The 144,179-nt window shown below is 37.8% G+C and overlaps 2 protein-coding genes and 1 long non-coding RNA gene across 4 annotated transcripts; 1 reads left to right on the top strand and 2 right to left on the bottom strand.

The window, feature by feature from the left end:
• Positions 1-44,369: 44,369 nt before the first annotated feature.
• On the bottom strand, positions 44,370-60,100 carry LOC123659171. The gene is made up of 3 exons (XR_006743990.1): positions 59,974-60,100; positions 57,982-57,994; positions 44,370-44,380 (listed from the first exon to the last, which is right to left on the bottom strand). It is a non-coding gene; the product is annotated as an uncharacterized LOC123659171 (long non-coding RNA).
• On the top strand, positions 48,857-122,813 carry LOC123659169 (dynein heavy chain, cytoplasmic). 2 transcript variants are annotated; one of them, XM_045594425.1, is made up of 95 exons: positions 48,857-49,202; positions 49,621-49,691; positions 50,088-50,290; positions 50,401-50,538; positions 50,827-50,944; positions 51,063-51,176; positions 51,581-51,753; positions 51,961-52,081; positions 52,308-52,429; positions 53,035-53,176; positions 53,607-53,714; positions 55,518-55,623; positions 56,619-56,818; positions 57,103-57,238; positions 57,319-57,425; positions 57,510-57,673; positions 58,098-58,203; positions 58,741-58,896; positions 59,008-59,187; positions 59,297-59,440; positions 62,798-62,943; positions 63,490-63,639; positions 63,720-63,812; positions 64,529-64,743; positions 65,446-65,572; positions 65,648-65,750; positions 65,838-66,064; positions 66,326-66,469; positions 66,556-66,661; positions 66,814-67,023; positions 67,206-67,352; positions 67,612-67,784; positions 67,876-68,043; positions 68,124-68,289; positions 68,445-68,630; positions 69,172-69,354; positions 69,664-69,786; positions 69,869-70,028; positions 70,378-70,511; positions 71,427-71,550; positions 71,869-72,109; positions 72,387-72,501; positions 72,747-72,942; positions 73,353-73,441; positions 73,999-74,019; positions 75,038-75,147; positions 75,232-75,357; positions 76,009-76,186; positions 76,941-77,050; positions 77,130-77,247; positions 77,331-77,488; positions 77,647-77,773; positions 77,869-77,958; positions 78,742-78,901; positions 79,239-79,426; positions 79,531-79,657; positions 80,102-80,250; positions 80,869-81,062; positions 82,565-82,710; positions 82,791-82,906; positions 83,985-84,176; positions 84,627-84,788; positions 89,884-89,993; positions 90,090-90,243; positions 94,331-94,539; positions 98,824-98,983; positions 99,080-99,181; positions 99,261-99,360; positions 100,437-100,635; positions 101,924-102,041; positions 102,127-102,342; positions 102,577-102,732; positions 103,146-103,319; positions 104,650-104,814; positions 105,937-106,073; positions 106,150-106,310; positions 106,671-106,813; positions 106,889-106,957; positions 107,060-107,233; positions 107,693-107,913; positions 109,022-109,190; positions 112,972-113,146; positions 113,243-113,360; positions 113,549-113,762; positions 114,299-114,371; positions 114,451-114,572; positions 114,970-115,155; positions 115,303-115,431; positions 115,748-115,859; positions 115,950-116,047; positions 116,313-116,441; positions 121,197-121,394; positions 121,804-121,914; positions 121,990-122,153; positions 122,510-122,813. In XM_045594425.1, the coding sequence occupies exons 1-95, from the start codon at positions 48,962-48,964 to the stop codon at positions 122,676-122,678; spliced, it is 13,983 nt and encodes a 4,660-aa protein (XP_045450381.1). In that variant the 5' UTR covers positions 48,857-48,961; the 3' UTR covers positions 122,679-122,813. The 2 variants fall into 2 exon arrangements, with proteins under 2 accessions (XP_045450381.1, XP_045450382.1); XM_045594426.1 differs by lacking the exon at positions 73,999-74,019.
• LOC123659170 (ADAM 17-like protease) lies at positions 122,808-142,250 on the bottom strand. Its single transcript, XM_045594427.1, has 17 exons — positions 142,089-142,250; positions 141,772-142,011; positions 141,140-141,261; positions 140,926-141,058; positions 140,565-140,851; positions 136,843-136,902; positions 135,938-136,072; positions 135,173-135,311; positions 134,182-134,417; positions 130,673-130,811; positions 130,090-130,159; positions 129,150-129,276; positions 125,506-125,617; positions 125,042-125,157; positions 124,191-124,346; positions 123,205-123,314; positions 122,808-122,957 (listed from the first exon to the last, which is right to left on the bottom strand). Exons 1-17 carry the CDS (start codon positions 142,147-142,149, stop codon positions 122,897-122,899), a joined length of 2,304 nt encoding a protein of 767 aa, XP_045450383.1. The 5' UTR covers positions 142,150-142,250; the 3' UTR covers positions 122,808-122,896.
• Between the last annotated feature and the right edge of the window lie 1,929 nt (positions 142,251-144,179).

Raw genomic sequence — 144,179 nt, 5'->3', positions numbered from 1 at the left:
TTGGCACACACCACCTTTCGATTAAAACAAAATTTGTCGAAATCGGTCTACCCGGTCAAAAGTTCTGATGTAACATACATAAAAAAAAAAAAAAAAAAAAATACAGTCGAATTGAGAACCTCCTCCTTTTTTGGAAGTCGGTTAAAAATATCATGTACGTGCTATGGGCTGTATGTTTGTGAGGTGCGTTTGTTGTGTTATTTTTTATTTTTATTTATTTAGCAAATTATGTTTTAGTTACATATTATTTATGTTTTAATTAAAATTTTATTTTTCTCTTGTCTGTTCTGTCTTATGAACTGTAACGCGTAAGACTTAACTGCATTTTCTTTCTTGATACTCTAATTATCGGAGACACCATAATAAGGGAGATGAACTTATAATAAGATATACTTTAGGACCTACTCTCAGACCTACCAAATATATGAGAACAAACACATTAAATTCGCGGAACTTCGATAGTAATTTTATTACTGTGTCACACAAATATTTTATATTATTATTTAAATGATTGTTTTGCGGCATAAAAAAACACAGTTATATACAGTAATATTACATTATATATTATTACATTGTATATTTACAGAAACAAAAATACGATGTCTCGAAAAACGCTTACCGTGAGACATCGTATTGATAAAAATATATTTTACCGAGCTCCTGTTTCTTAATGATATCTACTGATAAATGAAGAAGAATATGATTGGACAGAATGATGAGACATCAGACGGAGACGAATGGCGTGCATTATTCGTGTTGAAGATAAGACGGTCGCTTTCGACGTTTATATCAGATCGTATTAGAAGATAAATAGAGGGGGAGACCTCTGGGTTCCGACACTTTTCGCCGCTACGAACATGGATAACGCATTTGGTAACGAAGGTCACGTGATTTATAATTAAAAAACATTAACGATACTTTTTAAGTCTGGGACTGATTCTGAGACTTTCTTACTTGGACTAATAATAATAATTTCGTGACGGTTAAGCTAGAATAAATAGATATTACTTAGTTCATTTTATGGGGTTAACAATGTAATTGTTGTACTCGAAAGTGTGCTATCGTTTCCCCCTCACAAAAAATGTCTGAAAAGACCATTCAGAGGTTGTCGGAATTTGGTCGTTGTGTTCGTGGTAATTATGTTTCCGGACTATATTAAGCAGTCTTACATTATTTACAAAGCATGTAAAAAATCGGAAAAGAAACTCCTAAACGTATTACATACGGCTATTAAGATGATTTTATTTAATTGTATTTTTGAAAAAATAAACACCACATCTGCAATTATACTATCAAAAACACAGCGAAATGCATATATATAGCTAGGAGTTGATAACAACCACTAGAAAAATTTGGCGAATTTGCAGCTTTACCCGTTGGCAGACGTGAGTTGAAAGTAAAAGTGGTAAAAAGGATCGTGAGCAGCATAACCTCTCTATGCGACATTCACACTTGTGATGAAAAATATTACACTTCAGAGCTGAAAACTACAAGCAATGACTGAAAGCGTATAATAGCGTCATACATACGATTATAATTACTTTATATTAAGTTAACTACTTTATCAATAATAATAAAAAAAACGGTACCTATATTAACGGTTTTAATCATTGACAAAGGAGAGGAAAATGTATTGTTTATTCACATTTATTGTACAGAGAAACACATTATAATATATTTAATTGAAATACGTCTAGTGATTTTCACCTCATAAACGTATTAGGCAACCACTTAAGAACGAAGCTCATAACACAAAGGCTAAGCTAATTAATTACCCTAATGTTAACGATTATCACTGTTAATGAAGATAACCGACGACGGCTTAATTACTCTCCAGGGCATTGAAGGCTAACAATAGATGCAGGAATTATTTGATATATGAATGTTTATCACCCAACTATGTATGAAAGGAATAAATCAATAATAAAATAAATAAATATATTTAAAATACACACACGGTTATCTGTTCCTGTGGTAAAAAACTTATTTCTTGTTTATAGGTAAAGACTGGCTGATTTAGCTACGTATTAGATAATTATACATCCTAGTGGTCACCCAATGTTCGAAATTCGACTATAATTAATTTAAATTATAAGTTTGAACATATATATAAAAGTATATAGCTATTATGATTGACATTCATTAAAGACAATATTAATCTATAGTCTAAATCTGTTTTCAATTTGATTGACGCGTGTGTGTTAAATACATGGTGGTGTGTGTAATATTTTTTTTATTATTTTAATGTATTTTTATGCATAATTAAAAAAAAAACTATTTGTTTTCTGCACTCCTTCTCTATATAAACTATAAGTGTGCGAAGTTTCATACTCCTCCGCCTGCGCAATTTTCGTAAAAAGGGGTACAAAGCTTTTACTTCGCGTATATAGACAAATAATACGTTTATAAATAATTAATAAATATGTATATCACACCCAGACTAGGAGCGGGAATTGAATCAACGACCCCTGCAGCAGAAAACAGGATCACTGCAAATTACGCCAAAGGGCTAGTCCTAATGGAAGTTTTATTTTGCTATTTTTTATTTTGCTGCTCTGGTGTAGTGGTCCTATTAGTCGTGTAAAACACCGACGGTTTGCGGGCTCGATTCCCCCTCGGGATTGATAATTGATATATACAAATATTTCTTTCCGGTTTGGATGTCTGTCCTTGTGGGTCTCCCCACCGTGCCTCCAACCAACCAATACCTGATAGCTATCGTTACTCATAGTAGGTATCCGCCAATCAAGTGGAGCAGTGTGGTGGATTTTTTTTTATGTCACTAGGTCGGCAAACAAGCGTACGGGTCACCTGATGGTAAGCGATTGCCGTAGCTTATAAACACCTGCAACACCAGAAGCATCACAAGCGTGTTGCCGACCCAATGCCCCCCCCCCCCCCCCACGAGCTCTGGTCACCTTACTATACTTACTACCAATATATTTGACAATAGGATTATAGCGTAAGAATGCAATCTTATTTTTATGACTTAATCCTAAGATAACAATCCCGTTCCCTTTTTTTATGCACTATTTAAGCTCGTTGCAATGCCTTAGATATTATCCGATCATTTAACTTTACAATTATGAAACGTCAGAAAGCTCTTTAATTAGACGTCTTCATCTTTCATCTTAGGTTGCGACTTATTCTCTTTAGAATATCAATTCGTTGGAACTTCGTCGGAACGTCTTTGGAATCGCATAATTATAATTAAATATGCACTTTATGACATGAACGTTGTAATTTATTATCAATTAGCATTTCTTAAAGTAATAATTGAATTTTGATATGCGCAAAAGTAGGTTTGAGTTAATATAGTCAATATTATACAATCATATCATATAAAATACACACAATCACTTGTTCCTAAGCTAAGCAACTAAATGTTTGTGTTATAGGTAACATAATTGTGTTTGCTCGCAAACGAAAAAAAAAACCGACTTCAATTACATCGACAAGTAATACAACGTAGATCGACGAACAAATAGTCAAGCAACTACGCGTTATCAAAGATTACTCAAAAAGTAGTTATCAGATCTCGATAAAATTTATATGTGACCATATGATAAACATCAGCTTTCGATTAAATTAAAAATTATCAAAATCAGTACACACAGTAAAAAGTTATTACGGATTTTCGAGAGTTTCCCTCGATTTTCTGGGATCCCATCATCAAATCCTGGTTTCCTTATCATGGTACCAAACTAGGAATATCCCCTTTTCAACAAAAAAAGAATTTTTAAAATCGGTTCATCCAGTAGAAAGTTATGCGGTATAATACAACGTAGGTCGACGAAAAAAGCGTCAAGTAAAAACGCATTATTAGATATAACTCGAAAAGTAGTTGTTAGATCTCAAATAAATTTAAATGGGACCAATTGGCACACACCACCTTTCGATTAAAACAAAATTTGTCGAAATCGGTCTATGTGGTCAAAAGTTCTGATGTAACATACATTAAAAAAAAAAAAAAAAAATACAGTCGAATTGAGAACCTCCTCCTTTTTTGGAAGTCGGTTAAAAAATACAAATATCATAACTAATTTTCAAACTATTTGTTTCCTAAAAAAAATATTTTTAGAGTTATAATTATCGTGTAGTTGACGTCCTTACTTTTGTAAATCTAATGTTGTAGCTTTATAATGAAACATTTAAGTTAGGTTTTATATCAAGGCTAAATCAGGTTAAAGATGTAATTGAATCCACAATGTTTTTATTTATAGGCGAACTGTTATAATTATATTACTGATATGAATCCAAACGCAGTAATCAATTACACTTTAACTAGCTCAGTAATCCTAAAGCAAGTTTAAACAATACCTTACAATTAAAATATACTTTTTAGAGCCTGTAGTCGTTAGCCATGTGCATATTTCTTAAGATGTGACTAAAAACAAGTTAATACATTTTCTGTTTATTGCACTAAATTTGAGTAAAGATTTAGACATTTCATTCCCTACAAAACTCTTTATTCAGAAAAAGAATACAATTTCGTCAAGCTTTTAAAAGTTTGAAAATCCAATTTTCTCGTCTGACAACAAGATTCAAGAGTCATTTATTAAACAAAAAAATCGTATAACGATAACTGTAAAGTTTATATCACTAGGCTTAAACTAGATTTTTATTTATTTATTTAATTACTAACATTTAACAACTTTTCGAATAACTATTTGATTTGCCACTTGACTTCTTGTTTGTTACGACTTTCTTAGTCCGAGGTTACGACCCATTAGTAAAATCTTTGGCGGAGTCAAGTCTACTGATTGTTTGAGTCGTTCATCGATTAGTTGCTCAACTATGATCTTGTACAGTCACTGAACTAGTTACTTCCCTAGTCTACTTATATATATACCATTATATTAAAAAGTTGCTAAATTTGTAGATTGCGATTAATCACTTGTGATTTTGTATTTCTAATTCATGAATTAATTTTAGCAGCCACTAGCTGTTTGAATAGTTATGCTACTAAGAGAGACTTAGACTAGTTTATTAATTGGTTGATTACTCTACTGTCTGTTGATATTAAGTTTCAATTTGCTAGAATATCTGTTCCACTCATTCTTAACTAATATTTGGATTTGTTTAGTGACTAATCGTTTAACTAGTTATTTAACTTACTGCTAAAATAACTAAAATACTAAAATCATCCATTCGCGTTAAGAAAATATTATGTTATACTTTCTGGCAATTCAGTTACGCTTTTCAATTAAACAGATAGCAAAAAAAAATGTATAAAGTAAAATTTCTCTTTCCGCCATAAATCCACAATGTAACAGCGAATTGCTTAAGCTTCAATACTTCTTCTTGAGAAGAGAACATCCCAAAGCAGTCTGAGATTTTCACGCTACTGCATTTACAGTAAAAGTTATGAATACTAATACTTATTAACATTTTAAACAATTGTAATATGAATGGTTTAAAAAACGGCTGACGAACTGAGAAATTTATATCGAATTAAAAGTAATGTAATAAATAATAAATCTATCCTAAGATAAGTAACTTAATACAATTAAAAATATGTTGTACTGAATTTGCTACATAATATATATTACAGCCAGTCGGGTTGGAATCGAACCCACTACCCTCGGAGCAGAAATCAAGGGCACTAGAAACTGCGCCTGCGGGATAGTTGGAATGTATACAAAGACGGTTCTAAAGTGCTGTATAAAGTAATTTATTGAAATATATTTTACGATTTTAAAAATATTTTCATTTAATATAATTGAGAATAGATTTTTTTTTCTTTTTGTCAATTTAAACTTTTGGAGGTAAAAAATTTTCAATCCTACAGAATAGCAAAAATTTATACAAGAAATTTATTTAAATAGATTTAATGTGTACGAATAGCAATTTATACGCGCTTGTTTTATAATCGATATCTGAGTTCAAAGATAGTATTTAGTTGGTTACGATCTCCGTTCCCTGGGCTTAAACAAAACTCTGAACGGATAATCAAATAAACGGATGGATCGATGGGTAGGTGTAGAAACGGATGCTTATTATCTACGCTTAAACTACGAAAGAGTTGTGATGAAGAATGCAGAATTCAAGACCTAAATTAGGTGACCCTAAGAAAATATAACTAGTATCACACAAATAAAATACAGGTAAAGTTTATTTCATTTGACTATAACTTACACACATAGCTTCTTAAGATTTCTTAATTAATATGTTACAACTTTAAAATACTATAAACCACTTTCAAGTTAACAATACAATTAAAACAAATCTTAAAACGGATATATCACAAAATCTCATGTCTCTGTTTATCACTTACCCTTTTCAATCACTCACTGTCATAACATTCACTTTTCATTACGGTACAATATTTCAATTTCTGTAAAAATCATACAGTCGAACACTGAAAACGTATTTTGCTTTTCCCCTATAACCTATATAGCACATAGCTGTTTTATTGATAGAGATTATATTTTAAATGACCAAACCAATCTGATAAACTGTGGACAAGGAGGCAAGATGAAATGGGTTTAGCTGCGGGGCGCCATAGATCAGCAATGTTGGTCAGACGATTAAATCTATGTTACCCATAAAAGGTTGAAACTGAAATTACTAGACAGAGAAATAAAACATTAATGGACTTGGTTCACAAATCTATCAGAAACGAAAAACAAAGTTTCAAATGTAAAAACATGCTTATTATTGTGATGTAAAACAGACATCCTGCTCAATACTCAACCGTATACCAACAATCATATCAAAAATATAATATACAATATATATATGTGTGTATATATTCCTAAAACTGAAAATGTTTTTTATTTTTGACAAAACAATCCAATGTCCTCACTCACTCACTTCAGCCTATGGCAGTCCACTGCTGGACACAGGCATCACCAAGTTCGCGCCAGACATCCCGGTTTTCCGCAATCCTCATCCAGCCTACACTGGCAATCTTACGTAGATCGTCGGTCCAACGGGCCGGAGGACGTCCCACACTGCGTTTGCCAAGACGCGGTCTCCACTTCAATGTCCTAGATTATACAAAAAATTTAAACCATAGCAAGTTTCAAGCGAATCAATTTACTAGTTTTGGTGTGATATGATTCTAAGTTACAAATAGATAAACAAACAACAATTTCAAAAAATACAATAAATTTTATTCCAGTGTAGATGATTGTGTAATTGAATGCTTTTCAAAAATAAATTCTTGAATGTACAGCATCGGATATTTTATAATTTTATTTATAATTGTAAAATAAGCCATAAAACGAGTAATTTGTTACTACAGTTGATCTTTGTAATTATATTTTTATAAGGATAAGGCATTACATGGTAAAACAATCATAATATCCCAAGACCACAACTTTCCTAATTCCGTCCGGCAATCCTCAGGGTTAGCCTAAACTCGCGTTGGTTGCAACTTTTATAACAAATATTCAAAATGTTTGAAAGTCCCATTCCCAAACTCGTTGAAAGAAAAGATGTAATACATTCTGTCGAAACATTTAATGAAATACGAAAGAAAAAAACTTTTAATTGCACATGAAACCAAAAAACCGGTTACGTCACTAATGAGACACATTTTTCAATTTTTATTGTACTGTAAATTTCTTGGTGTTAAGCTATGTCTGTCTGTCACGTTACAAAACTTAACAAAAGACCAGGTTAGAAAATGAATAGTGTTTTAGATGCCCCGAGTAAAATGGTGAATCTATACGATTTAAAAGTTTAAGAAACTCTCTTATTTAAGGATCTTTTTACCAATTAATAAAACATCACCTCGTTATCATCATCATCATTTCAGCCTATCGCAGTCCACTGCTGGACATAGGCCTCCACAAGTTCGTGCCAAAAATGAACAAACATCACCTCGTTTAGCCTAAAATATTAAACTTTTTTTTTTCTATATTGCTAAATAAATCTAATACACAACACTTCCACCGTAAATTTTCGGATATTTTCTTTGATTTGTCCTTAAAGACGATACTAGTACTTAATAATTGTTATGTTGTTAGTTTCAATTGATACAAACTCGTTTCTCACATTCGTTCTTTCTTTTAAAATCCGTACGAAATATAAAACTGTTATTTCATCGCATTAATACTTAAAAAACTAAACAATGATTATCGTTTTAATTTAGATAGAAGATTATTTTTGAAAGTCTTTTGTTTTTATATAATCATAAATAATACAATAACCAATGACTGAACAATTTTATTTTTATTCCGGGTATATAATTGCTCTAAAGTGAAACAATAATCAAGCAATTATACATTATGTGGTAATTGCGTATTGTATCTGGCCGCGTGCCGTCTACATTACGGGCGCATTATCCTAATTAGGAAACCACCTACGTATATGGACTACGTATATGGACATATATATATATATATAGATATATATGTGTGTGTGTGTGTGTGTGTGTGCGTAAATATACATAGCTACATTAAAAACATCTTTTTATATATAAAATTCTCGTGTCGCATTGTTTGTTACCAAACTCCTCCGAAGCGGCTGGACCGATTTTTATAAAATTTTATGTGCATATTGGGTAGATCTGAGAATCGGCCAACATCTATTTTTCACACCCTTAAGCTATAAGGGGCGGGAGTTAAGGGGGTTAATAACATATGTGGCGAAACAACGTTTGCGGGATCAGCTTGTAGTATAAAAAAAGAAACAAACACATTTATTTGGACCACTACACAAATTACACACCTTTTTTCACGCAATGGTCGCTGAATGTATATCCCTTTAGCGTATGAGCTATTTAACGGTCGATGTAATGATAAGATCTTCGCTATCTCCACCGATTCTTTATTAAAAAAAATATAAAAAACAATGTTCACATAGGAAAATATACAATATAATTCCAAAAAAACGTGCACGTAGTAAAACATAAAATAGAATTAATAAATTGTAATAAATGAATTTAGAGTTAATGGCTTTCACTAGTGCCGAATAGCACAGATGATTTCGCCAATGTCACGTAAGATGGAGAAGACACGACGGAGATTGGTCGGTGAATTAGAGGAAACAACCTCAGTAGAATTTTGAAGACTGCCAAAATAGTAGGTGGTATAGATCAAACTACGAACCTAAAACAACACAAACACTAAATATACTATATACATAAACAAGAATGTTGTTAATAATTTATTTACAACTACACTATGCTAAAACATTTTACATTTTATTAGATATTTACAATTTAATTCTATTACGTTTAATATATCTACACAAGAATGTACAATGAGGACTAAATACAAGCATTAATAAGCAAACAATATTTACAAGACGGGGGATTTCAGGCGGATGGACATCATAGATTGGGTAAGGGAGTTTGGGACAGTTGAAGAGGATATGGGATGCTGAACCTTCGTCGAGGCCACATTCGCACAGTGAGTGATCACGCACCCTAATTTTTGCTTGGAGTGTGGACTGGAGTACATGAGTGACCAAGGCGCAAGCGACAAATTGTTGATGTTACCCAGCGGTCGGCATGAAGAATGAGAAGAATCTATGAAGGAAAAATCAAGGATGCCTTGGAATATTAGGCTGAATGTCAGAATAGTGTTTGCCCTTAACCGATGTTGACTCAACCATGATGAAGTCCAGGATTTGTCCAGATGAGTTTTCGCCAGCGCTCGCAGGTCTTGACTTGAGTAAAAAAATGTTCCGATGAGCCAAGTTGAACCGCTGACTTGGCCCATGAGTCGGCAGTCTTATTACCTGGAATACCAGAATGGCCAGGGATCCATACCAGTATAACTTCTAAGCCTTTATGGTAGCATGAGAGTAAAGCCTCCCTTATCTTTAAAACGATAGAAATTCTTAATTTACTACGAAACGGGTTAGCTTTAATCGCAATTAATAAATTGTAAACATAAATTATAATGAGGAATTAAAAATACAAATTTTTGACATCTATCAAAAAAATATTTTTAAAAATTAAATAAAACAAGAAATGAGGTTTCATTATTATTTCCATATAAAAAGTCTATATTATAAGTTATATGTGGATACGCCACAGCCCTATTCCATTTTATATACCATTATATAATGATTCGTTTTCAACTTGTCAATACAGACAACTTGTATAAATAGAAATCGATCCCCGAAATGTATGACCCTTCATTGTATGTACGTTTGTAACTTCCATCACAATTCTTTTTTCTAATCTTGTATAAAACAAACTCGATATATTCGAAGAAAAAAAAAACAATATGACGGTACGAAGTTCACCGAGTCAACTAGTGTAAAATAAAATACAGTTTATATAACAACATAAATCTTATCTTTAATAAAGAACTTATTGAAAAAATGTAATATAAATTTAATTAAAGCAAAGAAAACATCGCTACTTTTTACTTACATTTTTACGACTTGAAGAATAGCCAGGAATGGAAAATGAGAAACAAAGTTGGCAGTGGATGGAAAGAAAGTAATCCTATAATGTTACACACCTTATTTAATATATACCTGACTAGGTAGGTATATAGTATATACCTTACTAGGATAGGCGTATGTCTCATTATTCGATCTAATATGTCTAATATGTCTAATATGTGTATATATGACTTACATTTCCGATAATTATATAGATACGGTTACAAGTCAAAAGATAAATCTATTAAAATTCAATTTCATTATGAATAGACTTAACGGTCTTAGTCTTTATCTTATGTAAATTTATTCAAATGAATTCAGTTACAAAATACTCCACGGTTTAATAAGTATTCAAAAAATCTTTTCACATAGTCTCATTTTAATAGGTCGTTTGCTAAAATATGTAAGTCATTTTTAAACTTTAAATCGATGAACAGTAATATTAATTATTGTACGTCCTATATTAAAAGTATCCATTATAATTCATCATTATATACATGATTAAAAATTACTTTGCAAATTCTTCCTTTAAAAAATACTCCATTGCTGTATATTTATTAGCGATTTATAAATTGTATACTTTCACATTATTTTGAGTTTATTTTTATCATACAATCTATACGTATAATACAATAAAAATGTTCACATGTTTTTTAAACCGACTTCGAAAAAGGAGGAGGTTACTCAATTCGACCGTATATATATATATTATGTATGTTCGAGGATAACTTCGTCGTTTATGAACCGATTTTGATAATTATTTTTTTGTTGGAAAGAAGATATCCCAGGTGCGGTACCAAGAAAAGCAAACCAGGATCTGATGATGGGCTCCTAGAGAAATCGAGGGAAAGAGGGAAACCCTTGTAAATCCACATAGCTTTTTACTGGGTGTACCGATTTTGATGCTTTTTAGTTTAATCGAAAGCCGATGTTTAACATGTGGTCACATTTAAATTTCGTCGAGACCTGATTACAACTTTTGCAGTAATCTTTGATAATGCGTATTTACTTGACTATTTTTTTGTCTACCTACGTTGTATTACTTGTCGATGTAATTGAAGTCGGTTTTTTTCGTTTGCCAGCAAACACAATTATCACAAAATTGTTTGAAGACAATTATTGTAAGAGTCTGAATACATATATTTCTATTATCATTTAGAAATAAAGCTGAAGCTGCTTTAGTCTTTATTTCATCAAAGCGGTAGGTACACTTTATAAACTTCATAAGCTATATTAATTTGAATTTCATATTTTGGATCACAATAAAGAAGAATAGGCAACAATAATTAAGTAAGGTAAAAATAGTAGTAGTAGGTAATAATTTATTACATTGAAGTATGGGGCCAAAATGGTATCTAAAAACTTCGTGTAAAAGAATTTTTATAACATTTAATTAATGATAAATCGACACTTATATTCAAACCACATATAATCTCAAAAACAAAAACATCATAACAGCACTTTCTGAAACTACTCACATATACTAAACAACGTACTAAAGTAAAACTTATGTGTGCGACGCCGCGGGCACAGCTAGTACCAATAAAACCAAAAACAGAATATATGTAAATGGCTAACAAACAAGCGACGGTTTATGTAAATACTCATAATATCTATACGTGATCGTATAATAAAACCGTAACCGGCTGATGTCTGTACATAAGATATACTTAGATAAAAATTAATTCATCACCATTATCATCATCACAGCAGCCTTTCGCAGCAGCAGCAGTGGACATAGGCCTCCACGAGTTCATGCTAAAAATGGCGTGAACTCATGTGTTTTACCGATAGTCACCACGCTGGGCAGGCGGGTAGGTGACCGCAAGGCTGGTTTTGTCGCACCAAAGACGCCGCTGCCCGTCTTCGGTCTGTGTATTTCAAAGCCAGCAGTTGGATATCCCGCAATCGGTCGGCTTTTTAAGTTCCAAGGCAGTATTGGAACTGTGTTATCCCTTAGTCGCCTCTTACGACACCCACGGGAAGAGGTGGCTATATTCTTTGATGCCGTAACCATACAGCATAATTAACTAATAATAAGCAATAAACTAATTATAAAGGTATTTTTATTTGTAAAGCTTTTACACACGTCTGTCTGTCCATATGTTTTTTCCCACTCGTGCAAAATCTACCGCTTGAAATTATATGTAGTTTTCACAGATGTAGCCCTTTTTAATTTTAAATCTGATGTAGGTTTTATCTAAATACAACGTTTAGAAGTAGAATTATTACTCTATAAACAGTCATAGTGATATTTTAAAAGTAATTTTCAAACATATAATAGACCAGGGGCCGGGGGCACCAGCTAGTAAATTGTTCGATTAATTAACTGTTACAAATTAATTGTAAATGGACTATGTGGCAGTATTGCACGCAGAAATAGCGGAATGTGTATATGTACATTTAGAGCACGTGTAACCGAAGCCACAAAACATAAATCTTACGAATCGAATGTCGACAGTGTCAGCTTACTGATACATTGTTATAAAGCGATACGTGGAAAGAGCTATGCAAATATTTGATGGAATAACGATACTCGCCGGCACTAGAGGATGACCTATATACACTAAATCATTTAAACAAGACCGCCTACGTTGTCTTTCGAACGACGGACAATTATTTATTTTGAACAACATCGTTATTAGTCTATATATGTACTTTTGCATTTGATCATGTCATGATCTTCAGCAAAGTGTTGCGCATGAGCCCACGAAGGTTTTTGAGTTGGTAGGAAGATAAAAAAAGCGTAGCAACGCACGCAGAGTATAGCTAGTTAGTAAATAAAAGATATAATTGTGTTTGACTTATGTCATAAGTAACTTCAAAAAAGGAGTTTTGTACTTTTAATTTAGTTCTTCGAAGATCTCTCTTTTTATGAACTCATGTAGGTATATTTATAACTTCATCTCAATTGGGACCAATGTATTTATTATACATAAATCTGATGATGGGACGACTGGGACTGGGACATTTTTTTATACGTGTATGGTTCTTTGATTACAAAGAGTACCAAGTATATATAAAGCTTTAAAACACTCGTCAACTACACGAAAATATACATACACAATCCTATATGTGAAAAGCATATTACCAATAAAAGGCAATATGATTTTTAGGCATATTGTATAACCTGTAAATATTGTAAAAGGGACAAGAAAAACAATTACGGCCTATATAAAATATAGATCTGTGAACATGGGCGCCATGCCATTAATGTGTTTTAAAATCACAAAACTGAAAAAAAATCTTTAAAATATAATCAGACAAATACAAATACATTATAACAACTCTTAATTCGTATTAAAAATATATAGCGGTAAAAACTACATTTTTTTTATTATGGATGTTAGTGATTTTAATCGAACTTTCTTAAATGATTCTGAAAATTCTGACGCCAGTATCATTAACCCAAAGTAGTATAGGCTATGTTTTATCGTAATAAAAGAAAATTAGTACAACATCTCAGTAACATATCAAATTGAAGCAATTAAACTTTTTGAAGTTTACTTTGCTTAAGCTTGCTAGCCCATAGAAATTACATAAAAATAACTATATGAACTTCAAAAAGATTACAATAAAATCCGCGATAGTATAGTTCTATCTCCTACGTCTATATTACTATAAATAGTTTCTTAGAGATATCCCATTGTAAAAAAATTGAAAATAGAATTAGTATATAGATTTTTTTCTAAGTAAAAGACCTATGTAAACTGAGATGAAGTGACGAAGCTTCTAATGCCCTAATTTTATTAAGAATAATGACGTCGTCAATTTCTGACGACGCAACGCAATTCGCTTCATAAAAATTGTCATCACTTTGCATAGTATTAACCATCTCTCCTTCTACAAATTCTTTTAATGAATTAATTCGTCACAATAACAATATGTGTGCACTGTTCGGCTGCTGGCGCGGTCGCACCCAAATAAAATCATGTGGTAATAAATATACTCATAATACAATCAAATCGAAAGTGAGTAAATTTAAAACCATATTGAAATTAATCACAAATCACAATGTCATAAATTATTAAAGTAAATGTGGTTGGTACATAGTACATAAAAATAAGTTATTTATATCCTTTTTTAATTTATTAAATGACTGAAAGATATCGGTTATTTTCGTTATAAATTGACAAAAGAGGTGCTTGTACCTATAAATATTCTATCATGCAAACGAAATGGTGAGCACAGATAGCAATGTTACAACTTAGAGATCTATTTTCGTCCAAACCCGTTGCGGAGGCGAATTTGCGGTGTTTTATCAAAATTCATGACACCGTGGGTTTATGCGGTCACGTGATAATGATAAATCCCTCAAACTTTGTAAATTAGTTTATCAATTGATGTAATTAATTATTTCCGATACTATAATGCCCAAAAAACGGACCATCGTTTTATACTAGCTTTACAAATTAAAAAAAGTAAAACTCGTGAATCACTATGATCGCTGATGCTCTATAGACTTTGGTAGCGCAGCTGCGCCTGTCCCAGACATTATAGACATTGTTAGTTCTGCTTCACCCATTACTATATCCATATCTGAATTCTATAAATACAATACTCTTATTAATACCTTGCTGGCTACTGGTCAGTGTTAAAAAACTTCTATTTGTTTAGATTGAAAACAGAATATTATAGTAACTGGTTGACCTGTTACTACTTAAACTTTTTATTAAGGAAACAAAAATCTAGTCTAGCATGCTCAGAAATGATATAGCTTTCTACTGGTGCAAGAAATTTAATTGAGATAAACCCCTACCAATTTACAAACAAACTAGTTTCACTTTGTGTTTTTATATTTTTACTATATAGTTTTAAAGTAGGTATCAGCATTTGTACTGCTATCTTACAATGACTACAGTTGTCTTAAAATGTATCTCGTGCTGCAAAAAAAATTAGTGAGAAAAGTTGTATTCTAATGCACTAATTCTATGAATCTGTAGGTATGTATTGAGAATATGTATGTACTACGAGTGGCAGATTAAGCTCTAACTATTCTCTTTAAAAAAAAGAGACCTACACTCTATATATACGATTAAGCACAATACGGTATATAATTAGGAATCAGACATTGAAAACTGTTTAATAAAAATGTAAGAAAAAAAATATTCTAAAATGGTAAAAGAACAATTTCTACGTAATAAACAACGTTGTGTAAAATAATATTCTTGTTATAAACAGCTTCGAAACTGTACCCGAGAGTGTGTGTAACGACAAAGTTCCGCCAAAATCGTATTAAAGTATTCGTAGTAGGTACTATATTTCAACCATAACAAGAAAACGAGCATTCAACCTCAATATGTGCTCAAGGTGTAGTGAAGCGAAGTTAAAGGAGCGAACTTTGCGAATTCGCCCCTGGGGCCGATCCAACTTCTCTGTTGCAGTAAATAAGGATTTTAGCGACAAATTACCACCAGAAAGTGTTTCACCCTTCTGGAGAAAGTTTTCAAATTCAGGTAATAGAATACGTAACAAAATAGGCACTATTACAAAACTGTATATAAATTAGCTATTAGTTTGTGTTGTAAGCATTTATATTTCAAGCAATAAATTTGTTCGTTACGATTAAAAACGTTAATAAAGCCTGTTATATGTTTGCTTGGCTTAATCTATTTCTAACTAGATGACCCAACGAACTTTGTATCCCCTACATATATTTGTGAAAAATATTTGACAACCAAGTGACAATCTTCTTTATATTGTTTTCTATTATGACAATTTTTTGACATAAGACATCAAATGTCACAGCTAGGAACATTTTGTAAAATCAAATTGTCGTTTCATATTTTCCGTTACTTATTATTTATGTTTTTCGCCTTTTAAACATTCCCTGAACTTGCACAAATATTTCAAGATCGAAATTAGCCAAATCGGTCCTGCTATTCTCGAGTTTTAGCGGGACAAACAAACAGCAATTGAATTTTATATGTATAGATAGATTTAGCACCTATTTATTAATACGAAGGTATAGCCTATTTTGAAATTCGAGCACTGGAATTAATAACTGTGTTTGATATCTCAGTTTTAATTAAATGGGACCACATGACACGTAACACTTTTCGATCAAAAAATAAATAAATAAATATCTTATAACATTCACACACACGGTCGTCTGCTCCTATGGTAAGCAACTTAATGCTTGTGTTACAGGTAACAGCCGACTGTTATAACTATGTATTTTTTTATGATAAATATACATAGAAATAAGACATATATAAACATGTATAAATAAATATATATAAATAAATACAAATATTAGATCCAGACTCAGGCGGGAATCGAACACGCAACCCGCGGAATAGAAAGCACTACAAACTGCGCTAACGGACTAGTCAATAATATAAATCGTCGAAATCGGTCCTCCCAGTCAAAAGTTCTGAGGTATTATACATAAAAAAAATACAATTGTATTGAGAACCTCCTCCTTTTTTGGAAGTCTGTTAAAAATACGAATATTTAATTATGACAGCCATTTAATAGCAGAAATAATTGATAAAATCAGTCCGATAGATCACGTAAGTAACAATAACGTAAATAAACAAGATCCTAAAACACCAAATTCAAGTATTTTACATCAACGTCATATATGCTCGTATTAAAGTAATAATTACAGCTTTGGTCGCTATATAGTTTCTATTCAATCAGATATTATTTGGGTTGCAAACTTACTCAAAATTAGGGACAGACAATACCTAGTAACTATGAAAATTATTATTTGTAATAGACTCTGTGAGACCATTTAATGGTTTCGATAGCTAATCTCCAGTATAATATGGAAAGTCGCTAGTAGATATAACTTGCTGGAGTACTTTAAGGATATTCATTTATTTTACGTCAAAATAGGTAGTCCTGTAGTATATTAAAAATGATATAAAAATTTGTAATAAAATTTGTTCATAAATTTTTATAGACTATAAAAAAGTTTTAAGAGATATACTTTATTATATTTCTTAATTAGTAGTGCCTGATGTGTTAAAACGTGTAAACTTAATTGGTATAAATTACTTTTTGTTATGTGTGTTAAATTCTTCTATAACAACGTAGTCTATATTCGTCCAATATAAATTCTGGCTGAGTGGACCGATTTCTTGGTTCTTGTCATTTGTTATGTGGTCTAATTTAAATTTAATCGAGATGACATGTTGACACTGATCGTAATACAGTCTTTTAACTCTTTCAGTTAATTTTTTTATTTAACTCTTTCAATGTTTTGAGCTTTGAGCAAAACGTCTATGTTACAATATAAAAATACACGTTATATTTTTGTTCAAACTTTAAAACTTACATTTTTCGAAACAACACGAAACGACTTTCATTTTTTTTTTATTTTTTTTTTTATTTTGTTGCCACTGTGATGTGTAAAAACTCATATTCACGTAAAAATTCATTGGTAATTTTATAGTACAAAACGGATTTGATTTTTAATAACACTTGAGACCGTAACTATGGATTTAATAGTTCTTGATAGTTAACCAGTGGAGTCGCTTAAAGTAGTATTTTATTAAAAAATGCTAAAATATAAATTAATCCTATCAATTAATCTAATACACAATTTAATAGTATAATTTTGAACTTACTTATGTTATATAAAACCATATAATAATATATTGTAGCCGTGAATAAAAAGGTAAAGGAATACAATATTCGAAGTTATGGTCACCTTACACATTAACTTGAACCACTACTAGGCGTAAACAGTTTGAGGAATACAGATAACTTCAAAAAGATATAATATGTATTTAACGTGTTTATTGTTCACATACATTCAGATTGATAACGTAAAAGAATATATTCATTTTTATTATTCATATATGAACGAATTGAAGATTCAAAACAATGTATTCCTTAAAAATGTAAAGAAGAGAATTGCTATTGGCAATTTTATTTCCTTGAAGTAAAATCGAGCACTCTTCTCACACACGAGCTCGCGTCAGACATTCCAACGCGTGCGCGCGGAATTTTCTTATCAGTCTCGATGGATTTCCACGGGCTCACTTTATTCTGCGATTTTATCTTAAAATCCTGTTAAAAGATGTCTAAAGCTGCAATCTACTTACTCGATTATTTTACCATCATTTTTAAAACCTTTTCAATATTCTTGAGATACATTTAGATCTGTATTCAGATTCAAACACAAAAAATATGATGCAAGACTTACTTCTTCTATGGCATTGAGTGTATCTTATCTCTCATAAATATTATACATGTAACTTTTGATTGATAAAATATTTGATATTGTATATTGTTAGCTTAAGTCATTTAAAATTCTAAACTATTACACTATTTGTTAAATCTAAAAAATCACTCTAAAACTGTTTTAAGTTAAAGATTTTTTTTTTTTAGTATTCCGTATTCATGTTTATGATTTCCATTGCATATTTTATAAAAAACTAATTCATTTAAATATTAAAAAAAAAAATCATTATTATTTCTTTTAGATCTAAATGGTTTCATATATGTTTGCGGTTTCCTAATACTATTTTATGACACTAATTAAGAGAATCGAGTAGGTTTAACATTACTTTCAGAACACCTAGATCGGTGGCCGGGCGTTAATTTATTGCAGTAAAAGAAAAATCTGCCAAGTGCCACTTTAATTTCCACTCCAAGATACCTAAATGAGAGGTAACATTTTACCCGCGTATAGTAATTTGTATTCCGTTAAAATTCTTTCTCATTAAAGCCATTCCAGCAACAGTATAGTTACCGTAATTACCACGTTCACCGCGACGAGTTGATGACCATTAACCGACACTCTTTCTGTTACAAATTCTTTCAGTGGAAATAACCAAATATTATTTAAAATATTTTCCGTAAAATCTAGTAAGAAGGATAAAACACAGCCAAAATCAAACTAAAATAAAGTACGAAAATAAAGATAAATAATTTAAGAATATCCATTTTTGTTTTTATTGTGTTTTAAATTGCACGGTAATTTAAAAATAATATTTTATAGATAATTGTGTTTGCTCGCAAACGAAAAAAAAACCGACTTCAATTACATCGACGAGTAATACAACGTAGATCGACGACAAAATAGTCAAGTAACTACGCGTTATCAAAGATTACTCAAAAAGTAGTTATCAAATCTCAATAAAATTTATATGTGACCACATGACAAACATCAGCTATCGATTAAATTAAAAATTATCAAAATCGGTACACCCAGTAAAAAGTTATTGCAGATTTTCAAGAAGTTCCTTCGATTTCTCTGGGATCCCATCATCAGATCCTAGTTTCCTTATCATGGTACTAAACTAGGGATATCTTCTTTCCAACAAAATAATAATTATCAAAATCGGTACACCCAGTAAAAAGTTATTACGGATTTTCAAGAGTTTCCCTCGATTTCTCTGGGATCCCATCATCAGATCCTGGTTTCCTTATCATGGTACTAAATTTGGGATATCTCCTTTCCAACAAAAAAAGAATTATTAAAATCGGTACATCCAGTAGAAAGTTATGCGGTATAATACAACGTAGGTCGACGAAAAAAGCGTCAAGTAAAAACGCATTATTAGATATAACTCAAAAAGTAGTTGTTAGGTCTCAAATAAATTTAAATCGGACCAATTGGCACACAAAACCTTTCGATTAAAACAAAATTTGTCGAAATCGGTCCACACGGGCAAAAGTTCTGATGTAACATACATAAAAAAAAAAAAAAAAAAAAAAATACAGTCGAATTGAGAACCTCCTCCTTTTTTGGAAGTCGGTTAAAAATATCGTTATAAACCATTCTCTTGCACAGAAGTTGTAGAAAGTTAAAAGTTTGTGTTTCAGTTCAGTTCATCAGTTAAAATTATATAACGTATTTATTAGATATCATTTATTAACTTATTAGGTTAGACCAACAGTTGTTTACACCGATTCATAAATGTTTAGCATTGAAAAATAATACATCACACATAAATGCAACAACCACTTATAGGCTACACATGCAAAACTCACAGTATCACTTAGTAAAAACAGTAAAGTAAATTACAACTTTATCAAAAAGGACATAATGTAAATCAAATAAAAGAATGCATATAAATATTTTACAACAAGAACAAAAAATTTAAATAATCTCAACAACTCGTTGTAAGCTTATACTTACACAAATGATGGTTGCGTCAGATAATACAATAAATAAGTAATAATCAATTAATATCAAATAAAAATTCAGATTTACGTCAAATCACATCATAATATCATCATTACAATATAACAGTTTCACAAAAAACTCATCGCGTTTCACAATTTACAGAAACATAATAACTAATTTTAAAAAACTGTCACATAATAAATTAAAACTTAACAAGATCAACAATAATTGTGTTTGCTCACAAACGAAAAAAAAACGACTTCAATTTCATCGACGAGAACAACGTAGATCGACAAAAAAAAATAGTCAAGTAACTACGCGTTATCAAAGATTACTCAAAAATTAGTTATCAGATCTTGATAAAATTTATATGTGACCACATGATAAACATCAGCTTTCGATTAAATTAAAAATTATCAAAATCAGTACACCCAGTAAAAAGTTATCACGGATTTTCGAAAGTTTCCCTCGATTTCTTTAGGATCCCATCATCAGATCCTGGTTTCCTTATCATGGTATCAAACTAGGGATATCCCCTTTCCAACAAAAAAAGAATTATCAAAATCGGTACATCCAGTAGAAAGTTATACGGTATAATACAACGTAGGTCGACAAAAAAAGCGTCAAGTAAAAACGCATTATTAGATATAACTCGAAAATTAGTTGTTAGATCTCAAATAAATTTAAATGGGACCAATTGACACATACCACCTTTCGATTAAAAAAATTGTCAAAATCGGTCCACCCGGTCAAAAGTTCTGATGTAACATACATTAAAAAAAAACAGTTGAATTGAGAACCTCCTCCTTTTTTGGAAGATGGTTAAAAAGTAACCGACATTACATAAAAATAATCTTATTGGTGGGTATGTAAGCAGCAGTGACCGAAAGTGCGTACTTTGCGGACAAAACGTGCATAAAAAACAACTGGATATGGCATCGCACTTCAGAATAACACGATACACAAATATAACTTTTTTTTTCGTTTTACCTCTTCTGCTTTTGTTTTTTATAATTTCAAATTTCATTTGTTTATCCCGTTCTCTTCCCATTCATTATGATAATAAATATTCATAACTCAAGTGAAAAAAAAAAGAAATCTATACATATAATAAAATGGTAGGAAAGTCAAAACTGTACATTGAATATTCTTTTAAAAGAATACTTGGGGTGTGATCTACAATCGATACAGAAGCCAAAAATATAGTTTTTAGAATTTTTGTCTGTTTGTCTGTGTGTATGTCCGGGATAAACTCTTTTTGAGTTTATCCCGGCACGAATATTATTAAGAAGTCGGGTCAACATATAGGCTTCAATATGTAGCTATCATGCTATCACCTACCGGGAACGAGCAGTGAACCTTTATTTCCCCAACGCATTCTGTAACAACGTGTAATCTAACGACGCATATTTGAATGTTGTTGTTATTATGTTAATAACCATGCTATATAAGCTAGCTTCACACTATAAAAATCACGCAATATAAGTAACTAAGCCGATAAACATAATTAAATGAATATAAGTAGACAAGACAATTTTAAAGCAGCGCCATCTATCAGATTTTTCTGTAGATATGAAATGTAAAGAAGAAACGAGTAAATGAATGTTATTTTAAAAGGTATAATCGTAGGTATTTTTGGTGCTGTGTAGCGTTCACGCAGACGACGTCGCGGGCAGCAGCTAGTTAACAATAAAATAAGTAAAAATTATTAATATTTTTAGTCAGAAAAATCAAGAAATGGAGTAAATCCTTTTTGGGGTTGAGACTATAAGTGTGTGGTGATTATTTATTTATTTATCTATCATACAATTCTGTGCAAAAACATTTAAATTAATTTACAAAACACTCTTCTTAGGTGTTCTTAAAAAAAAAAAAACAGATCGGTTCATGCCATTTTTGTCGAGAACATGTGCAGGCCTATGTTCAACATTGGACTGCAATAGGCTGAAGTGAAGAGTTACTCTTCTAAAATAATTGCCAATATTTAAATTATAATTATTATAAGGAAATAAATTTGATATAAAAATAATAATTATATTCGGTTATTTAAAGTCTACAATATTTTTTGTTCACACAAGACTGGTATTTAAGAACACAAAAACTTTTAGTTTTGCTGTTTTTGTGTATGTAGTTAGGTACATAGGTATGTGTATAGATCCATAGTCATACAAAGTTCGTCAGTTTCATGAAGTTCACTGAAAGTAGCAGGTGCTTCATTAATGAGATTGAAATCCAACTTTTTGCCTGCGGATCGATTGGTTTCGTGGTAAATAATAACTACCGCAACTATCAGTAAATATTTATTTCTTAAGGTTTGAATTGTAAATATGTATAATATTCTTAAAAAAATATAGTAAAGAAAAATATATACAACATTATTTACTTAAACGATTTGAATATAGGTATTCAAATCATAAATAATCATGTAACTAGTTTTATATGTAAAACCATCAGTTCAAATCGATTCAAAGTCATTACAAATCCACCTCGACTCATACAATTTGTAATTGCTTATGCGTTGTCGACCTTATCTCGTATTCTCCTCAGGAGCTCTGGTCACCTTAATCACCAACAGCAACAACATTGCTTGAAAACAGTATTATTTCGCTGTGATCTTCTGTAAGGTATGGGCGGCGGGCTGCTCCTTATTTTGCTTAAAACTTAGTATTAGTATTTAATAATTAATTTAAGCCCACTGAATGTGAATTAAAATCATCCAAACAATATTTCAAACAACATAAATAATTTAATTCATTTCGTGACATTTTAGAGTGTATCCTTTCTACTGTCGACGCTATGCAAATTTAATGAAAAAGCAAGATCATCAAAATACTTCGATATACAATATTAGCTTTTAATAGTAAGTGTATAAGTTGTCCCACTTCTAACTGCGTTCCTTCAAATGGGACCCCCTATTTAAAGGAACCCCCCTCTAGTAGGTGTAATAGATCACTGATAGGCTCGTTCCGCATGATACCTTTTGTGAACGCGTAAGCACGGTTTTAGTTTACAATGAAAAACATTCTACGAGAAAAAGAATTCGTTTTCATATACGGTTCTTTAATGTAGTAGTTAGGCAGTTGATATTAATATTTAACTTTATCTACGTTTTTAGGAAAAATAGTATCGGACGGTTATACAGATGTACATTGCCATAATAGCTCGTATATTAAGACAAAGTAAAGTTAGGCTAGGCGGGCTAGGAATTATTTTTTCACGTGGAACCTATTCTATAACACCTACAGAACCCTCCATTTGTAGGAACGCAGTTAGGAGTCGAACACTCTAAATATATATAAAGAGTCGATGTTGTCAACTCACGAATAAATGGATCATAATGAAAATATATTACGAGCCCTTTCCTCGTAAACGACTGCGGTAGTCGAACGTTATTCAAAGAAACATTACCCTGAGTGATATCACTGAGTTCCAAAAATCGTAAAATTTATAACTATGGCCTTACGTACTCACACATGCTTGGCTGGATGACAGGAGCGATAAAAATCAGCAAAACGGAAAGATATATACACGATAACTCGAATATAGACGTCTTATTTACGTAGTTTAATTTATTTTTAGGTATTGCAAATAAAATACTTGTTTGTATCGATATAATAATACATTTCATTTTCGAATTTAACCGCTCTGCTAAAAAATTTGCTTATTTTTGCATAGAAATATGTAATAATCATTCGAAAGTTTCTTAAGCTTTTAGAACAACACTCGTTAATAATTAAATATTATTCGGCTTCATCATAAAATAGTCTGGGAATGTAACGCGATGTGAATGATTGATAAAGTGCGGGGGCGCCTTCGGTGATCTATCAGATACTATCCAGGCCGACAATTAATAATGTTAACACACCCACTAAGAGAATCTAATTAATTAAGTTTTCTGCGCACGCTAACAATGAAACTCAGTGATTCATTTTTAATACAGATATAATAAAATTATCATCGTGTGAACGGGCAATATGTACAGACAAAAATGCTAGCTTGCGGTTATTTTAACCAATTTAAAATATAGAGCAGGTACTCTATTGACAGGTTATCATTGAATATACATAAAGCGAAAGGTCACTCTCTCAATTGTTCACTGAAGATGATTTTAACTTGCGATATATAGCGTATATATATACATAAGAATGAATTTTAGAAAACTCCCATCAAAGACTAGATATGAATGTAGTAAGTAGATAGAGAAGAATTAAAATTTCCAATTTTTTTTTCCTATATTTTTTACTTTGTTTGTAGCGATTGAAAACGATCAGAGTTTTTAAAATTCCATAATTTAAGGGATTAAAATTCGAATGAAAGTTTTTATAGTAGAACTATCATTTTGAGTTTGAAATAATATACCTATGACTTTGTGAGATTTCATTTTAAAATCTGAGTTTAAAGCACAAAGTGTAAAAAAATATAATATTGAAAATCTTGGAATTGTGAAATAAGTTAACATACACATACGATATCCTTGTATATGTTATAATAGAAAATATAGAAATTAGATGATCACTCGGAAAGAGAGATAGCTGTGGGTCTGATGAAGGCTATTACAGAAATTCGACGAATTTACGGCCTTGCCCCTCTAACCAACGTGACCTGAAAGTTTATGTGAATCACCATTCTAGAAATGATATTTATACACACGAATATTATGCATCGTGTTATTTCACATGTTTAAATGAATGTTCATCCTTAAAACCTTAATTGTGTGCCGCTAATAAAAGGTTTAAATAGAACGATATATTACATTTAATAAAAAATTATTATCCTAAAATATGTCTCCCGAAAATTCACAGCGGAATTTTAAACTACTACTGCATACTACACACCATAATACAGTTGAGTTCGTATCATTGTGTCAGATACATATTTAAGATCTCTTATCGAACATATCGAAGGTTCGCCCATGAGACAGAGATGAAATAGAGAATTTGAAGACTAGGACTATGAAGCATTTAATTTCAACTCAGTTTTAGTTGTTTCTCAATGGGTTTTGTCATCTTCGATACAAATATTTCTTCCAATTCTATAGGAAAAATTTCTGATACAAAAAGATCTTAGAAGTTGAAAAACATATAATTCGATTTGCTCCTAAAACAGTTTTAATCTGCACGTTGATCTAAGATGTGCAAGAGGTTGATACCGATAGTCACATGACCACTGTCAACACTAAAATTGCAATATAGGAAGAACTTACTAACATCTGCATAGCTTCTGCATCGTTGAATCCCTTGCAATTTTTTTTTTTGTGCTATTTTACGTAGGGACATCCACAATCTTTAGGCATTAATACGTTTTTTGATCGTTAAACGGGATGTAAACCGCTTATCTTCATAGCAGTTACTCAAAATTAAGTTTTAGATGTTTCGAACGTATAACTACCATTTCTAAAACACACACTTCGGTCCTTATTTTACGTTGGTTATTACGGCAAGAGGGTTCTAGTATTCCCGAGTAGAAATTTTTTCATCTTCCTTAGAAGGACCGGACCAGGCATGCCTGATCAGGACTAGATAGGGCATGAAACATAAATGATTGGTCTGGACCTGATCAGGATGAGATGAGATTTCCTGGTCGGGTCCAGATCAGGAAATCTCATTTCATACTGATCAGCTAGTTCGGTCCAGTCCTTTTAAAAAACACGAATGTATTGTCTTGAAAAAAATGTTTAACAAAATAAAAGCGAATTTATTTTCGTTTATTTTTTCCAATGTATTATTTATTTATGTTTTTACTTTAAATATTAATTATTTTTATTTATTTTTATGTTAATAATTATTTATTAATTAATAATTAACTACTAATTAACTATTTCCTATTACTTACGACTGCTCCACTGTGTAGAAATGGACTGCTGACATGGATGCTAGACTGTCCTGATAACTGTATATATAGGCTCAGTTCGCGCAATTTCTTTCAGGCTATCCTGATCTGGACCGGACCGGGTCCTGATCCAGTATGCCTTACCATACTTGATTATATTTTACATCAGGCTATCCTTGTCTGGACCAGACCTGGTCCTAATAGAGCTTGCCGGATCTGGCATGCCTCATTCTATCCTGATCCGGTCCAGATACATGATCTGGGTGAGCCTGACCTTTTTTCTAGTTGGGTTCTTGCTCCTGTCCATCACCTTTTGAACGAAAGGGAATAACGTCCATGCGTGTCCAAATAAGAGGTGAAAGTTTTAATAGAATATTTAGATTACCAGCTTAAGCTGCTATTATCTCAATATGTTAACAATGAACTACAAAGTAGTTGAAAACTTGTGGGAATTTCTGTCGGACTGCGTTCCTTCTCTCGTAAGTCGTGTCGTAAAAACTTAATAAGTAATATTACTTATTAAGTTTTAAAAATTAATACTTTCAAAGATTCACTCCTTAATATTTCTTATGTTTTTGTTGTTTGTAACACTAGGATTAAACACTTAATGCCACATTTAATTCCTTCAATAATCTTAGTGCTAAAATCGGACAGATCGTCTGGTTTAAGTGTTTCTATTAGTATTTTAGCGGCAGTTTCTCTTAGCTAGCTAGCTACGCTTCAACTGTAGGTTAATTGGTTTGATTCTCTCCAACATTTCTCAATTTAAATTGAGTCTATAATTTCTCATTATGTAACTTAAGGCTTCGTACAAATATATATTCATGGATGTATCTAAATAATAATAAATGTTATTTTCGACAGTGATCACATGTATTAGATTAAATATAGTAATAATACAAGTATATAACTTATCTTTTTTTTTTTCGTTTGTCTGTGTTTTAAATTATTTTTCTTCGATTGCATGAATTTTATAATTTTGCGTTTATTTATTTGATTCTCAGGTAGTACGTACGCTAGATTTATTTTTTAATAACCTACGTGATCATTGTTATCTAATAATATGAAATCAACAATTATTACAAACATGATAATCTACGAGTATATTATATTAATACGTGAAGCAAAAACTTTGTACCCCTTTTTACGAAACGGAGGAATATGAAATTTCATACATAGAAAATTCAATAAATAGAGAAGGGGTACAGATTGCTAATATTCTTTTTCTAAAAAAGGGTTCCTTATTTTCATTATTCTTTACTTTTCTTTAATTTAAATTTTTAATTATGGTCGAATTTAGACCCCTGGGCGACCACTAGTAATATCTATACAAAACAATAAAATTGGAGTGTCTGTTTTTAATATTAAAATAACCGCTTTTTACTAAATTCATATGTATGTACACACGGTACATATACTAAAATAACATTTTTTAAACTTTTGTCTGTCTGTCTATCTGTTTGTTCCGGCTAATCTTTGACGGCTGGACCGATTTTGACGGGACTTTCACTGGCAGATAGCTGATGTAATAAGGAATAACTTAGGCTATTTCTTTTTATTTTTTATAATTGTGGACTGAACAATAACTACTTTGTTAAATTCCACGCGGACGAAGTCGAGGGCACAGCTATTATTAATATGTAATATAACACGACGAAAGTAGAAAGAAATATAAATTACTTTTTTTTATATTCCTTCTTTTTAGAATACCTACATTTACTGTCTTTCGTACAGTCAGTGCTTCAGCTGATTCTGTTCTCACATCACGAAAAAATTATTTGCTTTTATAAAACATGATTAGAGGATTTTCAAATTACATACACACAATTTCTTTAAAACTACCAAACGCCCTTTAAACAGTTTAATAAACTATCCAAACTAAAATTAAAAAGTAATAAAAACCATATAATTCTTTCAAAACATATTTGTATAACCAAGAATTAAATGTTTTTTTTTTTTGTATTTAAATTCAGTTTTTGAAATAATCTTGAGTTCTTACATATTTGTTTTTATTAATCTCTCAATACACAGCTTGCTTTCATTATACCAGTCGTGTATACTCAAGCCACATTTAAGTCCTATCAGTGAAATGCCATCAGAGCACTTTGTCTCATACAAGATACAACAACACCATGTCAAGTGACTAAAAGCCACTTCTCAGCCCACTGGCTTTAAGCTGGATTATTTGTATAGCACTTAGGTATGTATTTACCAGGATATAATAAATTAGTTTAATCGTATAACTGGTATACCTACCACAAAAATATTTCGTAAAATATAATTGGACAAAAAATAGATTTAGTATATAAAGCGCTTAGGTTAGTTGCCACTAACAAAAATAAATTTTAGATAGAGCAAGCGAGGTCACTTAATCAAAAGATTAATAATCAGAATTGATAAAAGTTATAAAAAAATAGAATGTGTGCTTAATACCGCACGGCAGAAGTAAAAACTTTATTGGCAATCGCAATCAAGCAAATAACGCTGTAAGTCCCGAGTTTACCCGATCGAGCCATTAACTGTTCAGCAGCGAAGAGCAGCTGTCTGTATTCTTCTCGCTCCGGTACACTTGGCGGTCCCGAATTCACCCGATCGAGCCTTTCACCTCAGAACATGACGGATCAGCTTAACTTACTACCTACGAAAAAATGTGTGTGCGGTGCGACAAAAGAAATTTTCACTTCAAAAATTAATCAGAATTTTTTACAGCTATGAAGGTATTCTATCTGCATGCGATGTCTAGATAAGCTCACTCGGTGACTATAACACCTAGAGCGATTAAACACTTGAATTTGAGAAGACGGCAGGAGCGAAAAATGGAAATACCTAAGTTACTGTTTGTAACATACAATTTCAACAATGTAAAGCTTTGACTTCATTGACAGCTCTTCCTCCTACATATGTATAGGGTAAGGGGGAGGCCTACCGGGGGTTTTGGGAATAGCTCGAGTGCGTCAGAATAACATAATGGGTGTAGCCATGCACCTTGTGCAGAACTGCAACCATAATTGAGTTCTTTATATAGTGTTGAACGTCTAGGGATTTGTAAATAAATAGAATGTTAGAAAAACTCGAGCACGTCAAATTATTATGCTATACAGACGCTTCATCTTGATGTTCTCGCCATACTGATCCAAAATCTGACAATTATGTGTGGTAAAGTTCCTCAAACTGATGGTTTGAAAAAAAATCAATATTAATATGTTTCCTTTATCAGAAACACGTAAGTCGCATGTACTATTGCTATGTGACGCGCTCGCTCTCCTCACCTGAAAGGGTGGAAATACATCATATACCTAACCTTTTTTTTCCTTTTTAGCATCCATAACGCCAAGACGCCAAGTAAATCCCTATTCAGCTTTTTGACCTCCACTACCATAACAGCTCTCTTCAAAATTAACAAATACACCATTTCTTAAATATTTTGAAGCACACTTTCTGCTTATAAAAAGTAAAATAATAAGACACCAAAATAAATGATACATTTGAAAATTTTCATGATTCATAATGTTACAAATTTAAATAAACTTTCATTTTCTCACACACCATTTTATTAAATAATTATGTATCTTTTTCCCGCAATTCTAATAACAACGTATGTATAATTTAGTTTGGTCATATTTCTAAATAAAGTAAGGATTAATTAAAATATTTTTAAACGGCATTTGTAATCGGTTAAATAATGATGAAAAAATTAAGAAGAACTCTGTAAGATTTTTTATTTAGAATGTACTGCTAGTACCATTTTTTTTTAAAGTATAAATGCATTTTAACTCATTTTGAAATTAACACAAGGGAATGCACAGAATCAAGTTTACAAAAACTGTAGATTCTACTAAATATATAATAACAATGTAAAATCCGTACTGGTAAAAGATCGAACTTTGGGAGAACGCCCCGAGTTCAATTTAACTTTTCTGTGGCGATATTATAGGAATTTACTCGAAAATATTCAGATGTCAGATAGTTTCTAGTAAATATATCTTTTTATTTAACTATCGAAATCCTAATGTCTAATATTCTAAAACGTCTAATATTCTAAAAACATTATATTTTCACTATGTAAACTGAGAAAATTAAATAAAATTATCTAAACCTTCTGATATGTCTTTAAAAATTTACCATTTTTAAGGTGACATTGTTTCAGCAAGCATAATAAAGGCATTTTCCTGGGTGATAGAGCGTCCGATATCTTATTACAGCGAGCTTGTAAACTGACGAAACGCTCCTCGAATCACTGCTTTTATAGCCCCCGCTGCGATATTCACATTCTACAACCATTATTTTCTTCTAACAAAAGTGTACCTTATGCGAGTTGTAATATAGTTTTATATTAACTGACGGACCGGCCCAAAGCATAGGCTGATATAGGCAGATTTTTTGTCGACTGTGATGGATAAACCAGAGTAAAGGAAGGCGTCTTGATTGAAAATACCGTTAAAGAGAGAATAGGCTTACGGGGTTTTTTGAAAAGCGAGAACGTCTTTTACACTTTTATGGTTTCAATCTATCTAAAGCAATAAAATAAACAAAAAGTCAAAGTAATATAATGTGGTTTGAATCATCAAATGAAGATTTATAATATTCTTAAAGGTATTTATTTGCAGTACATTCATACACGCGATATATATATAAAACTGTCGACATCTATAAAGATCACTTTTTATGAAAATATAAAATAAGCGCACAAACTCGCGACAGTAGGTTGTGGAAATAGAATAATAGACTAGTTTTTAAAGTTATAAATTTTAATAGCACGCGGTCAGAAAACAGGGGGTAGGTTCGGAATCAGGCGCGTTAGGCACCTGATTTTCAGCCTTTATTTCCTTAGCTGGCCCACGCCGCGACAACGTACCTTATAAAGTAATATGGAAGGGCACTGGCCTGACTAATTCCCGGTGATGATGGTCTTCAGTTCCGTCTTCGTCCGATGACCGGCGGAGATCTCCACCGGTGTAAATGCCGGTAATCAGTCAGCCCGTTATTAATCGAGGGCAGTGACTCGATTTGTAGCAAAGTATAATTAGAGATATAAATCTTAAAGTAAAAATAAATCCTGGAACGAAGAAAGTTCCGAGTCAGGAAAAGAACAATTCAGAAACCAGTGTCACAATTAGCAAAATAATAAATAATTACAATTTTCTCGTTAAGTTAAGAACACCAGCAATATGTAATTATAATAGATATCATGAGAACTTACCCCAGCGGGATTTAAGCCGAGTTAGGGTCGAGGTTAGGTCTCGAGGTTCGGCGGCAACGAAGTGCAAAGAAAAAGAAGCAAAGACACGCGAGCAAGGCGCTCCTTCCCGCGCTCGGGAATATTGACAAGCAAAAGTCAAGTATGAAAAAGCAAAGTATGCGTTAAGCATAGTCTGTATTTTTATAAATTATTAAGTTTAAATTTAGACACCAAATTATTTTATAATTTAAGGAGTAGACAGGAATATTAAATTTAGAATTTCTAATTACAATTAAATTGATTTTATTAAAGAAAGATCAATAATTACCAAAAAACATCAGCGGCATCTATCAAGTCCGTTAGAGAAAAACGCCGATATGAAACACCAATAGTCACGAAGTGTTGAAACATGCCGATAGATGGCGCCACAAGTAGAAGCATGATAAAAATAAAGTGAAAAAAACTTAACCTTTACTACAAGATCTTATTTATTAGAGTAACGTTCCAGCACAACGTTACAGTACCCCGCCAAAAAGCGTAGGATTTTGCCTACTAGAGCAAAATCCGACTGAACTAACTACTAAACTCACTGCAAGATAAAATACTTAATTGCAGTCCTACATACCAACTATGCACAACAACTAAACTCACTACACTTCCATTCTATACATACATCACATCACATACACTCTTTCACCTCTCATAGTAATCTTTTAGTCAGTAGTAGGTAGCGACACAAAGATCCTTACACACAGAGCAAACAACTGCAGCACTATGTTGTTCACTCAATAAGCTAGTTTAAGAGTATTAAATAGTATTATTTAGTTTATTTAATACAGCATAATTTAGGTAGTAGATGTTAAAAATATTAAAGTTTACAGCAGTATTTAGTCTTAGTATAAATGGGGGTCCATTGTAGTCTATATGGGTACCCTAGCCCTACGATTTACATCTTGGGATCAGTATTACTACCACTAGGATACCCGCGCTGAGTCTATATGCTAGGTTTAAATTCCCTAAGCAAACCCATTTACATTTATATTGTTAATTGTTAATGCAATAAATCAATGTTAAAAAATATTTAAAGTTTTAAGTTAATTTTAAGTTAGGTTATTGAAGTTGATTAGTTTGGGCAAAATTTATTGTTTATAGTTTACTAATTTAATATCTTTAATATGCCAGTCACCTAGAGGTTTACCTGACATATCAGCAAGTGTGTAGACAAGTGGAGATTTTTTATCAATAACCTTACACTTAATGAATTTTTCAGCAAGTTTTTTATTGAAATATTTATCTTTATCACTCAAATAAAATGTTTTCCTCCAAACAGTATCCCCAATATTGAATTCAACAGACTTTTTACGCAAATTATATCTATTTGAATTTCGACTATGAGCTTCTAATAATGAACGCTGAACCTTATTAAATATACTAGATAGAATACCTAAGTTCTCAGCATAAGAGTCTCTAGGTTGAAAAATAAGATCCTCATCATCATCTGTGTCAATATAGTGTGAACCACAAGCGACTAGTTCACGCCCGTACACCAGAAATGATGGAGTATAGCCAGTTACCTCATTTACAGAGCTATTGACAGCGAATTGTATCTTTGGAACCAGCTGGTCCCAGACTCTTTGATCTGAAGAAATAAATGTAGAGATAGCAGTAATAATAGTCTTGTTATAACGTTAAACTGTGTTAACATGAGGGGAATATTTAGGAGTAAAATGTAATTTAGGTACTTTATACTTGTTCAACATCTGCTTCAACGTAGCACTCACAAATTGTTTACCATTATCAAGTATAACTGTAGAAGGTATACCATGTATTAAGAATACTTTTTCCTCTAGAATTTTAGTAACTATTTCAGCAGTTGCTCGCCTAATAGGAAATAGTAAGCAGTATTTACTAAAGCAACAGGTCACAACTAGAATAAAAGAATTTTGATTCCTAGTAGGGGGTAGAGGTCCTACTAAATCTATACTTATAACCTGGAAAGGTCTAGAGCATTGCTTAGGCCTTCCCATCTCGCCTAGAGTAGCATGATTTTGATGTTTATGGGAAATACAAGTTTCACAAGAGGTAACTAGCTTAACTACATCAGCATGCATACGAGGCCAGTAGTACCTCAGGCTAACACGTTTGTAGGTTTTAAAAATGCCAGCATGACCAGCGGTAGGGTCTGAATGATTTTTTAGAATAATATCAGTTCGAGCTTCAGAGGGAACCACTTCTTTCCACTCGAACTCCCTATTAAGAGGATTTTTAGTTTGCATGAAGCGAAATAAGCGATTATTTTTCACTAAATAATTTGGAAAAGATGTAGGAGAATTTTGACAACCATTAAATATATTTAAATACCAAGAATCTGTAGTAGATATTATATTAGACTTATTATCAATTGTAGAGATCTGACATGCACGAGACAAAGCATCAGGTATGATATTATCAACTCCTCTGCGATGTTTAATTTCAAAGTTAAATGCTGATAATCTTACACCCCATCTAGCTAAACGACCGGTAGGGTTGTTTAAGGTAAGGAACCATTTTAGAGCTGAATGGTCAGTATAAACTGTAAACTTTTTGCCGTTGTCTAAGTAGCATCTCCAATGTTCTAGAGCCACTAAGACAGCGAGAGCTTCTCTTTCAGTAATACTATAATTTCGCTCTGGCCCAGATAAGGTTCTACTCATATAGGCTATAGGGTGTTCAACACCATCAACGGTTTGTGTTAGGAGTCCACCCACTCCACAATCACTAGCATCTGTATGTACTTCGAAAGGTAGGTCAAAATTAGGACATGATAGAATTGGAGCAGAAACTAATAATTCTTTTAATTTAATGAAAGACTCTTCAGCTTTATTACACCAAACAAAGGGATTAGATTTTTTATTAGTTGAAGTTAATTTATTTAAAGGACCAGCAATAGTACTAAAATTAGGCACAAATTTACGATACCAAGAAGCAATACCAAGAAATCTTTTAACATCTTTTTTATTTTTAGGTGTAGGATAATTTAAAATACAATCAATTTTAGTTGGATCAACATGAAGACCATTAGAGTCGATAACATAACCTAAGTATTTTAATTGATTTCTAAAAAACACAGATTTTTCAAAGTTAATTGTTAGATTGGCCATAACTAATTTTTTATGAACTTTTAGAAGAAGTGAAATATGCTTTTCAAAACTAGAGCTTATGACTATGATGTCATCGATGAAGATGAAGACTGAGTTTTCAAATTCAGGACCATAAAACAAGGTATCAACTAGTCTCTGTTGAGTAGCAGGTGAATTAGTTAAACCAAAAGGCATAGTAACAAATCTAAACGTTCCACGGTGAGGAATATAGAAAGCAGTTTTATTACGGTCATCTTCAGCAATGGGTATCTGCCAAAAGGCCTTAGATAGATCAATACTACTCAGATATTTAGCATTTTTGAGGTTATCTAAAATTTCAGAAATGTAGGGTAATTTGTATGCATCTTTTTTAGTAACAGAATTAAGTTTGCGGCTATCTAAACAGAATCTAAGTGTACCATCCTTTTTTGGAGTCAATAGGACAGGAGAAGACCATGGACTCTCACACTCTTCAACGACACCAAGAGATAACATCTCATCCAGCTGTTCGGAAAGGATGCGTTGTCTTTCAGGAGAAAGTCTGTAGTATCTCTGTCTTATAGGTAAAGAATCACCGGTATCAATGTGATGAGTTATTAAGTGAGTCCTACCTAACCCACGCTTTTCAGTAGAAATATTACTAAACTGTTCTATAATATTATCAGCAGTTACACGCTGGTCATGAGACAAGTCACTATAAGAGTGCAATAGAATATTAGTTTTAGATACTGAAGTAATTTCACTAGTGATATATTCATTACTATGAAAGGAAATAGATTTTGAAAATTTAGGAAATAGTTTAAATTTTGTCCAGAAATCAATGCCTAAAATTAAATTTGATGTTACAGATGGTATGACATAAGCCCTAAGTATATGAAATTGTTTTTCAAAAGTTACTGGCAAATTAATATATCCAATAGCCACTAAACATTGGCCACCAGCCGTAGTAAAATGCTTTATGACGTCAGTATGAAGTGTCAAACCAAAAGAAAGTAAGTGAGAATGAGAATTATTACCAACAATAGTGACTGAAGAACCAGAATCCAGTAAACCACACAGATTATGGTCACAGACCTGAATAGTAGCATAAGGCCTAGTATCATCATTAGGAGGTTTGTCGAAGATTGATGCAATGAAATAGCTAGAGAAGTAAGTCTTGACTGTACTAAGCCAATTTTTCCAGTCAGCCTCATCAAAGTTGTTAGATATTTTATTATTAGTTACAGCAGTTTCATCGCAGCAATCACCACTAATTAGTTTTTTTGGTTCTGCTTAGAATGACATTTAGTGCAGCTAGGGTATGTAACATTCAACGTACCGCATTTAAAACAAATGGGAAATCTATCAGCTTTACACTGAGACAAGGAATGTTCAGCAGTACGACAACGAGGACAATAAGTTTGTTTTCCCCTAGGGGCAGAAGTGGAAATGGCAGATACCGTAGGTCTCTCCTTATGTTTAATATTGAAACCGGAATTATTATTATGATTTTTATAATTAAATTTGTTGAAGTTATAATTTTTAGAATAGTTATTATATTTTTGAGGATAATAATTAGTTTTATTAGAATTATAGTCACTAGATTTCGAATATGCTAGGTCAGGAGCTAATGTATCAGATGAGACTCGAGGAGGTTCTTTAAATTGTGAAGTTAAACATTTAATTTTCTCAAAGTTTCTACATAGTGTTCTTAGATTATCAATAGTAGTAATGGATGAAGAATTAGAAGCCAATACACCAGAGTAGCAAGGTCTAATATTATGTAATAAGATATCTAATTTTTCCTGTTCGGAGATAGTCCTAGTTAGTCTAGAGAATAACTCTGACATCTTTGCCAAATAAATAGTAATATTTTCAGAATAACCCTGTGTCCTATTCCGGATTTCAGACATTAATCTGTAGTCATGATCAAAGTGACTGAAATCCTCCTTAAGCAAGGTGACCAGCTCGTCCCAAGAATTTACAGAAGAACTAATACTGCGATACCAATGCAAAGCATCACCCGTAAAGAATTCAGTAGCAAAGGTTAATAATTTAGTAGAGGGTATGTTTCTTACAGAGCTATACTCACTCACTCTCTGCACAAACTCATGCACACATGACTTGCCATTGAATTTAATTTTTTGTAGTCCGCTTAGTTGCGTGTGGTCACAATATACTGACACGTTTGTAGGCTCTGTAGTAGATTGTAAGCTAGCTGAAGGCTCTGAGCTTGTAGTAGGGTTACTAGATTTACCTAACACCTTAACTTTATTAAGCAGAGTTGAAAAAGTTTTTGTTAAAGACTTAATTTTGTCAGAATATTTAGGATCCGAACAATCCATGCGCTTAATACGATGAAACAAATGGTGACACAAGGCCCTAGTTCGTTCAAAAAGATTTGAATCAAACCTTTCCTCTAAATTTTTAACACGAGATGACAATTCCGACAAGGATGAAAGTGCACCTGTGATATCGACCTCGGGGTCAATACCCGACTCACAAATGTCAGTAGTGGGAATAATAGGAGTCAATTTATTTATCTGTCTACGCAACCCTAGTACGGTTGAAGCAGGTTCCTCGCCTCTGATTAATACTTCATAGTTTAATTCATTTTTGTTTAGCAAAAAGAATTTAATGGGGTATGTTTCCATGATATCTAGCTATCAAAACGATTACTATTAAGTTATACAAAACAATAAGATAACGTAGGTTACAGAAATCTTAAATAGTTAAAATTTTAAAAGTTATAGAAGTTATACAAATTGCAAATAGTTAAGATTGTCGAACAATAGATCAGCTGTTTACATGTAAGTATAGTTAAATGGTGTTCTTTACAAAGTATGCTACCTATTACCTACACAGAATTACGCTTAGTGACAAATAAAATGTAAAAACAACGATAGAAAATTTATGAATTCAGAAATGAAACTAATTGTAGGTAGTTGAAAAAAAATTTTGTAAAAATAAATTGAATTTAATAGTTATTACTATAGCTCCGCGAACTAACACGTATTACAACAATTATTAGAGTTTTGTAGTAATTTTATAGTTTTAAAGCGATATGTTAAATAACTACTTAAAAATTTTGACGTATAGCACGGCCGATTCGAAATAACAAAATATTGTAGCAAATTATTACATACGAAACAAATATACAATTATAGGAAATATAGTGACAATTAAACAATAATTAAGCAAATAAATAAGTACGCACCAGTTCGCTCGGCGATAGGTCACCTCACGTTCACAATGCAGCAAGTGTAGGTAGATTAGATTTACACAAAATACGAAAAAATACGCTATCACAACGTGAGCAGGCCTTAGAAATTACACGTTAAGGGCGCCTCTGCCGCGCTGAGTAGATTTTAGAGGTTGTGGAAATAGAATAATAGACTAGTTTTTAAAGTTATAAATTTTAATAGCACGCGGTCAGAAAACAGGGGGTAGGTTCGGAATCAAGCGCGTTAGGCACCTGATTTTCAGCCTTTATTTCCTTAGCTGGCCCACGCCGCGACAACGTACCTTATAAAGTAATATGGAAGGACACTGGCCTGACTAGAATATACTATATAATACAAGAATATTACAGATGATATTTTCTTTACAAATTTGACATTTATTATATTATACTTTATTGCGCTTTACTTAAATAGCTACGGACCTCCGAAAATTTAAAGTCACAAAAATCGAGTTAAGTAGGGAGATATATTGCGAAAATCACCGTATGGCGCACACACGCAACAGAAGCGTTCGTTACGTTCTTAATTTTATCATAGTATTCCACGGGGATCATGAGTGGTAGACGTGTTGTCGTTGATAACATATCGCCGTTGCGAAATAACATTTTAGGTAATCCACACATTCAGGTGTCCCATGATGTCGATGAATCTGTGTCGGGGCGGTTTATCTTTAAATGAAGAAACGCTTTTATGGACAGACGCGCCTCACAGTCACTTAATATGATTTTTTTTTCAATAAACAACCGTATAAGCTTGTACACAAGAATGAAAAAACATGTCAGTCGTCTTCATTAACATGTAAAATGTATTTTTTTTTTCAAATAATTAAAAAAAGTAATTATTGACTAATAAATAGTTATGATACCTACTAATCATGTCGGGTTAAAATAGTTATGATTTTATTTTTAAAAACATAAAAGTAGCGTATTGGTAAATGGACTTACGAAGACCCAAGAAGTAACATCCCCGTTCTTGCACCTTATTTACAAACTATTCTGACTAACTGACACTATATATGTGTTACATTGATCGTTCAAATTATTGTAGTTCGTTCTTAAAAATATTGCTATGATTTGTGGGATGTTGACGTAGCAAGCCTCAACTGAATCAAGATGAACAAGATGATTCTATAACTTTACGGGTTGGGTGTAGTAGGGACAGTCAATAAAAAAGGCCACCTTTTTGATACTGATATACCATGTTGTTTTAAGTTGAGAAAATAAATTAACAAAGTGTAGTTAGTTATTTATATAACTTTGGCGTCATTTCGCCGCGAGACAAGCTAATTTGGGGTAACTATAACCAATTTCGATAATCGCCAGGTTAGCTGTGGGTTAACCAACCCATCTACATAATGAAGTTGTGCTGCGGGCGTACATCCCTGCCTTGATATTGAACAAATATCAGCCTCCATTCCATGACAACGCTTGTAACTTCCAGACTTATTTGCACTACTTTTCTGGCAAGAAACTCAATAAACTCTTCCAAAATCTGCCTATGTATTCTGAATTTATTTTATTTTTTCAATGACTTAACACAGAAAAAGGTGCTAGGAGAGTATCAACAATTTAAACACTAAATTACAACATATTTTATTAATAATCTTTTACAGACGTGCTGTATTTTTATGGCAGTAAAATATATAGCCACCCCCTTTCTTCCCGTAGATGTCCTAAGAGGTGACTAAGAGATAACACAGTTCCACTACCACATTGGAACTTCTAAGGCCACCCGATACAGGACAACCATCTAACTGAAAGCTGAAGGCTGAAGTGGCCAATATCTTATTATATACTTTATTGCACTCAAAAAATAGATATAAAACATAAAATAATAGAAAGTTGGACAAGTATGGCAAAGGTGGACTTATCTCTGAAAGAGATATACTGTTTGTAATAGATGAATTACTCTTTGTATTGTGAAACCCCCATTGGAGCAGCGTGATGAATTAAGCTCTGATCGTTGTCTTACAAGGGTAAAGAGGCCTATGCCCAGCAGTGGGATATTACAGGTTGAAGCGTTACTTTAATTTGCTATAAACGACATCTATTGGAGAATAGCTGAAAACATCGTGAAAACTTCTCTACGTAAGCAAAGTAAGCTCTGTGTTAACGTTCGTAGGTTTATTTTCGATCCATCATTTCAGCTATTTTGGACTCAATTATGTCTATAACCAATGATCTCATTTGTTTTGATGTAGTGCAATATATGTATTGACACTTTGGTTGTGTGAGCTTGGGGACAGTAGTTGTGGTAATAAATTAGCCCAGGGATCGGCAACCTTTGTCGCAATGAGACACAAATTTGTAAGGGACGTGGTATAATGGCCTTAAATAAAATGATACTGCCACTCAAGGGATTGATGGACTACTCCCCTGGCAACCGTGGAACAAGGCGAGGGTCTTCGCGTGACAAGCGGGTGGAGACAATGCGGAGCAGGGTCTTCGCGTGGCAAGCGGGTGGAGAGTGGAGACAATGCGGAGTAGGGTCTTCGCGATGCGGAGCAGGGTCTTCGCGATGCGGAGCAGGGTCTCCTAAGACGGGGATTTCTCCAGTGTATTTCCAATTGATTATTATGCTGATTATATTAATATTGAATCAGGATCCAGATTAATCTTATTAACGCGTTTTACAAAAGAAATAGGCAAATCAATATTCTCGTAGTTCAAAGTTCATTACGTATTAACAACTACCTCGCAGTCTAACGCCGAATGACATGCCCGATGGCATGCCGCCTCGGCAACGCTCGAGAGAACCCGTTATCAAATTATCTATATCGAAAACAAATCGAACGTTCGCTTTAACTTTTCCTTGTAAATTAGTTCATTAAATACCTATTTGATTTTATTTTTTTTTATACTCTTTAAAATAATATTGACAAAACAAAAATTATATATTTTTTTTTAATATATGGATGTAAATCAATAATGTGATATTTTTATTAAAAATAAACATGAAGTCATGTAACGTTCCGTTACATTACCCGCCTCACTCCGCAAGGATTTTGTCCTGTATAATTTTACAAAATCCGAACTTGAAACACAGAAGTAGGTAGATGACTTATGCAGACTTTTCAAGATAACATAATATTACTTATGTGTTACGGCCAACCATTTTTAGATCTTTAATGTGCCAAGTACCTAAATCTTTTCCCGACATGCTTTCTAAGACGTAAACGAGGGGAGACAGCTTCTGAGTCACGCGACATTTGATGAATTTTGGAGCTAATTTCTTACTAAAGTATTTATCCTTGTCACTTAGTATATACGCTCGCTTATAAACAATATCACCTACCTCAAACTCGAAAGCCTTCCTACGCGAGTTATAATGGGATGTGTTTTTTAGGTGTGCATGGTACAGGGATTTTTGTACCTTATCAAAAATTGTACTTAAACAACCACGATTTTCCACATAATCTTCGCGAGGCAAGAACAGAACCTCCTTACCCAACTCGTTATCTGTGTAATGAGTACCACATAACACTAATTCTCTACCAAATATAAGAAACGACGGTGAGAAACCAGTTGCTTCGTTCACAGAGTTATTTATCGCAAATTGTATTTTCGGAATAAATAAGTCCCAAGCTCTATGATCGCCTTCAACGAAAGTGGAGAGGCAGGTGATTATTGTTTTATTGTAACGCTCCGTTGTATTAACCTGGGGTGTGTATTTGGGTGTAAAGAACACGTTCGGTATTTTATATTTATCGAACAAGGTTTTGGTCCGCTCGCTAATAAATTGACTCCCATTGTCCATAAAAATACTTTGAGGGACACCATGGACTAGAAAGACCTGTTCCTCAAGGATTCTGATTATAATGTCAGAAGTGGCCCTTTTTATGGGGAAAATCTGGCAAAACTTAGAGAAACAGCAAGTAACTACTAGGATGTAGCTATTCTGCTTACGTGTTACAGGAAGAGGTCCCATCAAATCCATTGAGATCATCTGATAAGGACGAGAACAATGTTTTGGACGTCCCATCTCTCCAAGAACTGCATGATTTTGTGGTTTGTACGCGAGACATACGGAGCAAGAACTAACAAATTTAGAGATATCGCTGTGCATATTGGGCCAATAGTACCTGAGCGCAATACGTCTATATGTCTTGAAAATGCCCATATGACCCGCCGTAGGCTCATTATGATTTTCAGCGATAATCTTATCCCGTAATTCTAATGGAACCACTTCTTTCCATGAAAACTCATCTGTAAGTTGATGTTTATTTTTGCTAAGTCGGAAGAGGATTTTATTTTTAATTTGGAAATTTGGAAAGTTTTCTGGGTTATCGAGGCAGCCATTATAAATATTCTTATACCAATCATCACTAGAAGTCGCGACAGAATTGGCAGTAGTGACTGCTGAAACGGGGACAGTTCTGGACAAAGCGTCAGGTATAACATTATCCACACCACGTCGGTGCTTCAAAATAAAATTGAAGGATGAGAGTCGAACTCCCCAGCGAGCAAGCCTACCTGTCGGATTGTCCAATGATAGGAATCACTTAAGCGCGCTGTGGTCTGTATAGACCGTGTGAGTCTGACCATTCTCTAAATAGCATCGCCAATGTTCCAGGGCTACGAGAACAGCCAAAGTCTCACGTTCAGTAATGCTATAATTCTTTTCTGGCCCAGTCAAAGACCTGCTCATGTAAGCTATGGGGTGCTCCTTTCCATTAATGGTTTGAGTGAGCATTGCACCAACCCCATAGTTACTAGCATCGGTATGCACTTCGAATGGGAGGTCATAATTGGGACAGGAGAGAATAGGTGCCGAGACCAAGCATTCTTTGAGTTTTTTAAATGCTACGTCAGCTTCTTCAGTCCACAGGAAGGGAGCTGCAGACTTTTTATTAGAAGTCAGCTTATTAAGCGGTCCAGTGATCGTACTAAAGTTTGGGACAAACCTACGGTACCAAGATGCCATGCCAAAAAAACGTTTAAGCTCCTTGCGGGACGTAGGAGTTGGATAATTTAATATAGCCGCCACTTTGTCAGGATCAGTGCGTAAACCATTCGCATCAACCACATAACCTAGATATTTAAGTTGACTTCGAAAGAACTCACATTTCTCCAGATTGATTGTCAGGTTAGCTTGACGTAGCTTCTCAAAGACACGTTGAAGGAGAGATACGTGTTCTTCAAATGTACCACTTATTAGTATTATGTCATCCAGATACGCAAAGGCCTTGTGGTCCATGTTGCCAAATAGTCGATCCACTAATCGTTGCTGCGTGGACGGCGCGTTAGTTAATCCGAACGGAGTGGTCTTAAAACGTAGCGTACCTCGACCCGGAACATAAAATGCCGTCTTATCCTTATCCTTAGGAGCTATTGGTATTTGCCAAAATGCCTTCGACAAATCTATACTACTCAAGTACCTAGCGTCACGCAAATTATCCAAAATTTCGGATATGTAAGGCAAGTTATATGCATCCCGTTTTGTGACAGAGTTAAGTTTTCTGCTGTCCAGGCAAAAACGGGGCTGGCCGTTCTTCTTTGTAACTAATAGGACTGGGGATTGCCATGCACTTTCACAAGGTTCCACCACATCAAGCTCTAGCATCTCATATACTTGTTCAGTTAAAATTTTTTGCTTAACAGGCGAAAGCCTATAATAGCGTTGCCTTACAGGAGGTGAGTTGCCAGTGTCGATGCGGTGAGTTATTAAGTGCGTACGACCCAATCCTACACGTTCAAATGATATTTCTTTGAATTTCTGTATGATATTATCAGCAATAGCCCTCTGAGAGTCATCTAAATTGTCATATGACTGTATGACAGTTGGGCTAACCGTATTTAAATCAGCTAGAGGGGCGTTAGTCAAATTGAGGGAGCCCAAATATCTAGGACAAATTTTGAAGGCGCGCCAGAAGTCAATCCCTAAAATCAGCGATGATTGGACTTTTGGAACTACATAGGTCTTAATAATGTGGAACTGGTTATCAAAATGGACAGGCAAATTTATGTAGCCTATGCTACGCAGGTTTTGTCCACCAGCTGCCACGATGGTTACCATGTCTTCGGTACTCAACTCCAAACCACGACTAACCAAAGCGGTATGAGCATTGTTGCCTAGAATGGTAACGGCTGATCCCGAGTCTAGAAGGCCTGAAGCTGTCATGTTATTAATTTTAATATTGACATAAGGTCTAGTGTCATTAGTAGGCTTAGGGTGCAGAATTGTAGCAACCTTGTATCCACTGAAAAATAAACGAACAGACTTAACCCAGTTATTCCACTCTTGTTTACTAGTTCGGATAGTATTATTCTTCAGTGTAGAATTGCCACAATTCTGCCTGGTTAGTTTTTTGTATTCTGAGTATTAGAGCAATTAGGGCAATCCGGCTTCTTGACGCCCTTGTGGCCACATTTAAAACACATGATTTCAGTGTTAGTGCACTGTCTCAAGTTATGTGTATTATTACGACACCTAGGGCAGTATGGCATTCTTTTGTCGATTTGAGATGTACTTTTTGCAATACTATGTAAATATTTATCATTAGTGTTAATATTTTGTTTAATACTAGTGTTAGTTTTATAGTCATAAGTAGATTCAGGTTTTGGATGTTTATAAGCAAATTCTGGTGCCAATGTATCTGAAGTTGATGCTAACGGTTCTCGAAAGTGGGCAAGACGAGACTGCACGGTTTCATAATTCCTGCACGAAATTCTCACCTGATCAATATCCCGAATGTCAGTTGCGGAAGCTAGAGTGCTTGCGTAACAAGGGCGTATATTGTGCAAAACGATCTCTAGCATATCTTCCCTCGACAACGGTTTTGAAAGCCTTGAAAACATTCCTGACAGAATTGATAAGTAAATTGTTATATTTTCCGTCTTACCCTGAGTTCTAGCGCGGATCTCGGATAATAGGCGATAATCATAATCAGGCTTATCGAAATCCTGTTTCAAAAGGATAACAAGATCATCCCACGATGATAACTGGTCCCTTATACTTCGAAACCAATGTAAAGCGTCATCTGTAAAAATTTCCGTAGCGAATGAAATTAATTTTGTGTCAGGAATGCTTCGAGCTTCGCTAAACTCTCTCACACGTTGGATAAAAGACCGAACGCACGACTTGCCATCGAATTTTAATTTACCCAATTCAGCGGTAATACTTTTGTCACAAGTGACTGAAACGTTAATTGGTGCTTGACTACTAGAAATCGCAGTCGCTGAGTTTAAAGTTTCTACTTTAAGTGGATCTATTGATTTGTTTAGGATTTTAAGGTACGATTCATAGCAATCTCGATACAAACTACTGCAGGCCACATACGTTTCTTTTGCGTCGCTTGGGTCTATTCTATTCAACCTATGATAGATGTGATGTAAAATATTTTCCGTGCGTGTTAGTGTTCCTTTGTCACATGCGCCTGACTCAAGCGTATTATTAACTTTATTTAATAATTCTGACACGGACAGAAGGTCATCTACTGGCTCAAGATGGGAAGAAGCTATGTCCTCAGCTGGAAACAGTTGTACTAGTTTAGTGATCTGTTTCCTGAGTTCAACAACAGTACTGCCCGGTGTTTCGCCTCTGATAGCCACTTCATATTCTAATTCAGGTTTTTGCAAGGAAAGGTACTTAATTGGAAACGACATACTGAAGCAACTTTTCTACTGCCTATCTTACGGTAAATTTTAAGTATCACACGAATGTTTAACAAAACTAATAATTACTATTCATTCGTCCTGCTAAAATGTGTAAAACTCTTTAAATAATAAAACTAAACATCGTAACAAAGAAATTAAAACTATTAAATTATTTTCCTGACTGTACTTCTAAATATTGCCTTAGTAAATATAGGAAATGTAAAAATAAAAAAAAAATAAAAAAAAAATAATAATAATAAAACGTACAAAGTACAAAGTAGTTCTCTTTTATGCTGAGTAATATTTTATATCTAACATTATATCAGTTCACAAGAAAACAAAAACATACAGTAGTTCACATAGATAATAAGACAAAACATACACAATGACACAATTTTTAGAATAAAAACCCACAACTTGCCCAGATTTCAACACAGTTGATCACAATAGACAAACGAAACACAAACAAGACACGAACAATCCGCTACCACCTCCAAAAGTAACAGAATCAATTTAAACCACGTAGGGCGCCAGTGTCGCAATGAGACACAAATTTGTAAGGGACGTGGTATAATGGCCTTAAATAAAATGATACTGCCACTCAAGGGATTGATGGACTACTCCCCTGGCAACCGTGGAACAAGGCGAGGGTCTTCGCGTGACAAGCGGGTGGAGACAATGCGGAGCAGGGTCTTCGCGTGGCAAGCGGGTGGAGAGTGGAGACAATGCGGAGTAGGGTCTTCGCGATGCGGAGCAGGGTCTTCGCGATGCGGAGCAGGGTCTCCTAAGACGGGGATTTCTCCAGTGTATTTCCAATTGATTATTATGCTGATTATATTAATATTGAATCAGGATCCAGATTAATCTTATTAACGCGTTTTACAAAAGAAATAGGCAAATCAATATTCTCGTAGTTCAAAGTTCATTACGTATTAACAACTACCTCGCAGTCTAACGCCGAATGACATGCCCGATGGCATGCCGCCTCGGCAACGCTCGAGAGAACCCGTTATCAAATTATCTATATCGAAAACAAATCGAACGTTCGCTTTAACTTTTCCTTGTAAATTAGTTCATTAAATACCTATTTGATTTTATTTTTTTTTTATACTCTTTAAAATAATATTGACAAAACAAAAATTATATATTTTTTTTTAATATATGGATGTAAATCAATAATGTGATATTTTTATTAAAAATAAACATGAAGTCATGTAACGTTCCGTTACACCTTTTGAATCATAACATAACATAACATATAATCACGCCTCTTTCCCGTAGGTGGAGGCAGAGACCACTTCTTTCCACTTGCTACGATCTTTACATACTTCTTTCTCGTCGTCTACTTTCATTATTCCCTTCATACATGCTCTTCGGTTTAGGGTACTCTTGACCTGGCCTTTTTTCAAGACGTCCCTTATTTGGTCTCGGAACGTCCGCCTAGATCTACCCCTTCCAACCCTTCCATCCACACTCGCCTTATACACTTTTTTCGTCAATTGTTCTTCACTCATTCTCTCGACATGACCAAACCATCTGAGCATATCTTTCTCTATTTTTGTCACTACATCTTCTTTCAGACCACAACGTTTTCTTCCGGCTTCCGACTTTTAATTATAATCATGTAAGAGAACGCTTGCTCGCACTAATATGTCGATCCGAAGATAATCACTACAATACCTTTGGAAAGCTATCGCACTTTATTATGAAGAAGGAGGTCTGAACACTGAGTCTCCATTTCGTTTATCAATTCTTTAAATGCGATGGTAGAGTGCTTTTGACAAGATGCTATTAACAATTTTGATAACAAAATTCATAACCTCAACTATTTCGGCCGAAAATGTTTGGACACAAAGCTTTTTGGTGTATTATGCAGTGAACCTTCAGAATTTCGTGGTTTATTTAAAAAAAAAATCTTGTTTTTTTTGTTTTGATAAAATCAATAATAATTGCGTATGGAACTAAAGATCCACAGCTTCATACTCAAAGAACCGCATGTGGCTCGCGAGTCACAGGTTGCCGACCCCAGAATTAGCCGAATCACACTTCTTCTAGTTTTTTTTTTTTTTTTTTTTAATTCGAAGCCGCTCATACAACCCTCAATATAAATTACGATCGAGAGACAACACACTATCGTCAGTGTGCTATTACCACCTACGTTACGGGTCTCAGGCAAGAAACTGCAGGTCACCGTGTTCCTTCGCGTCTAAAGAAGCAAGCGGAAAACCAGAGAGAACGCTGGCAGAAGCGGAATCCGGCGCTCAAGAATACTCCTACCGCCTATTTGTCACAGACAAGAAAACCGGAATATCTTTCTTGGTAGACACGGGAGCTAACATATCCGTTCTACCTAGGAAAAAAACTCACTTCACTACACCGCTGCCATTCAAACTCTACGCCGCTAACAACACCACTATATCGACATACGGTGAAAAAACACTCGAACTAGACCTCAGCCTTCACCGTCCATACAAGTGGAAGTTCATAGTCGCTGACGTGTCAAAGCCGATTCTAGGAGCCGATTTTCTAAAGCATCATCAACTCATCGTCGATCTAAAAAACAAGAAACTTATCGATAACGTTACTAACTTAACAGTCAAAGCACCCGTTCGAGCCACAACTATACCTACAGTACGAAGCATAGACAGCAATAATATTTACCACGATATCCTCTCAGAATTCCCCGGCATAACAAGACTGACTGCAACGAACATAAATGACAGCAAGATCAACGTCCAGCACTACATCGAAACCGAAGGACCACCCGTACATTGTCGTGCACGTCCTATACCACCACAATTCTATTGTCGTATTAACAATATTTTGAAGATAATTAAAAACACAGAAATGCTTACTAATCGTAATTAAATGAACTAACAGAATGAATTACATTAACAAAATGAATTAACAGAATGAATTAAAAATATAACAACCATTACAAAAACAAAATAAGTACATATTAAAAGAATTCAAAAAATTATAAGAAAAATCAAATTACAAAGAAACAAAAAACTGGCCATAATAAAGATAGTAGATCGAGAGGTAGAGAGAGAGGTAGATTATTGTCAGTCAGTCAGTATTATAATATAATAAAGTAAGCTTTGGAACTGCCCAGAGTGGACCTGTGAGTGCAGGCGCCGTGAGGGCGCGGAGACGCGGGGGTTGGTTTTTCCTTCCCCCGCGCTGGGGACGAGGTAGGTGGGCTCGTGGATGGTTTTTATTCAGTAAGAGTCTGACTCCCCTTCGGTGCCCCTCTTTGCCGGAGGGTGTCCATGAAGGATTTTCCCCACGTTAAAAAAAAGCTTTGCAACTACGTTATATTAATTATTATTTAAAGAATGATCTGGTAAAACGGATAATCTTTACAAAATTAATATTGATAGTGCAAATACGCTTAACGATATTTGTTTTCTCTAATAGCAACATTAAAGAATGCGTCATCAGCTGTGAGTGTGAGCCCTTCCTTCAATTTCTCATTCCATTTGTCAAAAGCGTCGCGGCTGAAGATTCTTATTACTTTCTTATTAGCCGCAGAAATAATTGTAATTCTAGCTAGAAATTTCTAACTATCCCAAAACATCATGGGAGACTCCCTAGATGGGAGCGAGAATGCCGCAGAGGCACAAAATATTGTTGTTGTCGAATTTCAAGACTTCGCAAATTACTTGCGTCGTGCAGCAACGGTACTTTTACCGGAGGATGACATCGTTCCTCCGGCGTTAACCGCTGCACTCGATGATAAAGTGAATCAGGAATGCATTAGAAAATTCATTTCTGATCCGCAAGTCTCTTCACTGTATGTCCAACGATTTTCATTAAAAGGTATGCACTATTCAACTCTATCGATCGTATTTGGCTTAGATTTTACTGCACTGACGCAATATGCAAATTATACTTTACCCACAATTGTCTACCTACTAATATATCATATTCTAAAAATATTTACATCCTCACTTTAAATCAAAGTAAAAAGATACCATACACTTACTCATTCAACATTTAGAAAGTAGCGTTTTTCAAATATTTTAAACAATTCTTATATTTTTTTTCACTTAACTTTCTTCATTTATCCTAGACAGACTACAGCTTGCATAATAAATGTAAGAGAATGGGATCAGGTTAATTATCTAAATATATTCAAATAATAAATAAATTTAAGAATAACATACAGTATCCAATCAAGTAGTAAAATAATAATAGTTTATTCTGAGTTGTAAAAAGTACTATTTTTTTCGTACAGAAGATGATAGTGAACAGCCTACTGAAGGAGAAGAAGAGAAAGAGGCTGTCTCATATCAAATTAGCAACGAGGTATGTTACTTTATCAAAGTAGAAAATGAATTTAACCTATATCTATAGACATAAAAGTAATTGCAGTAAAGAAAAGACTTAATTAACAACAGTTATAGTATTGTATTAAATTTCAGAATTAGGTTCTTAGTGAAATCTCATTTAAATACTATCAATATTCAATTACCATTTAAATATATATATATATATATTTAAATGGTATATTATATATATATATATGAGATGCCATTTTATACTTACACTCAGTAGATTGCTCTTAAATAAATAGTAATATGTAAGTATTTACTGAATTGTGCGAGTTTAGCTTCTACTCTACCTAGTAGAAAAGTCTTTAACCACCACAGAAACACACAGGTACAATACAGTTCAGTATAATAATTTAATAATTAATTCTAGGTACACTTTACTTCACCCCGAGTTGCTGCATTCGTTTGCATTAAGCGTGGTATTGTCATTGAAGCTGACAAGTCCATCCACAGCCAGCTACGTCTCATTAACTTATCTGATGGCTCTCCATATGAGACCCTACATGCTTTTATTAGCAAAACCATGGCTCCATTCTTTAAGAGCTATGTCAAAGAAAGTGGAAGAGCTGACAGGTTAATATTAACATATTTAATAGTTATTATTATTAGACTTTGAAAATAAAACAAAAATAAATTTAATATTTATATAAATACTTTTGCATTCAAATACATATTGTATACAGAGATGGAGATAAAATGGCACCATCAGTTGAAAAGAAGATTGCAGAGCTAGAAATGGGCTTGCTTCATTTGCAACAAAACATTGATATACCTGAGATCACGCTGCCCGTTCACCCACTAGTTGCTGCTGCTATTAAAAGGTTCGTTAACTCAAAATTTAAATTGTGTTCAAACACAATTTCCCATATGCTTTTAGTATTTTAGTGTAACCAATGTTTATTTCTTTCAAACCAAATCTAATGTAATATAAATTCCTTTAGTTTGTTTATATATTATAAATAGCCTATTGGAAAGAACTTTTTTTAAATGTTATTGTAATTGAATTCATGAAAAATAGAAGTACTATCTGACATGTAAATCTCCAAAATAATAATTTAAAAAATATTACAGATAGAATAGGCACTTAATTATAATTGAATATCATTCAGGGCTGCTGATGAAGGACGTAAGCCACGTGTAGCTGACTTTGGTGATAAAGTAGAAGATTCAACATTCCTTAACCAACTGCAGAATGGTGTTAATCGCTGGATTAAAGAAATTCAGAAGGTTTTGTTTATTATATGTAACCAAATTTAATCAAAATTATGTAAAACATCAAATACTGTAATACAAATACTAAAGGTATTACATGTAGTATTAATACTTGTGTACTTTATATTTTTAGGTTACCAAGCTGGACCGTGACCCATCTAATGGTACAGCTCTTCAAGAAATTTCCTTCTGGCTCAACCTCGAAAGGGCTCTTCATCGCATCCAAGAAAAGAGAGAAAGCATAGAGGTATGAAAACATTATGCTAGACAGTGGTGTATTTAGAGGAAGGCAAAGGGCGAAGGGTGGTTCTTCATTTATAAGGACCTCGCGATGACCTCAATCACATATAACTAATTTGACTAGTATTTTTGATTTACACTCAAATAATTTGGACAGAAATTTAAAAGTGTGTTTAGGTCTCTCAATAATCCCCACTTAACTGCGACTATTGTAACTACCTTCAAAGACAACAACAGTTATATTGATGGAACACAAGATTTTATTAGATCTTGGGAAGGAAAGTGGGCCTTAGTGCTTACAACTTTCCCCACATCTTTATAGGACCACACTATGCTTCTGATGCTACAGCTTATAACTGAAACGATTTTGGTATGAGTTCTGTACAATTATATTTTAATTTTGTTTAACAGGTTGCCCTAACTCTGGATATTCTAAAATATGGAAAAAGATTCCATGCTACTGTGTCCTTTGATACCGATACTGGTCTCAAACAAGCTCTTGCTACTGTTTCTGACTACAATCCCCTTATGAAAGACTTTCCTATCAATGATTTGCTGAGCGCCACTGAACTGGAAAGAATTAGGTATTATATTCGGTTTTTTTTTTTTTGTATATTAACAAATTTCCATCAAATAAATTAACGAAAATATATATTATCATCTATTTTTAAGGTACATAGCTAATGTAATGCCAATGTTATAAGTAACAACCAACTGAAATTAATGTATTTCAATAATAAATCATAATATTTTTAGACCTCCAGATAATAATAATTGCTAACATTTTTCAGGCTGGCTGTACAGCAAATTTTCTCACATCTTCGTAAAATACGATCTACAAAATATCCAATCCAGCGAGGACTAAGACTAGTCGAAGCTATTTCTCGTGACTTGGGACAGCAGCTCTTAAAGGTAACGTTATTCGGAATAATAGATAAAAAAATAAAAATTATAGTTCATGTTCTCTACCCATTACTTAGTCTAATTCTGACACTCCTGCATTTTTGGCATTGAATGTTTCAGAACACAACATATTACATACAAAATAATAGCTTAATTATCATGTCTAATAAGTTTTTATTTTGAAATTTCGAAAATAGTCTGTAAGTAAGTTATATAGACATTTAAATATTTCTAGGTTCTAGGAACTCGGCGTCTGATGCACATACCATTTGAGGATTTCGAACGTGTTATGACACAATGCTTTGAAGTGTTCTCTTGTTGGGATGATGAGTATGAGAAACTTCAAGGTCTTTTGAGGTATGATACCCATATCATCATCACATTTCATTTTTTTTTTTTTTTTTTTTTTTTTTTTTTTTTTTTTCAATATTTGAGGTCCACTGATTGTTATTAGGTATATTTACAATACGAAATTTCAGATATGCATAGGGATGTGTGAATAATGTTTATAAATCTTTTTGAATAGTTTGTTATAAATGTTAATAGTGTTGTTGAAAGTTTAGTGGCAAATATTTAAGTTTAGGTTATTATTAGAATTTGTAATAAGACTCCACCTCCCATCAAAAACTCTTTGAAACTTTTTTGGCTTTATGATTTTTATGTTAGATTTGATCATATTTATGGCTACATTTTTATTCCGGGTATTCGATAGTTTCGCTTACAATCAAGGTGCTCAATGGCGTCTTTATTTATTATAGTCTGGATATGAATGCCCATGCAGGTTGATGGTATTAGTTTACTGGTAAATATAAACATTAGCTGGCAGCATTTAATAGCATTAGTTTGCTGGTATTTAATAAAGACATCTGTAACTATAGGTCTTAATTTTTTTTTTTTTTTTTTATTACGAGAGAGAACTATCGCATTAATAAAAGTATAGTAATATTTTAAATAATTTGCAGGGATATAGTGAAGAAGAAGCGCGACGAGCACCTGAAGATGGTGTGGCGCGTGTCTCCGTCTCACAAGCGGCTGCAGGCGCGCATGGAGCACATGCGCCGCTTCCGGCGACACCACGAGCAGCTGCGCACCGTCATGCTGCGGGTACACACGCGCACGCACACACACACACACACACACACACATGCACACACATGCTCACGCACGAACACACATGCACACGCACGCACACACATGCACACGCACGCACACACATGCACACGCACGCACACACATGCACACGCACGCACACACATGCACACGCACGCACACATACGCACACACACACACACACACATATCTCCGTCTCACAAGCGGCTGCAGGGACGCATGGAGCACATGCGCCGTCGCAAGTAGAAAATAGTTTCGTTCAGTACAAGAGAAAAATAAAATGTAAAATTGAAGTAAAGTTAAAGGTCACTTCTCAATATCTGAGCCGACAACTATACCATTATGAAGTACACTAAAGCTGGATTCGGTGTCTCCTCCTGAACGCCGGAGATTACCTCGCCTTACCTTTGCCGACCGTGCGCAGGTGCTGCGGCCGCGCGCGGCGGCCAGCGCGGAGCCGGGCGCGCCGGCCGAGCCCGCCGCGCCGCACTCGCTGGCCATGGACGCCGCCGACGCCAACGCCATCGCGGAGGTACCTGCAGCCTACCTTATGACGCCCGCTGCTCTATCCTATCCTATGCTGTATGCAGTCGTGGTCGTCTTGATCGTCGATGGTCTAGCGAGCTAAAGATTATTTAAAAAAAAAAAACAACTGATATGCGAACCTCCTCCTTTTTGAAGTCGGTCAAAAAAGAGTTTTACTACCGATTAAAACCTACTTTCGATTTAAAAAATGATTCGTTTCTTACAAACAGGACTTGAGTCATTTCAGAATTTATATTTTTAAACTTTTTAACACAGGGCAACGGACCAATCCTAATTATATGTGTAAATGTGAACATTAAAACTTATCAAAAATTTTGTTTCTGTACTTTCATTGGCTATTCGACGCAAAATATTCAACACTAAAAGGATAAACTAACACGTGGTTCAATAAGTCCCGAGACTAAGTACTAAAAAAAGGTCTTTTTTATAAAATTAATTTTTATTCATCACCATCGTCTCCTCCAAGAGCGATACAGTCCCTCCAACGCTTTTCTAACTTTTCTATCCCATGTGTGTAGAACGATTTGTCTTTGGCTTCAAAATAAGCCTCCGTTGCTGCGATAACTTCACTATTTGAGTCAAATTTCTTACCCTGAAGCATTTTTTTGAGGTCTGCAAACAGCCAGTAATCGCTGGGGGCCAAGTCTGGCGAATAAGGGGGATGAGGAAGCAATTCGAAGCCCAATTCGTTAATTTTGGCCATCGTTCTCACGGACTTGTGACAAGGCTCGTTGTCCTGGTGAAACACCACTTTCTTTTTGTTCATGTAAGGCCGTTTATCCGCAATTTCGTACTTCAATCACTCCAATAAGCACATGTAATAGTCACTATTTATATTTTGCCCCTTTTCAAGGCAGTCGATGAAAAGTATTCCATGCGCATCCCAAAATATAGACGTCATAACCTTACCGGCCGATTTCTGAGTCTTTGGACGCTTCGGGCGGCTTTCACCAGCCGCTCTCCACTCCGCTGCCTGCCGATTGGATTCCGGAGTGAAATGGTATATCCAGGTTTCATCCATTGTTACATACCGACGAAAAAAATCCCTTTTTATTATGATTCATCAGCGCCAAACATCGCTCTGAATCATTGATACGTTGTTCCTTTTGATTAGTTGTAAGCAAACGCGGCACCCACTTAGAAAAAAGCTTTTTCATGGCCAAATTTTTATGTAAAATAGTGAAAACACTACCAGCTGAAATCTTCACTATCTCGGCTATCTCTCGCACTTTTACCTTCCGATCTTCCAATACGATTTTGAGGACTTGGTTAATATTTTGTTGAGTCACTGCTTCATTTGGACGACCTGAGCGTTCCCCATCATTGGTGTCCATGCGACCGCGTTTGAAGTTGGCATACCACCGACAAATGGTTGCTTTAGAGGGAGCTGATCCTGCATAACATTTTATAAGCCATTGCTGTGCTTCAACGGTATTTTTTCCCATTAAAAAACAATGTTTTATCAACACGTGAAACTCGTTTTTTTCCATTGTATCAAAATTACAACCGTAGCGTCACTTAAATGTTTCAAAATCAATAATTTTATTGTTCCATTTTTAAAAATTTGACACATATTCTTGTATTGATAGCCAGTACTTTTTAAAAATCAAAAGAGTTTTTAATATATGCCCCATTTCTAGGTTAGTCTCGGGACTTATTGAACAATCTAGTAAATATCTACTGTAACTCCATAAGCTGGACTATTTTAACTAAATTTTTAATTTTATAATGATCATCTCTTAATTCCAAATATAAAAAATGAATGTAACGAATAACAAATTTATCTTAGGTGAACTTAGCGTACGAGAATGTGAAAGAAGTCGATTGCTTGGACATATCTCGTGAAGGCTGCGATGCTTGGGAGGCTGCCGTGAGACGCTACGAGGACAGAATCGGTATGATATTTTGATCATGTTATATTGATGATAAAAAAAAAATTCAGTCAATAATTGTTCTAAGCTAACAATTTGAATATCGTCATTACACAACATATCCTTAAATAATGGAAAAATTATAAATGGTCATCAATTTGTAGAGAATAACATAAATTTTATAATAAGTACATTAAGACCCCAAAGACTATGATTATTAAGATATTATAACTTAAAACATTCTATGTGACAACAAGCGAGAGGTTTTTAACTAAACCATATTCACTACATATTACCTATTTTTAGGCTATATATTTAAAAAAAAAATCAGTCAAATCAAAGCAGTAACTTAGAAAGTTTTACAACTTATCTAAATGTACTGCTTCTATTTGACTGATTTTCTTTATTTGGTTACACATATTACGTATGTGTGTAATTAAAATAAATTAGTAAATATTTATAACATTAACACACAGTCGTCTGTTCTTTAGGTAAGGAGCTTAATGTTTGCGTTAAAGGCAGCCGACCAACATACCTCCCAATATTTTTTTTTGTACACTTACACACAAATAAAACATATATAAATGTATCTATTACACCCTGACTCAGGCGGAAATCGAACCCACATCGGTGCAGAATGCAGGTTCGCTACAAACTGCGCCAACGATCTAGTCAACAGTTATTGTATTATTGACACAAGGAACACTGTTACACTAAAAGGCCTTCTACACGGTCGGGATCGACCGCCGACCGTCGTGTCCTCGGTCGGGTCAACCAATTTTTGTATTCATTCTACACGGTCGGTGGTTGACTCAACTTGTCAGTTGTTCTTTGATGAGATGTGCTCGCGACCAAGGCCGTTGACATCAACCAAATATTGGTCGGGTCAACCGTTTTCCACACTGTCCATTTTTATATCAACCCGACCAAGGACACGATGGTCGGCGGTCGATCCCGACCGTGTAGAAGGCCTTTAACACTACATAAGAGCGACTGCACGTAACTCGCGCCCGTCGCAGACCGCGTGGAGACGCGCATCACGGCGCACCTGCGCGACCAGCTGGGCACGGCCAAGAACGCGAACGAGATGTTCCGCATCTTCTCGCGGTTCAACGCGCTGTTCGTGCGGCCGCACATCCGCGGCGCCATCCGCGAGTACCAGACGCAGCTCATTCAGCGCGTCAAGGATGACATCGAAGCGCTGCACGAGAAGTTCAAGGTGACGGACGGTGACACGGTCGTACACTTACGTCCCCCTGCTCCCCCTTCTTTCTCCGTCTAGGAGATTACACTTGTCTCATTAGTGAGATATAGAGAAGGCTAAATATAATTTACCTTATTCACAGAATACGATACTCCTCCCTGGGTAAACGGTCAACCAAATTTACCTAAACTTGCAGAGCGTAAAATTGTGAAATGGCTCTTAAAGCCTAATTTGACAGTAGATTATCAGTTATATCTTGGTACACAATCTTTATATCTTATTAAATTTTGTACCCATAGGTCCAGTACCCGCAGTCGAAATGCAGTCGTCTGTCCCTAGTTCGCGACTTACCTCCTGTCGCGGGGTCTATCATATGGGCGAAGCAAATCGACCACCAGCTCACTGCTTACTTGAAGCGCGTTGAAGATGTGCTAGGTAAAATTCACTAATATTATTACAAAATTAATAATATTTTTATATGGAATTCAAAATAATATTATTCTTTTAATTTATAGGAAAAGGCTGGGAAAACCATATCGAGGGTCAAAAACTGAAAGCCGATGGTGATAGCTTCCGACTGAAACTGGATACTCAAGAAGTGTTCGATGACTGGGCACGTAAGGTAAGAAGCTGGAAAAATTATTAATAATTGTTTCTTTAACGATCTTATTTATTAACTGAAGTCTTTATTTTATTCCTAACGTAGGTCCAACAAAGAAACTTGGGGGTGTCAGGTCGCATCTTCGCTATTGAATCAGTCCGCGCTCGCTCCAGTAAGACTGGCACTGTACTCAAACTAAAGGTCAACTTTTTGCCCGAAATTATCACTCTTTATAAAGAAGTTCGCAACCTCAAGAATCTAGGATTTAGGTAAGCTTTGCTGTAATGAAGTATGAATTGTATTTAAATAAGACATCACGGCGACGTTACAGACGTCACAGTCACCGTGACTGGAGTAAAAGTAAAAGCATCCATAGTGATCATGAAAATTTTAAAACTTGTGTAAACATCAATCTGTAAACATTACTTTATAACTGTTTTTGTTAATTATAATTCCAAGTGTGGTATGGTATGATAGGGAACCAGGATCTGATGATGGAATCCCAGAGAAATCGAGGGAAACCCTCGAAAATCGTAGCGACGACTAGTGCTTTTCTTAATTTTTATCGTCTAGGTACTTACGTTATATTACTTGTCGATGTAATTGAAGTTTGCAAGCAAACACAATTATTGCATTACTATTATTTAGTTTATTAGAATAATGATATTAGTAATCATTTTGAAATAATTCCAGAGTCCCGCTCGCCATCGTGAACAAAGCCCATCAAGCGAACCAACTCTATCCATTCGCTATTTCACTCATCGAAAGTGTACGAACTTATGAGCGTACACTCGAAAAGGTATTTACTTTCTTTATTAATCGGATAATAATAACAAAATGGCAATTTCTCACAACATAAGCACCACAAAATATACACTGACCATAATCGGCACTTTAAATTGCCTTCTCAATATTACTGGAAGGAATATCAAAATACACTTGATATTATATTTTTATAAAGTTATCACTAACACGTGTGTATTTAATTTGTGCAGCTAAATAATAGGAACCATACAAAGGTAGATTATCTATAGGCCGCATGATATTAATACATCGCTTTTAAATAGTAAACACTTTGCTTTTAGTCACATTTTGCTTCAATATTGGCAAACTATGAAAAAGTAAAATGAAAAAGTAAAGTGTAAGTATGAAAAAGTAAAGTAGTGTGTTGCACACACTGATTAAAAATATTTTTAATCAGTGTGTGCAAGTACTTTTTTAATTTGACTAATAAAGCTTGATGACATATAATGGAAGCTGGCTTTTGATATTTAAAATAAAATGAATTTCTTTTATTACTAGTCAAGTGTCTTCTTTAATATTTATATATTTTCAGATTCGCGATAAGGCGTCCATCATTCCGCTAGTTGCTGGACTTCGTCGCGATGTCTTGTTCCAAGTGTCCGAAGGTATGGCCTTAGTGTGGGAGTCCTACAAACTTGATCCATACGTGCAGAAGCTTAGTGAAGTCGTGCTGTTGTTCCAAGAAAAGGTAATAGTTTATTTCAAATGAGACATTATTTACTCATTTTTAATAATATTATATAAATGTGATTCCTGAATACGTATTTTGTTTTTTTTTTAATTTTTATTCCCAAAACAGGTAGAAGATCTGCTCGCTGTAGAGGAACAGATTTCTGTTGATGCTCGTTCATTAGAGACTTGTCCATATTCTGCTCAAAGTTTAGCGGATATTTTGAGTCGATTACAACGCGCCATTGACGACCTTTCTTTGCGCCAATACAGCAATTTACATCTATGGGTGCAACGCCTTGATGAAGAGGTATTAATAATTTGTTATTAATAATAAAATAACGTAATTTTTTTGTTTATTATGCATCCAAAAGCCAATGATTTTGCGTACTGTACATTAAAGTATATTAATTATCTAGGTCGAGAAGAGCCTCGCAGCACGCTTACAAGCAGGTATTGAAGCTTGGACCATGGCTCTGCTGGGCAAAACCAATGAACTCGACCTCTCTATGGATACATATTCCCCATCTGAACAGACCCATAAGCCTGGTGGAGAACCTCAGGTAAATGCTTTTGTACATATATGAACATTCCAGAAAATTTAGTGTAATATTTAGAAAAAACAGTTAAAACAGCCAAAAGAATTTGTCAAAGCAATATACGGTCCGTTTTTTTAGAAGAGTCCTAATTGGTAAACAAATATGGCGTACTTATGACCACAGACAATTAGAGTATAGTGTAGCTTAGTGAAGTGACACAAAGAGCAAATGAATGAACAATATCAATAAGCCATAGACAAAGTAAAATTAATTTTACATCGAAATATTTAATGATACCATATTGCTGAAATTATTTCAAAAACTAATAATATATTAAATAATTTTGTTAATAATTAGTAAAGGTATAAAATTACGAAACAAAATCGAACATCTTTATATAAACAAATTTATATTTCTTAAATATAAATAACCTGTTAGAAATTAGTTGCTCTTTGACTAGAATAGATAATTAAAAAAATACGTACTGATTTATTCATTACAAGAGTAAAGTAAAATATTGAAATACAAAATAAAAGGCCAATAAGAAATTTATTTACTTTATTTTCTAATAACTGTCCATACTTCCTCATGAATCGCAAGATTCTTCAGAGACGTGGATATTGAAACCTGGGGATTCTGATGCAGCATCCATGATTCCGTCAAGCTGCATCATTTTATCTTCTTATAATAAAGTCATAGCTACTACAAATCCAGCTTAGTGAGCGTTTCGTATCAACTGTCTGATGAAATGCTATAGCCGCCTATATCAAAGTATTGATAGCTTCACTTTTTGCCAATTTGATTCTGACTTTTGCTGCTCAAGGAGCCATCTCTTGGTAAGGTCACGAAATTTCGAGCGAGTTGCAGCAAATCTAATCATAAAAATCAATGAATTACGAATGACAGGGGTTTGTTTACCAAATAGGACTATTCCAAAAAAACGGAATATATAGTAAAGTGGCACAAAAAGCAAATGAATGAACAATATTAGTAAGACATAGACGAATATAAAATTCATTTTATGTTCAAATATTTAACGCTAGCATATTGCTAAAATTATTTCAAAACCTAATAATATATTGAATATTTTTGCTAAGAATTAGTAGAGGTACAGAATTACGAAAAAAAATATTAATCGAGCATCGAGCATAAAAGGCAACAAAGGGGACTGTCCATTTTGGCCCAGCGTGAACAGAATACATACAAAAAAACAAATATACCAAAAATTCATGTTTATTTGTGAATTGCAGTTTTATCAATATAAACTGATGAAATGTTTATTTAATAAGTATTTTAATTCATTAATTATATACTTCTAGTTTATTTTCGGTTGGTGATTTGATTACAACACGTTGCCAGTCTTAAACAAACAATTATTATTAACGAACAATCGATTTTAAAATATTTTTAAATCAATTATTTGTTAAAATCGATTAAAAGTATTGTTAAATCGAATTAATAAGAAAAAAGTCTAAAAAAAGTCTATAAAAGTGTATTTAGTAAAAAAACATTTAACTTTGGTGAAAAATAAACTATTTTAGAAACATTGTTATTGACTAAATAAAAAGCAAGCAATTAATTATATTAAATTCGATTATCGATTTAATCGATTTATTTGTTTATTGAAAATATTATTTATTATGGCAACCCTAAACTACAGACTTTTGCTTCATACATTCATTTGACTTCCATATTGCTTTCATAGTGATATAGCAACCTACTGTAAGGTTTTCCGTCAACCGAGAATTCATCACTACTGCGACGTAAAATACACAGTAGGCATATTCATAAGTAGGAAAATATATTTTGTATTTATTTTATATGTAAACAATAAAGGTCAGGCAGAGAAGCCATAAAAAAATATTATTGCAACTGCATGGTTGGTCGACGGACAGTAGGTTGTTTTGCCCATGTCATGAAATTATTTGGTTTTTGGGCTGAAAAAGGTTTCAAGATTTTATAAATCTACCTGCCTAGTTTTTAGATAACATTCTGTTAACGTACGAATCCGATTAGTAAAACAAAAATAACAAAACAATGATTTTTTATTTCAGAAACCTTCTTGTAATTATCCACAAAAAAACAAAAATGAAACACCTGGATACAAAACTATCATTTTTCTAATTCATACTTGTTAGTACTACTAACTTAATATATAATTATTATTCTCAGTGACTGTCCACTCGTGGCCGAAACCCCCATACAAAGTGGACAGTCCCCTATATATTTCGTTTATGTGATATGGTCGGTAAAAAAGATGCCAAAAATAAAATTTACAACAAAATAAGGGGGCCGCCTGTGTCTAAAAAAAGTCGACCCTATTAATATTATTGTCACACTATTTGTATTTACTATGAACAAAAAACCTTGTGCCGGCGGCACACTCTCTCTAACATCTAAAAAAAGGAATAATAACATTGTACTCCACGAAGCTCTCATTGGGTAATCCTAAGTCTCATCCTAAAGTCTCAAAAATTTTTCCTGTGAACTACAGCAAACGTTTATGCCGTTGCTATGTGGTATACTTTAATATTATATGGGATAACATTAAAAATGTTCAGGATGAAATTGATATTCAGAAATATTCATAAAAGAAAACCTTTACAATGAACACTTTACCATAAATGATTGACATTTGCAATATTTTGTAAGCATTTTTTTTGTGCGCTCAACATAAAAAAAAAAGAAGAAAAAAAAAACAATTAATAACAAAATACAAATAAATAACAAATCGCTTTACTGTAATATTATTTAACAAGTTATAATTCGTGAAATTTTAAAATATAGTTAAAGAACATGGCCTATTTTATCGCTCATGCTGTTCATTCACTTATACTCATTCACTTCTAAAAATATTATGACCACATCCCTATTTGCCTTATAAAAAAAAGATATTGAAATGTCATATTCGAAAATATTAGTTATCTGTACTCTCGGAATTCGTATTTTGTAGTTTTTATGTGTTTAAAATGATAAATTGATATTTGTTTTTAGTGAAATAAATAGTAAATGGAGTTTTACAAGTGTCCGTAAGCGAATGTGTTGTGAAAGTGAGTGATAAATGCGGAAAAAACGTGAATTACGATTGACAGCGGTTTGTTTACCAGATAGGACTCTTCCAAAAAAACAAGATATAGATGTTCCTACTCAATGCTTTTACCTATTTCAGACATCAAATCCCTCAATATTCTGGATCTTACATATCCAGCTCACATAACGATATGTAGACTTACTATATCACCAAGTATTAACTGAGTAGTGAGTTAACGTTAATCTCGTTTTATAAAAGAAAATAACTTGGCTGCTCCTCGCCTTTGTTGCCCCAAGGCCTCCAGACCTCGTAATCCGACCCCGACGCTAATACGTGTGTGTACGCAACAGATCGCCCGCGTGGTGCACGAGGTCCGCATCACGAACCAGCAGATGTACCTGTTCCCGTCCCTGGAGGAGGCTCGCTTCCAACTCATGCGCCAGATGTTCGCGTGGCAGGCCGTGGTCACCAGCCAGCACCGCCTGCAGAGCACCAGGTGACGTGTCTTCATATTCATATGGGTTCCGACGGAATCTCGTCGATTATAGGGATAATCTTGCCGTCGATTCGATCAGATAATTGGCGTAATACACCTTCCGAATCAATATTCATATTCAACATCATTTTCGTTTTTGCTATTATTAACATTATCCTCAAAGTACAAGTGATCAACAAATATGGCAAAGTCCTATATGATGAGATGATAATCAAAATAAAATAGCAAGTGGTAAGAAAAAGATGCTATATACCTGGCCGTATAAATTGTTCTCTAATAATAATAATAATAATATATACAAAATAAAACATTGATTATTTATAAAACTTTTATTATTTATTCTTTACACACAACACTTCTAATTCAGGCTAAATGCAAAGAATACATAATAGTCATCTAAAAGTTGCCTAGAAGAAATTGCTTTATGTGATAAGGATTTTAGTCATTTTTCTGGTGTGCAATAAATATTACATTCTTATTTTATAAAATATTATAACATTTTTAAGTTTAAATATACCCTCCTTAATAATAAAAAAAAATGAACAGATATCAAGTGGGCGTTGCCCGAGCTCAAACAGCGACGTACAGGAACTTGCTGACCAAGCTGCCGGGTGGATCCTCTCCGCTTGAAAATGCTTACGATGCTATTGAGCAGAAGATATCTCAAGTTCGCGAATATGTGGATGAGTGGCTTCGGTATGAATTTTATCAATACATTTTAAATTTACATCTAATTTTGATCTCTTGCCTGAATGAATCGTTAACTATGTCTACAGCTACCAAGCCCTGTGGGATTTGCAGCCGGAAAGTTTATACGGAAGACTCGGCGAGGATATTACTTTATGGATAAAATGTCTAAATGATATCAAGTAAGACTCTCACACTATTTCTTTATCTATACATATTTACATTTTGGAGTAGAAAGCTACTTTTTTATGTTTATGGCTATGTGCCCAGTCCATGCGACTAGAAATGTTAGGTACACGAAAATCTCCGACCACTCCCCCCCCCTCATCTCAGGAAATTTAAATTTATTTTGTTGTTTCAATAAATATGTATATGTTTAGGTTCAGTAGTGAGTAAATTGCCAGAGCTCCTGGAGCGGATCAGTGGTAGATTCGGCAACACGTTTCTGATGCTTCTCGTGTTGTACGCCTATAGAGACAACGGAAACCGCTTACCTCCAAACGCTCTAGTGTAGTGGTGCAAGTAGTCGCCTAAAACACCGACGGTTTGCGGGTTCGATTCCCGCTCGGGATGGATGTTTGTCTATTTGTACAAATATTTCTTTCTGGTTCGGATGTCTATCCTTATGGGTGTCACTGGCTACCGTGCCTCGGAAAGTACGTTAAGCCGTCGATACCAGTCGTTATCATAAATACCTGATAGCGATCGTTGCTCATAGTAGAGAACATATCCAGCGCAGTGGGGCAGTGTGGTGGATTAAGTTCCAATACTTCTCGAACATGGAGATAGGGGCCAATGCCCAGCAGGGGACGCTACAGGCTGAATCGTAATCGTAAGCGCTCACCTCCGGGCGGCCCGAGCCGTTTGCTGGCCAGTGATATAGCGACCCGTGCCCCAGGAAGTCGCGCACGACGTTCGACACGTCGGACACGCGGCGCGAGTACGGCGCCGTGGTGATCGACTTCGCGCGCGTGCAGAGCAAGGTGGCGCTGAAGTACGACGCGTGGCACAAGGAGGTGCTCGGCAAGTTCGGCGCGCTGCTGGCCGGCGAGATGGTGACGTTCCACGGGCGCCTGGCCAAGTCGCGCGCCCAGCTGGAGCAGCAGTCCATCGGTGAGCGCGGCGCTGTTTCCGAATGCTTGTGTCTATCTTACTCTATATAATTAACCTACATTTTTGGATTTTATCGCGGTTTATTAGGTTTTTAGATGCCCGACGTTTCGGATACTTTACAGCAACAGTGATCGCGGGAGGTCAGGGAGTCTTCCCGTTAAAGTTGAAAAAGAAGAGAGAAAGTTGTTTCATTATTCGACGCCAAAATCTGTCTGTGGCGTCATAGCTCTCGAACTGATGGGCCGATTTTGATGTGGCTATTTTTACGTGAAAGCGAATCCTTGCAGTGGTTTAGTAAATACCGGTACACCAGTTCGAAGAGTGCGCGCTCTTTTCCTAAATGTTGTGAGGCACTTTTGATATAAAATAAAATAGTTTTTTAGCGTAGGAGTTTTCATATTAATTAACGCACTCGTAAATCGTTAAACTTATCTTGAAGCGCGGCTCTGTGTGTGTATACGTGCACTTGTAATCATACAATAGTTCTTGCCAACAACATGACAATCGCTCGATTATTGGGAATTTTTTATTTTAACTCAATAGAAACACGTATGACATGACCGGTAAACCTGTATTAACAGAATCAGTGTAAACTGTGCTTTGTTAATATAACTCTATACTACTCTGATACTAACACTATTCATCATATTTCCTTTGTGCTAAGTTTTTATTATCGAGTAAAAAAAATGTGCCATTTCTCAGAGGCGGCTTCCACCAGTGATGCCGTATCCTTGATCACCTATGTGCAACAACTGAAGAGAGAGGTCCTGGCTTGGGAGAAGCAAGTCGATATTTACAGAGAAGCGCAACGCATACTGGAGAGACAAAGGTAAGTACTATTTTACCAGCCTCAACATTTAATAAAGAAATGTTAGTCACTTTAACAATGTAAATTTTCACGCAGATTCCAATTTCCTGCACAATGGTTGCACGTGGACAACATCGAGGGCGAATGGAGCGCCTTCAACGAAATCATGCGCAGAAAAGATTCGTCTATTCAAACTCAAGTACAGTCTCGTTATATGATGTTGTTAAAAATACTTACTACAAGTCAAATAAGGTAATATAATCATGTTTTTTGTTTTATTTCAAAGGTGGCATCATTGCAACAAAAGATCGTAGCCGAGGACAAAGCAGTCGAAGCTCGTACTCTGGAGTTTCTGGGCGAGTGGGAACGCAGCAAGCCCACTGATGGGTCCACAAGACCCGAAGATGCTCTGTCTCGACTGCAAGCTATGGAGACTCGCTACACACGCCTCAAGGATGAGAGGGACAACGTGGCTAAGGCAAAGGAAGCTTTGGAACTGCACGATACTGGTCTGTTTACCCTTCTTAGTATCCAATATGACCTGAAAATATAATTTAATTTGGGTTAGCTTTTACAAGCTCTGTTATGATTTATGATTTTAAAAATCTCATGTCAGTAGTTTCTTGTAGCTAGAATTTAATTATTGCTCTTAAAAATGTTAACATCATAATGATAATATACTTTATGTAGTTGTTCTTTTTTTTTTTTTTTTTGAGAATAAAGTTTTTTAACCTTAACCTTAATTGTATATATTTTGTTTTCTAATGCAGGAAGTTCAGTAAACAACGAGCGTATGACAGTAGCTCTAGAAGAACTGCAAGATTTGCGTGGCGTGTGGTCTTCTCTTAGCAAGATCTGGACACAGATCGATGACATCAGGGAGAAGCCTTGGCTGTCTGTACAACCTAGAAAACTTAGGTAAATATTTTGTTTATTTTTTTAAGCTATATTATAAGGTTATTATAGGTAGTAAAAAATTATTATTTTTTTCTTTTACGACATAGGCAACAATTGGAGGCAATGTTGAACGAATTGAAAGAACTGCCGGCGCGGTTGCGTATGTACGACAGCTATGAATACGTCCGCAAGCTACTCCAATCTTACACTAAAGTGAGTTAAATACTACACCCCTTCCTTTATAGAAGCTAGAATGTTCTGATACTTTCCGTGTTTTGTTAGAATCATAGAACGTTTAATTACTACCGATATTGTTGTTCTGCTATTATCGTTGTATAATAATAATAACAATAAAAAAATTTCAGGTAAACATGCTTATTGTGGAACTAAAATCAGACGCACTAAAGGAGCGTCACTGGCGTCAACTCTGTCGTGCCTTGAAAGTTGACTGGTCACTCTCTGAGCTGACTCTAGGACAAGTGTGGGATGCGGATCTGTTGCATAATGAACATACAGTTAAAGATGTGGTCTCAGTAGCCCAGGGAGAAATGGCGTTGGAAGAGTTCTTGAAACAGGTGAATTATCTAAAATGTCTTACCCCGAAAACAAACTGTAAAGTATATCTTTATTTAGAGCCTAACTAGGAAGACAAGTAGTTGCTAATTAAGAACTTTGGATTAATTTTATTCCATTTAACTATTTGCAGCACAAAAATTGAGCATTGCAATTTTAACAAAATCAACAATTTTGCTAACAGGTGCGTGAGTCATGGCAGAGCTACGAACTGGATCTTATCAATTACCAGAATAAGTGTAAAATCATCCGAGGTTGGGACGATCTCTTCAACAAAGTCAAGGAGCACATCAACAGCGTCGCCGCAATGAAGCTATCGCCTTACTATAAGGTAAATAATTATTTTTTTTTTTTTTCCAGTTATATTCTACCTGTAATAAGGAAATAGTGAATCGTGTCTATCAAATGACAGTCAACTCTCTGAATGGCTTATTTCAACTGGCCTATTTGACCACGATGTTCTAATTTACAACAATTTAATTAGTCATGTGGCTAAGCTAAGTGACAGCGATGAGTCACTATTTTCGTTACGCGAATAGACTATTAGCTTTATTTTATTTTAATAATCGCTAATTATCAATAATTGCTAGGTATTTGAAGAAGAAGCTTTGACTTGGGAAGAGAAACTAAACCGCATCAATGCACTGTTTGATGTATGGATCGATGTGCAGCGTCGTTGGGTGTACCTCGAGGGTATTTTCAGTGGCTCTGCAGATATAAAGACTCTACTGCCTGTCGAAACAAGTCGCTTCCAAAGTATAAGGTATATGCTTTTTTAAATTTCTAACTTTTTATCTTTTCATTAAAAAGTATAGAGTAAAATTATTTCTTAAAATTGTATTTATCATTTTCAGTTCAGAATTTTTGGGCCTAATGAAGAAGGTAGGCAAGTCTCCAATGGTGATGGATGTTCTCAACATTCCTGGCGTGCAACGTTCTCTGGAGCGGCTTGCTGATTTGCTGGGCAAGATACAGAAGGCTCTGGGAGAATATTTAGAGAGAGAAAGGAGCAGTTTCCCACGGTAAAATATGACATTAAAATAAATAAAAATGTCATGCGTTATTTAAAAAAATAAACATTAAAAGATTTATTTTATTACAGTTTCTACTTCGTTGGTGACGAAGATCTTCTAGAAATTATTGGTAATAGCAAAAATATTGCACGCCTACAAAAACATTTCAAGAAGATGTTCGCGGGAGTGGCTGCCATTATCCTAAACGAGGACAACACCATTATCAATGGTATTGCTTCGCGAGAAGGAGAAGAGGTAACTTTTAAATATCTATCTTCATCCTATGGCGGTCCACTGCAAATAGGCCTCCCAAAGCTCGCGCCAAATATCCCCAAATGTACTAAACGTCTTTTATATATATTAATTTGAAAGTTATTCCAACTTGACCTTAAGATTAAATTATTTTTCAGGTTTACTTCACATCCCCAGTTTCGACTATAGAAAATCCAAAAATTAACTCATGGCTGTCGATGGTAGAGCGTGAAATGCGCGTAACGCTAGCTTGCAGGCTAAAGGACGCTGTATATGACGTTAAACAATTTAAGGACGGCAATGTCGATCCCCAGAAGTTTATTGAGTGGTGCGACAAGTATCAAGTAAGAGACGAACTAAATAAGTATGATATAATGAAATATTTTTATATGCAGAAAATCGCAGATAACAGAATCGGTTATTTATTGAGCTCATATCTAAAGGTAGTTAAAGATTTTGAGCTGTAATAGTGCATATTTTCAGGGTAAAAATAAGGCTTAGGCAAATTTTAGGGTTCGTGCTTATCGCATACTGACTGTTAGCACTGATATCCGAAATGCTATCAACTTCTAGGAAACGTTTTTGAATAACTCGTAGCAGCGCTGATGGTAGGCAGCTGTGAGTGCTATCCATCTGCCCATCGTGCTTCTTGCCTTTAGGGAGAATTAATTAATGCACTCCGATGAACTGCTTACTGTTAGCGTGCAATTAGAACGGCTCTAAAACATTCTAAGCTTATGTAATGGATCACATGTGTTTTGCACAATAAGTTCTAAAAATTAGTGTTTTGACGACAAGGCAAGATTGTAGTATAAGCAGTACTCAACGGTTTTAGTTTTGTAAATATTTTTTTTCTCTACTAATCACTCGATCGTCGTCCGGCAGGCGCAGATCGTAGTGCTGGCGGTGCAGATCCTGTGGTCGGAGGACGTGGAGGCGGCGCTGGCGGGCGGCGGCGGCGCGGAGCTGACGCGCGTGCTGCAGCACGTGGAGAACATGCTCAACATCCTCGCGGACTCCGTGCTGCAGGAGCAGCCGCCGCTGCGCCGCCGCAAGCTGGAGCACCTCGTGAGTGCCGCGCCCGACACTGGGGCACACACACGCACGCACGCACACACACACACACACACACGCACACACACACACGCACACACACACACAGAAACACACGCAAACATATACACGCATGTGCACGAGCACTTGCTCCCATACGAACCTATAAACCATTACACACTCGATGACGTAATTTTTTTTTACATCTGTATAAATTTAAATTACTACGAGAAATTTTTAATCTCAGCTCTTTGAAATAAATTATTAATCTCTATCATCTCGATTATTGTATATAATAAAGCAAGCATTTTTTTTTTCACATAGATCAACGAATTCGTCCACAAACGTACAGTGACACGTAGGTTGATAGCGTCGGAAGTGAACAGCCCTCGTTCCTTCGAATGGCTTTGCGAAATGCGCTTCTACTTCGATCCGAGGAACAACGATGTAAGTTAACTTGATTAAAACTCTGAAATATCTTGGGTATCTGAAAGCTGTAGACAAGCTGCTAATTTCATATTAATTTCAGGTACTTCAACAATTAACTATTCACATGGCAAATGCCAAATTCCTCTATGGCTTCGAGTACTTGGGCGTACAAGACCGTCTGGTTCAAACGCCGTTGACAGACCGCTGCTACCTCACCATGACTCAAGCCCTGGAGGCAAGGCTCGGAGGGTCACCATTCGGTTAGTACTACTCAATCCGTTTTATTTAAGTTTAAATTGGGCAAATTTGCCGTAGCAAAATTTATTGAGTTAGGGCATAGCAGGAAATATCTTGCTCCAAATTTTGAACAGCCTGATTAGGGAAGTACGTCAACTTTACAAAAGATCAAGTGCGGAACTTGTGAAGGCCTATTTCCAGCAGTGGACTATGATAGGTTGAAGTGAAGATGATGATCGATTATAGGACTACCTTTAATTTTTTTTTTTTTTTTTTTTTCTATCTCCAATGTACAGAATTAGATCTGTTACTATTTTATTATATGTGTTGAGAAATCGTTCTCTTAAATTAATTATTTACTTGGACTACTAGGTCCCGCTGGAACGGGTAAAACCGAATCTGTGAAAGCGCTCGGCAACCAGCTCGGCCGTTTCGTCTTGGTGTTTAACTGCGACGAAACCTTTGACTTCCAGGCCATGGGAAGAATCTTCGTGGGTCTTTGTCAGGTAAAAACTTTCATCTTTTGACGACGCGTTAAAACAACGGTAACAAAGCTGGCTTTTGACTGTTGACTGTTGGTTGGTTGAATTTCTATAGGTGTTTGTCATGTTCTGGGTCTTTGTGTTTGTGTATTGGTCTAACATCCGAACCTAAGTCGACTTCACCGAGCTGATAATATAATGAAACATACTGTATAATAAATTTAGTATATTAGACAACGTATTTAAAATGGGTTTCAAAAAATCCTGGACTATTTTCAATTATTTAAAAAATCTGAATTGACAGTATGAAATGTATAGAATGTGCAACCGTTGGGTTGCCTATTATTTTACTGGGTTACCATGTTATGTAGAAGATAACTGGCATCGACATACCTGTTTATAACTATAGGCAACCCAAAAGCTGCACATTGGGTGCGTTCCACTACAAGGCCGCAACGACCGCAACGCCATTTCCATCGTTCCACGTGTCATCCTTTCAACTCAGATTAAAAATTTCTTATTATCATGATGTTGCAATTATCAATTTTAATTTTTCATTTATTTTTTTAATTTTTAAAAATAGTCCAGGATTTTTTTTGGCAACCTATTTTTAATTTATTATCTACTAAAACTAAATCTATTATACAGTATGTTTCATTCTGTTATCAGCTCGGTGAAGATCAACTTAGGTTTGGATCTTCTACAATATTGTCCATTTCTGGACACCCAAAACAGTAGTAAATTTAAGTGGGAGCTGTTGAGTGTGAGGCGTTTATTTATTTATTTATTGATTTATCAATCGTATACTTATAAAAATTTATCTGTGAGAAAAACCGTATTACTTTTATTTCGACTTTTTTTAATAGACCTTGTATAATTACGTAAATAAAATGAGAGTATTTCATTTTGTTTTTGTCTAAACCATCAATATTTGTAAAGGTTGGTGCCTGGGGTTGTTTCGACGAGTTCAATCGTCTCGAAGAAAGAATGCTTTCAGCTGTTTCGCAACAAGTGCAAACAATTCAAGAAGCTCTCAAGAGTCACCAAGAAGGGGATAATACAGGTATATTAAGATATATTTTTTAGAGTTCTGTACCAAAAAGGTGCAAAAGGGATCACTTTTACAAAAATACTCTTATTGGAACCTTTAATAGCTTAAATAAACGTAATATTTCGTGTAAAGAAATGTGTTTTAACTGATTTCAAAAAAGGATATTATTAATTTCACTGGCTTTTTTTTTTAATGTATGTTACTTTATAACTTTTTACTGGCTCTACTGATTTGTACAGAACCATGATTGTATTATATGATTACGTCCCGCATTTGATTTCAACAATGTTTTTTCAATATTGTAATTTATTTATTTAAAATCTGTTTCAGCTAAATCTATAACAGTGGAATTAGTAGGCAAGCAAGTGCGTGTTAGTCAAGACATGGCCATATTCATTACAATGAACCCTGGCTACGCGGGTCGCTCCAACCTGCCTGATAACCTCAAGAAGTTGTTCCGCAGTCTGGCCATGACCACTCCAGACAGACAGTTGATCGCCGAGGTCATGTTATTCAGTCAAGGGTTCAGGACTGCGGAGAAATTAGCTTGCAAGATTGTACCTTTCTTCAAGTAAGAATGTTCAGTATACATATTATTTTGTGTTAGCAGAATTAGCGAACTAAATTACTTTAATGTTGTTCCATTTTTTTTTTTCGGATGATCGTTCATATACATATTATAGTCAAAATAAAATGGTATCGTAATCTCTAAGACAAACTTAAAAAACTTTTTGAATGATACAGGTTTTAACAATAAAGATTTGCGCAAATTGCTATGATGATAAATTGAAATTACGTTAGTTTTTCATTTATAGCTGTTTTGCATTTTTTTTTTTTTAATTTTTTAGGCTCTGCGATGAACAGCTCTCTAATCAGTCTCACTATGATTTTGGTCTGCGTGCTCTGAAGTCGGTACTAGTATCTGCTGGTAATGTCAAGCGTGACCGCATCCAAAAGATAAAGGTATTATAAACTCTTAATAAAAAAGAAGAAGTTAAACTTATACGACTGTATACACTTAGCTTTATTTTTCATAAATAAGACAAGACCACAGAAGCTTAGTTCCCCATACCCTGTTTTAATTATCATTTAATTTATACTTATTATTCAAGTGCCCTTTCAGTACGTAGAGCAGTAGTCCTAATACTTCTTAAAATTTAAGGGATTCGCGTCATTCTATAATTAAATTAAATATCCAATTATTTTAGGAAAATCTAATCGAGCGTGGTACAGAAGTTCCGGACGAGGCGTCAATAGCGGAGTCTCTCCCAGAACAAGACATTCTGATTCAATCTGTCTGTGAGACCATGGTGCCTAAACTTGTGGCGGAAGATATTCCATTGCTATTCTCGTTGTTAAACGATGTCTTCCCCAATGTTGGCTACACCAGAGCTGAAATGACTGGTGAGTGATCGAAATAATGTTTGTTAAAATGTCCTTCAAGTATATAGAAAGAAATCATTTGTCATTACTTAAAAGTGGTAAAATACTATAAGCTATTTATTAAAAATTAAGAATAGAAAACAATTTTCCAAGTATTAATCTACGTCCTGATAGAATCAATAAATTCCTTACCTCTTGCCATCTTTAATGCTAGAAGCTTATAATCGCTTATAAAGAAAATGTTTCTCTAAAAAATACCTCTCCATATTATGATTAGTTCCTCGGCATCCATCAAGAGCTTGTCCTGGAAATATGGCATCGTTCCATATGTACTACATAAAAGTCTCGAACTGTGTTCTCGGTCTCGGTTGAAAAATCGTTAGAAATCTATGGTTAGATGAAATAAATAACAAAATTTTGGTTTTCATTAGGTCTTAAGAATGAAATTCGAGCAGTTTGTGCAGAAGAATTTTTGGTTTGTGGCGAAGGAGACGAACACGGCAATACATGGATGGAAAAGGTAATGTATTTGAATAAATTTATGTTTGATAAGGAATGCCGTGATTATTATTAGTAACTATCAATATAAATACTAAAAAAAATATACTAACTTGGTTCTGGATAGCAAAAAACTGAGAGAAGAAAATGTCATTCATCTCATTGTTTAATCGATCATGACGACCCAAAAATGCTTTAAGGAGCACAGTTATTTATTATTTACTCATTGTCATAAAATTTGTGTAAAGTAAACCATTATTTACTCGCAATCATAACAGAAGTCATTTAAACTGAGATGAGATCGGTGAGGGTGTTACAGCGAGATTAACTCATATTAACATTAACATTCATTAGCCTTAAAATATGGGAATCGTTAATAACATTTTACTAAAAAGTTTTTGCTTGATGATGAAGTTCATTTACACGGGACTGCGCTTCGTACACGAGTCGATCTCGCACGAGATGCTCGTCACGGTACGAAGCGCAGTCCTCGCATGCGTGGTGTAAGCGCGAGTGTGACCGATATGGTTTCCATGCTACCGCTAACGACAGAGGCGCAGCGCGGCCTCGCGCGCGCAGTACAGCACGTGGATCGACAAGGTCAGTGCGGGACCGTGTGCGCTTGTCCAGGCTATCGCCCTTCACCCCCTCTATCCACATACCCCCCCCCCCCCTCCCATGTACAACAATCAACACACACACCCCATATACAACTATCAACACACCCCCCCATATACAACTATCAACACCCCCCCCATATACAACTATCAACACCCCCCCCCCCCATATACAACAATCAACACACTCGTACAAACCCCCCCCCCCCACAAATACAACAACCCCCACTCCACATACACAACCTCCCTACACAAACAACACCGAAACCTACCTTACTACTTCCTACCTTACCCCTCCCGTGAGACTCACTGAGTGTCTCGTGAACGCTGCCTTCTGGTGACGTTTATGTTTCTCCAATGGAGTTTCCAGTGGACGTTTTATAAAATGTTTATTTATGTATGTTGGGTTGCATGTTTATATCTAAGTGTCGTGTATGAGCTTTTTTTGGTTTGGGTCAAATATTTAAATGTATGAAGGTGATTTAGTTTCTTTTTTACAGATTGTAAACAACGCTGTATGCTTTGGTTGATAGTAATATAATAATTGTAAAAACGAATGAAACAATTTGTTGCTCACATTTTACTTTATAAAAACTTTCGAAAACAATTTTTTCTTCTCGTTACGTTACTTTAATGTTTTTTTTTTTTTTTTTTTTCATACTCCTTACACGTATTCATGTCTTCTTTTTTGGTTTGTATTGAAAATATGAACACACAACAAATTTATTTTTGCTACACTGCCCTCTTCATTTCACTAACATTACGCTGTATTCATTTCTTAAATTTAAAACACGCTAATTATTGTATTTTATTAACCTACTTCGAAGTCTAGTAAAAAATCCTATCTATAAATTTGCCTGATTTACTCATTAAACATTATTTCAATTTACATCTTACCAACGTGAAACATTACTTCGTATTTTCTAACGTCTTTAATAAATGTCCGTCTAAAATGTTAAGTAAATTTAACAAAATATATATTATTTGTTTGATATACGCAGGTTCTTCAACTGTACCAAATTTGCAAGTTAAATCATGGTCTGATGATGGTCGGACCTTCAGGAAGTGGTAAATCTACGGCATGGCGTGTTCTGCTCAAAGCTTTAGAACGGTAACTGATATTCAACATAATATACAATTTATGTATAAACGAAAATGGAATATTCTAATTTTTTTTTTCTGTATGTATTTCTAGGTTTGAAGGAGTAGAAGGTGTTGCCCATGTGATCGATCCTAAAGCAATGTCGAAGGAAACTTTGTATGGTGTGCTCGACCCTAACACGCGTGAATGGACCGACGGATTGTTTACTCATATTCTTCGGTGAGTAGACAAAAGTGTATAAAGACTATTTATTTGTTTAAAATATAGTATACTGTTGAAAGCCATTGATATTACCATTTACCTATTAAAAATTTTCATTAAAAGTTGTATGTATTTGATGTGAGATTTTTGTCTCAGCATAAGTGTGGTCCTATTTTCGTTTGAAAATTTATACTTCTTTGCTCTTAGAGTGAGGTAATTTTCATTCTAAATCCGTCCAATATTAGTAATTTGTCAAAAAATTTAAGATAATATAATAGTTATAGTTATTTATTGATTAAATATAACTATTTATTATTCAACAATGTAATTTGTAATAAACCTTTTTAATGAAACAACTTTTTTTCGGATTTTATCGCGGTTTATTATTAACTTTTGATTCCCGACGTTTCGGATACTTTACAGCAACCTAAAATAAACCGCGATAAAATCCGAAAAAAGTTGTTTCATTAAATGAGTAAAATTCGCGTAAACATTAGAAAACAAACCTTTTTAATTCCAACGCTGCTATTAACTCATTTATGAACAAATTCAACGGCTAGTACCTAAATCATTGTGTAATTATTTTGCACTTCCTTGGACCTCAGCATTGGCGTACTCCCCTATAATTCTACCCCAGGCATTGTTTTGAATGTGTGTGCTTAACATCAGGAAAATAATCGACAACGTCCGCGGCGAGATCAACAAGCGCCAGTGGATCATATTCGACGGCGACGTGGACCCCGAGTGGGTGGAGAACCTCAACTCCGTGCTGGACGACAACAAGCTGCTGACGCTGCCCAACGGCGAGCGCCTGTCGCTGCCGCCCAACGTGCGCGTCATGTTCGAGGTCACTGGCTGCTCCCATTACTCCTTACTGCGGCGTTTGTATATCTGTAGGGTACCTAAAGACTCCCTTGCGAACTGCTCCCCATGGGTGTGGATAGCTTCTGACGCTGCCCAATGACGAGCGCCTGTCTCTGCATTGTCATTTTCATGGTCATTGAGTACTTCTTATTGCACATAACTAAGAGATTTATTTACATTTTTAGAGTGCCTGATGAGTTATCCTTGGAGAACTTTGACGATGCGTTGGCGCAGGTGTCACAGTACTGGCTGTTGCACTGGCGGTTGCGGGTTCGATCCCCGCTCACGACAGACATTTATATTGGCCATATAGATGTTTGTCGTGGTCTAGGCTTTTGTGCTTGTGTATTGTATTTCCGGACCCTGATACAGGAGAAAATCATACTGAGGGGCCTTGAGTGTTTAAAGAAACGTCCCCATTGGCAGCCTATTTTTATATATGCGTTGGTTTCAACCACAACTTATTTTGGTTCCTGTCAGATTTGTTCAAATTATTATGTTGTTACTATTCCGCTGCTATAATAAAGGCGTAATCTCTATAGCCCGTTACCTACCCGAATGACACGCTTTCATATATTTCTTTCCAATTAATCCCGTTGACGTTACGGTATTTAAACATAAAAAAGCATAACTAATTTTCTGACAATATCGTGACGTTACTGAATTATAAATCAAGCCTAAGAGCATAAAACTTGCAATTAGGAGAAAACTGATAATAGTTAATCATATTGCAATAGGTACAAGACCTGAAATACGCGACCCTCGCAACGGTATCTCGTTGCGGGATGGTGTGGTTCTCGCAGGACGTACTCTCAACGGAAATGATCTTCGAAAATTACTTACTCAGGTACGTATTCCATATTATAACGATGCGACAAATTCTATCTTAAGGTTTGAGAAATATTTATGTCTATATTTTTTTTCAGATTAAGAAATATACCTTTAGAGGATGGTGAAGAGGATTCCTTCAGTATCGTGATGGCTGCACCGACCGCCGGTGGCGACCAGAACGCTACCGAGAATATTTTATCGCCTGCTCTTCAAGTAAATATTAGACGATAAAAACTACAATATATAACGAAGAAAATATAGGATAGATATATAGATATAATTTTATTTTATTTTAGACTCAACGTGATGTAGCGGCCATCTTGCAACCTTTGTTCTACGGAGACGGCTTAGTAGTGAAGTGCTTGGAGCGCGCCGTTTCACTCGATCACATCATGGACTTCACTCGTCACCGCGCTCTGTCCTCTCTGCACTCAATGTTGAACCGTGGCGTTAGGTGACTAATTGTTAACATCTCATAAATTAGTAGTCATAATTCCGATTTCTATATTCGAAAAAACTATTCGTTTTGCTAACGAATAGTTCAATTTCGAGCAGTCTTTTTAAATGATGTGTTGTCATTGTGTCTACATAATTGTATATTTTTTCATGTAGGAACATACTCGCGTACAATCGTCAACACCCCGACTTCCCTATTACCAACGAGCAACTAGAAGCTTACGTGCCCAAATGGCTCGTATACTCGTTGTTATGGTCATTCGCCGGAGACGCTAAACTTAAGGTACGTTCTATAACCTCAATCGGACGGAATCAATTAGGACTAATTTTAAAAAATTGTCACCCAAATGTAATCGCTAACAATCGATAATTCCACAGGACCGAAATGAGTTGGGCGACTTCATAAGATCGGCCAGCACGATGCAACTACCCAATTGTGGAGCGAATCAGCACATAATCGATTTCGAGGTACTTCTTACAAAATTTTGTATGAAACTAGTATAAAAGTTTAGCAAAAATTTTATGAAAAACATGAAATCTTCGCCTTAACACTAAACACTAAGTTTAGATTTAGTTTGGACAGGCTTCAAAAAGAAGATTCTCAATTATTCAACCGTATTTTTTTTGTGTGTGTGTTTTGTTACCTCATAACTTTTTACTGGTTGTATCGATTTTAATGATTCTTTTCTTAATCAAAAGCTAATCCTTGTGTAGGTCTCATTTAATTTTGAAAAAGATCTGACGAGTACTTTTTCAATTATTCTCAATATTGCGTACTTAACTGACAATTTTTCGATTACCTACGTTGAATTTATTTGTCGATGTAAATTAAAGGCGGTTTTTTTGTTCGTTAGCAAACACACTTATTATCATTAGTTTTGTTTGTCACGGGTTCGCTGAGAAAGTTCTCTTCTAGAGATATGTTCAGCGTTGCTAACAATTTTGTTTACAATTAACTGAACCAACATTTTAAGTGCAATATATACTAGTATTATAAAGTTGAAGAGTTTGTTTGTTTGAAAGCACTAATCTCAGGAACTACTGGGTCGAATTTAAAAATTATTTTTGTATGATGGTTTCCCGAAGAAGGCTGTTGTAGACTACATAATATTTTAGCTGTTAATTTAAACAAGTCAACGCGGGTAAAACCGCGGAGCCGAGCTAGTAACGAATATATAATTAAAGAGTGAATAATGTAGAGAAATGAGCTACCCCAGAAGGGCGAGTAACGCGGAGCGTGCGGGTGCGCAGGTGTCGATAACGGGCGAGTGGGTGCCGTGGTCGGCCAAGGTGCCGCAGATCGAGGTGGAGACGCACAAGGTGGCGGCGCCCGACGTGGTGGTGCCCACGCTGGACACCGTGCGCCACGAGGCGCTGCTCTACACCTGGCTGGCGGAGCACAAGCCGCTGGGTGAGCAAGAGCATTATTATATATTTACGTGTCAACATCAAAATTATATATTTTATATATTGTTATGATTGCTAGTTTAGCGTGTTTGCGTTATTATCGATTTAATAAGGCGTTCATCTGTCTCAAATTATAGTAAATGACCCTAAGATGAATACTTTGAAAATAATAATTTGATGGTGTTCAATAGTTCCAATAATTTCTTTTGATGCTTTCACAGCCCACCACTAGACATAGTTCTCCACAAGTTGGCGACAAACATCCGCATATCCGTAGACATTATCCAAAATAATAATTGAATCAAATAAAATACAAATTAATAATCGAATTTCATTTTTAGTACTGTGTGGTCCCCCCGGTTCCGGTAAGACGATGACGCTCTTCTCTGCGCTTCGAGCGCTACCGGACATGGAAGTGGTCGGTCTCAACTTCTCGTCGGCGACTACTCCAGAACTACTTCTGAAGACATTCGACCACTACTGCGAATACCGCAAGACACCTAATGGCGTCGTTCTAGCTCCTGTGCAGGTAATAATATTATTATTTGTTGGCAAATGAAACTGGTACATAATTGGTTGCATATTATGAATAATAAAAAAATTATTGACTTGTCAATGCTATTTTTATTGCAGCTCGGCAAATGGCTCGTCCTGTTCTGTGACGAAATTAATTTACCTGATATGGACCAATATGGAACACAACGTGTTATTTCATTTTTGAGACAACTTCTCGAGCATAAAGGATTCTACAGGGCAAGTGGTGAGAGTAGATTTATTACTTCAATGATTTGATTTCATAATATACACAAACTAAAACATAGGAAGACATAAACAAAATCACGATTTTATTAGATACTTTTTTATACTATAAAAGTAGTAATCAAGCATATGCTCTGACAGAAATAGTAAACGGATACCTTAGTCTAAGGATGCCTTCAAAACGTACCGAACCCAACCCCTTAGCCAGCCACGGAGCTCTGGCTACCTCACTCACCGCTTTCTAAAAGAAAATTAATTAAGCTGTGATTTTCGATAAAATTGAAGTACATCACACATTGAGTGTGAAACGTTTATTTATTATTTATTTATCCCCAGTCGGGCTGCTTCAAATTTTGAATAGCATATTTCGTGATCACACTTAAGTAGTAGACCCCAGGTCGTGCACCACACGACACCCCAGTCACATGAGGCTCGCGTGTCGCAGACCACTCGTGGGTGCACCTGGAGCGCATCCAGTTCGTGGGCGCCTGCAACCCGCCCACGGACCCGGGCCGCAAGCCGCTGTCGCACCGCCTGCTGCGCCACGTGCCCGTCATCTACGTCGACTACCCGGGCGAGACCTCGCTGGAGCAGGTACCGCTGGCCGGCCTTGTGCCCACGCCGACCACTTCTACCTACTTGCAATCATATCGTATGATGTTTACTTCGATTCTAACCAAAAAGCCAATAACAAGTACATTGGCAATAGTTGGTGCTAATTTTTAGTTTTACGATGGTGCAGAAGAATTTAAGTAATAATTGTATAACTATGGTTAACATTTGCTATACGATTTACGAAATAGCTCTCATTGATATTGAGAAGTCACTGGATCTGTAAGGTGACAAAAGCGACATTGAGTGCAATTATTACGACAATTCCTTAAAATCTACTTACTGTCAAATTATATTTCTACCATACACATACAATTAAAATAATAAATAGTCCTCTTCAATCGCGAATAGTTCCTTACTTAACAAGATAATTGTGAAATAGTTTGAAAGAAATACAAATAATCTTCGACGACGCCTCAACACAATTATCTCGATCCTCGAACCATATTAGCCATATACTCATAGATGTTTGTCGTGGTCTGAGTGTGTGTGTTCGTGCATTTTGTGTATTTCCGGACCCCGGACACGGAAGAAAATCCTACTGAGGGCCGACGAGGGAGAATCGTTTATTAACCCCCCGCCCCCCTTCCCTTTCCGCAGATCTACGGCACGTTTACGCGCGCCATGCTGCGTATGCAGCCAGCACTGCGCGGCTACGCGGAACCGCTGACGCAGGCCATGGTGCGCCTGTACCTCGCCTCGCAGGAGCGCTTCACGCAGGACATGCAGCCGCACTACGTGTACTCGCCGCGCGAGATGACGCGCTGGGTGCGCGGCATCTGCGAGGCCATCAGGTGACGGCTCGCAGCTCTGCGTTCTTATTGCTAGGTTTTGATTAAAATCGACGTTATTATATTTAGAGACCGACACAAAAAGCAATGGTAATAGGGATTGCAAAAAAAATCCCGCTCCTCAAAGACGCGAATCCGTAGTTCCCGCAAATTTGAAAATTAATATTTAATTTCTCTGGTAATATATAAATATATATATATATATATATATATATATATATATATATATATATATATATATATATATATCTCCTGTTAACGGAAAAATTAAAGAAGAGGCTTGAACAAAAAATATATAAAAATACAAAGAACGGCTCACAGGAATATCAGAAAATTTTGAAAAGTGAAATGGTACGTTTTGTGTCCGACGGAATCAGAAGACCGTACCTGACGCTTGATTATGACGGTCCACTCTAAACGTAGAAGCCAAGAGACTAAAATATAATACAATATAAAATACAGCGTAGGTCATCGAAAAAATTAATCAATCAAATACGCATTATTATGGGTGACTCAAAAACTACTTGTCAGATCGAAATCAAATTAAAATAGGGCGTAACGACATACTTTTTAATGCCAAAGGAAGATATTAAATTTAGTCATACTCAAGACATATATTATTAAGGTTTATTCATATCTTAACTAATCGTAAGCATTTCCAATTGACATAATTTACCCAACTAGTCAAAAAACCTGATTACTTGTACTTGATTATGATTTAATTTTTTTTTTTTTTTTTTTTTTTTTTTTTTTATGTCACTAGGTCGGCAAACAAGCGTACGGCTCACCTGATGGTAAGCGATTACCGTAGCTTATAGACGCCTGCAACACCAGAAGCATCGCAAGCGCGTTGCCGACCCAATCCCCAATCCCCCCAGGAGCTCTGGTCACCTTACTCACCAACAGGAACACAATACTACTTGAAAACAGTATTATTTAGCTGTGGTCTTCTGTAAGGTCGAGGTACTTCCCCAGTCGGGCTGCTCCATATTTTGAGCAGGAAATTCCTGCTGTGCCCTACCTCAGTTAAAAATTATTAGAAAACAAATAAGGATTGTTGATAAATTATATATGACGCCAAATAAATATTTATTGCGTACAATATGATAGATATCTTAAACAAAAACCAAAGAGTGCGGGATCCCGCACGGGGTTGCAATCCCTAAATGATAATGACTACATCTTGACAGGCTCCTTGACGCTCCTCCTTGTCGACTAGTGTCCTATGACAGATAGTGATGTAACATACTAATAACAATTAGGTAAATGACATGCGATCAAAGGATAAATGTTTGTAGTATTTATGTATTAAATAAATGAATATTATCGACGATTTATTTTTGTAATTGATAAACTCTTACTTAAATAATTTTGTAAATACTTTTCTTTTTCTACTCAAATAAATAATATATTGACAATTTCTCTATCTGAAGTCTGTTGATGAGACTATGTTAAGTTGAAAGTCAAAATTCGTAACATTATCTCAACCCTAATAATTTTTGCAGACCTTTAGATAACCTAACCGTGGAAGGATTAGTGCGCTTGTGGGCTCACGAAGCATTACGTCTCTTCCAAGACCGTCTAGTAGAAGACAGTGAACGACAATGGACTGAAGAGAACATTGATAACTTTGCAATGAGGTTTTTCCCAGGTAATTGTTTCAAACTTTATGTTATATCGTGTAAAAAAATCAAATGTAAAACATAAATTAATAATTATTTTTCTTTGAAGGCATCAACAAGGAACAAGCTTTGGCTCGTCCTATTCTATACAGTAACTGGCTCAGCAAAGACTACGTGCCGGTCCAACGAGATCAGCTACGCGAATACGTCAAGGCTAGATTGAAGGTAAAATTATATTACTTCTTGTTATAAGACACACTGGCAATGAAATACACAGGCCGAAGACGCGCAGTAGCGTCTTCAGTGCGACAAAGCCAGCCCTGCGGTCACCAACCCGCCTGCCCAGCGTGGTGACTATGGGCAACACACATGACATCGCGCCATTTTTGACGCGTACTTGTGGAGGCCTATGTCCAGCAGTGGACTGCAATAGGCTGAAATGATGATAATGATTAGACCACTAGCAATTCAAATCAGGCCCTGAATTTTCTGGCGTACTCTCACTTGGACAAGCCCTGGAGCTTATTCTATGTTGAGCCAAAATATCTTAGAGCTGACTTTACGCTTCCTTCCAACCTACTGTCCCACAACGCCATTGTTTTTTTTATACATTCAGGTGGTTGGGTAAAACCGACAATCTTAATCTCTAAATCTTAGCGTCTTGGGCATTCGTGTACTCCTTTACATCTGGTTGTGTTTGCATGAATATCAACTTTAGTATAAACAGTGCTGTTAGAAATCTTTAAATGGCAACATTGTAGTGTCGTCGTCTCCTCTCTCTCTCTTTTTGTCAATGCGGTGGCACACCGCGGACACATATGGCGGTTGCGCTTACCGTCGCGGGTTTTTATGTTCGCTGTACAAACACACACACACAGGGATAGAGATTTCAAAAGCAGTATAATAAATTGACAACATTTTGTGGTGCCGCGTTGGCACAACGGTCACAGCCATGGATTGTACCGGTTGCGGGTTCGATTTCCGCACATGACAAACATTTGTATTGGCCAGACAGGTGTTTGCCGTGGTCTGGGTGTTTGTGCAGTGCTTGTGGGACTCCCCACCGTGCCTCGGAGAGCACGTTAAGCCGGTCCCGGTTGTTATCATGTACCTGATAGCTATCGTTACTCATAGTAGAGAATATATCCGCCAACCCGCATTGAAGCAGCGTGGTGGATTAAGCTCTGAACCTTCTCCTACATAGGGAAAGAGGCCTATGCCCTGTAGTGGGATACAGGCTGAAGCGTATTTTGTGGTGTACAATAAAGTATAAACAAATAAATAAACATTTGTCTCCCCTCAGGTGTTCTACGAGGAAGAATTAGACGTGCCGCTGGTGTTATTCGACGAGGTGCTAGAGCACGTTCTGCGCATCGACCGAATATTCCGCCAGCCTCAGGGTCACCTGCTGCTCATCGGAGTGTCGGGCGCCGGCAAGACCACGCTCAGCCGGTTCGTCGCTTGGATGAACGGCCTCAGCATCTTCCAAATCAAGGTAGATAGATAGATATATTGCTCTTGATGCACGGAAAATTCGAAAAAGTTGCAACTATTTAGATACGACAGTAATTCAGACAGAAGTTCGACAAATAGTTAATTTTTTCTTAGTTTCGTAATCTGTATTCTATTTCTTAGACATTTATATTTTAACAATAAGTAATTAATTAAAAGTAATATAATAGTAGTTTATGCAACTGTCATATAATGAAGGGTATTAAAACACGAGTGTGAGTTTCATAATAGTAACGAGTGTTTAATAAGATAAGTCAAGTATTGGAAACATAAGTAGAATGTTACAACATTAGTGTAGATAATAATAATTTGTAACATGACGAGTCGAAAGTACTTTTGAAGCCTACTCGAATAAAGTAAATTTTGATGTTATGCATTACAATTTTCTAAAAATGTAATCTTGTATTTACCAAACTAAAAAAAAAAATTTAAGGTCCACAACAAATACACTGGTGCCGATTTCGATGAGGATCTACGTTCCGTCCTACGTCGTGCGGGCTGCCGTGATGAGAAAGTGGCCTTTATCTTGGACGAGTCTAACGTACTCGACAGTGGGTTCCTGGAGAGAATGAACACGCTTCTAGCTAATGGAGAGGTAATTTAGCAATTTTATACCCAAATTAAAAAAAGGAAATTTCCAACCCAACTTCTTTATATTCATTACAAAATACACGATATATATATATATATATATATATATATATATATATATATATATATATATATATATACATCCCGATACATTTTTGGCGTCAAGCACGAACTGCGTTATTACGACGTCCCTCAGTTATGCTTACATTTTATATGTTTTTTCTGCGAATGTTGCTTATTTTTTTCATTTTAAATTCCGTGGGTTATATCAATTTCTTTAAATTTCTTTTTTGAGAATATTCTGCTTACAGTTGTGCCCAACCATTTATGAACCCCTTTCATGATACTTATGTTATTGCTTCCTCCATATATCCATATAGCCTCACTTAATGCACCGATTATTTAGCGTCCTATATAAGTAATGATGAAATGAGTGAGAAGTAAGCTGAAATGCGACGTTGCCAGTTTTCTAGTAGGTGTGATCATCTATCGTTAACTTAAGAAATAATTCTATTACGCTCGTTGAAATTTTAACATGTAACGGTCATAGGAACACCTCCAATTTTTCATCTTATAATAGCTCTCTTAATAAGCTGCAACATATATTTTATTTAGGCTTTTAACATTTTAATTATTGACGACGTAGCACATCATCAGAATAATAATATAATAAATAATTATTTATCGTTGTATCCATTTGTTATAAGTATTCTTTGACTCAAAGAATAATAATAAATAATGTTCCCTTATCCTGGCACGGATACTTTCTGTACATTGAAGATATTTAAAAAAAGTGATACGGTCTATGAATACAGGTTACTGAATCGAACATTTTTTTTATATGTTTGTATGTGTCGTTGTGTCTTCATCACGCCAAAACAGCTAAACGGATTTCAAGTAATTTTAGAACATGGGTAACTGGGTATCCAAGAATACGAGGATATTATTTTTTCTTCTTCGCTGACGAATCTTATAGGTTAATTAAGTTTTATAGCCACAAATAGTTGTGCCACCTGCTTTTACAAACAACATATTATTATCATTTTCAATATAAAAATGTCTCATGGCTAAAATATTTTTTATACAGACTAAATAGTCTAACTACTTAACTCTATTTCACTAGAATGATTTACCTAAGTCGTCGTCTGGCAAATTTAAACGTCGTCAAACAATATTTACTTATAAAATATAAAGTATATCTTTTAAGTAGGTTTCTAATTTTTTTTAAGTGGATAACAATAGTTTATTAAACATTATACATATTTACAATTCACAACTTAAGAACTAAATATTTACAGATAGTTTTGTTATAAATCATGTCCGCGTGGAATCGTGTCAAGAATGCTGACAGCATTTTCTCGTTGAATCGCTATGCCGATTCTTTGGGCAAAAAAATGCACCGGCCCTCTTGTCACCAGTGGAGGCAATAAGGCGAGGAGTTATCTCATTTAAAAAAAATTTTAGCACTGCTACTCCAAGGTCCAAGTGTTTCGACTGCAAATGGCACAAAGATGTAATTTGAAATTAATGACGAATACTTGTGCCGTTTAGTCGTTTCAGCTTTTTCCGCTGTGGCTCCCGCTTTTAAGGCTGTTTCCCTGACATGAGAAGGAGCAAGTGTGTCAACGCAGGTTGCGTCCCACAAAAGCGCCCGTCCCCTTTCCCAGGGAACCAACGTCAATCCATCAGGTCTCTTGCCATCATTGCGACTAATTCCAGTAGGCTCGATAAGAGCAGGAACGTCGATGGTGGCAAGAGCTTTTTTATGGTATCGTTTAGGGAACCGTGGCGGGAAAACCTACCTAAACTCTTGTTACAGGAAAGGCCGTGTAGTCCGAAAGAATCGACCTCTTTTCCGCACGGAGATCTGTGTTCAAAGCACAGTGGAGCTCCCAACCGGAGACCGAGAGCAATTCTAAAACTTTCATTGTCTAAAAGTGTCCCAAAGTTTTTTGACGGCATTGCGCGTAGCCTGGATTGGGTCAAAAGCCAGAACAGCTGCAAAAAAACTTCGTATCCTTAATAACAGTATGCGTCAAACTAACGTCCGTATATGTGTTACGTATTGCGTAGCCCTTACCTTATATACGGACGTCGTAAACCTGTATACCTACTATTCGAACCACTACATATTCGACGTCCATGACCAAACCGTCACTAAACAAAAAACACAAATCTTCAGTAGGGGCGCTCAGTAACCAAATAAAAAATCATTGCAAAAATGTATTAAATGTAACAGAACCTTTATTTTTTCAAATTCAAAGACTACTACCCAGCCTGGCTTCCATGTGCATGCAAAAAAGTATAGATAATGTATATTAACTTATAGAAATATTTTTATTTTTATGACAAAATAGTGTCACTTTTCCGTTTAATATGTAAATTCAATTCGTAAATTCGTTAAAGCCTCACTTTTTCCTTTTAAGTGTACTTTTATTTTATTTTACTACTTAAGCAGTATATTGCAACCGAGCGTCAAATAAGCAGCGACACGTGCGTAGCAACTTCGGCAAACTGTTTTTAAATGATTTGTTTTGACTTAATTGAATATTTCAAAACCTTCAAATACAGTCAGTTTGGCAACGTCGCAATAGGACGTCAAATAATCGGTTGTATCGGAAGAGTTTTAGCAGAGTATACGCTCTGTCGATATACGCGCTAGACTAGCGCTGCACCGTTGGTGCGGAATTTCGCGGAAGTTTTAGTTATACAAATGCAAATGTCTCAACGACTTTTTGCCTTCCAGCGATTTTTGTTGTACAGGTAGCTAGAGCCAAAAGGACTAATGGGACATCGATTAAAAAAGTGGCGTCCGATATGCGGACGTCTAAAGGAGGTGGACGCCAGTTTAGATGCATTTCGGCCCATGTGGGACGCCTAATTATTAGCAGGATGTATATATATATATATATATATATATATATATATATATATATATATATATATATATATATATATATATATATATATATATATATATATATAGCAATATATATACAGGGTGTCCCAAAAAGTAGTGATAAGCGGAATTCCAGAGATAGGGCACCCCTTGGGGTATCCGAATCACCCCTATGTATGTTCAGCGATTTTGCATAGTTTTCGAGTTATGAATTTTTTTATATGTTTTTGAGAATTTTTCACCTGAACAACTTTAAAATTTTCTAAAAAAAAAATTGAAGACTTTTTAGAATTTTTGTTTTTGTATCTAAATAGTCATGAGCTGTAGCTTCCCGCTTAAAAGATTCAGCTTCTTAACTTTGATGGAAATTGTGAAAATCTAAGTGTAAAGTGAAAATTTTACGTTTTGAGAACTATGACTTCAATTTTCAACTTAGAATTAAAAATCTAAACAGGCGATTTTATGGCTTCTAATTAGGCTTAAAAACTTCTCCAGAGTCTCAACTTTCATAATCATAAATAAAAAGTTGTACTTAATGGGGCTACTTTTGCTAAAATTTGCCTTCAAAGACATCAAGGTGGAAAATTCTTAAAATTACCAATTTGAATAAAAAAAATTTTTTGCTCAATTTATTATTCCTTTAAGGTTAAATAGTTTTGTCAGCTCTAGCTGGGTCATACGTATAGGATTCGTGCGGAGGAAAATGATAAATCCGTAGACTGAGTGATATGGTTCCAAAACGATGGTGCTCCATGCCACTTTGCAAGAATAGTCAGACAACATTTAACAGAAAGATTTAGAGACAGATGGATCGGCCGTGGAGGGCCCATTGCATGGCCGCCGCGGTCCCCAGACTTGAATCCAATCGATTTCTTTGTCTGGGGATATTATAAAGAAATAGTTTACGCTAAAAACATTAGCAACGTAGCGGAGTTAAGACGAAAATTGAGGCAGGCAGAAGAAACAATTAAAAACAACAGAATAGCATTCGTAAGACTCAAAGAAAACTTTTTAAGACGATGTAGAACATGTATCGAGCACGAAGGTCGACATATTGAAAACTTTTTATAATAAATAATTTTAAGACGATTACTTTTCGTTTTATTAATTAAACCTAAATAACCTTCAAATGTTTATTAAATCTTCGTTCTTAGTTTTCTTACAATCTTTTGGTTGGTTAACAGACTAATTAACTCTTACGAATGCTATTCTGTTATTTTTAATTGTTTCTTCTGCCTGTCTCAATTTTCGTCTTAACTCCGCTACGTTGCTAATGTTTTTAGCGTATACTATTTCTTTATAATATCCCCAGACAAAGAAATCGATTGGATTCAAGTCTGGGGACCGCGGCGGCCATGCAATGGGCCCTCCACGGCCGATCCATCTGTCTCTAAATCTTTCTGTTAAATGTTGTCTGACTATTCTTGCAAAGTGGCATGGAGCACCATCGTTTTGGAACCATATCACTCAGTCTACGGATTTATCATTTTCCTCCGCACGAATCCTATACGTATGACCCAGCTAGAGCGTTGACAAAACTATTTAACCTTAAAGGAATAATAAATTGAGCAAAAAATTTTTTTTATTCAAATTGGTAATTTTAAGAATTTTCCACCTTGATGTCTTTGAAGGCAAATTTTAGCAAAAGTAGCCCCATTAAGTACAACTTTTTATTTATGATTATGAAAGTTGAGACTCTGGAAAAGTTTTTAAGCCTAATTAGAAGCCATAAAATCGCCTGTTTAGATTTTTAATTCTAAGTTAAAAATTGAAGTCATAGTTCTCAAAACGTAAAATTTTCACTTTACACTTAGATTTTCACAATTTCCATCAAAGTTAAGAAGCTGAATCTTTTAAACGGGAAGCTACAGCTCATGACTATTTAGATACAAAAACAAAAATTCTAAAAAGTCTTCAATTTTTTTTTTAGAAATTTTTAAAGTTGTTCAGGTGAAAAATTCTCAAAAACATATAAAAAAATTCATAACTCGAAAACTATGCAAAATCGCTGAACATACATAGGGGTGATTCGGATACTCCAAGGGGTGCCCTATCTCTGGAATTCCGCTTATCACTACTTTTTGGGACACCCTGTATAGAGCAAAATTGCTGATATAGTTTTATAGTAGAAATATTTTTTATTTATTGATATCTTGGAAAGAAATGTTACATCCTTCCTAATTAATATTGGTATTCATAGGTGCCTGGGTTGTTCGAAGGCGACGAATTTGCAGCACTCATGACACAGTGTAAGGAGGGAGCTCAAAGGGAAGGATTAATGCTGGATTCTAACGATGAATTATACAAATGGTAAAAAAATACTCTTGAAGAACAAAATTTTCAAAGATAAAACTTTCATGTTTGTAATTTTAATAAAATATTATTATTGTTAAATGTTTATCTTAGGTTTACTGGTCAAGTGATGAGGAATTTACACGTAGTGTTCACGATGAACCCGTCATCGGAAGGTCTGAAGGATCGCGCTGCAACCTCACCGGCGCTCTTCAACCGTTGCGTGCTCAACTGGTTCGGAGACTGGAGCGACGGAGCGCTCTTCCAAGTATGTTTTGTATAAATTGCTGTTGTGGCTGCTCCAAATATGGAGCAGCCCGACTGGAGTAGAGTAGTACCTCGACCTTACAGAAGATCACAGCAAAATAATACTGTTTTCAAGCAGTATTGTGTTCCTGTTGGTGAGTAAGGTGACCGGAGCTCCTGGGGGATTGGGGATTGGGTCGGCAACGCGCTTGTGATGCTTCTGGTGTTGCAGGTGTCTAAGCTACGGTAATCGCTTACCATCAGGTGAGCCGTACGCTTGTTTGCCGACCTAGTGACATTAAAAAAAATATCTTGTTATAAAAAATACAAGAGACCTGTCCTGGTTTCTGACGAGTGTATATGGCCGCAAGAAGAAAATGAGAAGTGTATTCAATAACTTGTGGCGGCAGAATTCTCACATACTTTTGTTGTATTTTAAATTTTAACAAAAAATCAAGTGTCATATTTAATGTTTACTTTTAAATAATTACTTACAAACTATGATTAGACGCGTGTAAAAAAGTCAGTTCTTTCATATTTCGACGGGCCCGAAGAACAAAATCGTATCTGCAAAATTACCAAATCACAGTATGTAGCTTAGAAGTTCTGCTGAAATACAATCATTTACTACTTACGCCAATAAAGATGATGTTTGGAAAATCATTGTAAAAGCTAATCAGGAACTTTGTTTATTTATTTCTACGTGTTTATAAAGACTTTAACTTTTATTTTAGGCTAAAATTAATTCTTATAATATTATAGGTATTTGTTCTTCGGAACTACCCAGCACTTATCTAAATATACGATTTTGTTTTAAGAAATTGAATAAAAAAATAGTAACCCATGTGAACATATGATGTTTTTCTCCGATAATTTAGTCGACAATATAATAGTATGTGCACATTTATATTAAAGAAAACGCAATTATTTTTAATAATCGAAGCTTTAATAATATAAAAGTAGCACAGTGGGATCTTCGTTACAAAACAAACGTCAAATAGGTGTTAAAAATTCTCTCATTATTACTAGATAAATCATCATAAAATATAAAAGAAAATAAACTTTAACAAAAAATAAACAATTACTCTTATTTCTTGGTTCATTCAGGACAATACTTATTTAAAATCACAGTTTCAATTACAATTACTAATTAAGTCCTAAACTTTCTACTTAGTTTTTATATTTTATATTAGTTTTTTTAATCACAGCAACAACAAGTCTCAAACTTTCTATCATTATTACATAAATCAATATTATGGTTAAGATTCATCGTCATATATGTATATCGTTTCTTTCATCATTGCAATCAGAATAATAATATGGTGAAGATTTAAAGAATACTGCATTGAATGAATTTATGACACCAGAATCACACATGCTCAGTAAATCTTTATATTTAGCTTTTGTTAGCTTGAGAGGTGACGAATAAGCATACTCTAATACAGATAAAATATTAGCTGAGTTTCTTGTATCGCTGCGAACAATGAAGTATTCATAAGTTTCTTTGATTTCATCATTCCATTATCATTCCAGCCTATTGCAATCCACTGCTGGACATAGGGCTCCACAAGTTCGCGCAAAAAATACGTGAACTCGTGTGTGTTGCCCATAGTCACCACGCTGGGCAGGCAGGTTGGTGACCGCAGTGCTGGCTTTGTCGCACCTAAGACGCTGCTGCCCCTCTACGGCCTGTGTGTTTCAAAAAGCCAGCGGTTAGATGGGTATCCCGCCATCGGTCGGCTTCTAAAGTTCCAAGGTGGTACTGGAACCTTGTTATCCCTTAGTCGCCTCTTACGACACCCACGGGAAGAGAGGGGGTGTCTATATTCTTTGGTTTAAATCACACTTATAATACAATTTATTCGGTTCCGATTTATCAACGAAAACTTCCTTAATCATAGTCCACAATATTTTCTGTTATCTAAAATTCTTGTTCCACAGTTTGTCATTTATGTGAACCTTAAAATTAAGAAAATTTTCTTGTGTCATATTTTTTACTACATACGGTTCTCTTTTTGTTTTTGCCCATCTTACAAGTAAACGCCATTCATCTAGAGTGTAAATAGTTTTTGAAGAAGAGGACCGCTCTATAAGGGCATGCACACTATCTCCCTTGTTCTGTGTATGTCCCTTTTCAAGAAATCGATGTGTGATTGATGCCTTGTACTTTTTGGCTGCATAAAAATATGAAAAAAAGACAAATATATTCCGATTTTGGCCAGCAAAACTATCTGACACGAAATTCTCTGGCTCCTTGTTCTATAGTTTTTATTTACAATTTCGCGATATTAACGCGTGGTTGTTTATTGAAGCATTCAAGAACTTTGTTCTTTTGTTATTTTATCCACACACTTATTCCTACAACTACAGGGCTTTCCCATTATTTTTTCACCAACAAATTAACCTCGCTTTGATACATAGCTCTTTCCAAGCAAACTTTTTCTTTTCACGTCAGATCAGTCTTGCTTATGTACCAAACGTTTCTTTGATCTTTGCTTTCGCGTCATTTCTGGTATGAAGTTAGATGCACTAATGTTTAGCAATCGAATTGAATCAACCCAACTAGTATGATCAGGACAAAAAGGGTCATTACATTTTATGTGTATATTCACGGGGGAAGGCATTGGAGTAGCTAAAACCATATGTGTATATATATGGCGCAGAAATTCTAGGATCTTCAAATTCTCAAATTCTTCAATGGAAACAGCTGGTGAGTTATTGAAACTAGAGGTTACTTCTATATTTAATGGTGTAAGCACTTCGTCAGGATGTGAGGTTTGTACTAAATGAGGAGGTGGTGAATCAAGATGCTCGCAGTTGGCCTGAAAAATATTGGTGTTAACTTCGTGTTGATAGCCTAATACATTTGTGTGAACCTTTTAATCAAAAAAATCATGCCAAATTTCTGCCATATCGACGTCGATATTCTGAGCCACTGGCGGCAAATGAGACGTGTTGGTGTTACGTTGACCGGCAGATTCTGTCAAAATGAAAATAAAAATGTATTTAATTTGTGTGGTATTATATTTAAAAACTATTGATTTACATTCTAGTTATATATTTTTTCTTAAAAAGAGGTTAAATTAGATACTTTTGAGTAGAACATGCTCGCATGTTAAAACTTATACGACAAACAAAATCGTTTATTTAGATACAGCAACATTTTTTGGGTATAACTTCGTACAACAAGATCGTATGTGCTTAAGCGATGAATGACTTTAAACAGATTTTTGTCGAATAAAAACTTATGTGAAACTACTGGGGTAAAATTAAATACACCACAATTAAGTATTTTAGTGTCTATAAAATATAGGTAATTGAAATAGGTTGATTATTAAGGAACATTACATGGGTTATAGATTTCTGTAGAACAACATTGTAAATTAACAAACGACCAAAAGATACGCGTTTTAGATAATTTTGGTAAATTAGTTTCTAGACTTATAAAGTAACACCAGTAACTATTTTTTTAATTACCTTAATGCAAAAAATTATCTATTACTTACCTTGTTTAGAGATTTCTTCGTCCTCGTTGCTACAAGGAGTTGGATCGTCACTAATTTTATCCAAAAAAAGGGCTAAATTTAATATTCTCTCTTTCTAGATGCACTAGACATTGTTACAGTCACTTATTACTCACGAAACCTGAAATTATGATATTAAACCGAATTCTCGAGGAATTCTTGATGTCTTGCTAAAATGTTCGACTTTGCCGAGTACAAACACGTAAATGACGATGGGTCGCGGCACGCGCGGTTTCGGGGTGTAAAGAACAAGCTCGTATATGTGAATACATGTTTGTTCGCTGCAGTACATTGTAGATAAGATGATGTTCGCTTGAGTATTTAGAAAACTAAAAGGCCAATAAATAAATAAAAAATATTGCCATGTAGCTTTTGGCATGTTTAATACGAATCAATAATAAAACAGATTTCATCTTATTTTTCCATAAGATTTTGTTCTTGGGACCCGTCGATTTAAACTTTACATAAGTAGTCGTGGATATTTTTTAGAGTTTCGTATTAGCGATTTATCACGATACGCATACATGATAGAGATAGTAAGCGAGTAGGGTCGCAGCGAGCGCTAGATGAGCTTGGCGTGCGCAGGTGGGCAAGGAGTTCACGACGCGCATGGACCTGGACTGGGCGGAGTACGAGCCGCCCGAGCCGTTCCCGCGCGCGTGCGGCGAGCTGGGCGCGCGGCCGTCGCACCGCGCCGCCGTGGTCAACGCCTGCGTGTACGTGCACCAGACGCTGCACCGCGCCAACGCGCGCCTGGCCAAGCGCGCCAACCGCACCATGGCCATCACGCCCAGGTGACTCATCACGCCCACACTCACTACAGAGCGAGCTGGGCGCGCGGCCGTCGCACCGCGCCGCCGTGGTCAACGCCTGCGTGTACGTGCACCAGACGCTGCACCGCGCCAACGCGCGCCTGGCCAAGCGCGCCAACCGCACCATGGCCATCACGCCCAGGTGACTCATCACGCCCACACTCACTACAGAGCGAGCTGGGCGCGCGGCCGTCGCACCGCGCCGCCGTGGTCAACGCCTGCGTGTACGTGCACCAGACGCTGCACCGCGCCAACGCGCGCCTGGCCAAGCGCGCCAACCGCACCATGGCCATCACGCCCAGGTGACTCATCACGCCCACACTCACTACAGAGCGAGCTGGGCGCGCGGCCGTCGCACCGCGCCGCCGTGGTCAACGCCTGCGTGTACGTGCACCAGACGCTGCACCGCGCCAACGCGCGCCTGGCCAAGCGCGCCAACCGCACCATGGCCATCACGCCCAGGTGACTCATCACGCCCACACTCACTACAGAGCGAGCTGGGCGCGCGGCCGTCGCACCGCGCCGCCGTGGTCAACGCCTGCGTGTACGTGCACCAGACGCTGCACCGCGCCAACGCGCGCCTGGCCAAGCGCGCCAACCGCACCATGGCCATCACGCCCAGGTGACTCATCACGCCCACACTCACTACAGAGCGAGCTGGGCGCGCGGCCGTCGCACCGCGCCGCCGTGGTCAACGCCTGCGTGTACGTGCACCAGACGCTGCACCGCGCCAACGCGCGCCTGGCCAAGCGCGCCAACCGCACCATGGCCATCACGCCCAGGTGACTCATCACGCCCACACTCACTACAGAGCGAGCTGGGCGCGCGGCCGTCGCACCGCGCCGCCGTGGTCAACGCCTGCGTGTACGTGCACCAGACGCTGCACCGCGCCAACGCGCGCCTGGCCAAGCGCGCCAACCGCACCATGGCCATCACGCCCAGGTGACTCATCACGCCCACACTCACTACAGAGCGAGCTGGGCGCGCGGCCGTCGCACCGCGCCGCCGTGGTCAACGCCTGCGTGTACGTGCACCAGACGCTGCACCGCGCCAACGCGCGCCTGGCCAAGCGCGCCAACCGCACCATGGCCATCACGCCCAGGTGACTCATCACGCCCACACTCACTACAGAGCGAGCTGGGCGCGCGGCCGTCGCACCGCGCCGCCGTGGTCAACGCCTGCGTGTACGTGCACCAGACGCTGCACCGCGCCAACGCGCGCCTGGCCAAGCGCGCCAACCGCACCATGGCCATCACGCCCAGGTGACTCATCACGCCCACACTCACTACAGAGCGAGCTGGGCGCGCGGCCGTCGCACCGCGCCGCCGTGGTCAACGCCTGCGTGTACGTGCACCAGACGCTGCACCGCGCCAACGCGCGCCTGGCCAAGCGCGCCAACCGCACCATGGCCATCACGCCCAGGTGACTCATCACGCCCACACTCACTACAGAGCGAGCTGGGCGCGCGGCCGTCGCACCGCGCCGCCGTGGTCAACGCCTGCGTGTACGTGCACCAGACGCTGCACCGCGCCAACGCGCGCCTGGCCAAGCGCGCCAACCGCACCATGGCCATCACGCCCAGATGACTCATCACGCCCACACTCACTACAGAGCGAGCTGGGCGCGCGGCCGTCGCACCGCGCCGCCGTGGTCAACGCCTGCGTGTACGTGCACCAGACGCTGCACCGCGCCAACGCGCGCCTGGCCAAGCGCGCCAACCGCACCATGGCCATCACGCCCAGGTGACTCATCACGCCCACACTCACTACAGAGCGAGCTGGGCGCGCGGCCGTCGCACCGCGCCGCCGTGGTCAACGCCTGCGTGTACGTGCACCAGACGCTGCACCGCGCCAACGCGCGCCTGGCCAAGCGCGCCAACCGCACCATGGCCATCACGCCCAGGTGACTCATCACGCCCACACTCACTACAGAGCGAGCTGGGCGCGCGGCCGTCGCACCGCGCCGCCGTGGTCAACGCCTGCGTGTACGTGCACCAGACGCTGCACCGCGCCAACGCGCGCCTGGCCAAGCGCGCCAACCGCACCATGGCCATCACGCCCAGGTGACTCATCACGCCCACACTCACTACAGAGCGAGCTGGGCGCGCGGCCGTCGCACCGCGCCGCCGTGGTCAACGCCTGCGTGTACGTGCACCAGACGCTGCACCGCGCCAACGCGCGCCTGGCCAAGCGCGCCAACCGCACCATGGCCATCACGCCCAGGTGACTCATCACGCCCACACTCACTACAGAGCGAGCTGGGCGCGCGGCCGTCGCACCGCGCCGCCGTGGTCAACGCCTGCGTGTACGTGCACCAGACGCTGCACCGCGCCAACGCGCGCCTGGCCAAGCGCGCCAACCGCACCATGGCCATCACGCCCAGGTGACTCATCACGCCCACACTCACTACAGAGCGAGCTGGGCGCGCGGCCGTCGCACCGCGCCGCCGTGGTCAACGCCTGCGTGTACGTGCACCAGACGCTGCACCGCGCCAACGCGCGCCTGGCCAAGCGCGCCAACCGCACCATGGCCATCACGCCCAGGTGACTCATCACGCCCACACTCACTACAGAGCGAGCTGGGCGCGCGGCCGTCGCACCGCGCCGCCGTGGTCAACGCCTGCGTGTACGTGCACCAGACGCTGCACCGCGCCAACGCGCGCCTGGCCAAGCGCGCCAACCGCACCATGGCCATCACGCCCAGGTGACTCATCACGCCCACACTCACTACAGAGCGAGCTGGGCGCGCGGCCGTCGCACCGCGCCGCCGTGGTCAACGCCTGCGTGTACGTGCACCAGACGCTGCACCGCGCCAACGCGCGCCTGGCCAAGCGCGCCAACCGCACCATGGCCATCACGCCCAGGTGACTCATCACGCCCACACTCACTACAGAGCGAGCTGGGCGCGCGGCCGTCGCACCGCGCCGCCGTGGTCAACGCCTGCGTGTACGTGCACCAGACGCTGCACCGCGCCAACGCGCGCCTGGCCAAGCGCGCCAACCGCACCATGGCCATCACGCCCAGGTGACTCATCACGCCCACACTCACTACAGAGCGAGCTGGGCGCGCGGCCGTCGCACCGCGCCGCCGTGGTCAACGCCTGCGTGTACGTGCACCAGACGCTGCACCGCGCCAACGCGCGCCTGGCCAAGCGCGCCAACCGCACCATGGCCATCACGCCCAGGTGACTCATCACGCCCACACTCACTACAGAGCGAGCTGGGCGCGCGGCCGTCGCACCGCGCCGCCGTGGTCAACGCCTGCGTGTACGTGCACCAGACGCTGCACCGCGCCAACGCGCGCCTGGCCAAGCGCGCCAACCGCACCATGGCCATCACGCCCAGGTGACTCATCACGCCCACACTCACTACAGAGCGAGCTGGGCGCGCGGCCGTCGCACCGCGCCGCCGTGGTCAACGCCTGCGTGTACGTGCACCAGACGCTGCACCGCGCCAACGCGCGCCTGGCCAAGCGCGCCAACCGCACCATGGCCATCACGCCCAGGTGCCCACGCTCATTACAAACAGACGAAGCTTTGCTTTTTTTTTCAACATTAAGCAATACATATATAGCTACTGGGGGATTGGGTCGGCAGCGCGCTTGCGATGCTTCTAGTGTTGCAGGCATCTATAAGCTACGGTAATCGCTTACCATCAGGTGAGCCGTACGCTTGTTTGCCGACCTAGTGACATAAAAAAAAAAAAAAATATTACGATAGTATAAATAAAATTTCGATCAATGCCAACTTAAAGAGAAAAATACTTGTTAATTTTGTTTTCTAATGTTTACGCGAATTTCACTCATTTAATGAAACAACTTTTTTCGGATTTTATCGCGGTTTATTATTAACTTTTGATTCCCGACGTTTCGGATACTTTACAGCAACCATGGTCTTCCCGTGACCAACGAATAACGAATTAACCGCGATAAAATCCGAAAAAAAGTTGTTTCATTAAATACTTGTTAAGTCGGTATCGACTGCACGCATCACGCGAAAACAGCATTTTTGAGTGCTCGATTGTGCGAAGCTTTACTGTAGTTAAATGCAACGTTGAGCTTTATGCTCCATAAAGCACTTTAGTGCTGTTATTGGAAAACCACCATAGTTTGCCAATCCATAGGTTTTCCTATTTCTTTTTATTCAGATACAGTAATTAAAAGTAAAAACTACTTTTAACGTACTTTTAAAGTTAGGTTATCTGTTTTCTGTTATTAGTTATTAAAACTTATTATAAATCTTAAATATATTACTTGTCAACACGTTTCAGACACTATCTGGACTTTATCCAACAAATGGTGAAACTATACGCGGAGAAACGCGCCGACCTCGAGGAGCAGCAGCTTCACTTGAACGTTGGTCTTGGAAAGATCGCTGAGACAGTGGAGCAAGTTGAGGAAATGCAGAAGAGTCTTGCAGTGAAGTCACAGGTAATTGAAAACTAATATGAAAATCTTTCTAATTGTGTATATAGTCTTCGCTACTTTATTTTTCAATATACTGACTATAATAAAAACGTATTTTAGGAGCTACAAGCTAAGAATGAGGCTGCAAACGCAAAACTCCGGCAAATGGTCAAAGACCAGCAAGAAGCTGAAAAGAAGAAAGTCGAAAGTCAAGAGATTCAGGTTTGGATTAGTTAAAAACAGTCGAAGTAAATAAATTGTTAGTTGGAAGCTAATCGATTTTAATATTATAATGATTCAGGTCGCTCTAGAAAAACAGACGAAGGAAATTGAAGCTAAACGAAAAGATGTAATGGCGGACTTGGCACAAGTCGAACCGGCTGTTATCGAGGCGCAAAACGGTTTGACTTATTTCTTTTTTTTTTTTCTTTATATGTTTAACATAATATTTTAAAAGCTTCAATAGCAAACACTGAGCACAAAAATGATAAAATGTTGAATATATTTATTAAGATAAAATGTCTTAAAAATTAGAGATATCGTTAGATCGTTTGATTGTAAACTTATTTTTGTGTTCGGAAACAAATGCAATAAAGCGGATATACTCCATTCTCACGTAGATAGAACGTATACATTTGAACTATCTAAAAAGGTAACGTAGTAAAGACGTAGCGTAAGATCGGAAGTAACGAGGATCCCACACAGCGGTGCGCTCCATCAAGAAGCAGCAGCTGGTGGAGGTGCGGTCCATGGCCAACCCGCCCTCCGTCGTCAAGATGGCGCTGGAGTCCATCTGCACGCTGCTCGGCGAGAAGGGCGACTCGTGGAAGGGCATCCGCTCCGTTGTCATGAAGGACAACTTCATATCCACTATTGTTAACTTCGAGACTGAGAACATCACGTTAGTGCACTTCACTTTACTACAAAAAGATCGCACGTTTACGCTTCCGAACCGCTCGAGATCGGCTCGGAGTCCGACGACTCGGTCGTTATCGCCGAAGACGTGCCATCTTTTCGTAATTAAAGATTTTATAGAGATGTAATGGACCATTAAATAAATCTATAGTTACATCCCTCATTTCACACGTTACTGTAGATAGCAAGCGTGTACGAACGTTCCTTCTCAGTCCGATATTTATTGGCAAAAACATTTTAGTGTAATTAGTGCATTCGAAATTGTAATATTGTCTTAACACATATTTATACTAAGCATTGTACTGTATTTAAGTTTCGTATTATTTATTACTGTGAATGACATTTAATATTAATTAGATGGTTAATATTGTAAATATGCTAAGCTTGCTCGCATACGTGACTGTTGTTAACGTTAACCGACTGCCGCACCGGCACACGACTGTGACTAACCGCCGGCGCCCACGGCCCGCCCGCCGCATGCGACACATTCAGCTAAAAAGGCCTTTTTTATTTCTCCCCTTTCGTACTCTGTCGCTCTCGCTTGGCGGGTGACGGACTGCAGCCGTGAAGTCCATAAAGAAGCAGCACCTGGTGGAGGTGCGCTCGATGGGCAACCCGCCCGCCATCGTCAAGGTGGCGCTCGAGTCCATCTGCCTGCTGCTGGGCGAGAACGCCACCGACTGGAAGGCCATCCGCGCCGTCATCATGCGCGAGAACTTCATCAACAGCATCGTCTCCAACTTCTCCACCGAGGACATCACGTGAGCACCGCCTCGAGCTTACTCCCCACCCCACCGCCCCTCCAGTGCCCCCGTCCCCTTTCGTCCCTCGACCGATCGGAACATTTGTTTGGTGATGGTGCAGTTATAACATCATTTATCATATTTGTGCGCGATCAATGAAATTGTTTTATTTTACATAATTATGTTCAAATCAACATTGGCTAATAATTATATGTTACAGCCTTATAGCTGCTATATGATAAGTGATATCACAACGAAAGATTTATAAATAGGTTTTGTGTTTTATATTTTAAAACGATAGTATTTAATTTGCTTTGAGCTTGCTTTTTGCATGGTGGATGTCTGCATATGTAACTGTTCGGTTGCGTGTAGACGGCGCCGTCGGGCTAACACCGAAGACGACCGCACGCGGCCCGCAAACCGCTAAAACTAACAAACATGCCTGCCGGCGGTATGGAGACACCGTCTACACGTAACCTTAGAATTGAAACTGCATAACGAATTTTCCAGAGTAATAAGTAGATATAATGCCAGTTGGCTTAAATCCAATTTCCAGTAACAGATCTGAAACCATAATGTAACAATTGTCCACCACATATTACAATGTAGATAGAGAAACATTAATTATTTTTATAAAAAAGTACCAAAATATTAGCATATTGAATATATATTCACCAAAAATATTCTAAGACAGTTCGTTCTGCACAGTAAAATTGCATGTGTCGGGAACAGTTGATGGTGATGGACTGAATACAACATTTAAGTGTTACATTGTATTAAATATTACTTCTATATTCATATATCATATTATAATATTTGCCAATATTAAAATATTTTAATGGATTGTACAATATTCAAATGATTTGGCAAATGTTTAGAACATCTGTTCTTTCCAGATATCAGTGAAACACAGGTCTCTCCGTATTGCATGAATGTATTTGCCAATAAATAATGTCCATTCATAAGTGGTCTCCGAGGAACCTGTTGAAAGCCACTAACGGCAGAAATTCGTTTCGCTTTGTTTTTTTTTTACATCTTTTTTTTTTTTGTTTGCTATCTATGTTTATCAAAAGTACTGTGATGCATTTAAATTTTTTATTTCTTTTGTTTGTTGTGTTCTTAAAGTGACGTTCATTCTATATCATCCCGGTTAAAGGAATTTAAATTAAAGGTTGATGGAAAATGAATGTGCATGAAACAAATGGTCAGAGTTTTTTTTTTTGGTTTGGTTCATTGGTTTCCCCTAACGCACAGTTTAATTATTTTGTGTATGAGCAAATTATTAATCACCAATTCCTTTTGTCAGTGACGATGTACGGGAAAAAATGAAGACACGTTATCTTAGTAACCCTGATTACAACTTTGAGAAAGTAAACAGAGCCAGTATGGCCTGCGGTCCTATGGTAAAATGGGCTATAGCTCAGGTAATAAAATATTCAATTGCTCCCTTGATTATTGCTTACCAGTAAGAATTCCTTTTAAATTATATATTTACTAACTACTTTATAGATTGAATACGCCGATATGTTAAAACGTGTGGAGCCATTACGTAATGAACTGAAGGCTCTCGAAGACCAAGCGCAGTATAATGTTAAGGCAGGAAACGAAGTGCGTGATCTTATAGCACAGCTAGAGAAATCCATCGCTTCCTACAAGGAGGAATACGCACAACTCATCAGTCAAGCCCAGGCCATTAAGACTGACCTCGAAAACGTTCAAGCCAAGGTAAAAAGATATTTTCTTCATGTACTACACTTTAAAATTTAAAAACATAAGTGGTTTAAGTGCCAGCAGTTAATTTGTTGGGGCAAAGTTTACTAGGCGCTCCCAGGGTGCGATTCAATTCCCGGTGCCACTTTAGTTGTACACACAACTAAAAACACACTACAAAATTAAATTTGTATATCAGTTGGTTGTTATCTAAACAGTCATTAAGTTTCCTACCTCAATCGTCTGCAGGTCGATCGTTCGATAGCACTGTTGAAAAGCTTGGTGATCGAACGCGAGCGATGGGAGGCCAGTTCAGAGACGTTCCGCTCACAAATGAGCACCATTATCGGAGACGTCTTATTGTCCGCTGCTTTCATAGCTTATGGCGGATACTTCGACCAGCATGTGAGTATATATTCTATACGCTGAAAATAAAATTGTTATATATCTACGAAACAGACATTAGTGGTGACACTTGTAAAGTATGACTTTTCCTTTAGGCATAAGTAACTAATTGTAATTTGATCACCATCAAGACAGTCGTAGATTATAAATAACTATAGATGACCAAAGACAGTCGTAGATTATAAATAACTATAGAACAGAACACTTAATTTTTCACGCTTTAAAACTTAGTGTGAGCTGCAACATGTTTACATTTCGAACGTAAGAACGTAATTTGTAACTTTTGATTTATGTAACATATTGCAGTATTTGACTATCTTTACGCAATAAGACTTGTAATAGACAACCATAGACAATAAAGAGCATAGAGCATGACAGTGACAGCATGATGAAGGTGCATTGCTCGCACGCAGTACCGCCAGAACCTGTTCTCGACGTGGAGCAGCCACCTGGCGGCCGCGCACATCAAGTTCCGCGCCGACATCGCGCGCACGGAGTACCTCAGCAACCCCGACGAGCGCCTGCGCTGGCAGGCCAACGCGCTGCCCAGCGACGAGCTCTGCGTCGAGAACGCCATCATGCTCAGGGTGAGCGGGCCAGCCCCGCCTGCTGGCCTCATTTACTAATATTCTCCCATTTTTACGGCTAGGCTAGTAGTAGCTAACGAGTTATATATATATATATATATATATATATATATATATATATATATATATATATATATATATATATATATATATATAACCGCTTGCGATACTTCTGGTGCTGCAGACGTCAATAAGCTACGGTAATCGCTTACCAGCATTGGAGCAGTGCGCTTGTTTTCCGACCTAATTATATTTTTTAAAAAACATATACCATATATATAACTAGTGCCCAGCCCCGGCTTCGCACAGGTGTAATGCTGATACGAAATATAAAATAAACAATAATATTAATACTCTTTATTGTACAGTGTACACCATTAAAAGAAACAACAAAAAAAAACATATAATTGTGTTTGCAAGCAAACGAAGAAAAACCAAATTTAATTATATCGACAAGTAATACAACGTAGGTAGACGAAAAAATACTCAAGTAAATACGCATCATCAAAGATTACTCCAAAAATTGTTATCAGATCTCGATGAAATTCAAATGTGACCACATGATAAACATCGGCTTTCGAATCAATTAAAAATCATCAAAATCGATACACCCAGTAAAAAGTTATGCGGATTTTCGAGAGTTTCCCTCGATTCCTCTGGGATCCCATCATCAGATCCTGGTTTCCTTATCATAGTAACAAACTAGGGATATCTCCTTTCCAACAAAAAAAGAATTATCAAAATCGGTTCATAAACGACGGAGTTATCCCCGAACATACATAAAAAAATAAATATATACGGTCGAATTGAGTAGCCTCCTCCTTTTTTTGAAGTCGGTTAAAAATGAAAGAACAAACAAAGGTAGTCTTATCGCTGAAAGAGCGATCTCTTCCAGACAACCTTTGGGTATAGGACACAATAACAGAAACTGCAGTTAGGAAGTAAACAAATAATTGATGTGCGAATTAGATTATTTGAATAAAGTACAAAAAGATAAATTAATAAATAAAAATAAATATATATTATATCATACAAAGACGATATAGGCGATCATGACGTGTTTAGTGACAAATAGTGTAGTTTAAGGTATTTTTTGAAGGAGAAGAGAGATTGAGCTTGTCTAATAGGAAGAGGGAGACAGTAATAAACATTTGCAATGTAAGCGAAAAAATGTGTTTTTTGTGTTTCTTCCTCTGGAATCACTATTTACTAAAGAAAACCACATCAAAATCCGTTGCGTAGTTTTAAAAATCTAAGCATATGGACAGTGGGAAGTGACTTTGTTTTATGCTATGTAGTGATGTAAATATTTATGAATATCTATTTGCAGCGATTCAACCGTTACCCCCTGATCATCGATCCATCGGGTCAAGCGACGGAGTTCATAATGCGCGAATTCAAGGAACGCAAGATAACGAAGACTTCGTTCCTCGACGATTCGTTCAGGAAGAACTTGGAATCGGCTTTGCGTTTCGGTAACCCATTGCTCGTGCAGGTACGTTCTGATTGTAAAGACTTTTAAAATATAAAAATTAAATTAAAAATTAAAAAAAAAAGACTTAGCTACCTAAGGCAACCTATGCATGTGATACTAATGAAAAAATTAATAGTAGGTAATAAATAAATAGGAGTGGTCTCCCAACGCGATGTATTTTGTTTAGAATTATTAATACTCGTACATACTTAGGTACTTTAAGATTGAGTTTCTTTAATTATTTTTTACTTTTTAAAGGAAACTCAGGTTATTGTGTCGGGAGTTTTTTTAAATTTTTAATTTAATTTTTATTTTATACTTTTTATAGGTACACTTATTATAATGAAGATTTTGTATCTTTAGCAGAATTACAAAGATTGAGATGTAGTAATTGATACTTTCACTTGACAATTGTATTTCCATGTCCCAATTTTCTGACACCATTACCATAACTTTAAAACAGCTTTTCACCAATTTTCTCATCAAATGAAACTAAGAACGCTCTTGATTAAGTTATTAATATTCTTTTTCAGTGCTCTTTCATTTGATACAACATTAAGATATATTCACAGACATTCTGTTTTCCATCCCCACTTGTAGCCCCCATTAACTTCAAACGGCTCAACCGATTTTTATTAGTATTGTTCATTTATGTTTATTATTAATTTTGTAAAATGCATACGATGCTATTTCAATGGTACTTGGGTAAATTTACTGACATTCGGATTTCCATCCTCATTTTCTCCCCACCACACATATTTGCAGATATTGGGTATGTTCCCCACTTTTATGCTCAGAGTCTTTCAGGGCTCAACCGATTTTAATTGAACACATTATTTTGTAATGTGCACGTGACCCGCTTTCATTTGAGACCCCACTAGATTATATTTGCAGATATTCGGTTATTATTCCCCACTTTCACCCCCCACAACTTTTAAGCGACTCAACCGATTTTCATCAAACATATCTAAAAACACTCTAACTCACCTTTCATAAAAATAAAAAAAATTGAAATCGCTTCATCCATTTGCGAGCTACGGAGCCACAGACAGATAGACAGACAAAAAGACGTAAAAAGACGTCGGAGGTTAAAAATACTATTGTGTGTAATAATTTTATACAATTCTATTAATGTTTAAACAGGATGTCGAAAATTACGACCCAATCTTAAACCCTGTTTTGAACCGGGAGCTGCGTCGAACAGGCGGTCGTGTGCTCATTACACTCGGAGACCAGGACATTGATCTTAGTCCTTCATTCGTTATCTTCTTGAGTACCAGGTAAGTATTCAGCTAAAAACGCATATTTCTACTTACTTTTAGCTGAAATACTCAACTTATAACTGTTTGTTTGAAGGGACCCGACGGTGGAGTTCCCTCCGGATATGTGTTCCCGAGTGACTTTCGTTAACTTCACGGTGACGCGCTCATCGCTACAGTCGCAGTGCCTGCATCGCGTACTTAAGGCGGAGCGACCGGATATTGATACTAAGCGATCAGATCTTCTTAAATTACAAGGTGAGTCATCTAATATATACAATTCTCGTGTCGCGGTGCTTGTAGTTAAACTCCTCCGAAACGGCTTGACCGATTCTCATGAAATTTTGTGTGCATATTGGGTAAGTCTGAGAATCGAACAACATCTATTAGTCACCCCCCTAAATGTTAAGGGTAGTCCACCCCTTAATATTTTTTTTATATTTGATAATTTATTTTATTTTTATTATGATTTAGCATCAAAAAATACATACGACCCTAAATTTTCATAATATATATGGCAAAACAACGTTTTCTGGGTCAGCTAGTAATACAATAAGAGATTATTCTTTTTTGATTCGGTAAAATTTCGTTGGTTTATTATGAATTTACGTTTTTCAGGTGAATTCCATCTACGTCTCCGTCAGTTGGAGAAATCTCTACTTCAAGCTCTTAACGACGCGAAGGGCAAAATTCTCGACGATGACTCTGTTATCGCGACGCTCGAAACTCTTAAGAAAGAGGCGGACGATATAGGACAAAAGGTAAAAACTATCCATATGCATATGTATGTTAGTTAACGATTACGAAAAGACAATTTCATTTTTTCCTTTTTTCAGGTCGAAGAAACAGATAAAGTTATTGCGGAAATAGAAACAGTCAGCCAACAATATTTGCCATTGTCTCAAGTAAGTGTGAGACTATTCTAATTGTAATAGTTGTAATTGTTGTTAAAATGTAAAGAAAAAACAAAATACAGTTTTATTTATGGGTGTTGTCGTGGTTTTCAGGCTTGCAGCAGCATCTATTTTACGATGGAGTCACTGCACCAGGTCCACTTCTTGTACCAGTACTCTCTCAAGATGTTCCTCGATATCTTCAGCACCGTACTCGTGTGCCCCGGCCTCAACGGCGTCTCGGACTACACTGCAAGATTGAAGACCATCACAGAGGAACTTTTCACGGTAACCTTTACAACTTTTTTACTTTTTTTTTGTATACAAGTGAAGCATCGTTACATTTCGATTATCAGAAAAAAAATCTTATGGTATTGTTTGTTGTTCCTAGTCCACTATCTTAAACTGACTCTATGCTCACATCTGAATTCGGTACTTTTTAGATTGCTTACAGTTGACATTTATTGAAATAGCCTTTCCGAGGAAAAAAAGTTTTTTTTTTTTTTTTTTTAAGTCGTACCAATACTTTCTACGATTAGTGTGTCCCGACTAATAAATAAAATCTCTGGCTTACTGATATAAGTACTGTTTAAATAGACAGTGTAAGGTGAGGAGCTCGGCTGCTTAAGAAAGTATACTTATTTGAAGTGACACGTCAAGTTTGTTGATAAATATATGTAGGAATTAGCTGGTAGGTAATGATAACATATGTCTAAGTATACGCATGTACATACGGCATGGTCGCAGGCGGTGTACGAGCGCGTGGCGCGCGGCATGCTGCACACGGACCGCCTGACGTTCGCGCTGCTGCTGTGCCGCATCCAGCTGAAGGGCACGGGCGCCGAGGACACGCTGGAGCAGCAGTTCGGCGTGTTCCTGCGCGGCCGCGAGGGCTTCGTGGCCGACTCGGCGCCGCTCGACGCGCTCTCGCCGCAGCAGCACGACGCCGCCGCGCGCCTCGGCTCCAGGTGCGCTGCGGCACCGACGGTGTCGGCGGAGTCTTGTGTCGCATTATGAGACTAGGACGAGATAATGATAACTTTGTCTAAAATAACATTTTATACACTTGTCCCAGAAGAGCACCAAAATCGTCCAGAGAAACCAAACGTTCTCTCGTTGACTTTTTATATAAATTGGGACTGAGATGCAATGAAAATTACTTTACCAAGAGTCATGATGTCTCGGTTAAGGGACAGGAACGTCGAGTTTTTTTTGAAATACAAATTTCTTCTTCAACATTGTTAGAAAACATACATTTTCAAAAGAATAATTGTGTTTGCTTGCAAACGAAAAAAAACCGACTTCAATTACATCGACGAGTAATAACAACGTAGATCGACGAAAAATTAGTCAAGTAACTACGCGTTATCTTACGTCGTTAAATTACTCAAAAAGTAGTTATCAGATCTCGATAAAATTTATATGTGACCACATGATAAACATTAGCTTTCGATTAAATTAAAAATTATCAAAATCGGTACACCCAGTAAAAAGTTTTTGCGGATTTTCGAGAGTTTTCTTCGATTTCTCTGGGATCCCATCATCGGATCCTGGTTTCCTTATCATGGTACCAAACTAGGGATATCCCTTCCAACAAAAAAAGAATTATCAAAATCGGTACATCCAGTAGAAAATTATGCAGTATAATACAACATAGATCGACCAAAAAAAGCGTCAAGTAAAAACGCATTATTAGATATAACTCAAAAAGTTATTGTTAGATCTCAAATAAATTTAAATGGGACCAAATGACACATACCACCTTTCGATTAAAAGAAAATTTGTTGAAATCGCTCCACCCAGTCAAAAGTTCTAAAGTAACATACATAAAAAAAATACAGTCGAATTGAGAACCTCCTCCTTTTTTGGAAGTCGGTTAAAAATCTAAAGCAAAACAAGTTATATAATCCTTCTTTTTTTCTTATGACGAAATGGTCTACAAAACAGTAATACTTGGTGTATCTACAAATGGTGCACTCATTGTCAGTGCAAAAGTTGACCATTGCTGTAACTTTAACCCAAAACCATGTGTCAGTTTATAAATAAATGTGAATTGAATTGAATTGTAACGCGCAGGCTGGTCGCGTTCCGACGGTTGCTGGACAAGGCTCGCGAGCTGCCGGAGCTATCGGCGTGGCTGGCGCAGGCCGCGCCCGAGCAGTGCGTGCCCACGCTGTGGGACTGCGAGCCCGCCGCGCCGCCGCCGCCGCACGCGCTCGCCATGTACCGCCTGCTGCTCATACAGGTACCGGGCGCCCGCTCGCACACTAGTGGCCAGGCCGCGCCCGAGCAGTGCGTGCCCACGCTGTGGGACTGCGAGCCCGCCGCGCCGCCGCCGCCGCACGCGCTCGCCATGTACCGCCTGCTGCTCATACAGGTACCGGGCGCCCGCTCGCACACTAGTGGCCAGGCCGCGCCCGAGCAGTGCGTGCCCACGCTGTGGGACTGCGAGCCCGCCGCGCCGCCGCCGCCGCACGCGCTCGCCATGTACCGCCTGCTGCTCATACAGGTACCGGGCGCCCGCTCGCACACTAGTGGCCAGGCCGCGCCCGAGCAGTGCGTGCCCACGCTGTGGGACTGCGAGCCCGCCGCGCCGCCGCCGCCGCACGCGCTCGCCATGTACCGCCTGCTGCTCATACAGGTACCGGGCGCCCGCTCGCACACTAGTGGCCAGGCCGCGCCCGAGCAGTGCGTGCCCACGCTGTGGGACTGCGAGCCCGCCGCGCCGCCGCCGCCGCACGCGCTCGCCATGTACCGCCTGCTGCTCATACAGGTACCGGGCGCCCGCTCGCACACTAGTGGCCAGGCCGCGCCCGAGCAGTGCGTGCCCACGCTGTGGGACTGCGAGCCCGCCGCGCCGCCGCCGCCGCACGCGCTCGCCATGTACCGCCTGCTGCTCATACAGGTACCGGGCGCCCGCTCGCACACTAGTGGCCAGGCCGCGCCCGAGCAGTGCGTGCCCACGCTGTGGGACTGCGAGCCCGCCGCGCCGCCGCCGCCGCACGCGCTCGCCATGTACCGCCTGCTGCTCATACAGGTACCGGGCGCCCGCTCGCACACTAGTGGCCAGGCCGCGCCCGAGCAGTGCGTGCCCACGCTGTGGGACTGCGAGCCCGCCGCGCCGCCGCCGCCGCACGCGCTCGCCATGTACCGCCTGCTGCTCATACAGGTACCGGGCGCCCGCTCGCACACTAGTGGCCAGGCCGCGCCCGAGCAGTGCGTGCCCACGCTGTGGGACTGCGAGCCCGCCGCGCCGCCGCCGCCGCACGCGCTCGCCATGTACCGCCTGCTGCTCATACAGGTACCGGGCGCCCGCTCGCACACTAGTGGCCAGGCCGCGCCCGAGCAGTGCGTGCCCACGCTGTGGGACTGCGAGCCCGCCGCGCCGCCGCCGCCGCACGCGCTCGCCATGTACCGCCTGCTGCTCATACAGGTACCGGGCGCCCGCTCGCACACTAGTGGCCAGGCCGCGCCCGAGCAGTGCGTGCCCACGCTGTGGGACTGCGAGCCCGCCGCGCCGCCGCCGCCGCACGCGCTCGCCATGTACCGCCTGCTGCTCATACAGGTACCGGGCGCCCGCTCGCACACTAGTGGCCAGGCCGCGCCCGAGCAGTGCGTGCCCACGCTGTGGGACTGCGAGCCCGCCGCGCCGCCGCCGCCGCACGCGCTCGCCATGTACCGCCTGCTGCTCATACAGGTACCGGGCGCCCGCTCGCACACTAGTGGCCAGGCCGCGCCCGAGCAGTGCGTGCCCACGCTGTGGGACTGCGAGCCCGCCGCGCCGCCGCCGCCGCACGCGCTCGCCATGTACCGCCTGCTGCTCATACAGGTACCGGGCGCCCGCTCGCACACTAGTGGCCAGGCCGCGCCCGAGCAGTGCGTGCCCACGCTGTGGGACTGCGAGCCCGCCGCGCCGCCGCCGCCGCACGCGCTCGCCATGTACCGCCTGCTGCTCATACAGGTACCGGGCGCCCGCTCGCACACTAGTGGCCAGGCCGCGCCCGAGCAGTGCGTGCCCACGCTGTGGGACTGCGAGCCCGCCGCGCCGCCGCCGCCGCACGCGCTCGCCATGTACCGCCTGCTGCTCATACAGGTACCGGGCGCCCGCTCGCACACTAGTGGCCAGGCCGCGCCCGAGCAGTGCGTGCCCACGCTGTGGGACTGCGAGCCCGCCGCGCCGCCGCCGCCGCACGCGCTCGCCATGTACCGCCTGCTGCTCATACAGGTACCGGGCGCCCGCTCGCACACTAGTGGCCAGGCCGCGCCCGAGCAGTGCGTGCCCACGCTGTGGGACTGCGAGCCCGCCGCGCCGCCGCCGCCGCACGCGCTCGCCATGTACCGCCTGCTGCTCATACAGGTACCGGGCGCCCGCTCGCACACTAGTGGCCAGGCCGCGCCCGAGCAGTGCGTGCCCACGCTGTGGGACTGCGAGCCCGCCGCGCCGCCGCCGCCGCACGCGCTCGCCATGTACCGCCTGCTGCTCATACAGGTACCGGGCGCCCGCTCGCACACTAGTGGCCAGGCCGCGCCCGAGCAGTGCGTGCCCACGCTGTGGGACTGCGAGCCCGCCGCGCCGCCGCCGCCGCACGCGCTCGCCATGTACCGCCTGCTGCTCATACAGGTACCGGGCGCCCGCTCGCACACTAGTGGCCAGGCCGCGCCCGAGCAGTGCGTGCCCACGCTGTGGGACTGCGAGCCCGCCGCGCCGCCGCCGCCGCACGCGCTCGCCATGTACCGCCTGCTGCTCATACAGGTACCGGGCGCCCGCTCGCACACTAGTGGCCAGGCCGCGCCCGAGCAGTGCGTGCCCACGCTGTGGGACTGCGAGCCCGCCGCGCCGCCGCCGCCGCACGCGCTCGCCATGTACCGCCTGCTGCTCATACAGGTACCGGGCGCCCGCTCGCACACTAGTGGCCAGGCCGCGCCCGAGCAGTGCGTGCCCACGCTGTGGGACTGCGAGCCCGCCGCGCCGCCGCCGCCGCACGCGCTCGCCATGTACCGCCTGCTGCTCATACAGGTACCGGGCGCCCGCTCGCACACTAGTGGCCAGGCCGCGCCCGAGCAGTGCGTGCCCACGCTGTGGGACTGCGAGCCCGCCGCGCCGCCGCCGCCGCACGCGCTCGCCATGTACCGCCTGCTGCTCATACAGGTACCGGGCGCCCGCTCGCACACTTAGGGGCTCGCGGACTCCTGGACGAGGCGCGCGAGCTGTCCAGGGCGCCCTCAGGTAGGTTAGGTGCTCGAATGCTGCTGAGTAACCCTTTCTATCGGAGGAGGCCAGAATGCTGTATTAGATTGTGAAACTAGATTAAGGGGACCTCAGAAAAATTCGGCCGGTTTCATGTTACATTAAAAAATACGTAAATACATACTTAAGTATACGTTAAAGTTACATTAAAAATATCAAATAAATATATGTTGTAACTCGGATTCAGTTTATTAATGTGACAAGAAGAAGAATTAAATAATAATTATGCATGATCACAACTTGTACGCAAGCTCTTGGTCTTAGAAACGGATCAATCGCATGTCCTAGTAGTACAAGCTAGAGCCGGTAGATGGCCGAGCTTAATAACATTTACGTAACACTGATCAGATGAAGTGCGAGTGGGTGGGGTGTGGCAAAGACTAAATGCTCAAGGTCGTTGAGAAGGGGGAGCCTCTTAAGCAAAGATAATTTTACATATTTTTGCAAAATCTATCTATGAAGGGGTTATCATCAAACTAACGAGCCTCCCCGTACTTAAAACACAAAAGAAAAATGCGAGCCATGTCGACGCTCGCGCTGAGATTACCCTAATCTTATGAGCTCGCTTTAAACAATTACATAGAGGATCAGCAAGTTATTAAGACTGATTAAACTTGTCAACATAGTAACTTTTCTTTATTATGTTTATAAAGATTTGTGTTTCATTTTTTAACTAGACTTAACACAAAACCAATTTTTAGACAGTGATTAGACGATATTCAAACGAGATAACTCTTTTATTGATACTTTTTACTCATTTTGTTCGTAATTCGAACAGGCATTCAGACCGGACCGCGTGATCGCTGCTGCTACTCAGTTAGTCGCTTCAGTGCTAGGACCTACATTTATGGCTAAGGCAGAAACTGAACTGGATCTCTGTAGTATTACTGAACACCAACTTAACGCTACTACTCCAGCCTTACTCTGCTCCGTACCAGGATATGATGCTAGCGGTAAGCGGAAAATATCATTATATATATCATAAGTATATTTTGCACGCAGAGATGTGACGTTTTTAATTTACTAATTTAATTTATATTTTTATTCAGGTCGGGTGGATGACATGGCTACTGAATTAAATAAACCGTTATCAAGTATCGCTATTGGTTCAGCGGAAGGTTTTAATCAAGCTGAACGTGCAATAAACACCGCATGCAAGACTGGAAGGTCGGTATTTTTGATCGTGTAGTGCGATTTCGCATTTAGATAGATAGATTTCTTTACACCCAAACCAACATAAAACAGTATCTAATGAAACACGACTCTGTATCAAACGGTGTAAACAGATAATAAGTCTTAGGGACTCGCAACGTTCCCCGATGTACTTAGTGTAAACGAGCGGTCGCTACTCCCAGGTGGGTGATGCTGAAGAACGTGCACCTGGCGCCGGTGTGGCTGGTGCAGCTGGAGAAGAAGCTGCACTCGCTGCAGCCGCACCCCAGCTTCCGCCTGTTCCTCACGACGGAGATCAGCCCCAAGCTGCCCGTCAACCTGCTGCGCGCCGGCCGCGTGCTGGTGTTCGAGCCGCCGCCCGGCATCCGCGCCAACCTGCTGCGCACCTTCGCCACCGTGAGCGTCCGTCCGCCAACTCTCCGCCCCAGGGAACGGTGCTCAGGCGCCAGCATGCCATACGCACCACTACACCACAGCCTCAGTGTATATTACTAGCTTCTGCCTGCGACTTCGTCCGCGAGGAATACGAACAATTCTGTTATACATGATTTTTGCAAAACTTTTACTGTTTACGAAGGGCATGCAGCGGAAGCTCTCAAAGGGAAAAAAAAACTATTTTGAAACATTCTTCATTGGTACTCCGCTCGATGCCGCGATGTACTCCTAAACTACTTAACCGATTTTAATTAAATTTGCACACATGTGCAATTTATCCAACTTGAAAGATAGGCGCTATATGGTGTCGTTATATTTAAGAAAAAAAAATAAGGCGATACGAAGCTCGCTAGGTTAGCTAGTATATATAAGTGCATTATTAATTTTGATGTAACATTATCTGTGTACGTCAAAAAAGCTTAGATAAATGTTGCGTCCAGTACTTTTGCCAATATTTTTTTTTTTTTTTAGAATAGCAACGGAACTATGAATTTCAGGTACCTGCATCCCGCATGATGAAACAGCCCTCAGAGCGGGCAAGACTATACTTCTTGTTGGCGTGGTTCCATGGTTAGCAAATACTGCAATTTTTCCTACTAATATCGTTTAAAGTACTAAAATTTTCTAATTTAATATTTTTTCTATTCAGGTATCGTTCAAGAACGTCTGCGTTACGTGCCGCTGGGTTGGGCTAAGTATTACGAGTTCAACGAGTCCGACCTGCGTGTAGCGTGCGATACTCTCGATACATGGATTGATGCCACAGCTATGGTAATCATTTCTTTTTAACCGTATTAATAATAATAGGAAAAATACGAAAGCAGTTTAAATCCTACAAAAATATATAATATCTAAAACTTTTTCCTTATTTTTGAAGTAAAACTTCTTTATCTTGACTTGGGGAGTAAGATCGTGAATACGTTACGAAAGCGTTACGAAAATTGTGATCGGGCGAGGCGAATGAAAGTTTAGAGGGAGATGTAAGTTAGTGAAAATAGAAAGAGAGAGTTACGTTTCGTATATTACTGTAGAAACTAAAGATGTTTTACTTCAGTTGTGTGATCTTAAGCACACTCGTTTTTTTGTTCATGAAACCAATACCTAAAACTGGTTAATTATTTTTTGTTCATAACCATAGACATGTAATTTAAAGTAAGCCATTTTTCAGGGTCGTACCAACCTCCCACCAGAAAAGGTTCCATGGGAAGCCCTCGTGACTCTACTGTCACAGTGCATATATGGAGGAAAGATTGATAACTTATTCGATCAACGCTTACTGCACTCCTTCCTTTGCAAGCTCTTCACACCGAGATCATTTGAAGCCGACTTCGCTCTTGTGGCTAACGTCGATGGTGTAAGTGGCAACTATTAGTTAGATTATTTTATAGGCACAGAAAAATTACTTGAAACTAAACAAACTAACTGACTAACTTTTGAGAGGAAAGAACGTATTGCAGTCTTTGAATATACTATAAATCTATAATTAAAATTTATATTTCAGGCATCCGGCAACCAGCGCCACATTACTATGCCAGATGGAAACAGGCGCGACCACTTCCTCAAGTGGATCGAAGAACTTTCGGACAGACAGACGCCATCTTGGTTAGGACTTCCCAATAATGCTGAGAAGGTAATATTCATAAATTCAGACAGAAAGTGTAAATTGAGTTCTATTTCATTAATGTCTGAGTCCTTTGGTCTAAAACACAATCTTTTTTGCTCATGAAACTTCAAATAGATACATTAAACAACTTAAAAATATTTAAATAAAAATTTGGTATCAATAATAACTAAATCCATAATAATATAGACAAACTTATAAATGATACGTATATTTAAGTAGCCTTTAGTCTTATGCTATCCATCGCAAGTGGAATGCCTGTTATAGTAGCGATAGGATAAGATTTACTTTTAATATTATTTTTAGATTTATTATTAATTGCTAGGTTCTTCTAACTACTCAAGGAAGCGACCTGGTTTCTAAGCTGCTTAAGATGCAGCAACTTGAGGACGAAGAAGAACTGGCGTATAATGCGGCGACACAAGACCACGATCCTCGTAAGAATATTTTTTATTTTAATATTATACAAATACAATTATAATGTTGAGTAAAACATGTTACATTCTGCTGTTATTTTAACATAACAGATGCAATAGTCGTGGAAGGCGATGGGCGTCCTGCATGGATGAAAACATTGCACCAAACTGCGACTAGCTGGTTGAAACTTCTGCCACAAGAGTTACCAGTAAGTACAATTTGTAATTTAGTATCCTGTCCTTAATTTCCTCTATATAAAAGAGATAAAAATTTAATTACAGTAATAAAAAATTTTGAAAAATATAAAAACCAAACCAACCTTCGTATAAAACCAAAGTAAATGTAATGTAAAATTTTGCAAAGTCCTTCAAACGCCTTTTGAGTTAATAAAACGGTAATATGAATATTTTCAAAATATTTATGTTGAAAATTTTATATGGGACGAGACATTTATGTGTAATTGTTCTGCACAGACGCTGCGTCGTACAGTGGAAAACATTAAGGACCCCCTGTACCGCTTCTTCGAACGCGAAGTGGCGGCCGGAGCCTCGCTGCTGCAACAAGTTTTGCACGATTTGCACAACGTCACCGCTATTTGCCAGGTTTGTTGATTTCTTAAAAAAATGGATAAATAAGAATTTGAAGTATCGAACATGTGAAGCCTCTTTTCCTACAATCTCACATATTTTATTAAGTAATCGAATTTAGATATAATATGTTTGAAAAACAAAATTGTATTTCCATACGCCCAGTTAATTTTTGAACACATACTAATTAATTTCGCTTAATAAACGCATCTTATAAGAACTAAAAAGTCTTGTCCTAAAAATTCCATCTCACAAAACATCCCTCTATTCTAAGTCCTTCTCTATAGAAGCTGTTCGATCGCTTCGAATATCGCTTTGGAACTCCTTGCCGCTTCATAACAGACGCGCTCAGTCAATACAAACATTAGAGACTAGTAAAAGCACATTTCTTTCCTCCTTAAACTATCCTTGATCTACTTTATCCTAGTTAATTTTATCATTAATTTAACAACCCATCATCTTGTCTCAAGTGTACCTGTGTATAGTTCGCGTCATGTAAAAAGAACGTTATTGCTATTGGTTGGACAGTTCGAGGTCGACTCAAAATACTATCGCGCAAAAAAGTTTTAAATTACGAAATAGTTTTACATAGAGAAGTGAGAAAAATTATTTATAACGTTTATGTAATAATACTAGCTGTGCCCGCGGCTTCGCCCGCGTTGAAATCAGTTTGTCACAAAGTTTTCCCGGCAAACTTCCAGTGAAACTCATCAAAATCGGCTTAGCCGTTCCGTAAACCTTCCTCTTGAACCGCATGAAAATCCATTGAGTAGATTTTGAGGGAATTGATCACATACACTTTTGGAGACTTTGTTTTATGATACTCTAACTGTTGCCCGCGACTACGTCCGTGTGGTTATGAAGATATGAATTACTATTAAGATGTTTAACGCAAATTATTTTGTTATTTCAGTCACTTGAAAGGCTTATCACAGTGAGCAACTTTTTAAATGGCACAATTTAGTATAATTCAATAGTTATTTTTACAAAACCTCTCTATACACCCATATTCTTAGTTTTATTTTCAGGCTGCAATATAAATAACCTATCAGGCAAACTTATAGCTGCTGTATATATGTTTCATACAAACTATCAACCCCAATGAAACCCTTAGCCGTGGAATATCGCAAAATCCGTTCTTAGTAGACGTCTACTAACTATAATCTACCTCCCCGCCAAATGTCATCTTTGTCCATCTTGGATTGATGGACCATCCAGCGGTTTTTGAGTTCTCGTGATGAGTGAGTCAGTGACGTTTCTCTTTTATATATATAGATTACGATTCATTATTTGGACACCTCCTCACCATCTATAGAGCCTACATTTTAAATTTTAAGTCTCTTACTTCAAAAACAGGACTTTCATAAAAACTTCTTACCCCCGTCTTATCCCCTTAGGGGTCGAGTTTCATAAAATCCGTTCTTAGCGAATGTCTACGCCCTATAAGAAACCTACCTGCCAAATTTCAAGTTTTTAGCTGGTATAGTTTTGGAAATTTTGTGATGAGTGAGTCAACCTACCATCCCCCGTTTTAACCCCATAAGAGAGTTGATTTCTAAAGATACATTATTTAGACACCTTCTTACCATCTGAGCAGCATACATTTTAAATTTCAAGTATCTTACTTCAAAAACATGGGACTTTCATACAAACTACCAAGTCCCGTTTTACCCCCTTAGGCGTTGAGTTTCGTGAAATCCATTTTTAACAAATGTTTACACCCTATAAGGAAACTACCTGCCAAACTTTAAGTTTGTGGCTGTTATAGTTTCGGAGATTCCGTGATGAGTGGATCAACCTACCATCCCCCGTTTTAACCCCAAAAAGGGATTTGATTTCTAAAGATACATTATTTGGACACCTTCTCACCATCTATGGAGCATACATTTTAAATTTCAAGTCTCTTACTTCAAAAACATAAGACTTTCATACAAACTTCCAACCCCCGTTTTACCACCGTAGGGGTCAATTTTCGTAAAATCCGGGCTTAACAGATGTTTACGCCCTATAAGGAACCTACCTGCCAAACTTTAAGTTTGTAGCTGTTATAGTTTCGGAGATTTCGTGATGAGCGAGTCAACCTACCATCCCCCGTTTTAACCCCAAAAGGGAGTTGATTTCTAAAGATACATTATTTAGACACTTTCTCACCATTTATAGAGCATACATTTTAAATTTCAAGTCTCTTACTTCAAAAACTTTCACACAAACTTCCAACCCCCGTTTTACCGCCCTTAGGGGTAGAATTTCGTAAAATCCGTTCTTAGCGGATGTCTGCACCCTATAAGGAGCCTATCTGCTAAATTTCAAGTTTTTAGGTGTTATAGTTGCGGAGGTTTCATGATGAGTTAGTCAACCTATCATCCCCCGTTTTAACCCCAAAAGGGAGTTGCTTTCTAAAGATACATTATTTGGACACCTTCTCATCATTTATAGAGCATACATTTTAAATTTCAAGTCTCTTACTTCAAAAACATAGGACTTTCATATAAACTTGCAACCCCCGTTTTATCCCCTTAGGGGTCGAGTTTCGTAAAACCCGTTCTTAACGGATGTTTACGTCCTATAAGAAGCCTACCTGCCACATTTCAAGTTCGTAGGTGTTATAGTTTCGGAGATTTCGTGATGAGTGAGTCAACCTGCCATCCCCCGTTTTAACCCCAAAAGGGAGTTGGTTTCTAAAGATACATTATTTGGACACCTCCTCACCATCTATAGAGCATACATTTTAAACTTAAACTCTTACTTCAAAAACATAGGACTTTCATACAAACTTGCAATCCCCGTTTTACCCCCTTAGGGGTCGAGTTTCGTAAAATCCGTTCTTAGCGGATGCTTACGTCTTATAAGGAGCCTACCTGCCAAATTTCAAGTTTGTAGGTGTTATAGTTTCGGAGATTTCGTGATGAATGACCTTTCGCGTATATATATATTACAGATTAAACATACACTGAATCAAATGTGTTTTTAATGTAATTTTGTAAAGTGATAATTATTATACTTATTTAGTGCGAATTATTCACACAGGTATTTCTAGTATTTTTTAATGTACTTACTAATAACCATTATACGAAGCCGTGAATGAAAGCCTAATTGAAAAATAAAACAGTAGTAACTTTCGTGCGCGAGTGTACCAATGCGAAAACACACCACCCAGTTTCTTTCAGCGTTTTCACATGACACGAGTTATATCAATATAGATATTTGTTAGATTTTATTATAAGAAATATGTGTCTATTTATTAGAAGTACACCTATGTCTGTCTGTATTCACTGGTCATAATATCCTCCGCAACATGGTTGCCTGGTAGAGATCGCTTTTTAGCGATAACGCCGCTAATTGTACAAAACTAAGACTACGTTGTGAATCTAAGTATATTGAACTTGTCTTTGGTGTACAATAAAGAATATTTATTTATTTTATTATTATATATTATATATATATTATATTTATTATATATTATTATCTAGTAAATTTTCAAAGATCAACAAAAACCCAGTGCCTACGACCTGTTACAACATCTGTAAAAGCATGACGTGCATTGAAACGTTTCCAATGTCAGTATAGTTTTAAGAATTTATTGCACATTACCAACAACATCTGCAAGCTGTGAGCGAAACTTCAATAAACTGAAAATAATTAAAAGTTATCTACTTTCAACAATGAGTCAGGAGTGCCTATCTGGCATCTTGATCCTAGCCTCTGCTAGCTGTCTGGGAGGGTCATTTGGAAGGCATTAAGGTAGAATTTTAATAAGGCAGGAGACCAATCATATAGTAGGGTGCGCCATTTCAGGGCTAACGGGATGCAGAATTTACCTATGGCTTTAGCCATAGGTGAATTCTGCAATGTTTACACTTACTTTGCATTTCTTAATTCGTTGCGTACACTTTATAGTTGTCATTTTCATCTTGTTTCAGAAAGGATTTTATTATTTCTCGGTCTTCCTTTTTCTTTGCAGAACCACCCGCCATAAATTGTTTATGAAATTGAACTCTTGACTCAAGCTCTATAAGACATTTGTCTTGTAGTAAAGATGAGATTATCTCATCCTGGGATTGTCCCAAGACATGCATTTTGGTACCTCTGGGGTATTTATAGTTCCGATGGCTTCTTTAACTTCATCCCAAAACTCTTTTTATCCCTAAATAGAGTTGAGGGGTCAGCTGAATGTACTATTCCAAGCTATAACTTCAACAACTTTATGACGTTTGCATCTAGTTTTGCCAGGAGGGTTCTGGCAATGTCATATACAAGAAAGGGCCAAGTTAGACGTGACGTTAGATAATTGTCGTATATCCAAACTTTTTTAATGTTGCTTAGTGGTTGTTGGTCTACCTTATTTAAAGTCGTTAAGGAAATTATCGACAAACCGACAATTTTCGATTACGGTTCGAAAAAATCGTAGATCCGGGGCTGGTCGTGATAACCCTGGAGACCAATTTATATACATAGCACAACGGGGTACTAAGTAGATAGACAACTTTCCCCTCACGCCTTTTGATTTATCGTCAAAACAATGGCAGATTAACAGAGTTTAATATGTGCTGGAGTACATAACGTCTATTTCGAGCGGCCCTTAGCAGCTCTGTCGTATCTTTCCGAGGGCCTTTTTATTTTTAAGCTGTCCGAATCCTTTTAGTCTTATCTAATTTCTTACAGCGTTGCTGGGCAGATTTGGATTGGTTGAAAATAGGACCATAAGTAAAGCTATAGCATAACGATACTTCTTCTTGATTGCGACTTTGGTATAACGTTATGATGTCATAGGGCGAGATGAAGCAGACGAACGAGACGCGCGCCATGGTGGGGTCGCTGGTGCGCGGCATGCTGCCGGGCGGCTGGCGGCGCTACGCCGTGGCGCGCGGCTGCACGGTGCAGCAGTGGGTGGACGACTTCGCGCGCCGCGTGGCGCAGCTGGCGCACGTCAGCCGCGCCGTGGCCGACCAGGGCGCCAAGCGCCTGCAGGTACTGTGTGTGCGACACGACACGGTGGGGGTGGGGGGCTGCACGGTGCAGCAGTGGGTGGACGACTTCGTGAAATGTTTTTAACATAGAATACATAACGTCAATAATTAGAACAGCAGATTTACATAAAACTATTTTATAACAGTAATCATTCTTCTTTCGTTTGCGTAAAATACATAAAATTTTTGAATTGTGTTTCTTTTCCTAAATTTAACTGTTACTACTAAAAGAGAAATTTCGATTAATCGTTTCTTATATGATGATACATTAATACAATATAAAATTAATATTTTCTCAAAATTTCGACAATAATATTGATAACAATATTGATACATATATCTGTCAGGATATTGTTTGTTAAGACATAAGTGTACTAATTAAGTGTTGACGTTTTAATGTAATGTTTTAGAGCATCCCAGTTTGGCTCGGAGGTCTACTGAATCCAGAGGCCTACATTACGGCTACTCGTCAATGTGTCGCACAAGCCAACTCCTGGTCTCTCGAGGAACTTAACTTACAAGTAAAAACTTATTTCCTTTCGAGTTTATAAAATGAGATTTATATAAACTATATATAATAATTTAAATATTTTTAGGTAACGATCCCCGATCCGGGTACTCCCACTGAAAATGCTCAAACGGAGTGGTCTTTCTCAGTCACCGGTTTGAAACTCCAGGGAGCAACGGTGAAAGGCAATCGTTTGTTGCTCACAAACACTATCATGGTCGACCTTCCGCTTACTGTGCTCACGTGGATACGGTAATTATTTTTTGTTTACTTTCTTTTAAAAACGATTAAAATTTTAATTTGTGTAACGACGAAGCGAAGATGCTTTTGAAGCCTAAGCCTTGTATAAAGATATTTTTGATTTTGATTCTGACCCTACCAGACTTGAGAAATAAAATTGATATTATTTTGGTGTTTAAAAGACTAGCAATATGTCTCGTAAGATCTTTTAACTTTTCGTTAAATACATATTATAAAGTCCAAAGTTTGCGAGGAAGAATCTACGTTCGTTACTCTAAAACTAGTGACCGCTGTGCAGTAGAACCTGGTCTTATTCAGTTCGTATCTTGAAGTCCAAGCGTGACAGTTAACGCCAGTGCCGCCCACAGCGGCGCCGAGCCGGCCGGCGCGGGCACGGCGCTGACGCTGCCCGTGTACCTGAACAGCGCGCGCTCGGAGCTGCTGTTCACCGTGCGCCTGCCCGTGGCCGCGGGCCAGGAGCCGCACGCCTTCTACGAGCGCGGCGTGGCGCTGCTCACCTCCACCGCGCTCAACTAGAGCGACACTCCGCTGGCGTTCAACTGGCGGCACCTATGGCACTGATCTAACTAGCTTCTTCTTATTGCACGATGATTGTGGTATTTCATTTAATTTAATCATATTTATTGGCTAAATAAAACATCATCATATTAATTCGAATTTTTATTTACTAGACTGTCATGGTTTTACAGTTAAGAAATTAAAGTATTCTTAAAAATATTTTAAACTTGAGAAACTTAAAGTTGACTGCTTCCTTGAATGACTGTTTTGATTCCGGGCGGTTTTTGCTTTGGCAACCTGTAATTAAAATTAAAATTGTTGAAAAAATGTAGGTAATTTAGAAAACTAGTCAAGTCTTTTCTATAATTCCAGATACAACTATATTTGAAAAAAAAATTGTCCACAATATAATAAAGTAAAAAATAAAATTTCAAGACCTTAATTAAAAAGATTATTTATTGTCAGCTCACAAAATATTTTAAACAAAACAATTTATGTACATGTTACTTAATCCAAAAAATGTTATACAATGTTTGACAATTACCTAGTGTACAATATTTTTCGCGGCGACGAGGGATGTATGAGGTCGTGTTGTCGCTCCCACTCCATGTACTTCTGATGCTGTCGCTGTCGTCGTCGGTCTACGTAACTTATCTGTAAAAAAGGCATGATTAATAAATAAATTACGTATTCTGCGTTATACAATATTTTTCTAAATCTATAATTATGAAACGGCTCATTCTGATAGATTAATGTTCGTCGACCGTAAGTTAACACATGAAAATTTGGCAAACTCTGAAGATATATAAGAGAGATATTGGAGTTAAAAAAATACATTTTTTTTTTTTTTTTTTAAGCTAGAAGCATAAAACACGTGTGCTGGAAGATATCTCTACTAAATAACATACTTGAGTTTCAAATTATTTAGGCAAAGCAAATATTTTATATAATTCTCTATGTATAATCATGTATATTCTTGAATAAATCAAATGAAATATTCAATTCAGCGTTTTTTAATTTTTGCATATTCGGGTGGCAATTTTGACAAGAATTAAAATTTTGAGGCACAAAATTTGATTTTACACGTTAATTTTCCATTTTTTTTTTTTTTTAATTTTCCAGTGGCAGGACTACTGGAAGAGATCCAATCATGGTAGTAGAGGTAGTATCATGGTGGTAGATCCTATCAATAAGTAGTGCCTTTGTACCAGCATTATTTATAAGAGCTATTTCCTATTGCTACCCTAATTGTTAAATAAATTATAAGCTTTTTTAGGTTTATTTTAGAAACTACGTTTTAACGTTTTTTTTAACATTTGTCACTACGAATATTTATGAAAAATCTACCTATTTTAATTTTTTATAGAACCGTAAAAATAACACACATAATTCAGTGTCAAAACTTTCCGCAAGGTCATTTATTTAAAAAAATTGTTAATAGAATTTTAAAACTAAAGCCTATTCTAAAGCAGACAAGCAGCTTGACAACAATTAAAAAACAATTATTATACAATTTCTTGATAAACAAACCACACAGCTGGCAGGTATCCAAACAAACGCGGTGACGAGTACGACGACACCGACAATGTTGTCGCGGAGGAATCCGAGCACGTTGTTAATGTTAATGTCTTCAATAATGTCCCAGAACCGCTCGACCACATCCTGAATCGTCTTTTCACAAACTCCCTGTTAAAAAAAATATTGAATAATTTTAATATATAATCGAGGTAGGGCACAGCAGGAATTTCCTGCTCAAAATATGGAGCAGCCCGACTGGGGTAGTACCTCGACCTTACAGAAGACCACAGCTAAATAATACTGTTTTCAAGCAGTATTGTGTTCCTGTTGGTGAGTAAGGTGACCAGAGCTCCTGGCGGGGATTGGGTATAGGGTCGGCAACGCGTTTGCGATGCTTCTGGTGTTGCAGGCGTCTATAAGCTACGGTAATCTCTTACCATCAGGTGAGCGGTACGCTTGTTTTCCGAACTAGTGACATAAAAAAAAATAATATATATAATTTTATCTGTTCTGCGAAAGATAGAAATTAAGAACAGTATTTTTCAATAAAATAGAGTACATGCCATTGTGAGGCTGATGAGAGTTAGAAAAATGCTTACTGATAGGAGGTTTTTATTATAAAAGAGGGGGTTTTGGTTTTCTTTACCAAAATCTCAAAATTATGAGTCTAAAATTATGTCTACGGTTCACATTTCAGATTACTGATTAAAATAATAATTTCCTTACAATTTGGACTTCGTAACTTTATGGTCTACTTACTCAGAACTTTTTAATATAACAACTATACATTGCAATGATTGAAGAGTTATTTTTCATATAAACGATTGCTAAAAATAGATACAAAAGATAAAATTCTGCCCTACTTTATTACAGAAGCCTTGAATACAGGGGGTTCCGTCCGGTAGGATATCGTTGTGAGCGACCGGAAAACATGTCTTGTTCAAACTCTTTCTACAGCATCGCTTGCAGGCATCCGCAACTGTAACACCAATGTAATAAATTCAAATCGATGTATAAAAATATGTTTTCGAAGTTGTTTAGTAAACGTTATAGTCCAGGAGCCAGGGACAGATTTTTATGACCAAGTCCCTCCCAATCGAAAATTCGTAAAATGCATTAAGGATTTATATTATGAACATTCGCGACCGTCAGCTGCGACTTCGTGGGTGGGACTGGCAGTGGCAGACTCCCACGCATGAAGAATACAAATTGTTTAGCACATGCAGCTATGCAGACCCTGCGTCTCGCAGTAAGGCACGCACGAGCCGTTGCGGCAGTACCGCAAACACACACATTGTGTGTGCTAGTGACGCAGCAGAGTCCTCACCGATGTCGCACATGCAGCTGTGCAGGCCCTGCGTCTCGCAGTAGGGCACGCACGAGCCGTTGCGGCAGCGCCCGCGCTCCGCACACTCGTGCTCGTCTGCGATGGCAGGTGCCTGCAACCACAGTGTGGGTTAAGAGTTTTGTGGAATTGGTCTTTAAAATACTACAAATCTGCAAAAGAAGTAGTAGTAGAATAATAGGAGTTCTAGCTATCATATATATATCAAGCTAATGATTAGGAATCTATAATATACTAGCTGACCTGGCGAACTTCGTATCACCTTATTTTTTTCTGAAATATAATAATAACATAATATATCAAAATAAAATATAGCCTATCTTTTAAGTTGGATCAAACTGCACACGGTGTGCAAATTTGACTAAAATCGGTAAAGTAGTTTAGGAGTCCATTGAGGACAAACATTGTGACACGAGATTTATATATATCTATAATATATATAAACGCGAAAGGTCATTCATCACGAAATCTCCGAAACTATAACACCTACAAACTTGAAATTTGGCATGTAGGCTCCTTATAGGGCGTAGGCATCCGCTAAGAACGGATTTTACGAAACTCGACCCCTAAGGGGGTGAAATGGGGGTTGCAAGTTTGTATGAACGTCCTATGATTTTGAAGTAAGAGACTTGAAATTTAAAATGTATGCTCTATAGATGATGAGAAGGTGTTCAAATAATATATCTTTAGAAATCAACTCCCTTTTGGGGTTGAATCGGGGGATGGTAGGTTGACTCACTCATCACGAAATCTCCGAAACTATAACACCTACAAACTTGAAATTTGGCAGGAAGGCTCCTTATAGAGTGTAAACATCCGCTAAGAACGGATTTTACGAAATTCAACCCCTAAGGGGATAAAACGGGGGTTGGAAGTTTGTATGAAAGTCCCATGATTTTGAAGTAAGAGACTTGAAATTTAAAATGTATGCCTTATAGATAATGAGAAGGTGTCCAAATAATCTATCTTTAGAAATCAACTCCCTTTTGGGGTTAAAACGGGGGATGGTAGGTTTACTCACTCACCATGAAATCTCCGAAACTATAAGACCTAAAAACTTGAAATTTGGCAGATAGGCTCCTCATAGGGCATAAACATTCGCTAAGAACGGGTTTTACGAAATTCGACCCCTAGAGGGGTAAAACGGGGGTTGGAAGTTTGTATGAAAGTCCTATGTTTTTGAAGTAAACGACTTGAAATTTAAAATGTATGCTCCATAGATGGTGAGGAGGTCTCTAAACAATGTATCTTTAGAAATCAACTCCCTTTCGGGGTTAAAACGGGGGATGGTACATTGACTCATTCATCACGAAATCTCCGAAACTATAACAGCTACAAATTTGACGTTTGATAGGTAGGTTCCTTATAGAGCGTAAACATCCGCTAAGAACAAATTTTACGAAACTCGACCCCTAAGGGGTAAAACGGGGGTTGGCAGTTTGTAGGAAAGTCCTATGTTTTTGAAGTAAGCTACTTGAAATTTAAAATGTATACTCTATAGATGGTGAAGAGGTATCCAAATAATGTATCTTTAGAAATAAATTCTCTTTTGGGGTTAAAACAGGGGATGGTAGATTGACTCATTCATCACGAAATCTCCGAAACTATAAGAGCTACAAATTTGATATTTGACAGGTAGGTTCCTTATAAGGCGTAGACATCTACTAAGAACTGATTTTACGAAACTCGACCCTTAAAGGGGTAAAACGGGGGTTGGAAGTTTGTATGAAAGTCCTATGTTTTTGAAGTAAGAGACTTGAAATTTAAAATGTATGCTCTATAGATGATGAGAAAGTGTACAAATAATGTATCTTTAAAAATAACCTCCCTTTTGGGGTTGAAACGGAGGATGGTAGGTTGACTCACTCATCACGAAATCTCCGAAACTATAACAGCTACAAATTTTACATTTGGCAGGTTGGTTTCTTATAGGGCGTAGACACCGCTAAGAACGGATTTTACGAAACTCGACCCCTAAGGGGATAAAACGGGGGTTGGAATTTTGTATGAAAGTCCTATGTTTTTGAAGTAAACGACTTGAAGTTTAAAATGTATGCTCTATAGATGGTGAGGAGGTGTTCAAACAATGTATCTTTAGAAATCAACTCCTTTTTGGGGTTAACACGGGGGATGGTAGATTGACTCATTCATCACGAAATCTCCGAAACTATAACAGCTACAAATTTGACATTTGATAGGTAGGTTTCTTATAGGGCTTAAACATCCGCTAAGAACAAATTTTACGAAACTCGACCCCTAAGGGGGTGAAATGGGGGTTGCAAGTTTGTATGAACGTCCTATGATTTTGAAGTAAGAGACTTGAAATTTAAAATGTATGCTCCATAGATGGTGAGGAGGTCTCTAAACAATGTATCTTTAGAAATCAACTCCCTTTCGGGGTTAAAACGGGGGATGGTACATTGACTCATTCATCACGAAATCCCCGAAACTATAACAGCTACAAATTTGACATTTGATAGGTAGGTTCCTTATAGAGCGTAAACAACCGCTAAGAACAAATTTTACGCAACTCGACCCCTAAGGGGATAAAACGGGGGTTGGAAATTTGTATGAAAGTTCTATGTCTTTGAAGTAAGAGACTTGAAATTTAAAATATATGCTCTATAGATGGTGAGGAGGTGTCCAAATAACATCGTAATGTATATATATAAAAGAGAAAGGTCACTGACTCACTCATCACGAGAACCCAAAAACAGCTGGAAGGTCCATCCATCTCAGATTATAGTTAGTAGATAATAGTAGTAGAGGAGAGAGATTTAGAGATATTCCACCGCTAAGGGTGTTTAATTGGGGTTGATAGTTTGTATGAAATATATACAGCAGTTATATAAATTCGTCGATAGGTTATTTATACTGCAGCCTGAAAATAAAACTAAAAATGTGGTGTATAGAGAGGTTTTATAAAAAGAAGTATTAAATTATACTAAATTGTGCCTTTTAAAAAGTTACTCAGTGTGATAAGCATTTCAAGTGACTGAAATAAAAAAAATGCGTTAAACATCTTAATAGTATAGTACTTTTTGAGTTTATCCCGGACATACATACAGACAAACAGACAAAAATTAAACTATATTTTTGGCTTCGGTATCGATTGTAGATCACACCCCAAATATTCTTTTAAAAAAATATTTAATGTACAGTTTTGACTTTCCTACCATTTTTAACCGACTTCAAAAAAGGAGGAGGTTACTCAATTCGACCATATATATATATATATATATATATATATATATATATATATATATATATATTATGTATGTTCGGGGATAACTCAAAAAACCAATTTAGATAATTCTTATTTTGTTGGAAAGGAGATATCCCTAGTTTGGTACCATGATAAGGAAACCAGGATCTGATCATTTGTTTACCTATTAAGTATGTATTAAAACATTTATATTGTATCTTCTGTTGGTTGTCCTTAATAAATAAATAAATAAAATAAAATATACGACTATAGTAATTGTATTTTTTTTTTATATTATAGTAATAACTTTCTTTTACGCTATATGCTCTATGATGTCACCTGACCGCATTGTCGACGTCCACAGTGACGTTTCTAATAGCGCAGGGCGGTTATCATCACAATGCAGAGAGGGCACGCGAACCTTGGGGCAGTCGGCGGAGGCGCCGTTGCAGGTGGCCTCGCCCTCGCAGGCGGAGTGCGCCGCCTCGCGACACACCACGCCCGGCGCCGCGAACACGCAGCCCGCGCAGCACGGCGAGTTCTTGTCGCTGCGGGCGAGGGCGCGGCCAACGCGTGAGCGCTCTTACGTCTACGTGCCTCTGTGCGAGCACGCTTGCGTGCGTGCGTGTGTACGAGTGCGTGCACTATCTATTACTTCGATATAGGAAACCTTCAGGGGAGTTTTGTTCAAGTTAAGAGTGGGCAGTTTTTTATCAATAATAACTATAACCATGTTATTCATATAAATAATATATTAGAAGACCATAAGTAGGTAATTATATATTTACTTAAATTTTTATGATATTCTTAAATTATTAAATGCTAGCTGACCCAGCCAAGCGTTACTGTGGCTCTGTAAATATAATTTATTAAAATATATGTAAATTCTATATTCCAACGCGCCATCTATAATCTAGAAATAGAAATACGGCGCCCACTATCAAATATCTGTGTAACTTAGATGCCAAACGGCCATCTATTAGGATTTTTTAGAACTAACCCATATACAGACTAAAGTCGTATATAATAACCAACATTGAGATCAATAATTGAGATAAAACTACCTATCTCAAAAATTGGGCCAAATTACAGATGCTTACAAAAATTGGTAAAAATTGGTTCAGTAGTTTTGAACTTTATCGCTAACATACATCGTGACACGAAATTTATATATAGATTTAGAATATCATGAAAACTGAATTTCATCCAAATGACCAAAAATTTATTGGCATTTAGCCAGGCATGGCTTTAAAGAAATAACTATTGGCGGTCCTACTTCCGTGTCATGCTAGATACACACCTAAAAATCTCCTCAAGGTTATTACAGTAATGACTACCGTCTTTGAAAGAAGTAAGCATACCTGCAGACAGCTCCTTGATTCTTCCTAAGCTTACAGTTTTTATCACAACACATATCGTTGTCTTCGGTACCTGAAACAATAATTTTATTTCTTAGGTTTGTATACAGGTTGAATACTAGAGGGAGGCATTAAATGAAAACACATACTCCTATAGCATAATTATACCATTCACTTTTAAACTATATACAAAACCTCATTTATATTTAAGAATCCTGATAATAAACCACCTGGTAAACATCTAAAATTTTAACTTAAATTTTACAAAACTATTTTCTGCAAGATCAAAAACAAATTAATAGGAATCATATGTAAAATAAAAATGCAATTCCAATGGCATATACGACGGAATTCTGCTAATTTTTAGTGCGTGTAACTGCGTCGATATTAACAATATTACAGTCACCGTCATGCAAGTAAGATGCCAGGTACTTAAACAATAATTATGTTATATGACTATTAATTTACCCAGAACGTTTTTAATTTGTGTACTCCCACTAACATACAAACCAAAGAGTATATTATAAAAGTTTTGAGCAACGATTCGAGAACAGTGACTCTTACTCTTCTGAAGAAATGTTCTCACCAAGCAGGCCGGCGTCACACTCCTCGCCGCCCTCGACGCGTAAGTTCCCGCAGAAGCTCTCCTCGGGCTCGGAGAAGCAGCGGCCCGACTTCGCCTGCAGCACCTTGCGGATGGAGCGCAGGCTGCACGGGGAGAACCGCTGCGGGACATACATGTAGCTCACTCTACTGCGATTATGTTTATATATCTATGTATTATTGAGGTAGTGCACAGCAGGAGATATCCTGCTCAAAATCTGGGGTAGCCCGACTGGGGAAGTACTTCGACCTAACAGAAAATCACAGCTAAATAATGCTGCTTTCAAGCAGTGTTGTGTTCCTGTTGTGGGTAAAGTGGACAGAGCTCCTGTGGAGCGTCAGGAATAAGGTCGGCAACGCACAAACGATGTTTCTGATGTTGGAGGCGTCAATAGGCTACCTACGTAATAACAGGTACCTAACGCTCTGTAATACCTACGATACAGTATATAGTGTGTTTTCATCACTCATCACTTCAGCCTATCATCCACTACTGCACATAGGCCTCCACAAGTTCGCGCCAAAAATGGCGCGGACACATGTGTGTTGCCCATAGTCACCACGCTGGGTAGGCGAGTTGGTGACCGCAGGGCTGGCTTTGTCACACCGAAGACGCTGCAGCCCTTCTTCGGTCTTTGTATTTCAAAGCAGTTGCATGGTTATCCCGCTATCGGTCGGCTTTTTAAGTTCCATGGTGGTGGAACTGTGTTATCCCTAAGTCGCCTCTTACCACACCCACGAGAAGAGAGGGGTGGCTATATTCTTTACTACCTTAACCACACAGCACTTATTACTTCTTCCATAAACTTAGCATACCAAATTGCACTCCGTATTCTTTGAATTTTTTTTTTTTACAAAGCAACATTAATAAAACAAAAAACTTTACGATTGTCGACAAGATTTATTTATACTATTTCTTTTCTTGCTAGTTGTAATCTTAATACAGTTATATCATTTAACTCTACGCTATAACTGGGATCTAAACGGAAATAAATTTCGATAATCGGTGAAGATTTAAGACACAGACAGTGTACCGTAGCGCGAGAAGGCGCGGACGCACCTTGTTGTTGACGTCGTAGCCGCTGACGCTATAGGTGTACATGAGGTAGGAGCCGCCGTGGCTGGCGGCTCCTACCTCACACAGAGACAGGTAGGAGTGTATCCTAGCGCGGGAGGGCGCGGACGCACCTTGTTGTTGACGTCGTAGCCGCTGACGCTGTAGGTGTACATGAGGTAGGAGCCGCCGTGGCTGGCGGCTCCTACCTCACACAGAGACAGGTAGGAGTGTACCCTAGCGCGGGAGGGCGCGGACGCACCTTGTTGTTGACGTCGTAGCCGCTGACGCTGTAGGTGTACATGAGGTAGGAGCCGCCGTGGCTGGCGGCTCCTACCTCACACAGAGACAGGTAGGAGTGTATCCTAGCGCGGGAGGGCGCGGACGCACCTTGTTGTTGACGTCGTAGCCGCTGACGCTGTAGGTGTACATGAGGTAGGAGCCGCCGTGGCTGGCGGCTCCTACCTCACACAGAGACAGGTAGGAGTGTATCCTAGCGCGGGAGGGCGCGGACGCACCTTGTTGTTAACGTCGTAGCCGCTGACGCTGTAGGTGTACATGAGGTAGGAGCCGCCGTGGCTGGCGGCTCCTACCTCACACAGAGACAGGTAGGAGTGTATCCTAGCGCGGGAGGGCGCGGACGCACCTTGTTGTTGACGTCGTAGCCGCTGACGCTGTAGGTGTACATGAGGTAGGAGCCGCCGTGGCTGGCGGCTCCTACCTCACACAGAGACAGGTAGGAGTGTATCCTAGCGCGGGAGGGCGCGGACGCACCTTGTTGTTAACGTCGTAGCCGCTGACGCTGTAGGTGTACATGAGGTAGGAGCCGCCGTGGCTGGCGGCTCCTACCTCACACAGAGACAGGTAGGAGTGTATCCTAGCGCGGGAGGGCGCGGACGCACCTTGTTGTTGACGTCGTAGCCGCTGACGCTGTAGGTGTACATGAGGTAGGAGCCGCCGTGGCTGGCGGCTCCTACCTCACACAGAGACAGGTAGGAGTGTATCCTAGCGCGGGAGGGCGCGGACGCACCTTGTTGTTAACGTCGTAGCCGCTGACGCTGTAGGTGTACATGAGGTAGGAGCCGCCGTGGCTGGCGGCTCCTACCTCACACAGAGACAGGTAGGAGTGTATCCTAGCGCGGGAGGGCGCGGACGCACCTTGTTGTTGACGTCGTAGCCGCTGACGCTGTAGGTGTACATGAGGTAGGAGCCGCCGTGGCTGGCGGCTCCTACCTCACACAGAGACAGGTAGGAGTGTATCCTAGCGCGGGAGGGCGCGGACGCACCTTGTTGTTGACGTCGTAGCCGCTGACGCTGTAGGTGTACATGAGGTAGGAGCCGCCGTGGCTGGCGGCTCCTACCTCACACAGAGACAGGTAGGAGTGTATCCTAGCGCGGGAGGGCGCGGACGCACCTTGTTGTTAACGTCGTAGCCGCTGACGCTGTAGGTGTACATGAGGTAGGAGCCGCCGTGGCTGGCGGCTCCTACCTCACACAGAGACAGGTAGGAGTGTATCCTAGCGCGGGAGGGCGCGGACGCACCTTGTTGTTGACGTCGTAGCCGCTGACGCTGTAGGTGTACATGAGGTAGGAGCCGCCGTGGCTGGCGGCTCCTACCTCACACAGAGACAGGTAGGAGTGTATCCTAGCGCGGGAGGGCGCGGACGCACCTTGTTGTTGACGTCGTAGCCGCTGACGCTGTAGGTGTACATGAGGTAGGAGCCGCCGTGGCTGGCGGCTCCTACCTCACACAGAGACAGGTAGGAGTGTATCCTAGCGCGGGAGGGCGCGGACGCACCTTGTTGTTAACGTCGTAGCCGCTGACGCTGTAGGTGTACATGAGGTAGGAGCCGCCGTGGCTGGCGGCTCCTACCTCACACAGAGACAGGTAGGAGTGTATCCTAGCGCGGGAGGGCGCGGACGCACCTTGTTGTTGACGTCGTAGCCGCTGACGCTGTAGGTGTACATGAGGTAGGAGCCGCCGTGGCTGGCGGCTCCTACCTCACACAGAGACAGGTAGGAGTGTATCCTAGCGCGGGAGGGCGCGGACGCACCTTGTTGTTGACGTCGTAGCCGCTGACGCTGTAGGTGTACATGAGGTAGGAGCCGCCGTGGCTGGCGGCTCCTACCTCACACAGAGACAGGTAGGAGTGTATCCTAGCGCGGGAGGGCGCGGACGCACCTTGTTGTTAACGTCGTAGCCGCTGACGCTGTAGGTGTACATGAGGTAGGAGCCGCCGTGGCTGGCGGCTCCTACCTCACACAGAGACAGGTAGGAGTGTATCCTAGCGCGGGAGGGCGCGGACGCACCTTGTTGTTGACGTCGTAGCCGCTGACGCTGTAGGTGTACATGAGGTAGGAGCCGCCGTGGCTGGCGGCTCCTACCTCACACAGAGACAGGTAGGAGTGTATCCTAGCGCGGGAGGGCGCGGACGCACCTTGTTGTTGACGTCGTAGCCGCTGACGCTGTAGGTGTACATGAGGTAGGAGCCGCCGTGGCTGGCGGCAGGCGAGCACTCGGCCACGTCGGGGTCGTGCTCGGAGCCCCAGTTGTGGCCGAACTCGTGCGCCGTCACGAGGTCCGCCTCGCGGGTGATGACGCGCTGCCCGTAGTGGTTGCGCGACGACGACAGCCCCGAGTTCAAGTACAGGGTGTAGCCGTTCTTGAAGTATTCTGCCGGTTCACGTTTCGCCTCGTTAGGGCTACGTTTAGTTACTCAGATCGCTAACTACGATTATTACATTTATTAGATAACGACGAAGCAATGATAGTTACCCAAACCAAGCATAAAGAGCGTTTATAGCAAGCGCATATAGAGGAACGTAGCTTAACCCCAAACTTTAGGAACAATTGAAACATAAAAGAAAGTAAAATTGTTTTTGGCAAAGAATGATTGAAAAAGACATCCAAAAAATTTTGATACTCGCATTTTTTAAAGCTACCTACGCTCCTGTGTAATCGGGGAACATAGTAAACATGCAAAGCAAACAAAAACAACACTCACACTTTACAGCAAATTAAACTGAAAAAAAAAAAACATAAATAATAAATAAAGTATAGTACATATTCTAAAGCTCGGTTAGCATCGGCCTTTTGCCTTACGTGGACAACTGGACATGTACGTATGAAATTTCTCGATTTACGTACTCTTCAGTGTCCCAACTTCTATAAAAGTTTTTCATTTTAATTATATTTATTTCTATCATTGATTTTTATATTTAGCCAAATAATTGCTTCTAGATGCACGTTCTTAGTATATATATTTCTTTGTTACTGTATACTGTACTTAGCGCTGAGAGACTTATCCTATTTAATTTTCATTGGTGGTGGAAAGAGTAATAAATCATGATACATTTTTTGCTATTACTAAGTAAGTATTACAGAAACTATATTTTGAGATGACACATAACATCTTAGTAACTGCTTACCTGGTGTACATATGCCTCCAACAGAATTCCGTCTAGGAGAACCTACGTAAGCAAGGCCAAGAATACCACCCTCAAACTTGAGATCAGTGAAAAGGTGCGCCAGACAGAAGTCTTTGTGTGAGTATTCACGGCTGAAGACCTGTAATTTTTTATTATCTTTTTCAACCAGAGAATCTATTGTAAAATAGTTTTTAAAACATTTCTTAAAAAACAGTTTTTGTCATTTTAAATTAATTTGACTTATTTCTGCACTTTCGATTTTTGTCTTCAATGTAATTAAATAATCCTTGCACGAAACTGACTTGATTGACAGAGCTTAGCATTCTATCAATATTCCAGATTTCTGTATACTATCTAAGTTATATATCTGTGGGATGATTGTTTTAAATATAAATAGTTAATCTGTGAAGTGTGAATGAAAGGAAGAATGAGTGAAAGGGATAGAGTGTGTTCGGTCATGATTGATTCGAGTTAGAAAGAAGGAACGAGCGAGCGAGTCATGGTGAATATTATTAACAGACTTAAAACAACGTATTAAGGCGATACATAGTTTCATTGCTGGTATCCTCAATCCCACATATCTTTATTTCAATTATTTTTTCGACAATCGACAATTTCGATAATTAGCCGTAAGTCGACTGCATTACACAATATATTTCTATCTTAAACGAATTAATTTTACCAATGTATTTGCGGTGTACAAAAAATAATAAAGAAACAAACAATTTATGTAGTATAAGTTATTTCAATAAAAGAGCACCTCACCTCCAGAAGGTTGCGAACGTCCCACTTTTCCCGCACCATGTTGTAATGCGCTTCGCCACCTCGCACGCGCGTCGGTTCTGAATGTACTAATATTTTTTTTATAACAAAACCCATTCCTTTGAACCCATCCGCATCCTGAAATTATATATTATGCTTACGTTTTTATGCAATTAATTTTTTTTTTTTTTTTTGTGACTGGGGGACATCTCAAGGTTTCTTGAAGGCTTTTCTGTGGTTTCGGAAGACTTAACGGGATATTTATTGGACGCAAGTATTGCAGTGTCCTCAGCAAAATGAGTGTTCATATAACACCTTAAGTGCTTAAGGTGCCAGGTGTTATCAAATGCTTGGTTTATATCTAAGATCACTGATGAGCAGTATTCTTTATGATACGATGTAAATTGGTTTAATTTGGTGTAATATTTTGCAAGGTGACTTAAAAACAAATCAGCTTTCTCCTTTTGGGGTCTTAGCCCAAGAGTTAGAATCTGGAATTCTTATAGGGGATTTGTGAATTACAGGCCAAAAGATCTTTTTAAATTCTCTCCACAAGGAGTAATCCGATGCTCTGGAGGGTGAAATTGATTTAATGTGGATTTGATTTGGTACTTCATAGATCCCCAGTGGATATGTTTGTAACAGCTGTTCTACTGTCCTGCTGTTAAACACAGAATAACTATGGAGCTCCATAAATTACATAAACGAAATTAAACACAGTTTATGCAGTTGCGTTCCTGAAAATTTAACTTAAAATCTGATATAGGTTTCATTTAGATTCATTGTCTAGAAGTGAATTTATTACTCTATAAACAATATTACGAAAATCGAACAACATTATAGACATACATCTGCATGGCTATTTATTATAATAAGTCATTAAAATGTATGTTATTGATTTTACAAACCTGGCGATCCTGCCAGACAGTATCATTGTATATTTTATGAACTCGGTCTATAAGGCTGATCTGTAACAAATTACAAAATATATAAACTGATTTTACTTGTAATTTTGATAAGTATTTGAGATTATTGTTAATATTCATTTTTCAATACAAAGAAGTACCTTATTTTTGTAACAATATTGGTACATATTTTATACAACATGTCAAACATATACTTTTCATTTATTTTTATGTTAGCTGAATGGTTTTGAATTTTGACGACGCGTTAGCGCAACGGTCACATCACTTTATGACTGTTGCGCTGGCGGTTGTGGGTTCGATCCTCGCGCATGACAATCCTCCTTATCATCCTTGTAGGTCTCCCCACCGCGCCTCGGAGAGCACGTCAAGCCATCGGTCGTGGTTGTTATCACGTACACCTGATAGCGATTGTTACTCATACTAGGAATATATCCGCCAACCCACATTGGAGCACTGTGGTGGATTAAGCTCTGATCTTTCTCCTACATGGGAAAAGAGGCCCATGCCCAACAGTGGGTTATTACAGGCTGAAGCGAAAAAAAAATAAAACAAAATAATAATTGTGTTTGCTCGCAAACGAAAAAAACCGACATCAATTACCATCGACAAGTTATACAACGTAGATAGACGAAAAAAATTAACAAGCGTTTTATTAGTCGTCGCTACGATTTTCGAGGGTTTCCCTCGATTTCTCTGGGACTCCATCATCAGATCCTGGTTTCCTTATCATGGTTACACACTTGGGATATCTCCTTTCCAACAACAAAGAATTATCGGTGCTGGCAAACGAAAAAAAAACCGACTTCAATTACATCAATAAGTAATACACTGTAGGTAGACGAAAAAATAGTCAAGTAAATACGCATTATCAAAGATTACTCCAAAAGTTGTAATCAGATCTCGATGAAATTTAAATGTGACCACATGATAAACATCGGCTTTCGATTAAATTAAAAATCATCACAATCGGTACACCCAGTAAAAAGTTATGCGGATTTTCGAGAGTCTCCCTCGATTTCACTGGGATCCCATGATCAGATCCTGATTTCCTTATCATGGTACCACACTTAGGATATCTCTTTTCCAACAAAAAAAAGAATTATCAAAATCGGTGCATAAACGACGAAGTTATCCCCCATACATTAAAATATATATATATATATATATATATATATATATATATATATATATATATATATATATATATATATATATATATATATATACGGTGGAATTAAGTAACCTCCTATATATATTATAATAGGTATTTCAGGCCCAACCACCATAAAGGGTTCTTACCCGGTCTTTCTGGCTGCCTGGAACACAACACATTACTAGCGGAAAGTTTGAATGATGCCAGAACACATGAGAGGCAAATAACAGTCTGCTGGACCATTAAAACGCATTTGGTTCTGTGCAGCATGAACTGATGATCTTTGCCCTAAAATGGTATAACTTTCCTATTGTAGTTATAGACATAATCAAATCTTATTATTCACAATTACAATTTGCTATAGCAGCAAACAACTAATAGCAGTAAACATTTTACGACTATTTTCCATAATCTGTGAATTCCAGGTCAAATTTTGGTCAAAAATAATACCTAGATTTTTTACTTCTGAACTATAAGGAATAACATTGTTGTTAAATATAACTGATGGGAAAAGAGAGTGATCCAAACGACGAATCAAATGGTGGCTGCCAATAATAATAGCTTGACTTTTCACAGGATTTACTCTTAGACCAAATGAGTACTCCAATAAACAATTTCACTTAAGTCGGAGTTAATCCGAGTTAATTGTATGGTGAATATCATCTAACTTAGATGCGCATAAATCTGGAGATCGTCTGGATACAAGTGGAAGTAAGAAGAAATACGGGAAGTTACATTATTAATAAAAGCTGAAAATAGCAGAGGCGATAGAACGCCTTCTTGAGATACACCGGCATTGACGGTCAGCCAATCAGAATTTGAGTCCTGAACTCGAACCCGCTGACGGCGACCGTATAAATAGCTATTAAACCAGCCAATTACCGATGAAGATAAGGGAAGGATAAGTTAAGGGAATTAAGAACCGTCAGCAGAATGTCAAAGTCTACCGTGTTGAAAGCATTACTAAAGTCTAGTAACGTCAAAACCGTGAGCTTCCTTGCCGTCCATAGCCTGTCTGAAGTCATCAGTAATCTTGACCAAAGCAGTAGTCGTACTATGATCCGCTCTGAAGCCGGATTGAAAACGATTTAGAAGGTTGTTTGAACAAAAGAAACACACAGGGACAATGGAAATAGGACGGTAATCACTGTATGAAGAGGGATTTCTTTTTTTTTTTGGAAGTGGAATTATTTGGGCATCTTTCCATGGAGAAGGAAAACTCATAGTCGCAACTGAGTTATTGAAAATTGATGTTAAGACAGGAGTGACATAATCAATAACAGGGATAATCATTTTCCGGGTAATGCTATCAGAACCAACAGCATCAGACTTTATGGCTAAAATATTCCTCTTAACATCACCCTCGGTTAATTGAAGAGTGATTATTTAGTAATTTTAGGTCAAAATTATTTGAATATGCATTCTGATTGAGTACTTTGCCGACTCCCAATTATTTTAAAAATTTCCAAATTCTAGAGGTATTGCAGTCTTCTGTTACAGATGTGAAAATATGCCGTCGACGTGTATCTCTACATAGTTTGTTGCAGCGTAAATAATAATATACCTCAGCGTTATATACCTCTTATGATCCGGGACTCTCAATAGGAGGACAAGGTGTCACCACGATTGCTGAAGCAGTGCCTTTCAAATTTCTTGATTGAAAGAACGATCACAAAGAACGTACACCATCCTTAGGGTCAATTGTCGATAATTTCTTAAAAAAGTTTGGATATACGACAATTACCTTACGTCACGTCACTTGGCCTTTTCTTGTGTATGACGTTGGTAGAACCCTTCTGGCAAAACTAGATGCAAACGTCATAAAGTTGTTGAAGTTATAGCTTTGAAAACAGTTTTGGGATGAAGTTAAAGAAGCCATCGGAATCTATAAACACCTCAGAGTAACCAAAATGCATGTCTTGGGACAATTTCATGATGAAATAGTCTCACCTTTACCAAAAGACAAATGTGTTATAGAACATTCCTAAAAACCACCCCATAAAATTAAATAAATATTACGATCTTACACACTAACTTAACAAAAATGGTTATGTGGTTAATTTATACGCGGTAGAAGTAGGAGCGAGAGGTATACCAGCAAAATCTCTCTACAATCTTCTGAAAGACCTTGGCCTGTCGAGAACTGCAAGTAAGTTCTATTTTAGAATGAGTGTCTAAGGCTGCACTAACAGGTTCCTACCAAATTTGGCTAGGCAGAACGGGAAACTCGAGCAGTGATGGTGAGCGCTGATGCGCATCTCAAAGGGGGCCTCCTTAAACCTACACCTAGGTCGCAAGTCCTGGGAACTGCTCTGAGTTTCTCCTTCTGCCACACGATGGACCCAGCACCCGCAATGTGAATCCATAGAATGCTAAGAAGTTTCTCTCTTTTTTGAAGTCAGTTAAAAAAACAAATTAAGCTTTGTGATATTATATTTATTTAATCTATTAACTTTTAGCAGCATTGGCACCAAATAAGTAAAGTAAATTATTAAATAAGAACATTTATGGACTTAGTAAGAATATGGAGTGTAAATATAATAGCACTTACCAAATAATTAATAGTAGTTTTTGTATTACTCGCTCCCATTTCCTGAAAGAATCTGTAATCCGCAACAAGCAGCAAGGGACACCTTGTCTTGGTAGGAGTGTACTCATAGTCACTTTGTCTTTTAACTCTGTTAACTACTTTCTGTTGGTTATTATGGCTTGAGTCAAGGAATTGTTTGTCCTTATGTTTGTCTTGATATTGATTAAAGTACTTATCTTTTTCTAATTGTTCTTGGTTAGATTCTAAGTTTTCATTGTAATCATCTTCACCATCATCATCTTCTAACTCTGTTTTAAAATGTATAATTTAGGTGTTTGTATAAAAATAAAAATAAAAATTCAATTTTTACTTCTGCTTTTACCTTTGCCTTCCTTAACATAACCACAGACTCTTGGTTTCCTCTTGTCTGAACTGGACCAACTGAATCTTATGTCTGAAGATCGGTATGTAATCATAGTTTTGTCATCAAGATGAGAAAGATGTCGCCATGAGGGCTTGAAGAACATAAATAATTGTAATCATTTAATCAAATAGAGAAATGTAAAAATAGTTTAACTAAGGGACACTATACCTACCTCAATATGATAAGTTTCATCAGGTGTATGTATTATACCTGTAATGACTCCATCCTCAATGTGTAGCCTTACATCTGAGGATGTTTCTCCAAACACTCTTCCAGTGTAAAAGTTATCATAATCTAAAATAAATTTACTTATATTTATGTTATATTAAGAAAAATGCACCTTGAAAACAGCACCTTGATACAATAAACTGTGTTACGATACTAGATAATTAATATTATAAAATATGTGTTCTCCACAATTTTTTTTAATATTTATTCTTTATCTATTTGTTCACTATATTATTTTTAATTCAATTTAACTAAGTGAATGTGATTTTCTAAAAGAGTTGTGTGATAAAGATTAAGAGCCGTCATTTTCAAGTTAGATAGGTTAGGGTTATTTTTTATTTTTATTTTTTGTATCGAAATTATATCGATAAGCGGTCTAATTTTGAAGTTAGATAGCTTTGAGTTATTTTTTTTGTAGCAAAATTATGCCGATAAACGGTCAAATTTTGAGCTTAGATAATTCGAGGGCTTTTAATCTAAAGACTGAACATAACAAGAACAATTAAGTTAGTGTTAAGAGAAAATAACAACAACATATTAAGTTAGTGTTAAGTATTTTAATATATTTTCACTTACCTATATGAACAACACTTTTATTTCCATCAGCATCTACTGAATATGCTTTGAAGTTAGAATGCAAAACTGAGTTATGAGGGTGAAGTATAAGCCTAAAGTTCTTTCCCAGAGTTTGGAAATGCAATTCCTTAATGATATTGAAAGGGTGGTGGGACAACTTAACACCTCGTTTCACAATGTGATGAGTAAATTTCGAAGCATGCAATGTCTCAAAATATTTTAAGTTTTGGTATATAGAACCTTAAAAAGAAAAGGAAATGTTACATTATCTTTAACAGTTGATTAAATAGTACATTCCATAAAATATTAAAACTTACAATGACAATAATACATAAAAGTAGTAATTATTATAAGTGAGATCAAGTACTTTATTTCCATTATGGAAAAGAGGAGGTATATAATATTTTACACTTAATTCTTTAAGTACTTGAACAATATTTTACTATCAATATATACATGATATAATTGCAGTTCAAAAAATATTTTCAATGCGCACTCAAAGAGTATATAAAAGTATTCGCACTTATTATTATTATTCTTGGGCTTAATGGCGTTCAGTTGTGCCAGGGGGCACTGTCGAGTATTCGCACTTGTAAATAGTAGAATATTATTTATTGAGTTGTTGTTGTTTAAAAATGTATCACAAGGGAATAGGGAAAAGCAAAGGACTGTAATTATTATTTATTGACTTTTTTGACAATTTTAATGTCAACTGTACTGTCAGTTGCCACCACAGATTTCTGTGTAACAAAATCGATTACTCGATTGACAAATATGTCGAGCATATTAAAATTAAATATAGTACCTGGGTGACCGAACTTAATTCAGTATATTTTTTTTTAGTAAATAGTGTTTTTTAGAAATTATATTTAAATATAAATTACATATTGATAAAATATGAATACTATTTTACGATCTTACCGACATCATAAAAAAATACAAAGTATGCATGTCAGAAGTTAAACTATTTTGGCAAACTAATTGAAAAAACACGTGTTTCGGTTTTATTGATAACTAGCTGCTGTCATACTTTGTTATTTATTATTATTAATTTAAGTCATATTATATTTGTCTAGTAGAATTCTTTCAGTTAAATAAAACCAATATTCCTCTTGGTTTCTCGTTTATTATGCCACATATACCTTATAAAATAACATTCATTTACCCGTTTCTTCTTTACATTTCATATCTACAGAAAAATCTCATAGATGGCGCTGCTTTCAAATTGTTTTGATACTGCTTATATTCATTTAATTATTTAATTATGTTTATCGGCCGAAGTTACTTATATTGCGTGATATTTATAGTGTGAAGCTAGCTTATAGCATGGTTATTATTAACATAATGACAACAACATTCAAATATGCGTTACAGAATGCATTGAAGAAAGAAAGGTTTACTGCTCGTTCCCCGTTGGTGATAGTGTGATAATATGTAGCCTATATGTTGATCCAACTTCTTAATAATATTCGTGCAAAATTTGAAGTAAATCCATGCAGTACTTTTTGAGTTTATCCCGGACATACATAGGGTAAGGTGGGGTACAGTGTTACACGGGGTACAATGTTACAATGCACATATCTCCGTCCCTGTCCTTTACTTTTATGATGCTGGTATAGACGTTTGTCAAGCTCACAAGCAGCCATCTTTAAACAATTATCATCGCGGCAGTTTGTACCGTATTTAAAAAATAATAAACAAAAAAGGTTTTTATGTGATAAAACGACGAAAAAATAATTTCAAAGTTTTTAATTTCTTTCCGGAGGTATTGTATTTAGGTAAGTGATGGTAATTTTCTTTTATTTAATGTATATTTAACTAAAAATTACTTGTAAGTAGTTTGTTGTAAACATAACCTAAAATACGCTACGAATTTTTTTATTTGGTTTACCTCTCTGGGGCACTGTGTTACGGGGCACTGTGTGACACTGTAACAATTAACATTTTTATACTATTTCAAGGTATTAAAAGAAAATGGTGCGAAATCGTAAGAGGAAGATGGATTATGGTCTTCATAGTAAAAAGATATGGCAGAAGCGATTATGATGGTTGAAAGTGGCGTGAGTCTTCGACAGTGGCGTGAGTCTTCGAAAAGCAGCAAATGCAAAGCATGTCAGACAGATGTCTATAAGTTCCCAAAGGATATTTTAAAGAAATTTAATATTTGTTAGAACTTTTTCTTTTATTGTTAGTTTTTCTATTACTTTTTTAAATGTTGTAACATTGAGCCCCTGACCCTGTAACAGACTACCCCAGATACGGGGCTAAGTGTTACAATCGACTGATTTAATTAATGTGCAATTTAAATTAAGTAGTTGCTAATAATGTTAATGTTTGAGTTATTTTAATTAAAGTGAGATTGTTAAAGTTTATTTCCTTGCCAAAAATATGCTGATTAATACAATATT

The sequence above is a fragment of the Melitaea cinxia genome, chromosome 13 (genome assembly GCF_905220565.1).
Source record: "Melitaea cinxia chromosome 13, ilMelCinx1.1, whole genome shotgun sequence".
Taxonomy (NCBI): domain Eukaryota; kingdom Metazoa; phylum Arthropoda; class Insecta; order Lepidoptera; family Nymphalidae; genus Melitaea; species Melitaea cinxia.
The sequence above is the reverse complement of the archived record's forward strand: the minus strand, read 5'-3'. Positions and strand labels throughout refer to the sequence as shown.

Coding starts and splice junctions, on each gene's coding strand:
- LOC123659170 (XM_045594427.1), bottom strand. CDS start 142,149: ATGGAAATAAAGTACTTGATCTCACTTATAATAATTACTACTTTTATG. Junction 140,852..140,925: donor TTATGTTAAGGAAGGCAAAG/GTAAAAGCAGAA, acceptor ATTTTAAAACAG/AGTTAGAAGATGATGATGGT. Junction 130,812..134,181: donor GCTACGACGTCAACAACAAG/GTGCGTCCGCGC, acceptor TATGTCCCGCAG/CGGTTCTCCCCGTGCAGCCT.
- LOC123659169 (XM_045594425.1), top strand. CDS start 48,962: ATGGGAGACTCCCTAGATGGGAGCGAGAATGCCGCAGAGGCACAAAAT. Junction 53,177..53,606: donor TGCGCACCGTCATGCTGCGG/GTACACACGCGC, acceptor GACCGTGCGCAG/GTGCTGCGGCCGCGCGCGGC. Junction 113,361..113,548: donor ACCGCATGCAAGACTGGAAG/GTCGGTATTTTT, acceptor CGCTACTCCCAG/GTGGGTGATGCTGAAGAACG.